The following is a 144,179-nucleotide window of genomic DNA, read 5'->3' as shown; positions in this document are numbered from 1 at the left end:
ATGGACTTCTGGTTTGCCTTTACCCTTATGTGATTGGTGAAACTCCTCAGCCTTCGTAAGCAGCCTCAAGATCTTGCCCTTCTCCCTCGTACGCCGGAGATCCCTTCCGAAGTGCAGATCCTTGAGAATACCGGTCTTGCGGGATTTGGGCTTATGGGAGGCCTTGTGGGGTTGGAGCTTGGTTTGTGGAAATGGGGCTCCTATAAAAAAAGTTCTTGGGAATGGGGGCTTTTACGAATGGAGTTTCGGAAATGGAGGCTTTACGAGGGGGTTTGCGGAAAGGGGATCTTACGATGGAGCTTGCAGGAATGGAGGCTTTATGAGCTTCTATTAATACCCGGGGTGGCTAGGAATGGACTTATGGATGCCTTGTGGAAATGGGGTTTAAGAAAGCCCTCTTAGAAGCTTCTTAAAAGAAGCTTCTAAGAAGCTTCGTGAGGAAAATGATTGGGAAGGAGCTTAAAATGTCTGATGACGGCATGGCAGGGGGGAAATGGCGGCAACATGGCTGCATCAGCATAGCTGGCGGCTAACTTGGTGCCTCCCTGACAAGCGGCGGCCCTTCATGCAGCGTGGCGGCAGCTACTACTCGTGCTGGACGGCAGCCTCTCAGATTCTTCTACTCCCATGCAGCCTTTTCGTCCTCTGCTTTTTCTTCCCTCTCATGCAACGTTTTCTCCCCCTACTCCAAGGTTAGGGGTGGTTTTTATAGCCCGAGGGGGGAGAGGGGAGATCCACGTGGGCTGTGCATGCAGCCCACGACTCCCACCTAGCCCATCCTTCCCCTCACTCCCTCTCCTCCAGCCATGCATCAGCTTCTGGGGGAGAGGGATAAAAAAAATAAATTTGCATAATATTATTCATTTTGCCCCTCCCAAGAGGGTGTTTACCCGCGGTTTGCGGATTTGAACCCCCAGGCTTGATTTTCCAATGCAGAGGTCTTGTTTTCACATGTGCGAGTTACGGATTAAACTACCGGCAATTTCCATATGGAAGATAACCTTGCACAGGGTTTATGCGGTGTGCGGGGAGTCAAGTTGGGTAATATTTTTGAGTGGGAATATTACATTCTCTCCCCCTTGGAGGAATCAAGATGTCCTCATCTCGAGAAGAACTGGGGGTATTGCCGGTTGAGAGTGCCTTCATCCATCCAAGTGGCATTCTCCTCGGGATAATCTTTCCACTAGATGAGGCATTCTTTCAAGGTTCTGGATCTCAATTGTCTCTCCCTAACATCTAAGATCTTGTCAGGTCATAGCTCTATGACTCCTTGGCTATGCATAATAACTTGTTGGTCATCAAGTACATGGCTGGGATTAGGTACATACTTCTTTAGTAGGCTGATATGGAATATATTATGAACCTTTAGGTTCTCAAGGAGTTGCAGTCTATAAGCATTGGGTCCTAGGCACTTGAGGATCTTGTATGGTCCACAATACCTTGGACTTAGCTTCTTGCAATCTCCTAAGGATAGGGAACTCTTCTTTGGTCGGACATAAATGAAGACCATGTCTCCTTCATCGAAGGTTCTATCTTGACGTTTCAAATCGGCGTATGCCTTCTGTCTATCCTTGGCGGCTCGGATGTCCTATCTTATTGACTTCATTTGGTCATCCATATCTTCCAGCATCTGCCTTGAAGCTCCAACCCTCAGGGTTGGATCTGAGAAGTGTAAAGGACTTCGACAGCCATGCCCATACAATGCTTGAAAAGGGGTCATCTGAATGCTTTGTTGGTAAGAAGCATTGTAGGCAAACTCAACCAGTGGCAAGTATTGAATCCACCTTTTTGGTTCATGGCAGCAGTGTGCCCTTAGCATATCCTCGATCACTTGGTTAACTCGCTCTGTTTGACCATCAGTTTGGGGATGGTAGGCTGTACTAAAACAAAGTTGAGTCCTAATGGCTTCAAAGATAGCTCTCCAGAAGTGTGATGTGAAGAGAGAATCATGATCACTAATGATTCTTCTGGGCAACCCATGTAGCTTGAATATCTCCTTGATGAACAACCTTGCAATGTCTGAGGCTTTATAGTTTGTCTTAACAGGAATAAGGTGTGCAACCTTAGTAAGCATATCAACCACAACCATAATGGAGTTGTATCCTCCCTGAACTTGGGGTAGGCCAACAGCAAAGTCCATACTGATGAATTACCATTTCATATGGGGAATGTCAAGTGGTTGCAACTTCCCTCGAATTTTGACATGTTCGGCTTTAATATGTTGACAAGACAAACACTCAATGACATATTTGAGAACGTCACCTTTAATCCTCCCCCAATAGTAGCTCTTCCTGACTGCATTGAGGGTCTTCGCATAGCCAGGATGTCCTGAGAAAGGGGAATCATGAGCTTCCCACAGTATCTTCTGCTTGAGTGACTGGCTTGTCGATATACATAATCTCGTTCTATAGTAAACAAGTCCACTACTGATAGAGAATTCATGATACTTAGCCTGTAGCTTTTGGTCTTGATCTTTGATAGGGATCTCCCTTAGCATCTTTTGATAGGTTTGGATCATGGCATGCTTCTTCTCTAGCTAGATCAAGTATTGGATTGTTTGGCATGGATACCTTTGTGGCTTGCAAGATTAGAGAATTAAGGAATGCCTTACAACTGAATGCATCGGAAACTACATTCTCCTTTCCATGCCGGTATTTGATTTCAAAATCATACTCCTTCGGCAGTTTAATCCATCGTCGTTGCCTCATGTTGAGCAGAAACTGAACTCTTCCTATCATCCTCGTTAACAAAATTAGTTGAATAGACAGGGTCAAAGTCATCCCCAAAGCTACTTGCCAGAGGCAACGATTTTGTTGGATTGATTCACAAGACAATGAGGAAGCGATTCAATGGTAGTTCCAAGCAAGTCAGCTTCAGAATAACCAACTCGCACCTTTGAGAGTGAACTTACAACCTGCTTATAAGCTTCTCGAATCTTGATGCGGCAAAAAAATGCTAATAATAAGGATTTTGTCAGAGAACAGATAAGAAGATCTTCCAATCAACCAGTTCTTAGGCCTTCATCCCGCTGAACATTATCTTCGCTCAGAGATTTATTGCAGCATACGTTGATTTTGTGTTTGCATATCTTCATATGCTTGCCCAATGGTCTCTATTTCCGCAAGCAAGCCTTTGTTGACTGCAGGCTACTTCAGCTTCATTTGCAACTTTCACACGTAGCTCAAGGCCGTGATCTTCAAGTGAAGCCTTCAGCTTCTCAACTTCAGCCCGCATTCTACACCGGCCTCGGCCTCACAGAAGGTACAAAGTGCCTCCGGTTATCACTGAGGAACAAATCCTGATTCATTCTCAGAAAATGTGTATGTACACATAGGCTCAAACGCTGCAGTATACTCAGGGCCAACCCTCCATTGTAATACAGGGCATTTGCCACCGTTCATCAAATCAGCAAAGAAGACGAAAGGATCAATACTGTCTATGGGTGACTGAAACTCCTCATCATCCGCAAAGTCATCATCACTATCTCCTTGATCGCCGTTTTTCTCACTTCCTCTTCAATAACTCCCCTCAACTCTGCACACTTTACATCCGCTTCAGCTCTTCCTCTTCACGGACATCTGAGTACCTCCTCCGTTTTCAATTCCTCTCTTTTTTTCTTCCGCCCTCATTCCATTGAGGAGCCTCTCTTCCCCCCAAAATACCTCCTTCTCAAAATAGCTCCCAAAAGCTTCTCCTTTTTCCCCCCTCTTTAGCCTTTCAAAAATCCCCTCTTTAGCCTTAATATCTCACATATCATTAGTTTTAGCTTCTTCCTTCTCCTCCGATGCGTGTGTAGTCACATATGCATGCACCTGTGTGTGCTCATGGCCATGGCCACCGTGCTCCCATGGATGCCACAAACCCAGAAGAACAGGGCCATCCTCTTTCGCTCTGTAGAAAACCCAAAACCACATGATGAAGCAGCCTCAGTCATTAAGCTTAAACCATGAATCCGTCCAACAGTCAATGGCTCCTCTTTTTGCTGAGTCTACGAGCAATAGTGCTGATGGATTTTGGCAAGCAATGATTCCAAAGCTTTTTGCAGCAACATGTATCAACATAGGCTGAAAGCATCTCATCATGTTCACTCATGCGCAGAAAAATAAATGTAAACACAACAACTAAATATGTACAAAGTACCAAATCCCATGCACAACTTTCGGGTGGTTTACACACCTCGAATGCGCAGCAATACGACAATGCTTGGGTGCCAGGGGGCTCTGGCCGTAAATCCCTCGCCTTCCGGGCCTTGCACAAGAGGCCAACGTGACTCGAGATTGAATCTCGAGGCCCGCATTCTAGTCTACGGGCAGAATCTTAGATTAGTAATCCATGTGGATTGCTGGGTAGCCTTCGGGCGGATTATGGATAGCCTTCGGGCGGATTATGGATTAGCCTACAGGCTGGACTTTATGGATATATTCCAAAGATAAATAAGATAACCTGTTGAAAAGGAACTTGTTTGAGATTGTTTTTCTATGTCAAGTGCTAAGATTACGTGAAGGAACCAGTGTCTAACTGGCTAATTAATGAAGCTTCTTGATGCATGTCCAACTAAATGTGGTAGGTAATTAGACAACTAAAGCAACCTTGAGGAAAGTGCGGTGGATGTGGCCATGGGTCCGTCCTATGGATGGGTGGTCCCAGTTTGTCGAGAACTTTTCTCAATCGAAATGGACAGCAAGGAGCTCTTCTCGAAGGAAATGAACAGCAAGGCGCTGACCTAGAGTTTTGGGATACTAGAATCCCGATTTATATTGTTTTAGGGGAACGAAATGGGACTATGCCTTATGGGCAGAGAGGTCAAGCCTTGCATCCCTCTCGTTTTGCATTCTCCTTGAAGCAAGTGTAGCATCAATCCACTTCGTCCCTGGCGTTTCTGCGTAAAGTAGTTTGCCTAGGGTTCGACGCTAACTGCCATTTAGGAAAGTGACTATTAGGGAAAACCTTGATTTAGGTTGGTCCTAAGTGGGAACGGCCGGAATACTTCTGCTACATGGAAGACATGGGAAGTCCTAGATCGCAAACCTCGTAACATTCCATGGGAGTTCCGGGCGGAGCTTTCTAGACTCTCTTCCCAATGGACTTCTAAGATGTGTCCTGAAAGGGAACAGGTGGACACATTACAGTTGGTATCAGAGTGAACCAACAAAAGATCTGTCTTTATAAGAAAAATTAATAAGAAGAAATTAAGCAAGTGTTGCTGTCAGGAATATTTCCTTACTATCGATACTATCTTGCAGAATTATGAAGCATGGAACAAATTCTTAATGTTCCAAGTCATGTTTATGACCGCGATGCATTCCTCAAATTATCAATAAAGGATCGATATGATGAACATCCTAGACCATATATATAATCCATCGCCTTTGTACGTGGAACAAAGATGGACGGGTGACTCAAGAATCTATTATATAGCTACCCATCGGTTTGCGTATCTTCGAACCAACCTAAAGAGAATCAAGTGGTTGGAGGACCTGAAGATCGTGAAGTTGTTCATTTTTGTTGAGGCTTACGTAAACACAACTTTACATATCAAAGGTCAGAGGGTCGAGCTGAACTTATATGTATACGAGGAAGTGACCCGCATAATCCCCGCCGACAGGATCAAGGTGCTGGGACGCTACTAGAAGAATGGGTACCAAAGGAAAGGATACCCTAATCTTCCGATAACTTATCGATTCCTGAAGATCCATGACCCAAAACCATACTATTATCCAGTTCTCGTAGGTAAATGTAACACAACATTATTCTCCCCAAACTAATGTACCAGTTTGCTCTACATTCCAAGAAATATTGTACTCCGAAAGGGCTATGCCCATATGAATGGAATAAGACTTCTTTTTATCAATGATTGTCTTGTCTATGAGTATTGATAAAAAGTTAAGTGGCTAAGTTTCTTGGCTGAAAGCTGAATTGGGTATGAAATATAATCATAACGATTAGCGAGTTGTTAATGTTAAGAATCCTCTATCCAGGCACAACCCCAGGTACAGATCCCCAGTCCGTCCCCTAAATCAAGTACGGCTGGGATTCAGGAGAAGAAGTTTCTTCTCAAGCAGATCAAGCCACTAGAATTCGATGGAAAAGGAAGGACGGTCCAAGTTGATGCTGAGAAGATAGAGTCCATGGAAGATTACTTTGAAGCGACCGGTGCTACACCCGCCAACCAGGCAATGCTCGCCAAGCTGAAGCTCACCGGTGAAGCCAGGATTTGGTGGAAACAATGGTGCAGAGATCAAGGGATCTCGGAAGGATCCGTTACCTGGGAAAAGCTGAAAAAAGCTATGCAAGGAAGACACTTACCACCTGCGTACCGCACATAGAAAATGAATGAGTTCTACGAGCTGAAACAGCTGGGTCTAACTCTTGACGCATACTACTCAAAGTTTGTCTCACTTCTGAAGTATGCACCACAAATGGATATGACACAACAAGTGTCGAAATTTTGTGCCGGTTTAAACCCACCTGTGAATACCCGCCTCGAATCTATGCGCCTAACAGATCTATAGGATGCACTCATTCGAGCTGCACCCATAATTCAGGAGGTGCAGGCTAGGTCAAGAAGTATCAAAACTTGGTCTTATAATGATTAGAACAGAGGAGTATATAGGACCCAAACGAAGAGAGTTCAAGGTCAAAACCGGGGACAAAGAAAGAAAGCAAGGACCAACAATGTCAATAACTTTGTCCCTACCCAAGGTAATGGCCGCAATCTCCGTTGTTTCCACTGCAATGAGCTCGACCATTTCAAAAGGCAATGTCCCAAGCTTGGCGGAGGACAACGTCAAGCTCCTTTCCAAGGAACCACCCATGGCCAAGGAGCTGCCACCTGAGGCAGAGGAAGAACCGCTTGTGTTACCAACAGGGAAATGTGCGAAGAAGAGGACCCGACCATGTAAGCAGACTTTGAAAGGGCAACAGTCCATACTGCCCTTCACAAGAAAGACCGAATCGCCAGTTTTTTGGTGATTCAAACACCAACAGACTATCAAGGTAAAGGTTTCAAAACCTTGATTGATTGTGGCAGTACGCATTTCTTTATCTCACCAATTGTGCAAGAAGATTAGGAATAGCCACAATAGAAGCACCTACCTTGCTTGTGGAATTAGCAAATGGTCGTGAGGTCACTTGTACCAGGAAAATTGCTAAGGTGGAATTCTTCCTGGGAGGAAAGTCGAGTTCGGTCAAATTCAAGGTCATGAACCTAGGTATCCATGAGTGTTTGCTCGGAATGGATTGGCTTAAACTTAATAACGCCCACATTCGTTGTGGAAAGGGCCAAGTTTCCTTTCGAAACTCTGAAGGGGAATTGGTTACAACTCAAGGAGAGGCTGGAAAGCCAAAAATTCAATTGGCCAAAGCATCTCGGATTATAAAGGGAGTTAGAAAGGGACTACCCGTCTACTTGATTAAGCTTAATAAGCTAGATCAGAAGCAGGAGTCTAGTGAAGAACCTTCATGGCTAAAGGAGTATGTGGATGTATTTCCTGAAAAGCTGACAGAATTGCCGCCTCAAAGGGAAGTGGATCATGAGATTAGGCTAGTGCCGAGAGCTGCGCCAATTGCAAAGAGACCTTATAGAATGTCCATTCCGGAAGCAATTGAGCTGAAGGAGCAACTCAAGCAACTGTTAGATCAAGGCTACATCTGTCCTAGCAGTTCACCATGGGGAGCTCCAGTGCTGTTTCAGAAGAAGAAAGATGGAACGCTTTGACTATGTATTGATTACAGAGGATTGAATCAATCAACGATTAAGAACAAGTACCCTATTCCTAGAATAGATGAGCTTCTTGACCGTCTTCAAGGTGCGAAGATCTTCTCCAAGATTGATCTCAGGTCTAGATACTATTAGATAAGGATCAAGGAAGAAGATATCCCAAAGACGGCATTCAACACAAGATATGGACACTTTGAGTTCCTAGTCATGTCATTCGGGCTTACGAATGCACCTGCCACCTTCAATAGGTTAATGCAGGATATCTTTAGGCCATATCTTGATGACTTCGTACTCGTCTTCTTTGACAATACCTTAGTCTACTCCAAACAGGAAGAAGATCATGAATCCCATGTCCTTGAGACAATGAGGGAACACAAGCTTTATGCTAAGATGAAGAAATGTGCATTCTTCAAATGTTAGATTGAATATCTGCGATTCATCGTATCAGCGGAAGGAATCTCAGTGGATCGACGTTCTAGAATGGCCAATACCAACAACTGTCAAAGAAATACACAGTTTTCTTGGATTGATAGGTTGGTATAGGGTCTTTATCAAAGACTATGCTTTGATTGCAGCACCTCTGACGGATCTACTGAAGAAGCAAATATCCATTGCATGGTCAACTACTGAACAATCTAGCTTTGATAGATTAAAGCAAAGTTTGGTATCAGTACCTATCCTGAAACTTCCGGACCTCAATAAGGAGTTTGAAGTAGTAATTGATGCTAGCATGCTTGCCTTAGGATGTGTGCTTATACAAGAAGGTCATCATGTAGCATACTCTTCAAGAAAACTGAAGAGCCACGAGAAGAATTATGCTACCCATGATCTAGAACTATTAGCTGTCATCCATGCTCTAAAGCTTTAGAGACACTGAGGATAATTGCCTGTGATAGTATCCTTATCTGAGCAACCCGAGGCTTCTGGGCTAGTCCAAGTACCAGACACCTCTCACTTGATTGAATCATCTGAGGTTGATCTGGAGAAAGCATAAACTAGCTAGTCTACGCCCCCTGCCGATGCGGTAGTAGCCAATGATGAGGTTACAATAAGTCTGCCTGCACCTGTGATCTCACTTGCGGTTTCACGTCGAGAGGTGCTGAAGTTTGAATCTTTTGTCCTGTCAAATACGAAACATCTGTATCTGTTAGCAATACACAACTATCCAGGTCTTGGAGCCATGCCTCAGCTTGTGAGTGGATGGTACATGAATGAGAATCCAGAATCTCAGCCTCAGGAGGTTTCAGTGCTAATACGTTCAACACAGGTGTAACATTGATGACTGAGCAAGGCCTTTCTTCCTCCACACTCCACTAGGGCAGATTGCTGCTGAACAGACTTATGATACGGTTTTGTCAAAGTTTTTGGTGGGTGCCACATCTGATAAAAAAAACACAATAAAAGCAGAACATATATAGTCTATGATGGAGATGGAGAGGAGAAAATGACTCGTGAAGACATTTTGGAAGTTCTCCATGATTTATCAAGCTTTTTCCTTTCCAAAGAACTAGGCCAACAAGTCTGTTTGCTAAAGGCTTGAACAAATTGATTATAGGGTCATTTTCTGACATTGCATTCACAAATTGAATCTTGATCTTGTTTGTTTGATCTTCTATCTTGGACCAATAACCTCTGTGGTTGCGACATTGCTTTCACAAACCCTTCGACATCTTTGGTGAACCCGACGTGAAAGCGTCGCAGAAATTTCAGGATGGGAGATACTTCAGCCTCTATTTCAGCTTCCTCTACAACTCCAGCTGCGTCTACTTCAGCTCCATCAATGACTGCTGCGTCAAGTACTTCAACGGAGGATCTAAAACAGATTTTACAGAATATGTCCATGTATATGCAGCTCCAAAATCAGCAAACACAAATGTATATGCAGCAGCAACAACAATTGCATCAACAACAGTTGTCTCAGCAAAGGCAACTCTATTCGGAGCAGGAGAATGCAAACAGCGCGACTAAGGCTATTGAAGCAGTTGAGAGTGAGAAGAAGCTATTTGACGGGCGTAATGTTTCAGCATATTTGAAGACATATGAGATCAAGATGGGATTTTTTGGAGTTCCTGCTGGACTTATGAGTAAGTACTTCTTTCGTCTTGTCACACCTGCTTTGAGGACAAAAGTGACTGATTTATTTATTCAAAATACACATTGGCAAGATTTTAAGAAGGCACTAAAAGAAGAATACTTCCTTGAGGACTTTGGTATGGCTACTCGACGGTCATTCCGAGAGTGGGTCTACATGCCAAACAAGGGTCTTGCTGCTTCGGAGTTGATTCGAGAATTTGAAGAGAGGTATAGTCAGCTTGATGCCATTGAACAAAGAGCATTGGATGTTGAAAAAGTTGAGCTTTTCTTGCAAGCTGCAGATCCTGCTCTTCAAGAAGAATTGGGTGAGCTTCTTGAAGATCGCACAAAGCCTATGGGTCTTAAAACTGATTGGCAGGATGCTCAGGATGCAGTTTCGACATTGACCAAGAGGAGGATATGGAAGACTCGCCTACAGAATGGTTCCATGACACCTACACCATCATCTGCTCCTATGCCTACTTCTATCCCTGTTATTTCTTCTCCTCCTCAGCCAGTTTCTTGGCCTATGCCAGTGCCTACTGTTTCTACTCCACCTATTCCTCCTGTTCCACGACCGATGCCTACACCTTCTGCTCCAAAACCATCCGCTCCATCGGTGCCTACTTCTCTTGATGACATAATCAAAGGTATCACAGATTTGACACTTGAGTCAGTCAAAGCGGAGTTGGTGGGTAAGTTGAAGGAGCAGTTTGCTTCGACTGTGCCTACTACTTCTTCTAGTGCTCCTACTGCACCTAGGAGTGCTCCTATTGCTCCTAGGAGAGATCGGAGATGTATTTGGTGTGATAGTACGGAGCATCAGCATTGCAGGGATTGTGACTCTTTCCAGGATGCAAGGAGGCAAAATTTGGTATATTGGGGGCAAGATGGTAAGATTTGGTTGACTGAGACAGGAGCTCCACTTGCTACCAACTTTGGTAAAGGTGGAATGAAGAAGTTAGTGGAGGACATGGCTGCGCGTACTTCTTATGTGACGGCTAGAGGTGATGCTTCTGCATATGGAGTACAGATTGAGAAGGGATCGGAGACTCAGTCCGCACTATGGACTTATGCTATGGAGACCGCAAACAAGGGAAAAATTCAGCAAACTGTTTTGACTAGTGCAGGCTCTAGCATCAGATCAGAGACAGGATGGGACTCGCCTGTTGACAGGTATTCTATTTATGCTTATTTGGCTAAATCTCATGGTGCAGATGTATTTGTTGAGGAGAAGCGTAAGAGGGATGAAGAAAATCCAAGTGCAGCTAAGAAGACTAGAGGGGGTGAGTTTGTTACTCCACCTACTGCAGGACCGTCTTCACGATCAGGGCCAGATCGACAGATGGAGGATGCTCAAAAGAGGGAAAAGAGGCAAGAGCCTAGAGAGAGAAAGCAGCCAGGATTCAGATTGATGTCCGATATTGAGACATCTACAGACATGAAGAAAATCTTTAATGATAAGATACTTGGCAGTGAGGTGACTTTCACTATTTCTGAGATTTTGGGCATCTCAAAAAGAGAGTTTCAGGATCAGTTTCAGGAGGTCCTGAAGAGGAAAAGACATGCATTGGCTACCACTGATACGCAGGGAGTTTTGATTGGAGAGTTGGATGAGGATGATGATGAGTTTATGGTTGATAATGCTTCTGTTTTGCCGCAGGTAGAGAAGAGGGTTCAGCCTATGCATTATGCTGAAATTGATGAGCCTGTTTTGATACCGCGTAGTCACTTTTCGCGGAGCCATTGGGCTAGGGCAACTACAGAGACGATGGTAAAGGTTGGAGAGAAACAGGTGCCTTATGTTGCATTGGTTGATCATGGTTCAGAGATTAATCTCATTGTTCGTGGAGTTTATGAGAGTAACAGATGGCCTATGGATGTAGAGCATGGGTGGCGTATGAGAGCCGCCAATAACACTGCAGGTGATTTATATGCTGCTTGCCCTAGTGTCAGGGTTTCTATTGGTGATGTAGAGGAGGATTTTCATTTCTTTGTGCAGGATTCATGCTCTTATCCCATAATTCTTGGTCAGCCATTCATTACAGAGATGCGTATGGAAACAAAGGTCATGGATGATGGATCTGCTTATGCACGGATTCGCAGTAAAGATGGAATGAGAGCAATTCAGTTTATGACTGTATGTGTGAATCATGTTAGAAACAGGGATACTCTCAGAGATGCACCCTTACCCACTGTGAGGGATTCGGGTTTTCATTAGGTACCGCCGTTTCGCGAGACGACGGTGGTACAGAGGAGAGGAGATTGGAGTTCTCGCTTCCTGGCAGCGGTGTTTTCTCCTCCGGTTATGTTGGGATTTCAGCAAACAGTTTGATGAGTTATCAGAAGACTTCTAGATTGTCTAGAGCTGCCAGGCAGTATATATGCAGGATGGAGAAAAATTTGAAAAATGCAGGAATTTTGGAGGATGATGAGCACATAGATGGTATGTATGACAGTGTGATTTGTGCAGATACGATGGCAGAGATGGGAGATATGCTGAAAACTGATATGCTGAATTGTCATGGTAATGTATTAGTGCAATCCCTGGGCATGTTTCATGAAATTGCAGATTTTGTGTCACAGATTGAGTCAGAGGCTGAGGAAACTCAGCAAAGAGTGTTGAGTGCTGAAGAAATTCAGCAAACAGAGTTTCCAGCTGGTTATGATCAGCTTTCAGAGAGACAGAGGGCTGAAAATTTTCAGCCAACAGAGTTTACTGCTGAAATATTTCAGCATTCAGAGTTTGGGGCTGTTTCTATGCAGTCCATAGAGCAGAGAGCTGAGAATAATCAGCCATTAGAGTGCAGAATTGCTGATTTACAGCAAGGTTTATGTAATGCAGAAGAACATAATGAAGGCCAGGGTTGACATGAAATACAAAACTGTGGATAAGAAGGTGGATTTTATAGGCAAGATTATGGAGTATTGTTCTACCACTTCAGAGATACAGAGATTTATTGGAGCTTGTGTGTTTTACATGATTTGGACACCCCATTTTGCACACATAGCAGATTGTTTATATGAGCTGTTTCGAAAGGGGCAGAAACTATTTTGGGATGAGAGCCACACTAGAACCATGCGGAAAATGAGGAAGTTATTGCAGATTTTTTGGAAGATGGTGAAAAGATGGTTTGGGCCATACATAGTTAGACATGTCTTTGATAATGCAACATATGAGCTGACTGAATTGGATGGGACAGTGCTTAGAGTACCTATTGCTGGAAAAAGAATCAAAATTTTCAAGAAAAGAGATGATGAGGATTATGCATTGGAAGAATTTTCGAGAGAAGAGCAACGTCAAGAAACTCCAATGGAAGAGACAGATGATATGGCTGAAAATCTTGTTGATCTACCGGAAATGCATAACGAAGAGATTGATTTGTTTGTGGATCTTGATGATAATGATCATGGGTAGTTGGCCCATCCGGAGGATGCGCAGGATTAGAGGGGGTGGATGTCGTATTGCTGCGCATTCGAGGTGTGTAAACCACCCGAAAGTTGTGCATGGGATTTGGTACTTTGTACATATTTAGTTGTTGTGTTTACATTTATTTTTCTGCGCATGAGTGAACATGATGAGATGCTTTCAGCCTATGTTGATACATGTTGCTGCAAAAAGCTTTGGAATCATTGCTTGCCAAAATCCATCAGCACTATTGCTCGTAGACTCAGCAAAAAGAGGAGCCATTGACTGTTGGACGGATTCATGGTTTAAGCTTAATGACTGAGGCTGCTTCATCATGTGGTTTTGGGTTTTCTACAGAGCGAAAGAGGATGGCCCTGTTCTTCTGGGTTTGTGGCATCCATGGGAGCACGGTGGCCATGGCCATGAGCACACACAGGTGCATGCATATGTGACTACACACGCATCGGAGGAGAAGGAAGAAGCTAAAACTAATGATATGTGAGATATTAAGGCTAAAGAGGGGATTTTTGAAAGGCTAAAGAGGGGGGAAAAAGGAGAAGCTTTTGGGAGCTATTTTGAGAAGGAGGTATTTTGGGGGGAAGAGAGGCTCCTCAATGGAATGAGGGCGGAAGAAAAAAGAGAGGAATTGAAAACGGAGGAGGTACTCAGATGTCCGTGAAGAGGAAGAGCTGAAGCGGATGTAAAGTGTGCAGAGTTGAGGGGAGTTATTGAAGAGGAAGTGAGAAAAACGGCGATCAAGGAGATAGTGATGATGACTTTGCGGATGATGAGGAGTTTCAGTCACCCATAGACAGTATTGATCCTTTCGTCTTCTTTGCTGATTTGATGAACGGTGGCAAATGCCCTGTATTACAATGGAGGGTTGGCCCTGAGTATACTGCAGCGTTTGAGCCTATGTGTACATACACATTTTCTGAGAATGAATCAGGATTTGTTCCTCAGTGATAACCGGAGGCACTTTGTACCTTCTGTGAGGCCGAGGCCGGTGTAGAATGCGGGCTGAAGTTGAGAAGCTGAAGGCTTCACTTGAAGATCACGGCCTTGAGCTACGTGTGAAAGTTGCAAATGAAGCTGAAGTAGCCTGCAGTCAACAAAGGCTTGCTTGCGGAAATAGAGACCATTGGGCAAGCATATGAAGATATGCAAACACAAAATCAACGTATGCTGCAATAAATCTCTGAGCGAAGATAATGTTCAGCGGGATGAAGGCCTAAGAACTGGTTGATTGGAAGATCTTCTTATCTGTTCTCTGACAAAATCCTTATTATTAGCATTTTTTTGCCGCATCAAGATTCGAGAAGCTTATAAGCAGGTTGTAAGTTCACTCTCAAAGGTGCGAGTTGGTTATTCTGAAGCTGACTTGCTTGGAACTACCATTGAATCGCTTCCTCATTGTCTTGTGAATCAATCCAACAAAATCGTTGCCTCTGGCAAGTAGCTTTGGGGATGACTTTGACCCTGTCTATTCAACTAATTTTGTTAACGAGGATGATAGGAAGAGTTCAGTTTCTGGTGAGGATAATTGCCTGTGATAGTATCCTTATCTGAGCAACTCGAGGCTTCTGGGCTAGTCCAAGTACCAGACACCTCTCGCTTGATTGAATCATCTGAGGTTGATCTGGAGAAAGCATAAACTAGCTAGTCTACGCCCCCTGCCGATGCGGTAGTAGCCAATGATGAGGTTACAATAAGTCTGCCTGCACCTGTGATCTCACTTGCGGTTTCATGTCGAGAGGTGCTGAAGTTTGAATCTTTTGTCCTGTCAAATACGAAACATCTGTATCTGTCAGCAATACACAACTATCCAGGTCTTGGAGCCATGCCTCAGCTTGTGAGTGGATGGTACATGAATGAGAATCCAGAATCTCAGCCTCAGGAGGTTTCAGTGCTAATACGTTCAACACAGGTGTAACATTGATGACTGAGCAAGGCCTTTCTTCCTCCACACTCCACTAGGGCAGATTGCTGCTGAACAGACTTATGATACGGTTTTGTCAAAGTTTTTGGTGGGTGCCACATCTGATAAAAAAAACACAATAAAAGCAGAACATATATAGTCTATGATGGAGATGGAGAGGAGAAAATGACTCGTGAAGACATTTTGGAAGTTCTCCATGATTTATCAAGCTTTTTCCTTTCCGAAGAACTAGGCCAACAAGTCTGTTTGCTAAAGGCTTGAACAAATTGATTATAGGGTCATTTTCTGACATTGCATTCACAAATTGAATCTTGATCTTGTTTGTTTGATCTTCTATCTTGGACCAATAACCTCTGTGGTTGCGACATTGCTTTCACAAACCCTTCGACAGCGTCCTCCTGCTCCAAGAAGCGCTCAATGGAGAGACTCACGTGGTGGGTTTGGTCCACGTTTTCGGTGCAGCTAACAACCCCCTTGGTTAGGGTCAGGCAGACAGTCGGGGGTAACTGAAGCTGCCTCTCCCTTCAGGTCTTCAACCTGAAGCATTAAATATCTTTCCATCCTTTAGTTCCTTGAAAAAACAATGCAAACAATGCTCCTAAACTTTTACAAGCACAATCAATTTCAGTGGTCGTTTATTTGGCCAACTGCTAAGGAGTGAATCCTTCTATCCGAATGCATCATCCAGCATTCGATCCGGGATCAATTGCGACTTGGCAAGATCCCCAAGGGTTTGTTTGATAACCCTTTTGTCCTTAGGTTAGGGCTATACCCTGTTAACCCAACTTATTCAATACCTTAGGTTTTATTAACAGTAAATCTTGGCGACCATGTCACTTTAAATTGATTGATCCTTTGCTTCAAGAAAATACCTAACTTCCCTTAACTTGGCAATTTTCCCAAGAAAGCTGATGTAGCATGATAATTACTTATCCTCTTGCAAGTTAAACTTGCACAAGAACCTGCCAACCTCATTCCAAGGAATGGCAAAACTCTCTTGTGATCAACCACAAGACCATGCGATGTTGCAATTTGTTGCACAAGTGTCGCATCTAATCCAAGGGATCATTTCACCCATTGAACGGTGTTTCTAGTCAAGGAATTATGGTTAGACAAGAAGTAGGGTTTAGGGTGTCTTCTTACCCAATCCAATTCTAATTGCACTAGGCCGACAACGATCCTAGGGATTCCAAACTCAAACCGAGTTTTAACATTTGAACGAATGATCCTTAGGGTAGAAACTGTAGATCGTTACTTGCATGAGCACCCTCTTGACCCTACATTCCATGAATGTGGGTTGGACCTTTGGGTATGAGGGTTTCAACTTGGCAACAAGTGTGAAACTAGGCCAAATCCTTAATGAGCTAAACCCTAGCTAGCACTTGGGGTATTTATTGTATGGATTGAACCATGCCTATACGAATCCCTTGCGGGTTAGGTGATTTAGATAATTCGATCTACTTGACTTGCGACAAGGACGAAACATTCCTAGAGATGTTAACTTGATCTAAAGGAGAAAGCTAGTTGCAACATGTCACAATTTCATGTAAACACGCAATTCATTGCTTCTCTGTACCACTAGATTCTCAATAACCCTAACCTTTCTTGTAAAAATTAAAATGCATGATAATTTGCAGAATAACTTTCATTGAACCTACTAGGACTTACAATCAAGAATCATGCCCACAATTTTTTTCCTAAGCTTTTAAAATTTCATGCTTTAATAAACCATGTAGCCTTTCCCTAAATACAACTCTTGATGAATGAATTTTGCGCACGATGAATGTGCAACATGCAATCCTTTCCTAACTACAACGTAGTTAAATGAAGTTCATGCCAATTAAAGCTAGAGTTAACCTATTCCATGCAAGCTCATAGAATCGTTTCCATGCTCTGCTATTTCCTATGGGTGTTAAGGACTTTTCCTAATGAATCATTACAATGAAGATATTGCCTAAAAATGCGGCATTTGCTTAATCTTTCCATGTCTAGTCAAAGGTGCACTTAATAATTTCAACCTTATAATGATAGGCTATAGGTGTTCTAGGCTCGTCACTTTAAAATGCATGACAGGGCAACATACTATTAAGGACATTAGATGGATAGACCATTTCTTTATATTGAAAATACCAATGACCAATTTCATGTCATGAACTAATTCTAGTAATTGTTCAAATAGTCAATTTATTTCCAACTGCATTTAACTAGGCTAGGTGAATTTGACATGCATAGGTGCTTCCTAGTCCATGAAATTATCGTACACAATGCATTACTTTTGTGTGGAATCAAAAATAGTAAAAACCCGGGCTTGTGGGCTTGGGGAAATGTCCATGTGAATGTTAGGAGAAGATCCTCCCGCAGGCGCAACTTGCGACTTCTTGGGGGCCATCGTGGCCGTAATTACGGACTTCGGGTTTGCCTTTACCCTGACGCGATTGGTGAAACTCCTCAGCCTTCATAAGTAGCCTCAAGGTCTTGCCCTTCTCCCTCGTACGCCAGAGATCCCTTTTGAAGTGCGGATACTTGAGAATACTGGTCTTGCGGGATTTGGGCTGATGGGAGGCCTTGTGGGGTTGGAGCTTGGTTTGTGGAAATGGGGCTCCTACAAAAAAAATTCTTGGGAATGGGGGCTTTTACGAATGGAGTTTCGAAAATGGAGGCTTTACAAGGGGGTTTGTAGAAAGGGGCTCTTACGAATGGAGCTTGCAGGAATGGAGGCTTTATGAGCTTCTTTTAAAACCTGGGGTGGCTAGGAATGGACTTATGGATGCCTTGTGGGAATGGGGTTTAAGAAAGCCCCCTTAGAAGCTTCTTAAAAGGAGCTTCTAAGAAGCTTCGTGAGGAAAATGATTGGGGAGGAGCTTAAAATGTCTAATGACAGTGTGACAGGGGGGAAATGGCGACAGGATGGCTGCATCAGCAACAACTGGCGGCTAACTTGGTGCCTCCCTGACAAGTGGTGGCCCTTCACGCAGCGAGGCGGTAGCCACTCGCTGGACGGCAGCCTCTCAAATTCTTCTACTCCCATGCAGCCTTTTCGCCCTTTGCTTCTTCTTCCCTCCCATGCAACCTTTTCTCCCCCTACTCCAAGGTTAGGGGGGGTTTTTATAGCCCAAGGGGGGAGAGGGGAGCTCCACCACATGGGCTGTGCATGCAGCCCACGACTCCCACCTAGCCCATCCCTCCCCTCACACCCTCTCCTCGAGCCATGCATCGGCTAGGGGAGAGGGATAAACATAAATAAATTTGCATTAATATTATTTATTTTGCCCCTCCCAAGAGGGTGTTTACTCGCGGTTTGCGGATTTGAACCCCCGGGCTTGATTTGCCAATGCGGAAGTCCCGTTTTCACACATGCGGGTTACAGATTAAACTGCAGAAAATTTTCATACGGAAGATAACCTTGCACAGGGTTTACGCGGTGTGTAGGGAGTCAAGTTGGGTAATATTTTTGAGCGGGAATATTACACGATTTCATTAGGAGCTTTCTTTGTCACATATCCTAGTACATGCTTTAAGTATATTCGAATAGTGAAAGGAACAAACTCAATGAAGAATCTAAAAGCTTTAATAGCTTTAATCATGGCCATTATCTCCCATTGATAGGAATTATAATTTTTCTAAGTACTAGAGAAAACTCTTGAGGCATACCTACAAGGGTATAGTGTGTAAGCTTCTTCTTCACATAGACAAGCTCCCCACCCTGAATCAGAGGCATCAATATACAAAATTAATGGTAATCCTGTTGGCAGACAAAGAGGGGGAAGATGCTTAATTAGATTTTTTATATTTTCAATGGCCAGTGTGTGGATTGGTTTCCAATGAAAATGATCATTTCTAAGGAGAGGATAAATATCCTTAGGACAGTTGGCAATATTGGGTATAGTAGAGTTGATCCAGTTTAAGCACCATAAAAATTGTTGTAATTGGTTAACCCTTGGAGCCCCAAGAGAGACACCAAGTAAAAGGGGTTTCTACTGCAAGAAAATCTATCTTGTAACATCAGTTACAAGCTTTTGTTTCATTCTTTGGAGAACCACAACAAGGAAAACGACACCACTAGTAAGAAATCTTCATGCAACATCAAAAAACAATTCTTCCATGATTTTATTCTTCAAAAAACTTCATCATTCTCTTCATATTCTTCATATAATTCATCGACCAAAAAAGTAAACACAAAAGAAACACCAGTTTGCATGGAAAAGTATCACATATTATTCATCTTCATTGTCTTCTTAGTTTTCTGTCACAGTCCTTCATACATAAATACATTGTTTGAATTGGCTATCTCTGACTCTCTCTTTCTCTCTCAATCAATAGTACATAATATCCTCACTAAAATACTCAATAATCAGTCATAATAATCCTTCTTTGGTCGTGGATGCCCCTTCCAAATTAAGGTGTGTTTGATATGAAAGGGCACCAGAGTGTCCACCTCAAAAGGCATTTATTCCCGATTTCATTAGGAGCTTTCTTTGTCAGATATCCTCATACATGATTTAAGTATGATGCCAGGAGGCATATTTCATGGTGGATTCCGTGCCACGGTGAATTCTGTGAGGTTTTACGGTGGATTCCATACTCATACACAAAGTGGATTCTTTGTGCGAGAAGTTGATGGGGACGCCTGTCCTTTTTGGGCGTTTCATTAATTTAGTGTGTACATGGGTGATTCCATAGCGGGTGATTCTGCAAAATGCATATTAAATTAATAAACGTTTATGAGTTTAGAGTGTGCACTCGTAATAAATTAAGGTTAGGATTTATTTCTAACCAGTTGATTTATTTATGTAGCTGAAGACTGCTAGGTATTCACTTTTGTCGGTTTAATTGTATTATTTTACTAACGATTGTGAATGCTTCAGTTGATGTGTAGAGATAGCAGTAGTGGCGGAGGAAAGCATTGGAGGATAGTGAGTATTCGATTTATTGATTATATTTTGATGGGCGCATACCTTAGGCATGACGCCTATATTTTGTCACGCCTATTTATTGAGGCGTTGGATATTTATTATTATTTTGTATGCGCATGGGCGCACGATTATGTTATTTCTACTTGGACATTGTATTGGGCATGCCAGACTCTTTGGGCACCGCCCATTAGCTTTATTCCTATTTTGTGTTAAAGCAAACTCAAAAGCTAAAAGCTTGCTATTTTGTAATTTGGGCTATTATTTGAGCTTGAAGATGAATAATACATAAAATACATGCTTTGTGGAGCGCTCACACAAGGTATGGGGGGAGATTGCACCCAATTGGTCTCTTGTTCATGTCGTTCATGCTTTTTACCTTGTAATTTGTGCAAAAAGTAGAGTTATATTGTTCTTGGGGACCTTCCGGCATTCACTACGCAAGCGTACAACATCCGATCTGCGCACCAGTGGTATCAGAGCGAAGCTGAGATCAAGAGCTTCCAATCGCTACCCATCTTGTGCGAAGGCGGAGCTCCTGGAATGATTGGGCTCTACGATCAATCTCGTCGCGAACGGTCGATACAGGCAGATTCCTGGCGATCAAGAAGCCCTGTTTCCATCATCAGACTGCGAGGGACCGGTCTGCAGAGGCGGAGGACCACTCCTACATCTTCTTCATCAAGTCGTCAAGAACAAAGAGATAAGTCATAAACTCCATATCTTCAAGCTTTAAAAACTAAAGCTTAAGAAGCTTAGCTTAAGCTTTAAGAAGCTTTAAGCTTCTCAAATTTTCGTGAGGTCTCAGAAGACGTCAGCGAAAATTTCGCCGCCTTGCAAAAACGCCCCCCCCACGAATTCGTCGTTGATTAAGCCAAGCTTAATCATCACCTAAGCTCTAAGTTACTTAAGCATTAATCAGCCAGGTCACACACAACCAATCAGATTCTGCAAGTTTTTCAAGTCAAGTTCTGCAAGTCCCATAAAGCAAGCAAGTTCTGCAAGTCTACAAACTTTGCAAGTCACATTAGTCTGGTAATCTGCAAGTCAGACAAGTCAACTGGAGTCAAAACTGACTTCTGTTCAAAACTCATAGAAGGGTTGTTCCTGCGCAGAAACTCCGAACTGCAAAGTTGTTCATTGGAAGGTACTTTACGCATATGCAGGTTTGCTGAAGCATTTTCAGCATACGAAGAAGGATAAAACACAGATTTTTCGAAGATTGTGAAAGCCACACCCAAAAAACATATAAGCCTTGTATTCCCGAACTTCAGCTACGCTCATCCCGCTAACTTGATTTTGAGAGTGAGAGGTTTTTTTTTAGTTTTGCAGGATGACGGAACCACATATGGATGATTTAATGGCTGAAGGCGACCTACCTGAACCTACGATGGAGCAAAAGCTAGACTTAATTATGATGCAATTGGATGAAGAACGACGGGCTAGGCAAGCATTACAAGTTCAATTGGCAAATTTACAAAGATCGTCTACCGATAAAGAAGAACCTCAGAGTTGATCCAATTTAAGCACCCTAAAAATTGTTGTAATTGCTTAACACTCGTCAAAGTATCAGGCATTTTAAGGATTTTAGTGAGAACATGGTCTTGTAATTTAATTGTTCCTCGGATAATTTCCATTCCCAAAAATTCCACATTAGCCTAAAACATGATTGATTTGGTTGGAACATCTTCAACAGCCTTTGCAAATTGAGTCAAGTGCTCAATATGTTCTTGCACTGTCTCTAAGAAAAAAAGAATGTCATCAATGTACACTAGACAGAAAGGAAACTTAGCAAAAATGGAATCTGTCCATTCTTGGAACTTTTTCAGGATAGTCTTTATGCCAAATGGTAGGACAATCCATTGGTAATGTCCTTGAGGGACACAAAAAGCAGTCTTGTACCAACGGTCTTCGGCCTTGATAGAAAGTTGCCAAAAATCTGACTTAAGATCAAACTTGCTAAAAATATTTTCATTTTTTAGTTTTTTTAGTAGCAAGTCCTTGAGAGGGATTGGATGACCATAACCAATCGAATACTTATTTAATGGCTTATAATTGATAACCATGCATTTCTTACCTCTTTTCTATTCAGAATGCTTATTTACATAGAACACTTGGCAAGCCCAAGGAGAATTAGTAGATTCTATCAGTTCTTTTTCAAGAAGAGTTTGAATCTTTTCTTCGCATAGAACAAGGTCTTCATTCGGATTTTTTCCACTAAAGAAGAGCGCATTATGAAGCAAGTAGTCAAGTCTATCCGCACTCCGATGGGTATGATGCGTTCTCTCAGGTTTGCATTTTCTAAAGATGACCAATTATCAGGGCTAAAATCCCATGACTGGCATAAGATATGTTAGGTTTGTACTACGAATGGATTGTAATTGGCGTGCACATTTTGCTATTTGGAGTGTAGCCATTTTTCATAATGCTTTCTCATTTGTGGCAGTTTGTACTACCAATCGCGATCGCAAGATGTCTTACTCCAGAAATACACGGGGCCATTTACAGGTTGTCGAATTTGGTGCAATGGATCTCACAAAAGGAGATGAAGATGTCCTCTATTGAATCCGCGAGGCGGGGAGTAGTGGAGACAGTCTGTCTCTTTGAGAAATACCTACCCACCAGCATGCTCACGATACAAATCCACCTTCTTGTGCATCTTGTAGATGAAGTGAAAATTTCTGGACCTATTCATACGTGATGGATGTTCTTCTTGGAGCGCTTCATGAAAACCCTGAAAGGCTTTGTGCGACAACGAGCTCGGCCAAAAGGTAGCATGGCTGAAGGTTGGTTGGTGTCTGAGGCGCTAGTGCATATTTCACAATGGCTACCAACGGTGGATCCAGACAACAAAATGCTATGTTGAAGGATGATGATAGACTGACTAGAGATGTGGTGGTTGGAAATGGGGTAGAAAAAATAATGGATGCTACAATGGAGGAGAAGGTGAATTGCTTTTGTATGTTGCACCATGCCTCTATGGAGATGTGACTCGCGAAGTACCAGATCGCTAGGCAAGATCGAGAGGAAGCATGATCTGAATTTTGACATTGTACGCGTCATCGACCAATTTGATATCCCGAGGGCATGGAGGAGATGCCACGGTTCATGTCAACACGATGGTTACGTGGAGCTTTGACCGCAGCATCTTGTGAAGGGACAGAGGCCTCAAATGGAGGAGTGGGAATTCTCGAGGGGATGTAGTCCAAAGGTGATGAGGTGTTTAGGATTTGTCATATCTATATTTTATATGTGACATCTAATTTGAGCGTTTCAATGTACAATACAAAATATATAGTGTAGCGTGGTCGCGCGGACGACATTTTCGCGTGGAGTGTATTGATAAAATGCGCTCCACAATGGACTGTGGTATCATGGCAAGGTTCGAGCAAGAGAGCCGGCGACGAGCAACGGATCCAGACAAAGTTATAGATTAGATGGAGTATTTTGGGAACTTCCAAAGTATTGTTACGGTGGATTATCGTAGCTTCTCCATGATACTATTCGATATGCAGTGGTTCAAAGTGGTACTTGGAGGAGCTTGAGCAATAGTTTGACGAGGTCCATCTGGATTTCTTGAAATAGATTCCGAAAAAAAATGGACGGATTTACGTGACACCTTTGTGTTGCCGGCCCATTGTGAACAGGTGTATGGACTCATTTGTTTGTTAATTGTATTATGAGATGGTATATGTCACAATAATTTAAACTCTCTTGTATGTGTTTGTGAATAGGTAATCTTCTATACAAACCCCCGACAACCTCGATGGTGGTATGTTATACCTTCAGCTCCCCGAAGTGCGAGAGTTTATGATCAAAGCATTGTTCTGAGCATAGATGAAGAGAATATGAAAATAGAGGGGTCGATATTGCAAGGGGTGGAGGCTACCGAAAGCTTGGAGCCAGCATCGGCTAACAATGATGGAAATACAGGAGTTCAAGAATTCTTTGAGAACGAGGTGGACTCATCCTTTTGTGGTGACATGTCTATCGACCTTCCAGTGTATGCGGAGTTATGTTAGGAGATAGGCCACCAAAAGCTTGGAGCCAGCATCAGCTAACAATGATGGAAATACAGGAGTCCAAGAATTCTTTGAGAATGAGGTGGACTCATCCTTTTGTGGTGACATGTCTATTGACCTTCCAGTGTATGCGGAGTTGTGTTAGGAGATTAACATGGGACCATAGGATACTTCATACTTGGAGCATCCACTTACTCAATTTGTTGACCAATCACTTATAAGGGTACATAAGATATGCATTTTAAGTGAGATATTTTTTTAAGGATTTATATTACTGTGCTTTGTATGATTTAAATTGATTATTCTAACATCATTTTTTATCTGTGTAGGTGACATTTTTAGGATGAGTCGAGGGATGAGCGATAAGGATTTCAGGTTATCTTCATGCGCATGTCTCCAGACCAGATCACGAGATTCAGAGACATGGCAGACCAGGAGCTGTCTCGAACATCGTTAGGCCGCTCTGCTAGATCTTGATGCCAGGAGGCATATTCCACGGTGGATTCCGTAAGGTTTTACGGTGGATTCCGTAAACTTAGATGACCGGGGCTCATACACAAAGAGGATTCTTTGTGCGAGAAGTTGATGGGGACGCCTGTCCTTTCACTGGTGCGCAGATCGGTCGCAGATAGCTCACGTGGTGAATCCCGGAAGGTCCCCAAGAACAAAGTACTCTACTTTTTAGCACAAAAACCCATGTAAAAGCAAGCACGACAAGAGGCAAGAGACAAATTGGGTTCAATCTCCCCCATGCCTTGTGTGAGCGCTTCACAAAGCATGTATTTAATGTATATTTCCAACCTTCATGCTCAATAATAGCCCAATTACAAAAATATGACAAGCTTTTAGCTTTTTGAGTTTGCTTTCTACCAAAAATAGGAAAATAAAGCTAATGGACGGTGCTCATAGTGTCTGGCATGCCCAATCTCAATGTCCAAATAGAAATAACATATCCAGGCGCATAAGCGCATACAAAATAATAATAAATAATCGATGTCTCAATAGACATAACAAAATATAGGCGTGGCGCCTATCAAAATATAATCCAAGAGTCGAAAACCCGCTAGACTCCAATGCTTTCCTCCGCCACTGCTGCTATCTCTACACATCAACTGAAGCATTCACAATCGTTAGTAAAATAACACAATTAAACCGACAAAAGTGAATACCTAGCAGTCTTCAGCTACATAAATAAATCAACTGGTTAGAAATAAATCCTAACCTTAATTTATTACGAGTGCGCACTCTAAACTCATAAACGTTTATTAATTTAATATGCATTTTGCGGAATCACCCGCTATGGAATCACCCATGTACACACTAAATTAATGAAACGCCCGAAAAGGACAGGCGTCCCCATCAACTTCTCGCACAAAGAATCCTCTTTGCGTATGAGCCCCGGTCATCTAAGTTTACGGAATCCACCGTAAAACCTCACGGAATCCACCGTGGAATATGCCTCCTGGCATCATATATGAAAGCAAGCCAAGCTCACAGTGTTCTGGTAAGAGGAGCAGTGTTGCTTTCATTTTCTGTTTTGGGAGCAGATCTCTGTAGGTAGCACAGCCGGAAATTGCAAGAGTACATTGTCTCAGGTTGAGACGCCCTTCGCGGTAAAGCAAGAGGGTAGTATATGCTAGGGATAGGGTTTTAGCCCTCGGCGACCCTGTTTTTTTGATTTGAGGCCATTTCGGGGCCTGTTTTGGAGGCGGACGTTTTCTGCACGCACTCAGGAAAAGGCCCTGTTTTATGCTATGCGACCACTGTTCTACAGGTCGGTGAAAAGTTACCACAGAAATTGCATCGTATGCTTGTGTGCATAGACATTGGGAGTTACAGAATCATCCTTGGTTCCTGTTTATGCAAAATCGTCACTAGGAAGTGACTGTGTGGTCAAATACCACTTTCGCCAGTTTTGCAGATTTGCCCTTGTGAGGGTGAAGCTGTGTTTTCTGCAGTAACAGAATTTTTTGCAGTGTTCTGTAATGGCATCTGATTCTCTTTCACAGATTGTCACTGAAAAGCTTGACAAGAACAACTTCCAAGCATGGAAGTTTAGAATGACGAATTTCCTTATGGGAAAAGGATATTGGGAATTTGTTGCAGGAAATGAAGAAGAACCAGTTCTTCCTGATGTTCCCAATCAACAGCAAATGCAGGCATTCAAAGCATGGCATGAGAGAGCCAGGAAAGTTATGTACTGGCTATCTATCAGTATTTCAGACTCTATGATTGTGCATATTCAGGATGCAAGTACGCCAAAGGAGGCATGGGATACTTTGTCAAAAATGTATAGCACAAATACGCAAGCCAGGAAAATGCAGCTCAAGCAAGAGTTGCATAATGTGCAAAGAGAAAGTATGAGCATCAATGACTACCACATGAAGGTGAAGAAGATTGCAGATGCACTTGGTTCCATTGGGTCGCCAGTGGAAGATGATGATTTAGTTTCTGTGACCTTGAATGGTCTAGGAAAGGATTATGCACAGTTTTGAACATCCATTTCCGTCTGTGAAAGATTTCCTGATTTTGAGGAGTTGATTGCTCTTCTAATTTCTGAGGAGCAGAGAAATGGTGGTGCATCTTCTTCAGGAGGAACTTCAAAAGAAACTGTCTTCTACTCAAATGCTGGAAGAGGTAGAGGAGGCCGATTTGGAGGCCGTGGTAGAAATCAGAATATGCAGCAAACTCAAGAAAACCAGTCCTATGGAGGAGGACGTGATAACTCTAGAGGCAGGGGGAGCCAAAGAGGTCGTGGTGGATGGCAAAGAGGCCAAAATGCAAACAGTAATGTTGAATGCTACTACTGTGGTAAAATGGGTCATATGGCTAAAGACTGCTATAAAAAGCAGAATGACGTCATGAATGGAAAACTGCAACAAGGGAATTATGCATCTTCGAGTAGATAGGGTGATGACAGAAATGAGCATTTGTTTATGGTGCAGGACATGAACAATTCCGTGACAAGTGCAGAAGAAAGCAACAATGTATGGTATGTTGACTCAGGTGCATCAAACCACATGACAGGTCATGCAGAATGGATGGAGGATGCAAGAAAAATGGAAAAACCAGGATTTGTGGAGATTGGTGATGATACTGCACATCCTATTGTGCAGATTGGAAAAAATTCTTTGTCTATGCAGGATGGGAAAAAGAAATACCTGTCAGATGTATTTCATGTCCTGAATATCACCAAGAATCTGGTTTCTGTTGGTCAAATGGTTGAGCAGGGCTTGCAGGTTAGATTTAATCCTCATGGATGCTTTGTTGAGGATATGAAAAATAAAGGTCGCTTGATAGCAAAAGGAAAGAAGAAGGGCAGAATGTTTACATTGGATGCAGACATGTCTGAATTGAGTGCAGCAATGTTTGCACATAGGACCGGTGTAGTTGCAGATATTGAAATCTAGCATAAACGCATTGGTCATGTTAATGTATAGCGACTTAAATCAATGCAGGCCCAAAATATTGTTGCAGGATTGCCTAAATTCAAGGTTGCAGAAATGCATAAGGTATGTGAAGCCTGCCAATTTGGAAAACAGGCAAGGAAACCATTTCCTAGACATGTTCAAGAGAGTGAGAAGCCATTGGAATTAATCCACTCTGATGTGTGGACTACTAAAGCTGCATCTCTTGGAGGCTGTCATTATTTTGTCACTTTTATTGATGACTATAGCAGAAAAGTTTGGGTGTATTTTATGAAAAAGAAAAGTGAAGTTTTTGGGCATTTCAAAACTCTTAAAGCTATGGTTGAAAAAGAAACAGGCCTGCAAATAAAATGCCTAAGGTCAGATGGAGGGGGAGAGTACCTCTCAAATGAGTTTGCAAGGTTCTTGCAGGAGCATGGCATAAAGCAGCAATATTCATGTAGTCATACCCCACAACAAAATGGAATTGCAGAAAGGAAAAACAGGCATATTGGAGAGGTATCTCGTGCCATGCTCAATGAAAAAGACCTACCAAATTTTTACTGGGCTGAAGTAGTTGCTATAGCAGTCTACATAATGAACAGGACTCCCACTGCAGCAATACATGGGATGACTCCAGAGGAGAGGTATACTGGTAGGAAACCAGATATTTCTCATTTGAAGATTTTTGGTTGCATTGCCTATGTTCATGTGCCAGATGAGTTGAGATCCAAGTTGGATCCAAAAGCTGAGAAGTGCATCTTTATTGGTTACTCTCTGCACAGCAGAAAGGGTATAGATGCTATAATCCTTCTACTCGTAAGTTTACAGTGAGCAGAGATGTTGTTTTTGATGAGATGAGTAGCTGGTATAAACCAGTAAATGTGATTGATGATAAAGATGCACAAAATGGTAATGCTGCACAGAAATCATAGCAGCAGTCACAAAATATTAGTGGACCTGGAGTGTCCTCTAGCAGTGGTTCATATTCTTCGCCATGGACAGGCAGATTGAGATCAGGAGAATCTCCTCAAAACAATGCAGATAGTGGTATGCAGGTTTCACGAAAAGGAAAAGAGAAGGTAGATCAGCCCATGTTTGATGTGAATGCAGGTCACTCTTATGTGGATGGTAAATCCAGTGGCTCAGAACAGAGCATTGATGATGAGTTGGGTATTTCTTCTATTGTTACACCTGGAGTAAGGAAGACCAAGGATGTTTTGAGAGCACCTGGGAGTGAACCTACTTTGCGCAGGTCTACCAGAGCTAGGTATCTTGTGGATAGGCTGAAATATGATGGATTTACAGCCATTCACTATGCATATATGGTCAAAGTGATACAAGAACCAGAACCCACTTCTTTTGAGCAAGCCATGGAAAAAGAAAAATGGGAGAAAGCCATGGATGAAGAAATGGATGCCTTGAAAGCAAATGCTACATGGGAGTTAGTACCTTTGCCTAAAGGTAATAATGCAATTGGCTGTAAGTGGGTTTATAAGGTGAATCACAATGCAGATGGTTCTGTGAACAGATACAAGGCAAGATTAGTAGTCAAGGGGTATGCACAAACATATGGCATTGACTATGAAGAAACATTCAGTGTGGTTGCAAGGATGGCAACCGTAAGAGCAGTCATTGCTATGGCTGCATCAAAGGGATGGTCTTTACATCAGATGGATGTAAAGAATGCCTTCTTGCATGGTGATTTGCAAGAAGAGGTCTATATGGAGCAGCCACCAAGTTATGTGCATGTTGTTCATCCTGAGTTTGTTTGCAGGTTGAAGAAAGCCTTGTATGGCTTGAAGCAAGCACCTAGAGCATGGTCTGACAAGATAGGACAGTATCTTGTCACTATTGGCTTTCAGATTTCCAAGGCAGATTTCTCACTTTATGTGAGAAAAACAGAGAAAGGTATTATGCTACTTGTCATTTATGTTGATGATTTGATTATGACAGGTGACAGTGATGAAGATATCCTTCATGTGAAAATGCTATTGAAGCAGAAGTTTGAGATGAAGGATTTGGGAGAGCTGCGTTATTTCTTGGGCATTGAGGTGATTAGATCACCAAGTGGGATACAGCTCTTGCAGAGGCAGTATGGATTGGACATGCTGTCCAAATATGGGATGACATGTTGTAAGCCTATTTCAGTTCCTTTGGAGCAGAATGTGAAGCTGAGCGCAGATGCAGGTGAGCTTCTGGAAGACCCTACTATGTACAGACGCATAGTAGGAAGCTTGATTTATATGGCTATTACCAGGCCAGATTTGAGCTATGCTGTTGGATTGGTAAGTCAGTTTATGCAGGCTCCAAGGAAACCGCATTTGGATGCGGCTAGATGCATACTCAGGCATGTGAAGTCCACATTGCAGTATGGACTATTTTATGAGACTGGGGTTCAGATACAGTTGCATGGATACACTGATGCTGATTGGGCTGGTAGTATTTCTAATAGACGATCTACCAGTGGATATGTGTTCTCTTTTGGGAGTGCTGCAGTCACTTGGAGCAGCAAGAAACAGCCTACAGTTGCCTTGTCGAGCACAGAGGCTGAGTACAGGGGTGCAGCAATGGCTGCATGTGAGGTAGCTTGGTTGCATAAGCTACTTTATGATATGCATCAGCCTACAGATGGGCCAATTGTCATTTATTGTGACAACATGAGTAGTATACAATTGGCAAATAACCCAGTCTATCATGCTAGAACAAAGCACATTGAGGTGCATTATCACTATGTGCAGGAGAGGGTTTTACTAGGTCTTATTGATCTAGTTTATGTCAGCACAGAGGATCAGGTAGCTGACATATTCACGAAGGCATTGGGCGCAGAGAAGCTGCGCAAGTTCAGAGACCTGCTTGGTGTGTAGGAATTGGGATTGAGCTCGAGGGGGAGTGTTGAGATATCGAGCTCCACTCGTGATATGCCAGGGTGACCGTTGTGCATTTATGTCACCACTTGCCAGTTGCAGATGCGGTTGGTACACCGCCTATGAATAATAGCTAGATGATAGCTATCCTTATCTACTCTAGTTCGTGGCTCAGTTAGTATGCCACCTTAGTAGTTATTTGAGTTTGGTTTGAGACCCATATATAGGGTTCTTCTATTTCTTCGTATGTGAGTTCTTTTGGCTTCCACAACTAAGAAGAGGAAAACTGTTTTCAGCCTCCACCCTTGTGTGTATTCCCCCATTGTGCAAGCAAGAAAGCTACAAGTGAGACTCCTTCCTTCTCTCACACAATCTTGACACCTTATTGCGCGGGGTTTAAGGTCGACTTAATATTTTGAGTGGAAATATTACATTCTCTCCCCCTTAGAGGAATTGAGATGTCCTCATCTCGAGAAGAATTGGGGGTATTGTATGGCCTCTTTGCAATTGGTGCAGCTCCTGGTGCTAGCTTGATTTCATGATCAACTTCCCTTTGAGGAGGAAGTTCATTCAGCCTGCCCGCTTTTTGAGCCCAATCAAAACCAAAAAATTGACAAAAAAATGTAGTTGGAGAAGACAAATAGGAGAGATCATCGCCATGTCTTTCTCTTGATGTCGAAATGGAGCTTCAATGTACCCACCTAAACTGAAGTAGCAGGCTAGTAGAATGATTTTTGGGCTTCCAATTGCCTGCTAGCCTCGCGCATGATTTCGTAGACAGATTAAGAAGATAATCAATTAGTTTCCTTTGCTTCACAAGTCGTCATCCCCAACTCTATAGAAGCCATAATTTCAAGCTTAAAACTAACCAAAGTAATCTAAAAGAGTTCTAAGGGGCCATTCCTAAGGCAACCATACAATTGGCAAATGGATCTCTCAAGAGATGAGAAATGATGAGCTTGCAGTGCATAATGACTAGATAGACTTCTTGTTGGCCGGACTACAAAGGATATGGCTTCCAAAAGCGTAATTGTGACTTGTACTTTACGTAAGTGCTTTACCTCGTTTAACAAAAATAAGTGATTTAGCATAAACATTTATTTGGTTTATAAATTTTATAAAATGTATTTGAACCTCATATTCAATTATAAATAGTTATTAGAATTTATACATGTCTAATTTTATATTTTAAAAATAAAAAACAACTAAAATGCTTTAAAATGGCATAGATGAATTTTTATAAAATTTTTGGTTATATAATTATGTGTTATAATATTTTTTCCATGAATTGATAAAAGTTTATTGAAATTTATTGATAATATTTTAAGATCATTTAACATGTTGGAAAATTTAAAAATGGTTATTTTTTAGTAAAAATTTCAATTTTCATTTTAAAAAATATGTTTTGCATCAATTAAAATCATGATCTTTCCATGGAAAAGCTGGAAGTCAAATTTTTGATGCTTTAGTAAATTTCTTAGGAATTAATTTTAAAAAATCAATTTAATGTTATTCTTGTTAAAGAAAATATCCATATCAACATGGTGTTTTTGATTTGGCATAATTAAGAGTATACACGGTGTGTTAATCTACGACATGAAAAAAATAAAATAAAATGTAAGGGTATTTTATGATACTTACCAAGTTAGAAAATAATTACAATCCTTAATCGAATTATAAACAACATAAAATTAACAATTTATTTATATGATGGCCTAGGGAGATGTCTCACTATCTATATTAAACTTTTACAAGTTATTCATTAAAAAAAATACTTAGATGATTTTTAAGATAAAGAGTGGAGGGCCACTAGGATAATTAATAATTAAGGGGAGATATGGGGGTTTAAAATAAACAATATAAGTGTACACATAAGAGTGCAGAGAGAACTTTTTTTTTCTTTATCAATGTTTAGTAATGAAGAGAAAAGAAGAATGCAAGCTTACTGAGTTCTAGACATTAGATTAGTTGGACTACTACTAATAAGTGCCATAACTATTAAGAAAGGCTAGATAAATCATAGGAATTAGTTACCAATATCACCTATTCAGTGCAACAACTCAGAGGAGTTGGCTTGGCAACCCAGTTAAAAGTGGCTCGGTCTTTGGCAGTCAAAACATGAATCGTAAAGAGCATCAAGCTGCTACAAAGAAAATACACAACAGAGCACAACCATAGCTCTCACCCTACCCCTGACAAAATCAAAGCATGAAGTCCATGAGGAATAGGATTAGTATAGTTTGGGAGCTAGTAATCACTAACCAACTACTCCAATAGAGATTGGCTAAATAGAACTATCAAAGGAGTCATCCTAAGAAGTGGTCTAACCCACCTACCTAACCTAGGGCAACTGGACCAAGAAGTCCTACAAGGTGAGGACTCTTATAGCCTAGTTTATGTATTTTTTTCATTTTACCACATCTTTTTTTGTAATATTTTATACACATGCATGTAAAAAGGAGAGAGTTGAGCGTATTCTCATGGAGAATAGGGCATCAGCCTCATGTGTCATGTCTTGGTATCCAAGAACCTACCAAGCTCTTGCAAGGTGACACTAAATCCTTTATCTTTCGCTCATTTTTATTTTCACTCCAATCATCCTTGTTTTTTTCTAGCTAAATGCCACCCCTAGGAAGACAAGGCATCAACTCTGAGTCTAGTAGCTCATCCCCAAGAATCTATTAGGCCAGCACAAGGCAATGATCATCTACACTTTGAAAACTTTTTCCTTTATCTTTTATTTTAGAAGTTAGAAACCCTTTTTACAAACCTCTACATTTTATATATTTCAAATATATTCATTGTTTCTTCTCTTTCTTTTATTTGATAGGCTTCTTTGTCTATCTCACAACTAATAGGAATTCCTAAAAACAACTACCTAGCAAGCTAGTAAAATAGGGTTACTAGGACTACCTAGAAAAATAGCTCTTAGAGTGCTAGACAATGTCTTTACAAGAGGCAGACAACTACTCAACCCTCCCTAGATGAGCCCCAAATACACCTAACTTAATCATGGGACTTCATACCTTGAATGTTAGTCCCTGTGATAAAAGAAAAATTCCCCTTATACGTGCATGTATATTTCATAAAGAGAAAGACCTTGTAAAGGAAGGATATCACCTGGACTTGGCCACAAGAAGCTACTACACAGCAAGAGACTCCAAGCGCCTTCTAAACGATCTTTCAGTTTCTCCTACAAAGCAAGATCTGTAGCCTTTAGAAACAAATCAATTTACTGACTCTCCAATGATTGCTGCTCATTGGCATCCAACTGCGCATACCGGCTTTCAAATTCATGAAGCAAAGTTGCAGCAACCAACCCCTTATTAGGCTTTTCAATCCAATTTGTAAATGTCTTTTTAGTTACCAATCCTCCATCTTCCAAGAAAAACTCTTCTCTTAAAGCTTTCCTAAAAGCTACCAATCAGCATCTCTTCTATATAACTCATCAATCCGGTCATGCAATGCATGCATGAATGTCCATCCCGGAAGTGATTGAGCTGAAGGAGCAACTCAAGCAACTGTTAGATCAAGGCTGCATCCGTCCTAGCAGTTCGCCATGGGGAGCTCCAGTACTGTTCCAGAAGAAGAAGGATGGAACGCTGCAGCTGTGTATTGATTACAGAGGGTTGAATCAATCAACCATTAAGAACAAATATCCTATTCCAAGAATAGATGAAGTTCTTGACCGTCTTCAAGGTGCAAAGATATTCTCCAAGATTGATCTCAAGTCTGGATACTATCAGATAAGGATCAAGGAAGAAGATATCCCAAAGATGGTATTTAGCACAAGAGTTGGGCATTTTGAGTTCCTGGTCATGTCATTCGGGCTGACGAATGGCCCTGCCACCTTCAATAGGTTAATGCAGGATATCTTTAGACCATATCTTGATGACTTCGTACTCGTCTTCTTCGACGATACCTTAGTCTACTCCAAACAGGAAGAAGATCATGAACCCCATCTTCCCATTGTTCTTGAAACAATGAGAGCACACAAGCTTTATGCCAAAAAGAAGAAGTGTGCGTTCTTCAAACGATAGATTGAATATTTGGGATTCATTGTTTCAGCTGAAGGAATTTCAGTAGACCCGGGAACCATCCATAGGGCACCGACAAAGAAGGTGGAGCCCTAGAGAGCAGTAGAGGTGATGTCAATCAATTGAGGGCGGATATACGCAAGGATGAAGGATAGTAGGGAAGATACACCACGTCTCATCGTAGAAGCCAACACTAAAAAACTGTATATGAAATCTCTCTCTCTGGTATGATTTTCTATCTTCTTTTTAAAAGAGACAATGCATGGATATAGGAGAAGCCATGGCAGTCTTGCTGCTACTCTTAATAAGAAGGTGGCTTACTAAACGGTGTAGGTGAGAATTTGTGATAATGGAGGATTCCCCCCTTCTTTGCTGGTGACGATTCTTCCCTTCGCAGTACCAAACTTCTACGGCCATGGTTGTCTCTATTTTTCCCTTTCTATAAGGCTGCATAGAAGGGATGCAATGTATCAATGAGAAGGGAGAAGCCTTTGATTCACACACACACACACTCTCTCTCTCTCTCCAACTACACCCGTCACGGGATCGGTCATGCAAGGCACTCTATAGAGCGCTAAAATGGTTGATATTACGTGGCGACATAATTCTTCTGCTTGGACCGCATTGATGATGAAGGTTTGAACACTGCTTCGACCTCGTGACCATGGGTAGAAGCCAAATGATCAAAATTTCCAAGAGATCAAGTTCCACAATACTGGCTCATGCTCTCTTCGAAAATAATATGTACCCATATCATGTCTTTTATTATCAAACCAATCACCTTGATACATATCACCATTCACATATGTATAGATCCCATAGACTTCTTTTTTACCAACTTTCCAAGATCCATCATATGAGCTATTGTCGCGATATTTTTGTACTCCAAGACCTTCCTTAAGATTACTACTATATTGTCCATCATAAACTACCCCATTTGCAAACTTGTAAACACCATGCCCTTGCTTCTTTCCCATGTCATATGTACCTTCTAATGTCTCCATTTATGTATTTAGATTAAACTCCGTGCCCATGTGGTGTGTGATGAACAAGCTCACCACTCCAAATCTATTGTAACAATCATGCATTGGCTTTAGCAAAATAATCCAGATAGATCATTGCTTGAAAACATTTCCTCTAAAGAAGATTGTCTTAGAAACCATGACATGTTCCCCGTCTTCCTCTTGGCATCATGCAACGGCCTCCTTATTTTTCTAATTTTCAATATTTCCTCCAATTCATTTCCTGCCCCCCCTTCTCTTTAGAATGGACGTCTTTAAGGACTTTGAAATCTAATGGTACAATCCTAGCTAGAGCTTTAATGCACCTTTTCATTTAAATTTGCAATAAACTATGCCTTTGACTTACTTGGAAATGTAGTATCCTCATGAGCTTTTATGAATACTTAGCTTTGAAGATGTTGCCACCATAATGGAGACATCATGTACTTTGCATTGTAAGTTACGAGGGGCATGCAAGTGTTACTTAGGTGATGTGCTGAACCACCACAAAGCTCCTAGACCTGCCTCTTTTCACTAGGCAAAATCAAATTTGGTGTTGGAAAGAGGGGAATTATGGGAGAGGAGACAAGATATTATTTTCTCTAGGTGATAATAATTCCCTATGGGAAAATTCTAGATTGGTCATGGTTGGGATTCACTAAGGAAATCTATCAGATTTTATCTATAGCACCACCTTCCTCTCATAAAGAATTTCCTTGTATCGACATCTACTATAGAGACATGTCCTCCAAAACCAACAACAATGAACCTCGCATCTGCATTAATTAATGTAAAAAGTTCGTAACAATGTGCCAATTGTGTATAATTTTGCTAAAAAAATTGCAATATTAAGCACTGTTTCTGGGTGCTGTCATTCTTCCCCACTTAATTGTGAAGTGTCCTCACGCACACTGCTACATCACAAACATCCAATATCGCGAACACAGTTACCACGAGCATTGTGATGCAACCTCAAAAGAAAAATATACTCTCCCTCACTTAATTGTGAAGTGTCCTTGTGAGCACAGTTACAAGAATTGCAAAACCACTCATAGGAAACTAGTAGACACTGAAAAGATAGGAAAATATTTACTGGTGTCATACTATAAATCCAGCAAAACAAATATTTCAGTTACGTTATACAAAAACTTGTGCATACTAACATTCCCATTTTCCACTCTCCCCACTTAAGCGCATAACATAGCTTCAATCAGTGCATAGAATATACCAACTAGGAAGCTTTCTAGGGCCGCTAAAAAATAATAATCCCTCTAGACAAGAAAATTCCACACTACTATGCCACTAGGAATATTGCTTCTGAAATAGCCTCACTGATAAGGCCCATGCCTAACAAAGAACCCAAACAAAGCAAACTAATATTATGACACCAAATAGGACTCCTATGGTTTAGTTTCTAACCCTCCATGTTCTACTAGAACAACTAGTCAATGGTCCCTAACTTCCAAGTATCTAGAGTTTTTATTTGTTTGTTTTGTTTTAATAGTAGTCGCTTTCTTTCAATGTCAAAAGATTATATGCATTTATCTCCTTTCCAAAAGGTCCCACCCCAAAGAGATGCAAGGCATCGGACATAGGGCACCCATCAAGGAAATCCCTACAACCTACCAGGACCTCAGAGGCAATGGTTATATTCTTTTGGTGTTTTTTTTTTCATTCTTTAACCTTGCAGTCTCAAGGTGTTTTCTTTACTTTATTTATTATTTATTATTTTTTTCTTTCTTGCCTTCCAAAGAATAAATATATAGACTCTTCCGAACTTTTATTATTAAGATTGGATTTTAAGTTTTTATTTTATTAAAAGATCAACTAGAAAGCTAAGAATGCATCACTTAATTGAATGGTCAAACATTTCAGCTCAACAACTTCTCTTAAGGAATCTAATCTAGAACATAATACTAGTCACTCTAATTGGGACAATTGTAAGCAAAGATACTCATCATCTTAGCATCTCTCGTCCACGCTACTCCTAGTCAAAATTTCGGGGAGAGAACCTTGTTATTCAACTACCCCACACATCGCTAGAAAAGTGTAAAAAGATAGGAAAAACTCTTTTGGATTCCCAATTAGACTTTCATACAAGGAAATTTACTATTTCATGCGCACATATCACCCCCTATTTAATCACTCCCTGTGCTAAGTCCCATCCCATGTGGGTGGACTCTCCTATAGACTACATTGGTTATATATCTTTCTGTGTATTTTTGTTTGAAATGTTTTGTGCTCTTTTTTTCTGTAATTACTTGGCCTTTGAAATCTCTAAATTATTTCTATCAAAATATATTTTTATATCTACTTTCCTTCATTGCAAATGAATATAAATAGATGAATTAGGTATCAAACAACCTGTTATGTATAATCACCTAGTGGTTCAGAAATTGTAATAATCAACAAACTTGCACGAAACTCAACCACTAACCACTAAACCATTAACTTATTAGATCAATAAAGAGTGAAACCCCTTTAGAAACCACCCATGTAGTCAAACTTCCTTGTAATGAGCTCCTAGCATTGAAGGAGTATCCCAACTGTGTGTGCAACTAACTACCTAACCATGTGAAGACTAACTAAACTAAAGTGCACTAAAACTTAAAATGTAAAGGTATCAATAAACCAAAAGTTTTTTTTTTAAAGAATCATTTGTTTTGTATGTTTATATATATATATATATATAAATATATATAAAAGTAAAAACCCCAAAAGCCTCTAAGAAAACAAAATACCTAAACTAAAATCTTCAGATCCCTAAGAGCTTCTACTACAAACAATAACCCTAATCTAAATCATCCACACTATCTAAGTCAAGCCTATCAACTAAACCATCAGATATAGGATGCTCATGAATAGCCTCTAGCGTAAACACATCAAATGTTATAGATCGGCTATCAGCTGCATCACTAAAAACCTCCATCACATCATGGAGCAGAGCCGCAACAGCATCATCATAATAGGGCATAGGTGCCACTAGTAAACATCCTAAAGAGTAGCCCTTGGTTGTATCCATATACCAACATATATAATCCCAACAGGGACAACTAACATTTACTTGATCATCGGGATATGATGGAGTAAAACAGTAAACAACAACTTGATATTGGGAAAATTCCTACTACTCTCTACCCATCCTAGATTGAGAAACACCACGCTTAGGTGAGAATGCACCATCATAATCGTGGCACCGATAAGTGTAACCTATAGCATCTTAAATTACAGTGGTTCCATAGTGTCGAAATTAAGTATGACACTGCCAACACAAGAGTTGCACATGCATATAAAGATGCCACATTGACATTGCCTACAACCAAAGGGTGGATGGTATTGCAAACAAAAAATGATCACTAAAGAAGAACCGCAGCTAGCCTTTCCTCTGGGTGCATATAAGAACCTGTCATGATTAGAACTATCAGCATCAAGAGGAAGGTACAGTGCATCCATCCATAGAAAAGCCATGCGTGCATCCCATTAGAATCCCCAAAAGAAAAGAACCCAAATGTAGAATAGTTAAGGGTCATTTTAACCACTTACATAACTATACCTAACTAAACTAAGTCAGAAAATGTTTAAGGCGGAGGCCATTAACTCCAAATATCTCATTTTCAGCATTAATATATTGTACATCAAGAGAACCAATATCATAAACTTTAACAATCTTAAAAGGTCCTAACCAATGAATTTTGAGCTTCCCATAAAAATTTTAGTATCGACTATCATATAATAAAACTAAATCGTCTTCTTTAAACTCTCGTACTTTGATGTTCTGATCATGCCATGCTTTACGATGTTTTTGCATTGCTTCTAAACTTTGTAAAGTGAATAGTCTTTCCTCATCTAACATCACCAATTGTAAAATCCTTTACATCAGCGATTCAACCTCACCTAATCATAACGAGAGGGAAATTCGTAGAGTAGGCAACTCTTGCTCAATTGGAAAAATATCATTGGTTCCATAAACTAAATTGAAGGGTGTATTTTGCACTGTCACTTTATAAGTGGTTCTATAGGCCCATAATGCCTCATATAAACATTCATCCCAATCTTGTTTGTGAGAAGCAACATTTTAGTCAAAATCCCACAAACAATGCGATTGGTTACTTCAACTTGACCGTTAGCTCAAGGATAATAAGGCATTGATTTACGATGCTTAATTTTGTATATTTCCATTAGCTTGCTAATAAGACCATTCAAGAAATGGGAATCTTATCACTTACTAATTCCAATGGGCACCCAAAACAGGTAATGATATTCTCATACATAAAATTAACCACATCAATGGCTTTATCCGTCTTAAGCGCTTTTGCTTCTACCCACTTGGTAATATAGTTAGTATAGACCAAGATATAACGATTAGATCTATATCAAGTAGGCGAATCAATTGGGCCCATAAAGTCAATTTTCCACTTCTCAAAAGGCGCTAATGCTAATATAGGTGTCAAGAGGTGTAGCAAAACTCTTAGAAGGACGACCAATCCTTTGACCTACATCACATTTTCGGCAATAATAATAAGCATCTTTAAATAGAGTAGGCCACCAATAACCAGCTAATAGAACTTTCCATGCTGTTAATTCACTAACAAAATGGCCACCACATGGCTCATTAGGCAATGCCTTAAGAACCATAGGGACTTCATCTTCCCTTACACATCGTCGATAGATACCCTCGTATGGAAAGAATTTATAAAGGTAACCCACTAATAATCCATAGGAGTGTGCTTGCATTAAAATTTGTCACTTTCATCATTTATCAACACCAGGTGGATAACAAGTTGTACTAAGAAAATTTGCAATATTGACATACCATGGAACTTGCGTCTCCACAGTAAAAAGTAATGCATCTGGTAAATCATCCTCCATACCTTCTTCCTTATCAGATGTTAATCATTGTGAAAGATGATCTGCTAGAACATGAGCTTTACCACGACAAGTAACTATTTGAAAATCAAATTCTTGAAATAACAACATTCAACAAATTACACATCTCGAAAGTTCTGCTTTATTAAGCAAATACTTTAACGCCTCATGATCAACATAAATCATAAATTTGTTTCCTAATAAATAATGACAAAAATTTTCCACCGCAAATACCATTTATAAGCATTCTTTCTCAGTGGTAGTATAATTTCTTTCCGCATCATTTAAATTATGGCTTGCACAATAAATTGGACGATCCATCTTATTGTCACCTGTTTGGCATAAAACAACTCTTACAGCATACATAGACGCATTGGCATGAATATGGAATTCTTTTATCCAATCTGGGGGATGCCAATACTGGTCCTTTAATTAACTTTTGCTTAAGAAATTCAAATGCTTTCTAGCAGACATCATCCCAATTGAAAGGAGTATCCTTTCGTAGCAAATTTGTCAAAGGTGAGGCCACTTTTGCAAAATCAAAAATGAATTGTCGATAACAATTTGGATGCCCCAAAAATCCACGCAATTGCTTAAGATTTGTCGAAGGTGGAAGTGAAAAATTCTTAGAAATTTTAGTTGGATCCATAGCAATGCCTTCTTTAGAAACAATATGCCCCAACAAGATTCCTTTTGGCACTCCAAAAACACATTTATCATGGTTCAAGAAAATACGGACTTCATCACTATGTTCAAACACTTGCGCAAATTGATCAGGCATTTCTTTTGTCATCCCATAGATACAAAAATCATCTAGAAAAACTTCCATCCATTGTCGTAGAAAATCTTGATAGGTGGCAATCATAACTCTTTGAAATGTTGTAGGTGCATTACATAAGCCAAAAGGTGTTACTTTATAAGCGAATGTACCCCATTCAATAGTAAAGGTAGTTTTGGATTGATTAGCAGGATGAATTAACACTTGGTTGTAGCCACTAAACCCATCCATGAAAGAATATAGCTCATGGCATGCAACTTTATAAAGTACCTGATCTATAAATGGCAAAGGAAAATGATCTTTACGTGTTTTACTATTTAGCTTTCTATAATCAACAGAAATGCGAATCTTCTTACTGTTCTTCTTGGGTACTACCACAATATGGGAGACCCATTCACTATATGCAACATGATAAATAAATCCCACATCTAGAAGCTTAGTAATCTCAGCTTTGATCAATTTTGTATACATAGGATTTGTTCGTTGTTGGCATTGACATACGGGTTTTGTACCTGGTTCTAGATCAATATAATGCTGACAAAGTTCAACTTTAATACCTTTAAGGTCAGTATAAGACCAAGCAAATTCCCTAACATGTGCTCGTAATACTTCCTCATCTTGGGATTCCAATTGAGCTCCTAGATTTAAATATTTCCCTTTTGCCATTTCTATCTTAACTACTTCCACTTCGGTCTCTTCAAGAAACAAAGAGGCTATTTTCTAAGGCTTGATTGTAAGTACATCCTCAAATATCCCCATTGGTACATTTTTAAGCATAATATTCCTAGCACTCGATTATGGTTCTTCTTTCCTCGCATTCATAGAATGTACCAAGGGTAAATCCCTATAGGAAATAATGGCAAGATTATCTTAATAGCACCATCAGCTTCTATTCTATAGGCATTTGCTATCTCAAAAAAGGATTTTGCACTGTATCTTTCCCGATTTTCACCCAAGCATCCATTAGTGGAGTTTAAATCCTTATTAGACTTCATTATAAATGAGGATTGGATATAATCAATTATGCTTGGTATATGCTCTGAAGCACATGGATATTGAGCGTGTAACTTACGACGATATTGATGTATGATTTTATTGTTCTTTTCTAAACATTCTTGATCATCTAAGCTCCAAGACCATTGGTTACCCTTAAGCTTAAGAATTAATGAATGTACATCCTCATTTTTCTCACCTTGAATTCGACAACCCAGATAATGTATGACTTGTTTAAGTACTACAAAATCCCTAGGTGTTGCAAGTTCAAACCATCTAAGTTGTGGTTCCTTTCCATCCCCATAAATAGTAAAATCCATGACCCTTTCTTTAGGATGAGGTAATACAACCTCTAGCATATTTTGCATATTGATCTTAGTGGTTTTACATTGGACTCATTGATAACCAACCAGTGGTCCCTTAGAATAATGATACATCTTTTGTGTAATTCCATTGAAGCACTTAAAGGGATGATACAACCAAGGAACACTAGTAGGGTTTTTCACTCGAGTTTCTGGTTCAAAAGTATACTTGGATTTATATTTTTTCAAAAATTTATTATTCTTTTCATATTCATTCCAATAGTTCTTAACTATAGGTAAGGCTTGTTCCATCTGTAACTCCCCACTACTAAATTTTGACCTCTATTCTTCTAAATACAACTCTAGAAGTGAAATTTCATCTAGATATTGCCTTTCTCTAAATTGAAAATTTCCCTTTTCCTTTTATAACTCAGTAATCTTCTTCATTGCTTCATTTACAACAATCAGTGCCACCTCACGTTCTACTTCCAATGCCTTGTTTAATTCTCTAATGATCCTAACATAATTATTATGATGTTCACTAGATGTTTGTGCAAACCTATGATCATGTGATATTAGTCTTTGTAATGGTTTGTAACTATTCCTACCCCTCCTTTCTCTTTCCTTTCTTTCTAACTAGTGACAATAAGTTCTTTTAGCTATATCTAGCAATTGTTCAAATCCAGAGGGTTTTTCCTCATAAGGGAAAATAGTAAAAACCCTACTCTCAGGCATGCCATTATTATTTTCAGTAATGTCAAATTCGTCCATATTTTCCAAAGAGGTTGTTGAGATGTCGTCAATATTAAATGTCACTAGCTCAGGCATCTCTTCCTCTTCTAATTTATCCATAGAAATCACTTCTGTCTTGCTATACGTAAAAAAACGCATCTTCTTGATTATTTTCTTCCTGATCCATGGATAATCGAGAATATGTTTCAAGTGAATCATCAAAGTATTCCAGTTCCCTTGTAGAGAGCATTAAGCAGTCTAGGGTTGTATCTTCAGACATAGACAATCAGTGAGTAATATCACTATCCTAATCATTGTATGATGAAAATGTTACAGGATATTCACCAATACCCATCTAGTCTACCTTGTGAGGTTGATGTACTGTATTCACCTCTACTTTTTCTACTCTTGTTGGGCGCTGTGTTTTAAATAACTAGGCATAAGGCCCTTCATTATCGCTCCTCTCTACTTTTGAATCATAGAATTCAATGTTGGATTTCTCATCCATTTCACTAACCATCTCATCTCCCGACTCTTTCAAAAATCCTTTTGAAATAACTTGTATTTTAACCCAATCATTTCAAGGAGGACCAATCACAATTGAACCTTTATATCAATCCTAAGTGCACCTTTCTTAGCATAACCAAGGTCAACCCAACAACATAGAATATGGAGAGATATTTGAAAATGATAGAAATACTAAGTAATTCATACGAAATTCTAGGCCAGCAATTACAGATTTCACATTTTGAAGTAACCCCAAAGGAATCACTTTCCTTTGATTAGCCACATGTAAGACTATATGGGTAGGTTCTAGATTCTTTAACCCTCATTCTTGCATTGTTTGTTTTGTCATCGAATTGTCTGCCGAGCCACCATCTAACTACACTTCATTTAGCAAGTGGCCATTAATAGTAGTACCTATAACTAAAGCTCTTGGATCCACAAAAAAATCCAGTATTTTTACATCTTTAGTTGTTTTCCTTTTGGAAGAATTTGTGCTTACTTTAGAAGCATTAACCTTGATCCTTCCTTTGACGCCAAACTAATTTATGATAAAGCTGCTTTTGACAAATAGGCACTATTTCTAGCAATTGTCGAAGGTTAATAGTCAATGATATTTCTTCTAATGCAACCCAAAGATCATAAGTCTTGTTTACTTCTTCCGCATGCTCTTTACTTCCTTCCCTAGGAGGAATCAATCTTTCAAGAAAAGGAGCTAGTCCCACTTGAATCTTAGGATTTGCTAAAGGCACATGTAATAATGGATGGTCAGAGGAATGTTGTGGAGAATCTGACTCACGTAGCTCTACATTAGAAGCTATATTCTTAGATTTATCATTCATTGCTCCTTTTAATTGTAGAATGTCTTCCTCCATACCTTGCTCCTCTCCTTGCTGCCTCTACGCTCTAGTAACCACACCAATCATGGGGTCAGCCTTAAAGGTCACCCTACAGGGTATGAACTTAGACCTAACTCCATTCACTTGCCTTGTTGTTTCTAATTCAACTAAATTTGTGGATGAGGTTGAGGGTTCATTAGAAACTTGCCCCTGTCATTAGTTTTGTTATCTTTGTGCTTAGGGAAATTCTCTTCGTGATGCTCTTCGCCACTACACCTCCTACAAAGAGGAGTAAAGTCTTGATTTTTACACGCATTTGGACAATATGTAGCTATATGACCTTCTTGTTGGCAACGATAAAAAATTACTGGTCCCCTAGGCCTTTGTTGTCCATTTTGCCCCATTGAATGATGAAAAGTACCATTATTTCTCCTAAAAGGAGAATTTTTTCTTGTGTTACCATCACTATTGTAATTATTTTGGGGTACTAGGGGTCTACCTTGGGTTGGCAATCCTAGCCTAAAAGGTTGATTAGGTGGTCCAATCGATAAGTTGTATTATTACTATCCATGTAATTGTAATTCGTTTGCATTGAACAAGCTTGTTGTTGCTCTTGACCTATCTTATGCCAACTATTTGTATCTAGATGCCCTATCTTAAGGCAAAAAGAGTTGAATCGAGAGGAGTTGTTGGCCTTACACATTAGACAATCGGAAAGAAAGTTAGAAGACATAGAGGCAGCAATTGCAAAGTTCAGGGCAGCAAGGATACAAAACAAGAAACTATTTGACAAAAGACATAGATTGAGGCAAAGAACCATACAAGATGGGGATTGGGTATTGGTTTATGATAGCAGTTTAGACAATTAGCATAGTGCCATGGGTAAAGTTTCCAAAAGATGGTTTGGACCCTATGTGGTAAGACAGGTGTTTCATAATGCTACTTATGCATTAAATGAGCTCAATGGGACAGCCATAAATCTTATGGTAGCAAGGAAAAGAATCAAATTATTCAAGAGGCGAGAATCTAATGCCTATGAATTGCCAGAATTGGAAGAAAATAGTGGCCATGATACAGGGGTGGCCAGGAAGATATGGAAGATGAAGAAGCAAAGGATATGGTTAGTGGATGTCATGCCACTATGTGAACACAGTGTGAAAAACTCTAGAGTGCATCATCATCCGACTTTCTTATTGATCAAGAGAGTCAATGACATCTGAGTCATTAGTGCTAGTGTGAGTGGCGTGGATGGTCCAAAAATACTAGATTTTTGGACAAATTTAGCCTATTTTAGATATGTTGAATATTATTTATTGTAAATATCCAAAAAAGCCAGAAAAACTTCTAGATCAAGGTGGCATGTAAAAAGCAAGTTGCTTTTTCAGCTAGTTATGGGATTTTTCAAAAAAAAGAAAGATGGGCAAAATCGCATGCGTTGCGATCGCAATTGACAGCTAGAAAACAACACTTTGAACTGGAAGAAGAAGAATAAGTGATCTGGGAGATCCCTTATTAGGTGTCCTAGCATTTTACCCGCTTTTGAAGCCAATGGAGCCATCAGATTTGAGTTTCGAGTATCACAAAGGAAGCTGTTGTATTGATGAATGTTTTTGGTCTACGAGGAAGCTCCAGGAGATCTAATGCTTGGAGATTGCTTTTGAGTAGTGCTAGACAAGGGATTTCAGGTTCTCTCAATACATAATGATTCAATTCATTGTGTGTGTTTATCTCTTTTCTATTCTTTTTCTTCTCTTCCATCTCCTATCTCTACTTCCTTCTATCTCTAATCCCCGATGGATATGACCTTTTGACTAAAACCCCTCCGACAATGGATGGAGAAGTTGGAGCTTTCCTAAATGCATTTCAATGCCAAGAACCTAATGCAAGTTTCCATTTGTCCAATCGGAGTCCATTTGACTCCCAATTTAATAACTGTAAAGTTTGGTATTATCAAGCAACTACTACTATATTTGGAAGCCAAAAGGTATGTGACAAAGGCCAAATGATAGGTTTTGATACCAGGAAACTACCTATCCATTTAGATTGCAATTCTAAGACTATTTGCTCCTTCAGCTAGGCTAGCATTACTTTGGGCAAGTGTGAAAAGCCAAAATGTAAACTAGACAAGTCGGAGGTTATGCTTAATCATGGTTTAAAGGAAGAAGACTAAAAAATGCTTATGAGATGGAGGGGTGCATTTTTTTCAGGCCTCCTTGTCCTCGTAAAAAAATCATTTTTTGCACTTGTTGAGATCATTCTTCTCCTCTTGGGCCTGAGTTACATCAATTTCTCACTCTCCATCGCTGTCATTCTCGCAAAGAATGATATAGTAATTACCAAGATCAAATTTTGGTCTTTCTCCCTCTTGGCTCTCTCTCTTCTTTGTTCCTTGTTCATATGGATGTCTGTGTGTGTGTGTGAGGTGATGTTCAAAAGCCTAATGGCACATAGATCGGGTAATTTGGTTGCATCAATGGCTGGGAAATAGCATTAGCACCTCCATTTCCTCAAAATACGAGATGTACAAATGCAAATTTTTGAGTAAGTGATCTTCATTTAATTTTTATGACAAATCATTAGTGCATATGATGGAAAGATAATTGAAATTTATTGAAATATATTTGTTGATGTTTGAAATTTTTTTTACAACATTAAAAACATTAAAATTGAAAAATCCAAAACACAAGATTTAATGGAAAACAAGGTTGTCTCTTGGACAGAATAATTCATGAGAAATGATCAAATAAAGGGAAAAATGTAAGGAAAAATAGCTTTTACACGTTAAAAATTTATAAAAAATTAGGAGAATGTTTGTGAATATGCAGTGAAGGTAAAGCATGAGGATCTGTCTCATTTTATAGTTATTTATATATTAAAATGCATGGTTGATGACTTGTTTCTATGAAAAATTATCACAAAATCTTCCTACATTTGTGCAATCAATCTAAATGTGAATAATAGGGGGTGTGGGACTAAAATGGAAAGATGTTTGATTATGTTATTGATATATTTGCATATCTTAGTATATCATCTGTGGTTCATATAAGTTTTAAGAGGTCACTAGCATGGGTTAGCCGATGTTGCTCCTTAGCAATGCAACACGATGCTATAGTAGAAAGAAATCACCAAAATGTTATTTCTACACTTCACATTGACTAGGTTTTAGTTAAGTTGTTTGAGTAGAGATTGACATACACTTTGCATATGTAATTTAAACATGGTATCGGAAGATAAATTCCTGGATGCATTGCAATTGTATGTTTAGGTGACGACCAACGTTGAGTATAAGATTCCCCTTTGCTATAGGATAGTTTGATATCTTGAAAAAATAAATTAAGTGAGGAATATATATAGTCTCCTAGATTGTTACGTTTATATTATGAGAGAACTCTCTTACATCCATGCTCTATGTGTAAGATGACACATCCTAGGGGCAATCCTTGAAGTGTAGGAGAGCTATAGAAGCCACAATATTCTAATGGGGGAAGGTCTTTATGTATGTGAATCCAGATGTTGATCACTTGTGTGTTTGGGTACTCCCTCTATTGGAGTCAAGAAGGGGAACCGTTGGACTCCAATTGACACAAACACGTTATTTATTTGGAGTAGTGTGTAGCTACCTGACACTTTGCCAGGTCATGAGGGTGTTTAAGTGAGTATAGGAGGCCTAGCTAGAGCCCTAGAGCCAATCTTGGGCCTGTTTTAGATCCCAAAAAATCCACTTGTAATCCTTGTAAACTAGTCAATGAATATCTTGTTTTGATGTTCTTTAGCTAATTTCTTCAAGATCTTTAATCATTCCACTCATGCTACTTGTGTGAGGGACAATACAACATGACAAGCTCCCTATAGGACTTTGAATCGTCGAGAGGTGGGCAAAGTTTCCCCTGGGTTAATTTGTTGCACTCATTTAAGATCTTTGATAGTAAGAGAGGCTCACCTCTCTTTTGTCCCACTGTCTCCTCTAGCATTCACATTTTTCCTCCATGGAAGTATCCATGCCAAGAGCATACTAATATATGAAAATAGGATGAAATGCATTTCTAAAATTGAGCTTTTAGTCTTTAATGAAGTGTATAGATTGATCAAAAAGAGAAAATTAATGTAACATGCCCGATTGAGGAGCCATCAATGACATGATTTGTGGTCCATTAAGATATTTTTCCAAGTGATGCCAACCCATACTCCTTGGAATCACATGGGATTTGTCACCTAGGTCCTCTCAGGTCCACTTCACAAATAGAAGGTTTTGTCCATAACCCATAAGAATCAACATGAATTTGGGTTTCTATAGTAGACTAAGTCACCTATTGATTCATCTAACATTGGTCTTTGGTCACATTAGCTTTGCACTAGATCATCCAAACTAGCTTGCATCGCACTTGGTTCAAAGAAAGTGAGAAATGAGGGGAGTGTATACGTCAATCCCTTTGCTCATATGGCATAGTCTCACTCTAATCCCTTAAAATGACATGAAGTCACAGTTCTATTTATCCTTCCAAGTTTTCAATGCTTAATATCTAGTTAACATATTTATTTGGAGAATTTCTTAGCTCATCGAGACCACCTTGCCTTAGGGTAGATCCATCGAGGATCTCCCCCTCTTGTTTTACTTTATGGATCAACTTTAGTTATATAATTACCTATCACACTTATGTTACAGCACTTAAAGGTAGCTTCCTTAATTAACCTTTTAAGGTAGTGGGTTCTTCACGTAATTTGAAATTGCAAAATTCAAATAGAAAAAAATAGTCATTTACCAAACAATCTTTTTTCATCCTTATTACAATTTTTCATTGTATCCATATAAAAGCAACAACTCAAAGGTTTTAATGTTCACTAAGATTTCTTCCCTTAACTAGTGACATGGCTATCAAGAAGTCTAAGTAGGGGTTAGGAAGTTCGTAAGTGAAAAAAAAAAATACTAGCTAGAGCCTCCTTGGCACCTTTACCATCTCCTACCTAACATCTTCCCTACGGAGCTATTTCTTGCCACCATTAGAGTTGGTCCAAGCTCTTCGAGGTGATATTACCATCCCCTTGGTGTAGGGTTTCATAGTACATAGGCCAAAGCCATCACATTGTATGCAAAAGTACCAAAATTTATAATGAACATCATCTTTAACTTATCTTCTTTAGCAATTTCCATTTGGTTATAACTTGCGAAATAGTCCATGAAAGAGTATATCTCTTGCCCCCCCTGATAATTGATAAAAAATATAATCAATAAAGGGAAGAGGATAATAGTCATTTATCATCTACTTGTTCAATTCCTTAAAATAAACACAAAAGTGGATTTGATTGTTTTTTTTCTTCCTTATTACTACCGACGAGCACCATGTATGTTCAAAAGGAAAGATTAGACCAGCCTTTCTTAAATGCATCAATTCCTCAAAAAGAGGCTCTCTTATCTCAAAAGGCATACATCTAACCTTCTGCCTCACTGACTTACTATCTTCTTTCAATGGGATTGTACGCACAACAATAGAGGGGAGAATTCCCTTCAATTCATCATAACTCCATGATAATATATCCCTAAACTTCTGTAGGAGTGCCACATAATTTGCATGCTCACCAATAAATAATATAGGACCCAGTTTAATAGGGTGGGGATCACTGGGAGTCCCAAGATCAAGCTCTACCACATCATCATCACGAATCCTATCATTTGCCTCTATTGGTTCATTTAAACATACTTGGTAAACCTCCTCAATATCTTTAGAATCACTAGAACTTGAGGTTCCAATAGCTAAAGTTCCCTTGAATGCCTCCCATTCTATAGTAAGAGGTAATGCCCTTTCATCTAGGGTCATCTTTCTGAGTGTTAGGAAATAAATTCTCATTGATTGGCAAACTTTCAAATAAACTTATCCCACTAGGAATTTCCTCGAGTGTTGCTTTACCCCTTTGCAAAATTTTCTTAGGACCCTCTCATTTAGCATTCTCATTATTCACATGATGGTTCACGGGCCCAGGTTGATGACTACCTTGCTGGAGAGAAATAGTCCTACTCCAAAAAGTAGTGGCTAAGTGACCAGACCTCCTACATATATCGCATTTGACATTAGGAAAATGACAAGGGAAATGCTGCGCACCACACCACTTACAACTAAATTGTGATGGGCCCCCATCATCAGGCTTTCTAGTACCCATCAAATTTTGTTGACACTTTAAGAAATTAACATCTACGGTGATCTAATGGTATTGCTCAATGATCACATCTGTATAATTTTTAATCATATCTTTTACTTCCTCTACAATGTTTGATGGAAAGGCCTCATAACCTATGGCTTCAGGAGCTACCCTCTCGTTGGGCTGCACAACTTGTAAATGGGTTGCTTCGTGTATTGACCCTTGGTTTACAAAAGGAGCTCTTTGGCTTGTTGCTAGCTTAACAACATTTGGAGGAGCTAGCAAAAAAGGAACATTTTGCATCATGTTTCCTCTACCATTCACGTTGGTCATAAAGTTATCGATCGCAGCTTGATCTCTATTAGCCCATCCCAAATTATTTCCAGGACTAAGGCTCAAATTTAAATTTGGCCTTGAGGTATAGGCCGCTTGTAAGTGAGACTCTACTTTTGCTACTCATGTTATAGTAGTATCTATATCCACTAAAGGGACACTACTCAACCGCACTTGGATCCAATCCATACAAGAAGTAATTGGGCAAGGATAGAGGCTTACAACTTGCAAAAGACCTCTTTCATATTCTTGGCATATACTTGGGAATTTCATGGGGCTCTTGATGTGTCACATTTAGAATACATAACCAGTATTTTCCACCTCTCTCAGAGGCAAGATCCCTATGAAGGGCTTCAAAGAATAATTTAATAATAATTAAGACACCCACTTCTAAGCCGTGATATCAAATTTTAGCCCTCCATTTTAGGGTCATATTAAAGAACATCGGTAAATGTCCCTTGTCCTGAATTTGAAAATTAAACATGAGTTTTAGGATCTCACTTATGTGAAGCATCACACCCTCCTTCACTAACCCATTAAAGATGGGTAGAGGGAACCCTAATGTTGGCAAATTCGGCATTCCTATAGAAATTGCAATAGGTTGCACCATAACGACAATTAGATTTGTTATAGGAGATTGTAATAGCATAACTAAATTCCACTTGAAGTGAATTCACTTGCTAGGAGAAGGGGAGCACCAGAGCTTCCTCCTCCTCCTAATGAACTATTTATGGTACTAGGGTCACTAAGACCTCTCCCTCATAGGGGTATTAGACTACTACATTGAGGGGAATATCTTCTAATAATTTTAGCCTATCGTCTAGCCCTTTCAACTCTTTCTTGTTTTTTATCTCTGCTTAACGATGTTTATAAGAAAATAATGAGTCAATCTCGGTGCTCTTTGGTATAAATTGACCAACTAGTTCCTAATTAACCAAGATTCAAAAATTGCCGCTTATTAGTAGCTCTCGGTAAACACACCACTTGTCGAGACAAAAAATGGACCAAACAGTGGCTTTAGGACTCTAGCAAGCTTCCTACATATACCTAAACAACCCCATGACCTCGCGGCCAGGAGGGTATAGACACTATGAAGTGATTAAATGAAAGAACGTGTTTTTCGATAACATCTCTAGATTGTAGTCCAATGTGATGCCCTTTTGACTCCAAGTAATTAGAGTACCCAAACATAACATTGTCTAACACCGCATAACACGAACAAAGGAGCACCTCCCATCTTGTCGATGTGGTCCCCAATACAGCTCTCCTACACCCCATGGATTAGCCCTAGGATCACCGTTTCAACATAAAGCATATACACAACATAGTCCTCTCATTTAATGAAATGTTCTCGGAGATAGTATAATCCTTACCACATTAGTCTCCAAAGGAAATAATAACACTAGACGTAAAGCATAGGGAACCTCGCACTCATCATGGACCAATTGCTAAAAAATAAGTGCTATGCATAAGCAAGAGATAGTTCTCTTGATACCATGTATGTAAATGTGGATGAAAAGTGAATACCATAGAGTGCACAAACAAGTAAACTTATAAATCAAATAGTGTGGATGTGCACAAACAATTATTTTCATGACTTCACTCTAGCGTAGTGCATCGTTGCCAAGGCAGTATTGAAATAATTCGTGCTAGTGCCCTTTCTTAAAAGACTTAGAATAATTAGATCTTATATGTCAAGATATGCATAGAATCAAAATTCACATGATGCATAACTATCCACAACCCTTTTCCTCTGCCGTTCATGATTTTGCATTCAATGATAGGTGTAAAGAGTAGTTTTTATGTGCTTTTCTTATGTAAAAAGCAACAAATACACACTTTAATATAAAGAATGGTATAATCTAAGGCTAAATCTCATGCCCTAGATCCACTATAACTTCATGGATATATTTATAATTTTTAGTAAATTTTTGGATGCAAAAACTATTTTTTTCCTATTTCTTTTGGCCAAAACCATATCTTTTGAATATTTTTCTTTATTTTATCATTATAAAATAATTTATTTTCTATTTTTTTGAGTCAATACATTAATACATACTCTAGTCCATCTTCACATTTAATTTCATCCCACATGAATATGATTTGATTGCTTGAAATCGATAAAAATATCAATTTTTTGCTTTCAAAAATTAATAACTTATGATTACAAATACAACTAAATTTTATGACTTGGACCCTTCAAGCACATTGCAACTAAGCCTCAAACAAATTTTCATCGCATATGAACAAGGTTTGCATCATGAAATGTCAAAAAAGATTCAAATTTTCACTAAAAAGAGGCTTTCTACCATTTTTCAGGTTTTACGTTTCAAGAATTGAATTATTGAGCAACCATGGAGCTTGCCATTGATCTCCATCAGTGTTGGTCATCACTCATTAGTGTTTGTATAAACTCATGTTAATCAGGTTTAAGCTGGGACAACCGGTCTTCATTCTCATCTCTTCCCATTCATTTGCGCATGAATTGCCTTCAAGAGGAGAGAGAGAGGAGAGAGAAATATTGATTTTGGTTCTTTCTCTTCAAGCTATCAGTGTCAGATTAGAAATGAGCAATGTAGAGCCAAAAAATTGACAAACAAGCTATCATGATCAGATTGGGTGGTTCTTCACAGTCTCTATAAGTCCCCCCCATAGCCCAATTAAAGCACGTCGCTTGGCAAAGGAGAGGCCATTTTTTTTGTGCATGTGGCAAAATTGACACCCTTTCCCCCAAAAAAATGGTTTGGGCCACTTGATCTCCCAAAATTTATGACTTTTAAATTTCCAAAGTTACTCTACACTTTACTTGATCCTTTATATCCGACCTTTGGCTTCTTTCGCATCCTGCATTTGATTTGCAAACCAAAAAATTGTGCCTGTTCATCTTGAAGTCTCAAATTGCATAGAGCATATTATACTTCAATGTAGCATCCAAAAAAATTATGATAGATATGCAACCACTATGAGATTCATCTTTCGAAGCAATTTAAATTCTCATCTTCCACCACTACCACTTAAAATAAAATTTTCTCTCACCACTATTTAATCTTGAACAATAGTTATAGGAGCTGCATGGTAGGTACTTGAAGGATTTCTACTTGGAGAAGATACTAATCTTATAGCTCTGACAAATATCTTGGAGAGATTTAGTCCAAACCATGGCTAAAATGTGAAGTTGTGCATCCATTACAAGCTATTTTGAAGGTAACTTGGTGAAATAGTGGTTAATTGGATTTAGAAGAAGAATAAACTGTGGTTACTTTTTAGAAAAGAGCTTCTCCTTCTTCATGTCTAAGATCTCCATGGAACCTTCATCCCTTTAGCCTCATCTTTCTCCATGAATCTTGCTTCTCTTCCAAAATGGATGGTATAGGAAGCTTCCAAGGATTAAACTCTATAGGCTGCATGCCATTTTGACTACCACGGATGATGCCATGTATATGAGAAAGTAGCCCAAAATTTGCGTTGATTTTTTTAGTATCTTCCTCATCATTTCTTAACTCTTGGATAGCATTGATGCTTCTAAACCATATTGGCACAATATACTTCAAGTCTTTGATGTCTAGACACCCAAATGAAGTTCTACTTCTCATCCTTTTTCTCTCTTGAAACCCTAATTGTGCAGTCTATGGGAAGCCATGAAAGATTTAGTCCAAGCTTCAATTTTTCTCAAATTTCTTGAAGATTCTTCATCATTTAAGCCCTAGGGTTCATTCTAGTAAATATTTCTTGAAGAAATTGCAAGGATTGAGCAAGATTGGTTCAACCTTAAGAGCTTCCATGGAGTCAAGATTTGGGAAAAACAAGTTCAATGCTTCAATCTTAAGTTTATGAGGTTTCAAGATTACTTCCAAACTTAAAATGATTAAGGATTGAAGATTGTTTTAGCAACATTGAGAAACTGGAGGCTTCATCAAGCATTTGGGCATCATTCAAGCCTTTATCAAGCAATGCAAGAGGTATTTCTCTTCAATTCTTGAACTCTCTCATTTATCCAATTGCTAAGCTTCATCCATTTGACTGAGAAATCAAAGAATTGAAAATTTTCTATCAAAATTTAGCCCATCATTGGTTAAATCAGCCCATTCATGGAGTGCATTGCTTACTTGATTCAAATAGTGAACTAGAAGCTATTGCTTGAGTTTTCAACATAACATTGAATTCCATTTGTTAAAGACCAACCGATTGATTAAATTTCTTGCTCTAATCCAATGATTTGCTGATGATTTTTTTATTCATGGAAAAATATATCATAATCCATTATAAAGGGTAAGTTAGCAGTAGTGAGTCATTCATTGCATGGTAAGATCCTCTTCCGATTCATTTTTCTAATTTCAATCCTATTTCATATCATGGAATGAGTTGAATGGAAATTTTAGTAATGCATATCAGTACCATATCACTACCATATTGATATTCCCATCGAGGAAAAAGATGGATACCGGGGGGGATAATGGGACAATAGAGAGGTGATCCTCCCCCACCACTATTAATGATCCTGAAGAGGTGCAATCAACCAACTCAGGGAGAACTTTACCTAGCTCTCCCGGTGATTCAGAGCTTGGGTAGGAAGCCTATCCTACCATTTTATCCCTCACACAGGTACCATGAGTGGAAAATTCAAGATTCAAGTGCTCTCAAAGATTCAAGTATCTTGAAGATCAAAACTGGGTGAAATAGGGCTTTTAGAAGACATTAGAAGGTATAAACATGTCACTATAGATACATTTTCATCATTGGGATATAAATCTAGGTAGTATAGGTTGCTCGTAGTTCATATCCAACTCCCCATAGGGTTTTGAAGCCCTTACAACCATTTTGCTCTCACAGGTGGAAACATGGCACTTACATATTAAAATATGTTGTAGGCTTAGATAGTTCAATCTCATAGATTGGATTACAAATTTTTTTGTTCTATGCCTATTATAATATGCTATAGCTCATCCCAAAGAGGGCTTTATTGGCTCTATTTTGAATGAATTTTTTGAGAATTGGAGTCTCATAGCTCAAGTTATAGTTAATTTTTTGACAAGGGGTTTTCTAGGACTGCACTACTATGGAAAGTCATAAAGGGAAGAGTAAGGCCTAGGATGAATATGTCCAATAAATTAGAGATATCTTGCTGGAAAATGGACATCAAGAGAGTCTTGAAGAGCCTCAAATAAAAGGAGAACTTAGTGCTCTTAATCATAACATGTGTGTGAACATGAGAATAGGCATGCTCAAAGGTATATGGAGCTCCTATCCCGAGTTGAACAAATGGTGTTGTCTAGTCATCAAACAAAGTTCTCTATTGAGAAGTTAGTGGATTTCATTACCTAACAGAAGACTTTGATTGAAGAATTAGTAGAATCAAATATCAAAATAATGACTCAATTCACTCAATGGATACAAATGCAAACGGGAACCAAGCATGCTAGGGAGAAAGCACAATCATACAATGATCTGTCAGTCCCACTTCAACCATCTAATCAAAATGGTCAAAGTGAAGGAATTATTAGATGAAAGGGTATTTCCAATAGTCAATAAGAATTAGGAGAGACTTTACAAATGAATAATGATTATTTGGGTTATTTTGAACAATGTTAATCCCCAAGCTTATGGGGTAAATCCTAAAGTTTCTAGAGATTCTCTACTATCGGGAAGGTTCCATACTAACTGTCAACCACCTTTTGGAAGAATACCATCTCATTTTGGAGGTTCAATGCCTATAATCATGATCAACCTATCTTGGGACAGTAACCTTTTTATAAAAGTAAATTGAAAGACAAAATTATTTGGCAAAGTACAATGGGCAGTTATCTTCACCATCCGATCTAGAGGAATGAATTTCAAAACTAGAGTCCTATGTTGATATATTCTCTAAAAGTGATGATATCAAGATCCAATTTACCTCATTACATTTGAAAGGGTTTGTCCATTCTTGCTAGACATATATTAGGAAAGAGAACATACTAGTTGAGAGTTAGGATGCATTTATCAAGATACTCATGGCTAAAGGATTGTCTCTCCTCTTGAAAAAGAGAAATTGGAATGAAAATGGTATGGATTAGAGCAAAGAGACCTAAGTATATGGGATTATATAGACCAATTCCTCAACCGCACTATGCATGTAGAAGGTATAAGTGATTATGCTAAACTCCACAAGTATATGTATGATTTAGAACCTTCCTTATCAAAATCTAATGTTATGGTGCAAAACCCTAGCACTCTTTTTAAAGCCATTGAGCTTGTGGAACATTATGAAAGAAATTATAGAAGAGAGTCCTCATTTCAACCTAGCTATGGACAATCAATAATTATTTTAAAACAAGGACAAGTTATGGCAGCAATCATGTACCAAGTGGAAGCTATAGAGTGCCAATTTATCCATCCTTCGATGCTTCAAGATCGCCAGGTAATTTTAGGACAAGAAATAGTACAAGAGTGGATTTAAAACAAGGAGATAGCAAGTCTAGATCTACTTCAACCATAACGTTATCCAAAGTCTATTCCTACAGACCTCTACAAAGAAAGGAAAGAAAAAGGCTTATGTTTCAAATGTGGGGAGAAGTATATAGCTGATCATTCAATGACTACCATTGAAAATGAGGATCTTGAGGAGGAATTTGGGCAATGATTGTTTTATGATCATGTTAACACTTTTTCTTTTGACCTAGGTGGTGGTATTCCTTTTGATTTGGGAGGAATTCTTGATGAGTCATATATTATCACTAATTATTCCATCTCCATGGATGCTTGGATAGGTTCTAAGATCCCTAATACACATCATATGAAGGGTAATATTCATGGAAAGGATGTGTTTATCCTAATAGACAATGGCAGCATACACAATTTTGTGAATAAGTCAAGACATATTGACTTGCCTTCCCACTGATTTATAGCAGTTGATAAGAGTTCAAAGAGCAAATGGTGAAGAAGAAATTAGCACTCAAATATGTCCACATGTTTCCTTATAGTTGGCTGAAAATTATGAAGCAAAATTAAACTCGATTACTTTGAAGATGGGACCCATAGATGTTATATTGGGATAAGATTGGCTGATGACCTTAGGGGAAATTACTATGGATTTCTCAAAGTTGTATATGGATTTTGTCTTTGATGGAGAGCCTATCCATTTATAAGAAATCTCTTGCAATCTGATTTTCAACTTATCACCATTCAACAACTCAAGGAGTACAAGAGATGCTCAAAGATTTTTGTCTTACACCTGAATAAAGAGGTTGAAGATCAATCCAAAAATTTAGTAGATCATCCAGATTTAGAAGATTTTCTTAAGGAGTACATGGATTTGTTTGAAGTACCTACTTCATTACCTCCTAAAAGAGTAGTGGATCACCCTATTGATTTGGAGCCAAACTCAAAGCTAATCAATAAGCCACCCTACAGATTGTGTAAGTGTGAGAATGAAGAAGTAGCCAAGCAAATCAAGGACCTTCTAGAGATGGGGTTCATTGAACCTAGTTCTTCACCTTATACATCTCCAAACTTGTTAGTGAACAAGAAAAATGGATCCTCCAATATGTATATTGACTATAGGAATCTAAACAAGATCACATTAAAGAATAGGTATCCAGTACTAAGAGTCGATGATTTTCTTAATGAGCTCAAGGGGGACTGGATTCTTTACCAAGATTGATTTGAGGTAAATATATAATCAAATCCATATGCAAGAGGGTGATTTAGTTAAGACTACCTTTAGGACTGATCATGGACTATACCATTTTCTGGTGATGCCATTTGGGCTTATTAATGCTCCAACTACCTTCCAGAGTCTAATGAATAAGATTTTGTAGGATTTCTACTTCCAGTTTATCCTAGTCTTCTTTGATGACATATGGATTTACAATAAGACCCTACAAGACCATTTATCACATATGAGGAAGGTTATTTATGTATTGAAGCATCATAGACTCTTTGCTATAAGGAGAAGTGCTCTTTCATGCATATTGAGGTGGAGTAATTGCATCATATTATCAGTGAAAAAAGGATACAAGCTGATCCTAAGAAGATGCGGTGTGTTAATGATTGGCCAACACCTACTACCACTACTTCACTTAGAGGGTTTCTTGGTCTATCATCATTTTATTGTCGATTCATTAAGCATTATATGACTATTGTAGCTCCTTTGAATGACAATTTGAAGAAGAAAACTTTCTTTTTGGATGTAGTTGTAGATAGTAGCTTCAACTAGTTCAAGGAACTCCTTACTTTTTCTCCTATTCTAGTATGCCTAGATTTTTCGAAAGAGTTTACCATACAGTGTAATGCCAATAGCCATGGCATAGGGGCTGTTTTATTATTGGAGCAATTGATTTTGCATTTGTAATAGGGCACAGTCCAATGTTTACCTTCCCTTACTCCTTCGAGGGAGATCCCATAACATATAGGTACAATACTTGGTATCACATACACAAGACACAACCTCTCGGTTGAAACATTGCAGCCCCACTGCAGCTCTCCTACATCAAGGGGATTGGCCCCAAGATGTGCTGCCTCAACATATAAAATGCATGATACATAGTTCACTCTTTGATTTACCAAACGATCCAAGAGTTGATATTTCCTCGCTAAACTTAACCCAAGGAACTGCTCGTCTAACCTATTTCAAATGACTTTATCACACTCTTAGTGTTGAACAATGTTAAGCATACAAGTGCTATGCATCTAGGAGATTATACCATGTGGCATGCAAGATGCAAAAGTGTATGCTTATTGTGCACAAATATTTATCATTAAAAATTAGCAGAGAGGAATGTAAAAATCAACCCTTCAATGATTTCCAATCTATTCATTATTGCTGCGACTAGCACCGAGTTACCTTGTGCTACTAGCCTCTTAACCTTAAACAAAAGATCATCCCATATGACGTGTACAACCAAAATATCAGACTTTACTTCATTTTGAGCACTTAAATGCTTCCACAACCTTTCTTTCCCCCTACCGTTGATGTTATGCGTAGTATTGTTTGATTTCATTAGGCCAAGAAGGCCGATTCAGTTTTGTAGTGAAGTGTTTGATTTCATTAGGCCAAGAGGGCCATTTCCCTGTCTAGTGCGGGTGCGTTTAATCGGGTTTTTGTTTTACGTGTTGTGCTGGACATGTTTCGTGTTCGTGGAATTTGGTGGAGCCTGGAGGAGCCTTTGCTGCGATGGAAGCTTCTTGTGGCCAATCCAGGTGATACCTCTCCTTTACGAGTACCTTTCTTTCCTGTTATATGTGTCTTTGTACTTGTCGAGGGGACACATTTTTGTTGGGGACCGGCAACCAAGGCATGAAGTCTCAGGTTTAGGTTGAGTATGTTTGAGGGAGAATTTTTTCTTAATTTTAAAAGCACGAAAACCTTTTGTTTTGCTATTTTTTGATATTTATTTATCAAGAAAATAGAGCATTTACTAGTTTTTTTGGTTTTTCTAATTATGACAATTGAGAATCACTCATTTTCCACATTTTATGCCTCATGCATCATTTGTATCAAACCCTAAATGACAAAACAATCCCATTTTTTATAAATTGCATATTTTTGGGTTTTAGAATATTATTTTCAGCATTATGGCATTATGTATCCTAATTTTTTCTAACATAGAATCATCAAACATATAGCAAACAACATTCCCACCAATTTTCATCCAATATGAACATCATTTGGCCAACCAAACCTAAAAAAGAAGCATTTTTTCTTTATAAAATAAAATTATCGAGTTTTTTATGGTTGCAGGTTTCTAAAACTGGATTTAGGATAATAAAATAGTCCACCATTAATGCTCAACCCATCTCCAATCATCCATCTCCAACCCCAAGTCGACTTGGAAGTGATCCGGTACCATGCTGGACAAGCATTCACCACCCGGGCTTCATCTCCCTTCACACGCAAGAACTGCCCCTTGCAGAAGAGAGAGGGAGGAGAGAGAAAGACTAAAAAATCAGGTTTCTCATTTCTCAATCATATGATGCATGCTTACAACCAAAATGGAGAGCGCTCTGTGTGGATCAGTAATCCATCTTCATCTCTCTCACCTGGCCAGCAAGGAGAGGCACCAATCATCGAAGCCTCATGAGAAAATGCGCCCCCTTCTGTCTCGATAGTTTCATGAGTTTTTTCCCTTTTTAATCCTTCATTAAGGTTTAAAAATTAAAATAACTAGTTCAGCCTTTCCTGTTCACACTCTGCTCGGCAAATGGATTTTCGATTTTGAAGGCCCAAAAGAACTCCGATTTGCGATCCGATTGGATAGGCAGCTTCATGGCATCAAAGTCCATCAATCTGGTCTCTCCCACGCACTTTATGACTTCCTGATCCGGTAGTTGCTTTATGATGCCGAACCTTGTGGGGATTAAATGGGGGGTTAAATGACCTCCGATTGACGAATCGAGACTTGCATTGAGTTCATGATGTCAAAATACATCTAGGAAAACTCTAGCTCACCATCCACCACTATTTGATTTTTCATGAAAATTGGCTCTTTAATGCCTCTCGGACACTTTTTGGCTCCAAAACCGGCTCCAATGCTTCAACAATGGGTCCTAAAATCTAGCTCTCAAATTCTCAAGCTTACATACAAGGAAAAGGCTATGAATGTCTATGACCAATATTGGCTATCTTACATGGGATAAAGAAGTAGCACCATTACTTGTATGACAACAATTTAGAGTTCAAAGTGATCACAATGTCCTAAAGTATTTCCTCAATCAAATCTCACTCCTAATCAGCATAGGTGGGTAGGTACTCTACAAAATTATAATTTTGATATCACTCATACGAGGGGCAAAGATAATGTGGTAGTCGATTCTCTTTCCTGCATGTGGATATGTAAAGTTTTAGCTATGATTGAGCTACATAATGATTAGATTGAAGAATTACAGTAAGCCTATCTTTTGGATGATGAGCTCAACCATGTTTTTTAGAAATTATAGCGAGGTCTCATGGAGAAAACTCACATTATCGGCTCAAAAATGGCCTAATCTAGTTCAATGGTAAGATTTTATTCCCTCTATTCTTCTTTCACACGAATAATTATAGAGGAGATGCATTCTTCACCTTTAGCTAGACATTTTGGAGTTTCTAATACCTATGATAAGATCAACAAAATATTCTATTGAAAAGGACTATGAAAAGATATTAAGGAACTTTTTATGAAGTGTATGCCTTATAAGCAAAATAAGAACAACACCCATAAGCCAAGTGGTTTATTGCAGCCTCACTGCAGCTCTCCTACATCAAGGGGATTGGCCCCAAGATGTGCTGCCTCAACATATAAAATGCATGTTCACACTCTACTTTGCAAATGGATTTTCGATTTTGAAGGCCCAAAAGAACTTCGATTTGTGATCCGATTGGATAGGCAGCTTCGTGGCATCAAAGTCCATCAATCTGGCCTCTCCCACACACTTTATGACTTCCTGATCCGGTAGTTGCTTTATAACGCCGAACCTTGTGGGGATTAAATGGGGTGTTAAATGACCTCCGATTGACGAATCGAGACTTGCGTCGGGTTCATGATGTCAAAATACATCTAGGAAAACTTTAGCTCACCATCCACCACTATTTGATTTTTCATGAAAATTGGCTCTTTAATGCCTCTCGGACACTTTTTGGCTCCAAAACCGGCTCCAATGCTTCAACAATGGGTCCTAAAATCTAGCTCTCAAATTCTCAAGCTTACATACAAGGAAAAGGCTATGAATGTCTATGACCAATATTGGCTATCTTACATGGGATAAAGAAGTAGCACCATTACTTGTATGACAACAATTTAGAGTTCAAAGTGATCACAATGTCCTAAAGTATTTCCTCAATCAAATCTCACTCCTAATCAGCATAGGTGGGTAGGTACTCTACAAAATTATAATTTTGATATCACTCATACGAGGGGCAAAGATAATGTGGTAGTCGATTCTCTTTCCTGCATGTGGATATGTAAAGTTTTAGCTATGATTGAGCTACATAATGATTAGATTGAAGAATTACAGTAAGCCTATCTTTTGGATGATGAGCTCAACCATGTTTTTTAGAAATTATAGCGAGGTCTCATGGAGAAAACTCACATTATCGGCTCAAAAATGGCCTAATCTAGTTCAATGGTAAGATTTTATTCCCTCTATTCTTCTTTCACACGAATAATTATAGAGGAGATGCATTCTTCACCTTTAGCTAGACATTTTGGAGTTTCTAATACCTATGATAAGATCAACAAAATATTCTATTGAAAAGGACTCTGAAAAGATATTAAGGAACTTTTTATGAAGTGTATGCCTTATAAGCAAAATAAGAACAACACCCATAAGCCAAGTGGTTTATTGCAGCCTCACTGCAGCTCTCCTACATCAAGGGGATTGGCCCCAAGATGTGCTGCCTCAACATATAAAATGCATGTTCACACTCTACTTTGCAAATGGATTTTCGATTTTGAAGGCCCAAAAGAACTTCGATTTGTGATCCGATTGGATAGGCAGCTTCGTGGCATCAAAGTCCATCAATCTGGCCTCTCCCACACACTTTATGACTTCCTGATCCGGTAGTTGCTTTATAACGCCGAACCTTGTGGGGATTAAATGGGGTGTTAAATGACCTCCGATTGACGAATCGAGACTTGCGTCGGGTTCATGATGTCAAAATACATCTAGGAAAACTTTAGCTCACCATCCACCACTATTTGATTTTTCATGAAAATTGGCTCTTTAATGCCTCTCGGACACTTTTTGGCTCCAAAACCGGCTCCAATGCTTCAACAATGGGTCCTAAAATCTAGCTCTCAAATTCTCAAGCTTACATACAAGGAAAAGGCTATGAATGTCTATGACCAATATTGGCTATCTTACATGGGATAAAGAAGTAGCACCATTACTTGTATGACAACAATTTAGAGTTCAAAGTGATCACAATGTCCTAAAGTATTTCCTCAATCAAATCTCACTCCTAATCAGCATAGGTGGGTAGGTACTCTACAAAATTATAATTTTGATATCACTCATACGAGGGGCAAAGATAATGTGGTAGTCGATTCTCTTTCCTGCATGTGGATATGTAAAGTTTTAGCTATGATTGAGCTACATAATGATTAGATTGAAGAATTACAGTAAGCCTATCTTTTGGATGATGAGCTCAACCATGTTTTTTAGAAATTATAGCGAGGTCTCATGGAGAAAACTCACATTATCGGCTCAAAAATGGCCTAATCTAGTTCAATGGTAAGATTTTATTCCCTCTATTCTTCTTTCACACGAATAATTATAGAGGAGATGCATTCTTCACCTTTAGCTAGACATTTTGGAGTTTCTAATACCTATGATAAGATCAACAAAATATTCTATTGAAAAGGACTCTGAAAAGATATTAAGGAACTTTTTATGAAGTGTATGCCTTATAAGCAAAATAAGAACAACACCCATAAGCCAAGTGGTTTATTGCAGCCTCACTGCAGCTCTCCTACATCAAGGGGATTGGCCCCAAGATGTGCTGCCTCAACATATAAAATGCATGTTCACACTCTACTTTGCAAATGGATTTTCGATTTTGAAGGCCCAAAAGAACTTCGATTTGTGATCCGATTGGATAGGCAGCTTCGTGGCATCAAAGTCCATCAATCTGGCCTCTCCCACACACTTTATGACTTCCTGATCCGGTAGTTGCTTTATAACGCCGAACCTTGTGGGGATTAAATGGGGTGTTAAATGACCTCCGATTGACGAATCGAGACTTGCGTCGGGTTCATGATGTCAAAATACATCTAGGAAAACTTTAGCTCACCATCCACCACTATTTGATTTTTCATGAAAATTGGCTCTTTAATGCCTCTCGGACACTTTTTGGCTCCAAAACCGGCTCCAATGCTTCAACAATGGGTCCTAAAATCTAGCTCTCAAATTCTCAAGCTTACATACAAGGAAAAGGCTATGAATGTCTATGACCAATATTGGCTATCTTACATGGGATAAAGAAGTAGCACCATTACTTGTATGACAACAATTTAGAGTTCAAAGTGATCACAATGTCCTAAAGTATTTCCTCAATCAAATCTCACTCCTAATCAGCATAGGTGGGTAGGTACTCTACAAAATTATAATTTTGATATCACTCATACGAGGGGCAAAGATAATGTGGTAGTCGATTCTCTTTCCTGCATGTGGATATGTAAAGTTTTAGCTATGATTGAGCTACATAATGATTAGATTGAAGAATTACAGTAAGCCTATCTTTTGGATGATGAGCTCAACCATGTTTTTTAGAAATTATAGCGAGGTCTCATGGAGAAAACTCACATTATCGGCTCAAAAATGGCCTAATCTAGTTCAATGGTAAGATTTTATTCCCTCTATTCTTCTTTCACACGAATAATTATAGAGGAGATGGATTCTTCACCTTTAGCTAGACATTTTGGAGTTTCTAATACCTATGATAAGATCAACAAAAGATTCTATTGAAAAGGACTGTGAAAAGATATTAAGGAAATTTTTATGAAGTGTATGTCTTATAAGCAAAATAAGAACAACACCCATAAGCCAAGTGGTTTATTGCAGCCTCACTGCAGCTCTCCTACATCAAGGGGATTGGCCCCAAGATGTGCTGCCTCAACATATAAAATGCATGATACATAGTTCACTCTTTGATTTACCAAACGATCCAAGAGTTGATATTTCCTCGCTAAACTTAACCCAAGGAACTGCTCGTCTAACCTATTTCAAATGACTTTATCACACTCTTAGTGTTGGTCAATGTTAAGCATACAAGTGTTATGCATCTAGGAGATTATACCATGTGGCATGCAAGATGCAAAAGTGTATGCTTATTGTGCACAAATATTTATCATTAAAATTTAGCAGAGAGGAATGTAAAAATCAACCCTTCAATGATTTCCAATCTATTCATAATTGCTGCGACTAGCACCGAGTTACATTGTGCTACTAGCCTCTTAACCTTAAACAAAAGATTATCCCATATGATGTGTACAACCAAAATATCATACTTTACTTTATTTTGAGCACTTAAATGCTTCCACAACCGTTCTTTCCCCCTACCGTTTATGTTTTGCATCATTGCATAGGTGTAGGGTTTTATTTTTTTGTCATTTTCGATGTATAAAGCAATAAAAATGCATTAGAACATACAAACAAGGGTAAACTCAAGCTATACCTCATGCCTCAACCTTGCCAAACATGCACACACATTAGCCATATTTTTTATGAATTTTACAATCACGAAAACCTTTTGTTTTGCTATTTTTTCATATTTATTTATCAAGAAAATAGAGCATTTACTAGTTTTTTTGGTTTTTCTAATTATGACAATTGAGAATCACTCATTTTCCACATTTTATCCCTCATGCATCATTTTTATCGAACCCTAAATGACAACACAACCCCATTTTTTATAAATTGCATATTTTTGGGTTTTAGAATATTATTTTCAGCATTATGGCATTATGTATCCTAATTTTTTCTAACATAGAATCATCAAACATATAGCAAACAACATTCCCACCAATTTTCATCCAATATGAACATCATTTGACCAACCAAACCTAAAAAAGATGCATTTTTTCTTTATAAAATAAAATTATCGAGTTTTTTATGGTTGCAGGTTTCTAAAACTGGATTTAGGACAATAAAATAGTCCACCATTAATGCTCAGCCCATCTCCAATCATCCATCTCCAACCCCAAGTCGACTTGGAAGTGATCCGGTACCATGCTGGACAAGCATTCACCACCGGGCTTCATCTCCCTTGACACGCAAGAACTGCCCCTTGCAGAAGAGAGAGGGAGGAGAGAGAAAGACTAAAAAATCAGGTTTCTCATTTCTCAATCATATGTTGCATGCTTACAACCAAAAGGGAGAGCTCTCTGTGTGGATTAGTAATCCATCTTCATCTCTCTCACCTGGCCAGCAAGGAGAGGCACCAATCATCGAAGCCTCATGAGAAAATGCACCCCCTTCTGTCTCGATAGTTTCATGAGTTTTTTCCCTTTTTAATCCTTCATTAAGGTTTAAAAATTAAAATAACTAGTTCAGCCTTTCCTGTTCACACTCTGCTTGGCAAATGGATTTTCGATTTTAAAGTCCCAAAAGAACTCCGATTTGCGATCCGATTGGATAAGCAGCTTCGTGGCATCAAAGTCCATCAATCTGGCCTCTCCCACACACTTTATGACTTCCTGATCCGGTAGTTGCTTTATAACGCCGAACCTTGTGGGGATTAAATGGGGCGTTAAATGACCTCCGATTGACGAATCGAGACTTGCGTTGGGTTCATGATGTCAAAATACATCTAGGAAAACTTTAGCTCACCATCCACCACTATTTGATTTTTCATGAAAATTGGCTCTTTAATGCCTCTCGGACACTTTTTGGCTCCAAAACCGGCTCCAATGCTTCAACAATGGGTCCTAAAATCTAGCTCTCAAATTCTCAAGCTTACATACAGGGAAAAGGCTATGAATGTCTATGACCAATATTGGCTATCTTACATGGGATAAAGAAGTAGCATCATTACTTGTATGACAACAATTTAGAGTTCAAAGTGATCACAATGTCCTAAAGTATTTCCTCAATCAAATCTCACTCCTAATCAGCATAGGTGGGTAGGTACTCTACAAAATTATAATTTTGATATCACTCATACGAGGGGCAAAGATAATGTGGTAGTCGATTCTCTTTCCTGCATGTGGATATGTAAAGTTTTAGCTATGATTGAGCTACATAATGATTAGATTGAAGAATTACAGTAAGCCTATCTTTTGGATGATGAGCTCAACCATGCTTTTTAGAAATTATAGCGAGGTCTCATGGAGAAAACTCACATTATCGGCTCAAAAATGGCCTAATCTAGTTCAATGGTAAGATTTTATTCCCTCTATTCTTCTTTTACACGAATAATTATAGAGGAGATGGATTCTTCACCTTTAACTAGGCATTTTGGAGTTTCTAATACCTATGATAAGATCAACAAAAGATTCTATTGAAAAGGACTGTGAAAAGATATTAAGGAAATTTTTATGAAGTGTATGTCTTATAAGCAAAATAAAAACAACACCCATAAGCCAAGTGGTTTATTGCAGCCTCACTGCAGCTCTCCTACATCAAGGGGATTGGCCCCAAGATGTGCTGCCTCAACATATAAAATGCATGATACATAGTTCATTCTTTGATTTACCAAACGATCCAAGAGTTGATATTTCCTCGCTAAACTTAACCCAAGGAACTGCTCGTCTAACCTATTTCAAATGACTTTATCACACTCTTAGTGTTGGTCAATGTTAAGCATACAAGTGTTATGCATCTAGGAGATTATACCATGTGGCATGCAAGATGCAAAAGTGTATGCTTATTGTGCACAAATATTTATCATTAAAAATTAGCAGAGAGGAATGTAAAAATCAACCCTTCAATGATTTCCAATCTATTCATTATTGCTGCGACTAGCACCGAGTTACATTGTGCTACTAGCCTCTTAACCTTAAACAAAAGATTATCCCATATGATGTGTACAACCAAAATATCATACTTTACTTTATTTTGAGCACTTAAATGCTTCCACAACCGTTCTTTCCCCCTACCGTTTATGTTTTGCATCATTGCATAGGTGTAGGGTTTTATTTTTTTGTCATTTTCGATGTATAAAGCAATAAAAATGCATTAGAACATACAAACAAGGGTAAACTCAAGCTATACCTCATGCCTCAACCTTGCCAAACATGCACACACATTAGCCATATTTTTTATTAATTTTACAATCACGAAAACCTTTTGTTTTGCTATTTTTTCATATTTATTTATCAAGAAAATAGAGCATTTACTAGTTTTTTTGGTTTTTCTAATTATGACAATTGAGAATCACTCATTTTCCACATTTTATCCCTCATGCATCATTTTTATCGAACCCTAAATGACAACACAACCCCATTTTTTATAAATTGCATATTTTTGGGTTTTAGAATATTATTTTCAGCATTATGGCATTATGTATCCTAATTTTTTCTAACATAGAATCATCAAACATATAGCAAACAACATTCCCACCAATTTTCATCCAATATGAACATCATTTGACCAACCAAACCTAAAAAAGATGCATTTTTTCTTTATAAAATAAAATTATCGAGTTTTTTATGGTTGCAGGTTTCTAAAACTGGATTTAGGACAATAAAATAGTCCACCATTAATGCTCAGCCCATCTCCAATCATCCATCTCCAACCCCAAGTCGACTTGGAAGTGATCCGGTACCATGCTGGACAAGCATTCACCACCGGGCTTCATCTCCCTTGACACGCAAGAACTGCCCCTTGCAGAAGAGAGAGGGAGGAGAGAGAAAGACTAAAAAATCAGGTTTCTCATTTCTCAATCATATGTTGCATGCTTACAACCAAAAGGGAGAGCGCTCTGTGTGGATCAGTAATCCATCTTCATCTCTCTCACCTGGCCAGCAAGGAGAGGCACCAATCATCGAAGCCTCATGAGAAAATGCACCCCCTTCTGTCTCGATAGTTTCATGAGTTTTTTCCCTTTTTAATCCTTCATTAAGGTTTAAAAATTAAAATAACTAGTTCAGCCTTTCCTGTTCACACTCTGCTTGGCAAATGGATTTTCGATTTTAAAGTCCCAAAAGAACTCCGATTTGCGATCCGATTGGATAAGCAGCTTCGTGGCATCAAAGTCCATCAATCTGGCCTCTCCCACACACTTTATGACTTCTTGATCCGGTAGTTGCTTTATAACGCCGAACCTTGTGGGGATTAAGTGGGGCGTTAAATGACCTCCGATTGACGAATCGAGACTTGCGTTGGGTTCATGATGTCAAAATACATCTAGGAAAACTTTAGCTCACCATCCACCACTATTTGATTTTTCATGAAAATTGGCTCTTTAATGCCTCTCGGACCTTTTTGGCTCCAAAACCGGCTCCAATGCTTCAACAATGGGTCCTAAAATCTAGCTCTCAAATTCTCAAGATTACATACAAGGAAAAGGCTATGAATGTCTATGACCAATATTGGCTATCTTACATGGGATAAAGAAGTAGCACCATTACTTGTATGACAACAATTTAGAGTTCAAAGTGATCACAATGTCCTAAAGTATTTCCTCAATCAAATCTCACTCCTAATCAGCATAGGTGGGTAGGTACTCTACAAAATTATAATTTTGATATCACTCATACGAGGGGCAAAGATAATGTGGTAGTCGATTCTCTTTCCTGCATGTGGATATGTAAAGTTTTAGCTATGATTGAGCTACATAATGATTAGATTGAAGAATTACAGTAAGCCTATCTTTTGGATGATGAGCTCAACCATGTTTTTTAGAAATTATAGCGAGGTCTCATGGAGAAAACTCACATTATTGGCTCAAAAATGGCCTAATCTAGTTCAATGGTAAGATTTTATTCCCTCTATTCTTCTTTCACACGAATAAATATAGAGAAGATGCATTCTTCACCTTTAGCTAGACATTTTGGAGTTTTTAATACCTATGATAAGATCAACAAAAGATTCTATTGAAAAGGACTGTGAAAAGATATTAAGGAAATTTTTATGAAGTGTATGCCTTATAAGCAAAATAAGAACAACACCCATAAGCCAAGTGGTTTATTGCAGCCTCACTGCAGCTCTCCTACATCAAGGGGATTGGCCCCAAGATGTGCTGCCTCAACATAGAAAATGCATGATACATAGTTCACTCTTTGATTTACCAAACGATCCAAGAGTTGATATTTCCTCGCTAAACTTAACCCAAGGAACTACTCGTCTAACCTATTTCAAATGACTTTATCACACTCTTAGTGTTGGTCAATGTTAAGCATACAAGTGCTATGCATCTAGGAGATTATACCATGTGGCATGCAAGATGCAAAAGTGTATGCTTATTGTGCACAAATATTTATCATTAAAAATTAGCAGAGACGAATGTAAAAATCAACCCTTCAATGATTTCCAATTTATTCATTATTGCTGCGACTAGCATCGAGTTACCTTGTGCTACTAGCCTCTTAACCTTAAACAAAAGATCATCCCATGTGACGTGTACAACCAGAATATCAAATTTTACTTCATTTTGAGCACTTAAATGCTTCCACAACCTTTCTTTCCCCCTACCGTTTATGTTTTGCATCGTTGCATAGGTGTAGGGTTTTATTTTTTTGTCATTTTCGATGTATAAAGCAATAAAAATGCATTAGAACATACAAACAAGGGTGAACTCAAGCTATACCTCATGCCTCAACCTTGCCAAACATGCACACATATTATCCATATTTTTTCTTAATTTGAAAAGCACGAAAACCTTTTGTTTTGTTATTTTTTTTATATTTATTTATCAAGAAAATAGAGCATTTACTAGTTTTTTTGGTTTTTCTAATTATGACAATTGAGAATCACTCATTTTCCACATTTTATCCCTCATGCATCATTTTTATCAAACCCTAAATGACAAAACAATCCCATTTTTTATAAATTGCATATTTTTGGGTTTTAGAATATTATTTTCAGCATTATGGCATTATGTATCCTAATTTTTTCTAACATAGAATCATCAAACATATAGCAAACAACATTCCCACCAATTTTCATCCAATATGAACATCATTTGGCCAACCAAACCTAAAAAAGAAACATTTTTTCTTTATAAAATAAAATTATCGAGTTTTTTATGGTTGCAGGTTTCTAAAACTGGATTTAGGACAATAAAATAGTCCACCATTAATGCTCAGCCCATCTCCAATCATCCATCTCCAACCCCAAGTCGACTTGGAAGTGATCCGGTACCATGCTGGACAAGCATTCACCACCCAGGCTTCATCTCCCTTCACACGCAAGAACTGCCCCTTGCAGAAGAGAGAGGGAGGAGAGAGAAAGACTAAAAAATCAGGTTTCTCATTTCTCAATCATATGATGCATGCTTACAACCAAAATGGAGAGCGCTTTGTGTGGATCAGTAATCCATCTTCATCTCTTTCACCTGGCCAGCAAGGAGAGGAACCAATCATCGAAGCCTCATGAGAAGATGCGCCCCCTTCTGTCTCGATAGTTTCATGAGTTTTTTCCCTTTTTAATCCTTCATTAAGGTTTAAAAATTAAAATAACTAGTTCAGCCTTTCCTGTTCACACTCTGCTTGGCAAATGGATTTTCGATTTTGAAGGCCCAAAAGAACTCCGATTTGCGATCCGATTGGATAGGCAGCTTCATGGCATCAAAGTCCATCAATCTGGCCTCTCCCACGCACTTTATGACTTCCTGATCCGGTAGTTGCTTTATAACGCCGAACCTTGTGGGGATTAAATGGGGGGTTAAATGACCTCCGATTGACGAATCGAGACTTGCGTTGGGTTCATGATGTCAAAATACATCTAGGAAAACTCTAGCTCACCATCCACCACTATTTGATTTTTCATGAAAATTGGCTCTTTAATGCCTCTCGGACACTTTTTGGCTCCAAAACCGGCTCCAAAGCTTCAACAATGGGTCCTAAAATCTAGCTCTCAAATTCTCAATCTTACATACAAGGAAAAGGCTATGAATGTCTATGACCAATATTGGCTATCTTACATGGGATAAAGAAGTAGCACCATTACTTGTATGACAACAATTTAGAGTTCAAAGTGATCACAATGTCCTAAAGTATTTCCTCAATCAAATCTCACTCCTAATCAGCATAGGTGGGTAGGTACTCTACAAAATTATAATTTTGATATCACTCATACGAGGGGCAAAGATAATGTGGTAGTCGATTCTCTTTCCTGCATGTGGATATGTAAAGTTTTAGCTATGATTGAGCTACATAATGATTAGATTGAAGAATTACAGTAAGCCTATCTTTTGGATGATGAGCTCAACCATGTTTTTTAGAAATTATAGCGAGGTCTCATGGAGAAAACTCACATTATCGGCTCAAAAATGGCCTAATCTAGTTCAATGGTAAGATTTTATTCCCTCTATTCTTCTTTCACACGAATAATTATAGAGGAGATGAATTCTTCACCTTTAGCTAGACATTTTGGAGTTTCTAATACCTATGATAAGATCAACAAAAGATTCTATTGAAAAGGACTGTGAAAAGATATTAAGGAAATTTTTATGAAGTGTATGCCTTATAAGCAAAATAAGAACAACACCCGTAAGCCAAGTTGTTTATTGCAGCCTCACTGCAGCTCTCCTACATCAAGGGGATTGGCCCCAAGATGTGCTGCCTCAACATAGAAAATGCATGATACATAGTTCACTCTTTGATTTACCAAACGATCAAAGAGTTGATATTTCCTCGCTAAACTTAACCCAAGGAACTGCTCGTCTAACCTATTTCAAATGACTTTATCACACTCTTAGTGTTGGTCAATGTTAAGCATACAAGTGCTATGCATCTAGGAGATTATACCATGTGGCATGCAAGATGCAAAAGTGTATGCTTATTGTGCACAAATATTTATCATTAAAAATTAGCAGAGAGGAATGTAAAAATCAACCCTTCAATGATTTCCAATCTATTCATTATTGCTGCGACTAGCACCGAGTTACCTTGTGCTACTAGCCTCTTAACCTTAAACAAAAGATCATCCCATATGACGTGTACAACCAAAATATCAGACTTTACTTCATTTTGAGCACTTAAATGCTTCCACAACCTTTCTTTCCCCCTACCGTTTATGTTTTGCATCGTTGCATAGGTGTAGGGTTTTATTTTTTTGTCATTTTCGATGTATAAAGCAATAAAAATGCATTAGAACATACAAACAAGGGTGAACTCAAGCTATACCTCATGCCTCAACCTTGCCAAACATGCACACACATTATCCATATTTTTTCTTAATTTTAAAAGCACGAAAACCTTTTGTTTTGCTATTTTTTCATATTTATTTATCAAGAAAATAGAGCATTTACTAGTTTTTTTGGTTTTTCTAATTATGACAATTGAGAATCACTCATTTTCCACATTTTATCCCTCATGCATCATTTTTATCAAACCCTAAATGACAAAACAATCCCATTTTTTCTAAATTGCATATTTTTGGGTTTTAGAATATTATTTTCAGCATTATGGCATTATGTATCCTAATTTTTTCTAACATAGAATCATCAAACATATAGCAAACAACATTCCCACCAATTTTCATCCAATATGAACATCATTTGGCCAACCAAACCTAAAAAAGAAGAATTTTTTCTTTATAAAATAAAATTATCGAGTTTTTTATGGTTGCAGGTTTCTAAAACTGGATTTAGGACAATAAAATAGTCCACCACTAATGCTCAGCCCATCTCCAATCATCCATATCCAACCCCAAGTCGACTTGGAAGTGATCCGGTACCATGCTGGACAAGCATTCACCACCCAGGCTTCATCTCCCTTCACACGCAAGAACTGCCCCTTGCAGAAGAGAGAGGGAGGAGAGAGAAAGACTAAAAAATCAGGTTTCTCATTTCTCAATCATATGTTGCATGCTTACAACCAAAATGGAGAGCGCTCTGTGTGGATCAGTAATCCATCTTCATCTCTCTCACCTGGCCAGCAAGGAGAGGCACCAATCATCGAAGCCTCATGAGAAAATGCACCCCCTTCTGTCTCGATAGTTTCATGAGTTTTTTCCCTTTTTAATCCTTCATTAAGGTTTAAAAATTAAAATAACTAGTTCAGCCTTTCCTGTTCACACTCTGCTTGGCAAATGGATTTTCGATTTTAAAGTCCCAAAAGAACTCCGATTTGCGATCCGATTGGATAAGCAGCTTCGTGGCATCAAAGTCCATCAATCTGGCCTCTCCCACACACTTTATGACTTCCTGATCCGGTAGTTGCTTTATAACGCCGAACCTTGTGGGGATTAAATGGGGGGTTAAATGACCTCCGATTGACGAATCGAGACTTGCGTTGGGTTCATGATGTCAAAATACATATAGGAAAACTTTAGCTCACCATCCACCACTATTTGATTTTTCATGAAAATTGGCTCTTTAATGCCTCTCGGACACTTTTTGGCTCCAAAACCGGCTCCAATGCTTCAACAATGGGTCCTAAAATCTAGCTCTCAAATTCTCAAGCTTACATACAGGGAAAAGGCTATGAATGTCTATGACCAATATTGGCTATCTTACATGGGATAAAGAAGTAGCACCATTACTTGTATGACAACAATTTAGAGTTCAAAGTGATCACAATGTCCTAAAGTATTTCCTCAATCAAATCTCACTCCTAATCAGCATAGGTGGGTAGGTACTCTACAAAATTATAATTTTGATATCACTCATACGAGGGGCAAAGATAATGTGGTAGTCGATTCTCTTTCCTGCATGTGGATATGTAAAGTTTTAGCTATGATTGAGCTACATAATGATTAGATTGAAGAATTACAGTAAGCCTATCTTTTGGATGATGAGCTCAACCATGTTTTTTAGAAATTATAGCGAGGTCTCATGGAGAAAACTCACATTATCGGCTCAAAAATGGCCTAATCTAGTTCAATGGTAAGATTTTATTCCCTCTATTCTTCTTTCACACGAATAATTATAGAGGAGATGCATTCTTCACCTTTAGCTAGACATTTTGGAGTTTCTAATACCTATGATAAGATCAACAAAAGATTCTATTGAAAAGGACTGTGAAAAGATATTAAGGAAATTTTTATGAAGTGTATGCCTTATAAGCAAAATAAGTTCAACACCCATAAGCCAAGTGGTTTATTGCAGCCTCACTGCAGCTCTCCTACATCAAGGGGATTGGCCCCAAGATGTGCTGCCTCAACATATAAAATGCATGATACATAGTTCACTCTTTGATTTACCAAACGATCCAAGAGTTGATATTTCCTCGCTAAACTTAACCCACGGAACTGCTCGTCTAACCTACTTCAAATGACTTTATCACACTCTTAGTGTTGGTCAATGTTAAGCATACAAGTGCTATGCATCTAGGAGATTATACCATGTGGCATGCAAGATGCAAAAGTGTATGCTTATTGTGCAGAAATATTTATCATTAAAAATTAGCAGAGAGGAATGTAAAATCAACCCTTCAATGATTTCCAATCTATTCATTATTGCTGCGACTAGCACCGAGTTACCTTGTGCTACTAGCCTCTTAACCTTAAACAAAAGATCATCCCATATGACGTGTACAACCAAGATATCAGACTTTACTTCATTTTGAGCACTTAAATGCTTCCACAACCTTTCTTTCCCCCTACCGTTTATGTTTTGCATCGTTGCATAGGTGTAGGGTTTTATTTTTTTGTCATTTTCGATGTATAAAGCAATAAAAATGCATTAGAACATACAAACAAGGGTGAACTCAAGCTATACCTCATGCCTCAACCTTGCCAAACATGCACACACATTATCCATATTTTTTCTTAATTTTAAAAGCACAAAAACCTTTTGTTTTGCTATTTTTTCATATTTATTTATCAAGAGAATAGAACATTTACTAGTTTTTTTGGTTTTTCTAATTATGACAATTGAGAATCACTCATTTTCCACATTTTATCCCTCATGCATCATTTTTATCAAACCCTAAATGACAAAACAATCCCATTTTTTATAAATTGCATATTTTTGGGTTTTAGAATATTATTTTCAGCATTATGGCATTATGTATCCTAATTTTTTCTAACATAGAGTCATCAAACATATAGCAAACAACATTCCCACCAATTTTCATCCAATATGAACATCATTTGGCCAACCAAACCTAAAAAAGAAGAATTTTTTCTTTATAAAATAAAATTATCGAGTTTTTTATGGTTGCAGGTTTCTAAAACTGGATTTAGGACAATAAAATAGTCCACCATTAATGCTCAGCCCATCTCCAATCATCCATCTCCAACCCCAAGTCGACTTGGAAGTGATCCGGTACCATGTTGGACAAGCATTCACCACCCGGGCTTCATCTCCCTTCACACGCAAGAACTGCCCCTTGCAGAAGAGAGAGGGAGGAGAGAGAAAGACTAAAAAATCAGGTTTCTCATTTCTCAATCATATGATGCATGCTTACAACCAAAATGGAGAGTGCTCTGCGTGGATGAGTAATCCATCTTCATCTGTCTCACCTGGCCAGCAAGGAGAGGCACCGATCATCGAAGCCTTATGAGAAAATGCGCCCCCTTCTGTCTCGATAGTTTCATGAGTTTTTTCCCTTTTTAATCCTTCATTAAGGTTTAAAAATTAAAATAACTAGTTCAGCCTTTCCTGTTCACACTCTGCTCGGCAAATGGATTTTCGATTTTAAAGTCCCAAAAGAACTCCGATTTGCGATCCCTCAAGATGATCTTGAGGGCAGCAGATATGCAATCCGCTTTGGAGCGAAGGTTCTTAATGAACGTCAAAGAAGGTATGATCAAATTAAAAGAGAACTTTGGGGAGTTTTAATTGCATTGAAGTGTGACCGGGAGTACTTCATGGGCGCACATGTAATAGTTGAAACAGATTGTCTTCCACTCTTGGGCATGATTGCCAACTGCTCTACTCTCGACATAGCTATGCTTAGATGGATAGCCTATATTAAATCCTTAAATCTTGAGTTGAAACATATTGCAGGAAGAGATAATCTAGTTACTGACATGCTCTTGTGTGCTAGATATAAGGATGAAGAAGAGATGATGGATGAGGAAGAAACAAAGTCTATATTTGTTGAAAATGATGTTGTAATTACAGGTTCAGATCTAAAAATAGTAAGTACAACTGTTCCTAATGATGGTACAGTTGTCATAAATGTAGGTATATCATTAATTACGACAAGTACAACAGGTTCAGCTGCTGTAACAGAATTTACAGCAGCAAAGATAGAAGAAACAACCATGGAAGGACGGTGGGCAGCTGAAAGACAACATGCTCAATGTTTTGTTTTGGTTTGTTCTCAATTTAAAGAAGAATATTATCCAGATGATTGGCTAAAAATTGGCCAATTCCTGAGCACTATGACAAAGAAGGAAGATTGGACTGATGAAGAGTTCAAGAGAATCAAGAGAAAGGCTTATAGCTTCTTTCTCAAAGATGGCTACCTTTGGAGGCATGCGAAGAAGAAAGGAAGAGTGCCCGTTCATGTCCTAGGAGATAAGAAGACTCAAAGACAGGTCATGCAAGAATTTTATGAAAGCCTATTGGCTGGCCATAGAGGCATATGGGGCACTTTTGCCAAAATAAAAGAGAAATTTTGATGGCAAAACATGTATAAAGACATTGAGCATTTTGTCAAGACTTGTCATGTTTGTCAAATGTACTCTATGGTTAAGCATAGAGATGGGCTTCAGCCTACCTTTCCTTTATCTATTCATTACAAATGGGTTGTTGATTTAGTAACCATGCCTACAAGAATTTGGAACATGAGATATCTAGTGCTTGCTAGAGAAGATCTCACAAATCAGGTTGAAGGAAAAGCCTTGACAACAAAGTCCACTCAAGCTGTTTGTAGATTTTTTCTTGAGAAAGTATTCTGCAGGTATGGCTGTGTTGCCAAAGTAACTAATGATAGAGGAGAATTGGATGCCGATGAGGCTCGCCATTTCTTTGCTCAATTGGGAATCAAGCTATCTCTTACATCAGCCTACAATCCTGAAGGCATTGGTAAGAGTGAAAGAGGTCATCAACCAATTCTCAAAGCATTGGCAAAATCTTGTAGAGGGAAGATGAGAGAATGGCCTAAAATGCTTCCATTTGCATTATGGGCTGATAGAACTACCCATAGTGCAGTAACAGGTTATATGCCGGCTGAACTAATATATGGACAGCCACCTATTATGCCTATTGAGGAGTCTATTATCACATGGAGTATCTTGCCTTGGGATGAAGGCATAAATAGAGAAGAGCTGCTGATTTTGCGCATAAGGCAGCTTGAAAGAAGGCCAGAAGATGTCAAGGCAGCCATTTAAAGGCTGAAGGCAGCAAGATTGAAGAATAAGAAGAGGTTTGACAAGCATCATCGACTCCATCCAAGAGCTATTCAAGAGAATGATTGGGTACTTGTCTATGACAGCAGGCTGGACAATCAATATAGTGCTCATAGGAAGCTAGCCAAGTGATGGTTTGGACCATATGTGGTGAAGGTGGTACATGATAATGCTACTTACACTTTGTTTGAAATGGATGGATCCATGGTCAAGTTACCAATAGCCGGCAAACGTATCAAACTCTTCAAACGAAGAGAGTTTTCTACTTATGAGCTTCATGACTTAGATGTGAGCCATCTACTTGAAGACAAGGAAGAAGAAGACTTAGAGGAAGCACATGAAGATATGTCAGAAGAAGAGCATCCTTAACCTGCAATTTCATGAAATGGCACATGCCGGAGGATGTGCAGGTTAGGAGGGGGTGAATATCAAAAAGTTTTATGTTCATGATATAAATTATAGAGTCCTTATGTTTGCAAAAGAACTTCATTAAGATCCACATAAGAAATTTTCTTACATAATTCAGTCATTATTTCCCAACATCTAACTTAGGGTGAATGTCAAAAAGTTTTATGTTCATGATATAAATTATAGAGTCCTTATGTTTGTAGAAGAACTTCATTAAGATCCACATAAGAAATTTTCTTATATAATTCAGTCATTATTTCCCAACATCTGACTTAGATATCACTTAATCTCATAAGTTCTTTTGAAATTTGACATGCAATTTTCAGTTGTACCATGTAAATTGACAAAAATTAAGTCTATAGGAACCCACAACTTGATCAACAGGAGGTAATTGACAGTCTGCAAGTTAAACCACATTGGTTCAAGAGGAATATTTGCCTAGAAATCAAGAAAAGTGCCAAAAGTCCACTAGGTTTGTCTGGGACCTGGAATAATGGACTTAGGTAACTTGTAAGTGACCTAAATGGTCAAACTTTTGTGTGGGAGTTGAGGGAAGAGCAACCCGCATTTGTCGGAGCAATTTTTGGGCCTGCATACCTGTGGCAAATGGAGGGAGAGATGAAGGCTATGGTGCATGCTCCAAAGCATGCAAACTCAGAGCAAATTGAAAAAAGAGAGGAGATACGAACAAAGAAGGTGAGAGTCTTTCTGGCCCATCCATTTGGTATCACGAAAATGAATGGTATGATAGTCCATAAAAGGGAAAAACTAAGATAAAGTATTCAGCCTGCTCTTATGCACGTCTTCATCCATTCTCTTACCATATTCATGGTCCAATGAAGCATGTCTTGTGCCCAAGTACTTGAGTGACTTTGGGGCAAGCAAAGGGGAATATTTGGAGGTGTATGGGGCTGTTTTGGACTACTAAAACTTGTCATAAACAGGGCAGCCCACTGTTCTTGTCCATTTGAAGAGAAATCAAGTGATCTATGTGGTTGTAAGTGAAGGAATTGACCTCTTAACATCGGGACTTCATTTGAGAATGATTAGAGAGGCTTATTCTTGAGATTATGTACATTTTTGGAGCTTGTTTATGGGCTAGAAATTACTATTTAAAAACATGGCAGAAGTAAATTATATGCTTTGACAATGCATTTCATGAGGTTTTGATCTATGTCTTGGATGTAGTGGAGTCTACCGCCCAAATACTTGTATCTTGGAGTTGTTGTTCATTAGTATTCATGAAATAGAAACCATTTGAGCTTGCATTTGAAGTATGAATTTGGATTAAATCTGAGGCAAAATCTCTATATGTGTTGGTTTATTATCCGCATACGCATTTGATGTAATCAAGTCAAAGTCTTTAATTCCATTCATGTATGCTAAGTATATGAAAAATCTTGAGGTCTTCTTCTTCAACTGAATCATCTCTAAAACCCAAGTCTTATCAAACCCCATTCTTTTCTCCCTCTCCTAACCTTGAATCCCTCACTCCTCTTCTGCTCTAAACCCCGTGGAAGACCTTCAACCCCTAACACGATGACAACGCTAGATACTCCATCTGCTAGTGAGACGTCATCAAGTGATGAATCCAATGAGGGGTCCACTACAGAGGATATCTAGCAAGTGACTTTGAATGAGCCAATAGAGGCTCAGGAGAGGATAAGGGATGCAGATGTAATTGACCTTGACCTTGATACGATGAATAATTCATGGCCAATTACAGTTCGAAAGAAAGGAAGGACTATGTGTCCTTGATTGAAGAATTTCGTAATATTTTTTATTGGAATTATGATGAGTTACGATGAGCTGAGAGGCATTCCTCCTAGCCTAGCTTCTCATAGGATTCCTTTGAAGCAAGGATGATGCCTTGTGCAATAGAAAGTCAGGCGTATGCATTTTGAATTAAGGGATGGGCTATTCGAAGAATTGACAAAGCTACAAAAGGTTGGCCTGGTATTTTCAATTCAATACACATAATGGTGTTCATCAGTTGTTATTAGGAAGAATAATAATAATCAGATTCGTCTTTGCATAGATTTCAAAGAACTTAATAAGTAGGCAGTTAAGGATTACTACCCATTGCCATTCATTGATCAGATTTTGGATCAGTTAGCGGCAGGTAGGAAAATCTATTCATTTATGGATTGCTTTGCTGGATATAACCAAATGACTATTGTAGAGGAAGATAAATTGAAAATGACATTCATTATTGTCTTCGGTACCTTTGAGTATCATGTGATGGCCTTTGGTCTATGCAATGTGCCTGGATCTTGGTAACAATGAACAGCTGATAAGACCTTTGGTGACATCTCCCTAGAGGAGTTAAAAGTCTTTATTAATGATTTGAGGGCATCCACCACAAGGGAGCGACAATTGATTATTCTTAGGAAATGTTTTGAGCATTGTAGACAGTTCTGCGTTACTCTTAACCCTAGAAAGTACATAGTATCAGCTATGTTTAGCTCAAATCTGGGAGGAGAAATGATATCATCCAATTGCCTTTGCTAGTAGGAAATTGGGGATATCAGAAGTTAACTATATATACATGGAGAAATTGTGCTTGGGAATGGTCTTTGCAACAAAAAAATTCAGGCATTATATTCTCTATGAGAAGGTAGTATTGTTTATGGAGGTAGAAGGACTCAAATTGCTATTAAACAAGTTGCATCCGCCTGACCGTTTATGAAAGTGGTTAATCACTTTGCAAGAGTTTGATTATGAGATTAGGAGCAAGCCATTGAAGCTGTAGGGTATTGTAGAATACGTTGTGGATTTTGGGGAGCCAAAGGAAATTTTGGCTAAGGGAAGTGATATGGAAGGTTTATTTAGAATCGATACAACTTCCATTCCTTCCTGGTATGCAGCTATAACACATTATCTATCCACAAGAGGATTTGGGGTTGTGTTATTGAAGTTTGAAAAGAGAAAGATTAAGCAACAAGCATTACACTTTTCAATTTTAGTGGGTGATATCCCGTGAAGTATCACAGTTATCCACATGATGGATATAGCTATCATCTAGCTCCAGTTTGATATTGGCCTAAGCCTTATCATCATTATTTTGCCAAGTGACTGCAAGGTTTGTATCACAAGGCTTATTTTCTTTTCCAATGGTAATGGCCCATAGGCCCTTCTTCATTAGGATGAGTTTGATGCGGGTTTGCCAAGTGTGAAACCCGAATCCTTTAAAGCAAGCTGTTGGAGAGTCTTTTCCCATGTTGGATTTGAAGGGAGAGTAGCAAATCAACTCTAGAATTCTCAGGTTTTATCAGTGGAAGAGCATATTACAGTGTGTCAAGAGACACAAGCAATGACAGTGTGAAACACACTAAGACTATGTCTGAGTTGATGTCAAACTTGAATATTCTTAGTTTGGGGTCATTGATCCTTCTTCAATATTTCTAGGTCCTCCGCCTCCTTGATTTGATGTTGGGACAGTAGATCAGAGTGGCAATGTGTTGCTCTAGGTGGCAGGAGAGAGAAAATGATGAGATTTTTTAGCTTGGGTGAAAATGGCTATGGAGTCACAGTTAGGATTTTTAATAGTGGCCTAATTTGTTTTACATTGCAGGAGCTATACTTGATCATTTTTAAAACTTTTTATATAGAAATGAATCTTAATTTATGGACTATCAATGCCCTATGATAACGGCTGGAATCGCACTACTGTGCAGAGAGAGACCAGGGCATTTGATCAGCACAGGCACAATTCTAGACAGTGTGAAGAAATTTTAGCAATGCTGAAGCATTGAGCAACTAATGTCAAGCTTTAACTTGATGGAGAGTTGTGCCTTGAGTTGAGAATGATCCTCTTGAAGAAATCAAGAGGACATAGGAATTGTATTGAGAGATCTAGGGACTCCAAGCAAGGTATGTCCTACAGGTCATAGTTGCAAGCTATGGCAGTGACTAAGAATTTTGACAATGCTGAGTCTATGATTGCCTGATGTCAGTGATTGAGGTGACAAGAAGAAGCTCTAGAAGCAGGGGAATACTTTTCTAGAAGGAAACTTGAGGATATTTGACCTATGGAGTGAGATATAAGAGCTTCAAGCTAATAGGGTGCAGCTGGCTATGGCTGCCATGGAAGCTCAAGTGAAGGTAGAGTTGAGAGATGAAGTCATGGGCTAGAACTGAGTTGACCAAAGTTAAAAAGGGCTTGAGAGCAAGTAGAGAAGAGCTGAGCCGAGCTGAGCCTTGCCTGACTGGGATCTAATACCATGTTAAAAACATGGATCTAGGACATGGCTTGAGGCAGAAGCTATGGAGGTTAGAAGAGAAAGAGTGAGTTCATGAAGACACTGGCATGACTGATTGTTACACAAGTGAATTATGTTCCAAGATGGAAGCTTGGACTCATAAACACAATCTTGTGTATAGACTGATAATGACACAAAGACTTTACTGAAGGAAAAAAGTACTCTGACATTGCATTAGAAAAGAAAACAAGTACAATGCTTTATAGGAAACTGGATGGTGGCACTTCTTCTACTGTGCATATAGGATTCTAATCCTGAGCCCATACTACTCCATGCAAAGAGGCGCTAAGTAGGTGTGATTGCAGAAATCTCAACACAATTGTCCTGAGTTAGATAGGTAGTTCAGATCACCACTAGGATGACTTCTTTGATAGGATTTTTAGCCAATCCATGTTTGAGCAGTTGGTTAGCAACTTGCTCTGGATTTCTGTCAGATTATGTTGGGCCAATCCCTTGCGGATTTTCACGCCTTGATTCTATCAAGGGATAGGGTGAGAGGTGTTCTTGTGCTTTGTTGAGTATATTTTTTGTGGCAGCTTGATGCTTTCTCTGGTCGTTGTTTGTGTAGATCAGTTTGTGGGCTTTGACAGGCTGAGTCGCCCTATCCCATGGTCGCCAATGAGAGTGGATTTTAAAGACCCTTTTTGAAGCATAAAAGAGCCAGAGAGGTTGTAAAGACCAAATTTTCATGCAAAATGAAATGGTTGTGGATATTGATGAACTGGAGTTTATGTAGATGGAGTTCGATGCCAGGAACCCAATCCAAGTCTTCGTTCATCAATTGGAGTTCGTTTGACCCCCCATTTAATCCTAACAAAGTTTCATATTATGAATTAGCTACATGATTTGAAAGTCGTAAAGTGTGTGGCAGGCCCAAGCTTATAGATTTCAATGTCACAAAGCCATCCCGCCAGTCACATCACAACTCCGAGTCCGTTTGCCCCTCCAAACGGGCCGAAACCACTTGGTTTGCAGTGAAAACATGGAGATTTTGAGTTAGATAATTTATAAATGAAATGAAACTCAAATGAAACTTTGAAAAAACATGCAAAATTCATGTCAAGAAGGTGGGGGGGTTTTTTATTTGCGCCTCGAAATTTGGGGATTTTTGTGCCTTTCCATGCCTCAATAATGATGAGAGATAATGATGGATCTCTAATTTATGGAAGAAGAGCAAGATTTTGGCTATACTTCTTATGAAATATGATGAAGGGAATGAAAATCTGAAAAACTAGTATTTCTCTCTCCTCTCTCCTCTCTCTCCTTGTTATTAATTCATATGGACCAATTCATGAGACAAGGGGGTGGGGTGTGATGAAGGATGCTAATCAAATGACAATGTTGGAGTAGTAGAGATCATAGGTTAGGCTGAGAGAGTGTGTCAGTGGGAAAGAGCATCAGAAGTCTCCCAACCATGATTTAGGAGCCTCAAAACTGTAGTTTTTATGTGTAAGTAATCTTTCATTTTATTTCATGATAAATGGTTGAAGAAATTTACTTGAGAATGATTGGTTTTGGTTCCCCATGCTGTTTTTCTTCAAGATATTAAATAAAATCAAAAAATTCAATAGTATAATAATTTTTCCCTAAACATGCAAAATCCGTAAGTTGTGATTTTCATGGAAATGATGAAATTTGAGAGTTTTGTTGGGTTTTTTGGGTTCATATGAGATGAAAATTAATATGGAAATAATACTGAGCATATTTGATCAAGAAAAACCAATAATTCTAAAATATCTTAATTTTTGGACAAATAAATATGGACAAATAGTGAAAAAAATAAAAATAGGGTTTTTGTATTTAGAAATTAAGAAAAAATATGCTCTATGTGTGTGAATGTATAGCAAGGCTAGAGCATAAGGGATAAGCCTTAGTTCAGTCTTATTTCTATATTAGAGTATGATTTTTATCACTTTTTACATGAAAAAACTACACAAAAATGAACCCTACACCTATCCAACGAATGCAAAGCCTAAACGATAGGAGGAAAGAGGGGTTGTAAAAGTGAGTGGTCACTGAAAATGATTTAAATTTTGATTCATTTGATTATGCAACATGCCAGTCTCACCATTTAAATCTAAGAGAGACTAGTAGCACGAGGAAACTCAGTGCTAGTCTCTAGCAAGTTGCAATTACGAGTAGCTTGGAAATCATTAAAGGATTGTTTTTGCACCTCATATTGCTGGTTTGTTTTATCATAAAATGCTTGAGCACGAGGTGTGCCATTCACAATTGCATTGTGCATATCACATGGTAACTCATAGATGCATAGTAATTGATTGCCAAATACATCACCTACACTGAGTTGTGAGGAAACCCAAGCTATAGGCTAGACGATCGAATCTTTGGGAAATTGTCAAGTGATGAAATTTTATATCCCAGAATGTTTGAAATATATAAGTGCAGAGTGTGTTCATATGTGCTTTATGTTAGAGCAGTGCATCTTGGGGCCTATCCCCGAGTTATCAGAGAGATATAGTAGGGCCACAGCATTCAGTCATAGGGGTACGTGTGTAAAAATTACACCAATGAACAAAATTTGAGAAAGAGATAGAGATAGAGAGTACACAATAGATAATAGGAGGATTATAAAATTTCTTTAGCTCCAAACAACTGATACAGAGATGGCTCTATCCACCCGTGGGCTTCCACAATGAAGCTTAGATGGCGATCTAGATAAAAGATAGATGAAGAGCTTAAGGCTAGCTAAAACAACATTGGTTGGGTGATAGATAGATCATCGATGGCTGTGAAGGGGTTTAGCTTTTATAGCCCGTGAAGGCAGTTAGGTCAGCATGATCGACCTACCATATAAGCCTTCACTACTCGGCCAAGAAATATTCCCTTTACCGTTAAGGGCCGCTTCCACGGCCCCCGAACCCCAAAATAGGGGCTCCTTTTAACTCCCTTACCCTGCAACTCGATGCAATGTGCCTCGAGTTGCTACCAGCTTAACTACTCAGTTCAACCCAAATATTAGACCCACAATCATCACCTTTTTGCCATCTGGTCACATAGACCTCATCAGATATACAAGTCAGGACTTAACCAATGTCCGAGTTCACATTTGGCTTCTCCTCATAATGGGGGCCTTACAACTTTGAGCACCATGGATCATTGGTGGCACCTTATGAGGGTGGGGCATTGAGCATGTCTAACACCCCCCCTCAATGTTTGTATCACATTGGTGTACTACACCAAGATGTGTGGGATCTCCCTTAAGGAGTAAGAAAGGGCAATCGTTGGACTACATTCCACTACAAATGCAATATTTACATTTGTAACGTGTCCACTTGTATTTTCAGGACACGTCTGAGCAGTCCATCGGGAAGGATGTCTAGAAAGCTCCGCCCGGCACTCCCATGGAATGTTACGGGGTTTGCGATCTAGGGCTTTCCGCGTCTGCCACGTAGTGGAAATATTCCGGCCATTCCCACTTAGGATCGACCTGAATTAGGGTTTTTCTGATTGGTCAATTCCTAACAGCAACTAGCATCAGACCCAAGAGAACTACTTTACGCAGAAACGCCAGGTCCGAAGCGGATTCACACTACACTTGGTTCAAGGAGAATGGGAAATGAGAGGGATGCAAAGCTCGACCTCTTTTCCATAAGGCATAATCCCATTCCGTTTCCCTAAAACAGTGTAAATCAAGTTTAATCATAACTCTAGGTCGAACGCTTTTGTTATTCGTGTTCTTTGACGATCTTCCTGCTGTCCATCGTGATTTGAGAAACGTTCTCAGCCAACCGGGACCACCTAGAATGTAACGTTCTAAATTTCTTTCTTCGCGTGAACTACCCCTTATAGGAAAGGGGGATAATGATATGGCAATTTTGGTAATTTATTTAGGATAATGTAAATTTTTTTTCTTATTCCCCTCCCCATCCGACAGTCATGCTAGAGGGGGAGGGGAATAGAAAGGAGGCAGAAGCTCCTCGGTGGAGCTCGCAGGTGTAATGTGTGCCATGCCAATCGACACAAAGGAGAGGGAGGATCCCCCTCCCCTCCCTTATTTAAACCCTGGGCCGCTGCCGTGATGGAAGGAGGAGGGAGAGAGTGGGCTGCCGTGACGACTGACGGAGGAGCAGAAATCGAAAAGAAGGGAATGCTGCCGCCACGATGAACAGTCGACGTGAGGGAGAGAGGGCTTGAGAAAGCGTGAGGTCTAGGAGGCTGCCGCTCTACTGCCACGTCGCGGGTGCCCAGGGAGGAGCCGCCGACTTCATTCGCCGTTGACAGACGGCCCTATCACACCCCCCCCCATGTAACCTTCATTCGTCATCGATAGACGGCCCTATCACACCCCCCCCACGTAACCTTCTGGAAGCTTGGAAGCTTCCAAAGGGGGGAGCCTTCTTAGCCCCCTTTCCCCTGGTTTTAAAACCCCTCACACCACCCTCCCCCCCTGTGTTTAACCCTTAAGCCCCTTTCTTATGGGCTTTGAAACCCTTTCCTCTCCCCCTTTCCCCCCCCCGTGTTTAAAACTCTCACAAGCCCCTTAGCCCCTTTCCCATGAATGTTGGAAAACCACCCTTTTCCCCCCCCTCCCCCCCCCCCCCCCCCCCCCCGTGTTTTTTTATTTTCCTTTTAGCCCCCTTTCACTTGGCTTCAAAACCACCCTTCCCCCCCCGTGTTTAAACTCATAAGCCCTTTTTTTCTTTCCCTTAGCCCTTTTCCGTGGCCTCTTGAAACCCTTTATAACTTTAAGGTTCTATTTCCCTTGGAGTTTCCCCCTTAGGGTTTCCCCCCATAAAAGGTTACTCCAAATAACCTTTCTTTTTCCCCCATGTTTTGTTAAAAATCCCCCTTAGGCGATGCAAAAATAACCCTTGGAGCTCTCCCGCACCTTGTTTCTTTTCCACACCTTTCTATTCCCCGTTCGTGCGAGTTTACAAAGGCCATTAAGCCTTTCCCATGGCATAATGGGTCTTAGTCGCAAAAGATTCTGAAACACCCCTTTCGAATTCTCGACGCCAAGGAGGAAGCCTTCAAAAAACTGCTTTCGACGGACGGTGCAAGTTATTGCGAAAGAGAGCCACGGTGGAATATAAAAAAGGAGTTGTTAAGCTGCTTCCATGGCAGAAATGCCTCCTAAGAAAGTCCAAGGCGCAACCGCGGGAGGGTCATCTCCGGGCATCCACATGGATATCTCACCCCAAGCCCAGGTTTTCCTTCCTAAATTTTAAATGTTGAAATTCAATCATGCAAGGTTAATTGTTGGATATATGATATATTTTTGTCCTAGATGTTCATGACGAAGGAACTTAGTCATTAATACTTTTGTTGAATCATGCAAAATAAAGAAAGCATAAATGCATTTCTGGAAAATAGCCTTATGCATTGAAATGAATCAAAAATTAGATTAATGTCCATTAAAATAGTATACTTCGTTTAAGCCTAGATGTATAAACTACATATCGCACTATTAACCCTTAGCCTCTTCGCAAAAAATCATCATGGAAAGTGCAAAGCATGAAATGATTCTTACGATGGATAAACTCCATGAAATTACTATCATTTGTCAACTGCATAAATTATCAAGTAAAAGGTTGCTTATTTAGCATGATTTTTGTTCGCAAAGTAAAGGGAAGATTAGTTGAAATTAACCTAACCTATGCCTGACCTCAAATCGATTAGTTGAAATTAACCTATGCCTGACCTCAAATCGATAAGTTAAGGTTGAAAAATCAATTTACGCATAGACAACGAATCATGTGGAAGTAATCTCGAAATTATCTTCTAGAGTTAACCAAATTGGCATAAACCTAAAACACCTAAACCGCGGAGTACTCGGTTAGAATGAATTAAATTCCAAGAAATTCACTAGGAATTAATACGTAACCTAATCGATACGTATTACCAAAATTGAAACTCCTATACCCAAAATACTTGCCCACATTCACCGAATGTAGGGACAGTGAAACATATTTTGAATATGAGCTAGGGTTTGTCCCTAAGAATCTTACAAGATGGAACTTGGAAACCCTAGGCCTAAGACGTCAGCCTAGTAACCTGAAATAGATTGTTTCGTGACTCCATTGTCTCATAGTTCGATGCGACACTTGTGCAACAAGTGCGGAGTCATATGATCTTGTGATTGGATCACAAGGGAATGGCCAAGTTCTTGCAATGAAGTCGGCATTTCCTTACGTAAGTTATCTTGCAAAAGGATGAATAATCATCCTAATTTAGTAGTCTTTCTTGAGTAAAGAAGATTGATTGAAAACTAAAAAAAACCAGCCGATAAATTGAAGTAGCCAATGAACTTAAGGTTTGACCAAGTTGGGTTAACAGGGTACGACCTAACCCAGGATATAGGGGATCTTGCCAAGTTGCAAGTCATCCGGGATCGAGTGCTGGATGCATTCGAAAGGAAGGATTCATTCCTTAGCAGTTTGCCAACAAAAATGATCAATGGAAATGTTTGTGCTTGCTACAAATTTTAGAGCACTGTTTGGATTTGTTTGATCAATGAATTAAAAAGATAAATGGATATCTATACTTCAGGTTGAAGTCCTGAAGGGAGAGGCAGCTTCACTTACCCCCGACTGCCTGCCTAACCCTAACCAAGGGAGTTGTTAACCACGTCAGGCATGTGGACCGAACCCGCCGCGAGAGGTCTCTCCGTTGAGCGCTACTTGGAGCAAGAGGATGCTTGGGTGCCAGGGGGCTCTGGCCATAAATCCCTCGCCTTCCAGGCCCTGCACAAGAGGCTAATGTGACTCGGGATTGGATCTTGAGGCCCGCATACTAGTCTATGAGCGAAAACTTGGATTAGTGATCCCTGTGGATTGCTAGATAGCCTTCGAGCGGATTGTGGATAAGCCTCGGGCTGGACTCTTTGTATTTCAAAGATAAACATGATAACCTGTTAATAAGGAACTTGTCTAATATTGTTTTTCTATGTCAAGTGATAAGATTACGTGAAAAAAAACCAATGCCTAACGGGTTAATTAAAGAAGCTGGTTGTTACATGTCCAACTAATGTGTTAGGTAATTAAATAACTAAAACAACCCGAGGAAAGTGCGGAGGATGGGCCATAGGTCCGTCCTACGGATGGGTGGTCCCAGTTGGCTAGGAACTTTTCTCAAATCACGATGGACAGCAGGAAGATCGTCAAAGAACACGAACAATAAAAGCGTTGACCTAGAGTTATGATTATGGCAGAGAGGTTGAGCTTTGCATCCCTCTCGTTTCCCATTCTCCTTGAACCAAGTGCAGCGTGAATCCGCTTTGGACCTGGCGTTTCTACGTAAAGTAGTTCGCTTGGGTTCGACGCTAGTTGTTGTTAGGAATTGACCAATCAGGAAAACCCTAATTCAGGCCGATCCTAAGTGGGAACGGCCGGAATACTTCTGCTACGTGGTAGACGTGGAAAGCCCTAGATCACAAACCCCGTAACATTCCATGGGAGTGCCGGGCAGAGATTTCTAGACACCCTTTCTGATGGACTGCTAAGACGTGTCCTGAAAATACAAGTGGACACGTTACAATATAAACAATTAGGGCAGTGTGTTCCTTGGACGCTCCTAGTCGAGACTGTGTGCGGTTGTCTTGTGAGTGTTAGAGAGGCCCGACTAGTGCCTATAGCCAGTGTCGGGCCTGTTTTAGGTCTGAATATCGAGTCTTGTAAAACAATGCAAGTCAGGTTGTTTATAATATCTAGTGGCCATTTGTTCTTCCTAATTAATAACATAACTTTTACAAGAAAAGCTATCCGCTAACCGAGACCACGCAACCATAGATCTCGACCTATTAAGGACCCATCCACCCACTTTTCTCAATAGAGTATTTTTAATTACATAAATACCTACTATCACTTTAGGTTTGACATATAAAAATAACTTCTTTGATTATTTGCTACTAGCAGAAATTTGTTACACATCTTTATTTCATGACACGAAAACAATGTAAAGCAATTTTTTCTCAAACAACTTCTTTAAGAAAATATCTTTTTACAATGCTTTCTATCATGTGACTTGACATAATATCAACTCGAAGGCATTATTTCCATCAATTTCAATCCCTAAACTAGTATTGAGACTTCCAAAATACTACATGGGTTTGAAGGGTAATTGACAACTCATAAGAGTCTAAGGAATTTGTGAAGACCAGAGCTCTATGGTATCCTCAACTCCTCCTGTCCGAGTAGAATTCCCTACAAGAGGACCTTTCGTGTCATGGTCAATCCATAATCACTGACACAAAAACAAAAAATCCCTTGGAGTAGATTTTATTCACACTAATATTGGGGAGCTGTAGCGTCATTAAGAAACACTACCTCAGTTGGTGATTTGTGCCCTATTGTGCATTCTTTATCTTGACAATTTTAAGAAGAATCAAAAATCTAATTTACAACCACAAACAGATTACTTCAAATGTATCACACACAACAATTCTAATAAATTTCCTTCCAAGAAAACTAGTTTCCTAGAATGACAATATCAAGGGTAAACTTAGCATAACTAGCAATATCCTTCAATAATTCTCTCGGATTACTCTTCCCCTTGGGACCTAGCCCAAGATAAAATTTAACAAGGAGTTTATTTTTCAAATCTTCCATCTTCCAGGGCTCGAACAACCCATCAATCCCTCAAAGATTGCTAAAGGACTTTTATAAGAAAAAAATTTCATGATGATCTTTTTTTTAAAAAAAATATGTTGGTCCTTTGTCTAGTGATAACTCACTAGATTCGAAACCCTTGTTTATTTTATTACAAAAAGTATTCTAATAAATTGATCTCAAGATTTTTCAAACAATTAGTGTTTGTATTTATTGATTGGAGGTTCCATCAGTTTAGTGCAAATCGGAGTAAAAATTTAACTACTTAAATATTTCTTATTACAAAAGTCATAGTATTTGAATCTACTTCTTGGTAATTCCTACTTGATGTAATAAAATCATAAATTATTTTCAAATAGTATAGTAATTTCCATGCATCCTATTCCTAATAGATCTCATGTAATTCAAATTAATCCTTTGAATTTGTGATTAATAATTCTCTTTAGTAATTTTTCTATGCATGAGATTATATGCAAAATCCTACTCTTACTACTATCACAGATGCAATTTTTCTTTATCAGTTCATGAGATGATGATCTATTTGCCATATTTAATATTTAAAATAATAGTCAAATATGGCACGTGTGGATTTACGACATTGAGTGCTTGGTTGTTGTTTTTGGTATTCATAGCTTCATTTGTAATTTGAGTACTTGCCATCCTATTTGTAGGGGTCATACATCTATTTGATTTCAAAGTCAAATTCCTGCAAGGTCTCAATCCATCGGCATTGTCTCATATTGAGATCTGGTTGAGTAAAAATACACTTCAGGCTTTTATGATCAGAGAAAACCTATTACCAAGCAAGTAATGTCTCCATAATTTGAAGGCATGAATTATAGCAAGTAATTCTAAGTCGTGTGCGGCATTGTTTCTTTCATGGATCTTTAACTTTCTTGAAGCATAGACTATTCGATGTCCTTGCATAAGTACGGAACCCAAAGCAAGAGAGCTTGCATCTGTTATGACTTCGAATTCTTTGCTAAGGTCAAGTAGCGTTAAGATGGGGGCAGTTACCAAACTCTGCTTAAGCTTCTCAAAGCTAGATTGTTCGGTGGACGTCCATGTAACAAAGACTTGGTTTTTGAGAAGGTCGGTGAGAGGTGCGGCGATTGAGGTGCATAGTCTTTCATGAAGAATCTATACCAACCCATTAGCCCTAGAAAGCTTTGCATTTCCTTTGAGAAATTGACAAGTTTTGTAAAGTTGGAATGTTGTGAGTATTAAAGGCTCAGTTTTTGAACTGATTTACTATAGTTTTTGCAATGGGGCTGATTATTAATAGTTTGTGGCAAGCATATGTGGCATTGTTGCCTAAAGAGCTAGACAAGCATTGGTCCTTTGCCACATGTTTGGAAGTGTATGATATTGGTGTGAACTAAAATTTACTGGTTTTGCGAAGTTGAAGACCTTAAAAATGGCAAACACGTGAGAGAAGGATATTATCACTCAAATAGTTGGTGAGAAAACTACAAAAATTTTGTTCTACGAAAATTCAAGATGTCTAGTTTCTTAATTGAAAGAGGCTATTGGGACCTAGTTATAGGTCTTGAAGATGAGCCCAAGCTACCGGAGGATAGACCTCCAACACAGGATCAATTAAAGGCACACAGAACATGGTTGGAAAAGGCCAGCAAGGTCTTGCATTGGTTGTCATTATGTATGTCAGATACAAAAGCTATGCAAATTGCAAATTGTACTTCCCCAAAGGCTGCTTGGGACTTATTGATGAAGAATTATGGGCATGTCACTCATGCAAAAAAGACACAACTGAAGCAAAAATTTAGCCACATATCCAAGAATGGAAGGTCTATTGAAGCTATGTTAGTGAGATAAGATCCATTGCAGAACAACTACGCTCAATTGGAGCTAAAGTTAACGATGATGATTTGGTGGCTACTACCCTCCATGGACTTGGACAGGAGTATAAGCAGTTTGATACTTGCATTTCAGTGCATCACGAGCAGCCTGACTTTGATGAACTTGTAGCACTTCTATTACATGAAGAAGTGAAACTTGGACTCAATACAAGTTCCAATGGGTCCAAAAACAGCAGGGACAATGTCTTCTACTCCAATCAAAGGGGTAGAGGTGGAAGAGGAAGATCAAACTTTAGAGGAAGAGGTGCTGGAAATGCATATGCAACCCGTGGACAGCAAGCTATTGGATGGCAAAATAGGCAGCCTCAAACAAATAGAGGTGCCCCAAATGCTCATGGAAGAGGAGGTTATTCACCTACTAGAGGAAGAGGCACTTGGCAGAAGCCTCAAATGAGTCATGGACAATAATCAAATGCAAATAAGGATTGCCATTATTGTGGAAAATATGGGCATGTAGCTAAGGATTGCTACAAGAAGCAGAATGATCAGAGAGCAAGAGGGAAGCAACATGGTAATCATGCTTCTTCTAGTGGTATGCAGGAGGATGAGAGGTTGTTTGTAATGCAACATGTGAAGAAAGGGTTGCCTACACAAGGCAAAGTAGATGATGTATGGTATATAGACTCAAGGGCATCTAACCACATGACTCCTCATGGAGAGTAGTTTGACACATTGGTACCAGGTGCTCATGGATATGTTTGCACACGGGATGATACACAGCATGACATTATGCATACGAGTACTGTTCCCTTGATGATGCATGGTGACAAGAAAAAGAGTCTCTATATGATGTGTTACATGTACCCTCCAAAACCAAAAACTTACTTTCTGTGGGACAAATGGCTGAACCTAATCTACAAGTAAGATTCAATAGAGATGGATGTTACATTAAAGAGTACGGTCAAGGATGCAAACTCATTGCTAAAGGCAAAAGAAATGGCAAAATGTTTACATTGGATACAAAAATTCTAGCATTGAATGTTGCTATGTACTCACATAACAATGCTGCAATAAGGGATATTGAGATATGGCATAAAAGGATTGGTCATGTAAATGTTCAAAAGTTGAAGAATATGAAGCATAAGCAAGTTGTACTTGGACTCCTTGAGTTCAATCATGTGGAATTGGGACACATATGTCAATCATGTCAATTTGGAAAGCAATTAAGGCTTCCATTTATGAAGCATGTAGTCACTACTACTAGACCATTATAGCTTGTACATTTTGATGTATGGGGATCCTCACAGAATGCATCTCTTGGGGGATCATGTTACTATGTGTCATTCATAGATGACTATAGTAGGTACACATGGTTGTATGTGTTGAAGCACAAGAGTGATGCCATGGATGTTTTTCAAGACTTCAAGGGACATGTGGAGAAAGAATTGGCTTACTACATCTTATGCTTGAGATCTTATAGTAGTGGAGAATATGTTTCTAAAGACTTTGATCACTTCTTGGCAGCTCATGGGATTAAAAGGCAATTGACATGCATGTACACACCACAACAAAATGGTGTGGTAGAAAGGAAAAACACGGTAATCATGTAATCGGCCAGAGCCATGTTAAATGAGAAAAGTCTACCAAATGCATATTGGGAAGAGGCTATAATGACTGCAGTGTATGTCATGAATCGTACACCAACATCAGGTATACATGAAGTGACTCCTCATGAGAGGCTTTATGGGATAAAGCTGGACATTAGCCATCTTAAGGTTTTTGGATGCCTGGCTTATGTACATGTTCCAGATGAAAAGAGGAAGAAGCCTGATCCAAAGGCAGAAAAGGCCATCTTTATTGGGTATGCACAAGATAGAAAAGCGTACAAATGCAACAAACCTTCTACTCATGAGACATTGGTCTCAAGAGATGCGATATTTGATGAGATGAAATCATGGCATGAGAAGAAAATCACTTTGATGAATGATGATGATGGTTGTTAGGAGACTTATATACATGTAGGTACAAATGAAAGTGCAAAAATTTTTGGGCCTTCTAAAGATGCTACTACATCAATAAGTCCTTGGACATGTAGATTCAGGACTTCAGCATCTTTATCCACTGACATGGGTATGTCGGTGAGGGGGAAAAATGTGGATAAAGGCAAAGGAAAACTTGATGATGTTACATGGCCACTCACTTGTGATTATGATTTAACTAGCACTAAAAGCTTGGATAGTGAGTTTGGTATTCCATCAGTTGTGACTCCTAGTGTGAGACATAGATATGTACCACCTCATGAGAGAGGAGAGTCTCATACTGCACCTCAAATGAGGAGATCAGAAAGAGTGAGGAAGCCTATGGGGATAGGCTTACATACAGTGGTTATACAGTGAGGCACTATGCATATATGGCAAAAGTCACTAGCTTCAAGGAACCCATAAAGTTTTTTGAAGCTATCTTGGATTATCATTGGTGCAAGGCAATGGATGAGGAATATTCAACATTGGTTGAAAATGACACTTGGGATTTGGTTGATTTTCCTAAAGGAAAAATGTCTATTGGTTACAAATGGGTATACAAAGTGAAGTGCAAATAAGATGGCACATTGGAAAGATACAAGGCAAGACTTATGGCAAAAGGTTATGCATAACAATATGGTCTTGATTATGAGGAAACATTCAGCCATGTTGCTAAAATGGCAACCGTGAGGACAATGATTGCTTTGGCAGCATCTAAAGGATAGATTATGTATCTGATGAATGTGAAGAATGGTTTTCTCAATGGTGATTTGGTTGAGGAAGTATACATGGATTAGCTCGAGGGCTATGTACATCTAGATTTTCCTACACATATATATATATTGAAGAAAGCATTATATGGGCTGAAGCAAGCACCTAGAGCTTGGAATCCTAAGATAAGTGCATGCTTATAGAAACTTGGTTTCACTATGGGCAAGGCTGATCATAGCCTATTTACAAAGAAGACAATGGCCAGTTATGTGGTATTAGTCATCTATGTGGATGATTTGATAATTACAAGTGATGATGTCACAGGAATTAGAGAGATCAAGGAAATATTACATGCTGAATTTCAGGTCAAAGATTTGGGAGAATTGAAGTATTTCCTTGGGATTGAGGTTATCTCTACACCTCTCATGATAGTTGGTTGTTGCAAAAGAAGTATACAAAAGACATGTTGACCAAGTATGGTATGTTGGATTGCAAGGCATTGGGCACTCCATTGGAGCAAAATGTTAAGCTACTTGTAGATGTTGGACATGAGATTGAGAATGTCACTATGTATAGACAAATGGGGGGTAGCCTGGTTTACCTTACCATTACTAGACCAGATCTTAGCTATTCAGTTGGACGGATTAGCCAATTCATGTAGAAGCCTATGAAGCTGCACTTGGATGCACTGAGGAGGATCTTGAGATATGTGAAGGCTACATCAAATTATGTTCTATTCTATGAGCATGGTAAGCCTTTAGAGATGCTGACTGGGAAGGAAGTACCTATGACATGAGATCTACTAGTAGTTATGCATTTTCCCTTTGTAGTATTATGGTCCGTTGGAGCAGTAAAAAGCAACCTATAGTTGCACTCTCTAGTACTGAGATAGAGTATAGAGGTGCTGCATTAGCTACATGTGAGGTAGTATGGCTCATAGAGGTTCTTGATGATTTGGGCATGCAGGAGGTCAGACCTGTCACACTCTATTGTGAGAACATTAGTGTGCTCCTAGCCAGTAATCCTGTCTATCATGCTAGGACTAAGCACATTGAAGTACACTATCACTTTATAAGAGAAAAAGTGATTGTAGGTGACATTGATTTGGTCCATGTGAGGACAGAAGACCAAGTTGCAAATATCTTTACCAAGTCATTGGGTAAAGATAAGTTTGTGCATTTCACAAAGCTACTTGGAGTGAAGTATCCCACTTGAGCTTGAGGGGGATTGTTGAGATTCAAGCTCATAGTTCTATCTTAGTTGAATAAGGTTAAGTCCCACTGACTTAACCATGGTTAGATCTAGGCCATTTTGATCTTTTGTGTGTATTGTATACAATTGACTTTAGATTGTGTTGATGGAATGGAAAGACAAGGAGCATGTGTGTTACCCTTCCTGCCTATGTCTTTTGTCCATCTTTCTCTTTGAACTGTAATAGACAGATGGTCTAACAACTGCAACAGGAATAGGCATAGGCATAGACATAGAAGTAGGCATAGACATGGGATGAGAAGTAGGAGAAGAAGTGGAAGGGGCAACATGAGAAGTAGGAGAAGTCAAGGTAGAAGAAGACATCTCTAGAGGTGTTTGCATACCGTTTTTTAAGCGAGCCTTCCATTGTCGCCTCTTCGTCAGTTTGGAAACCGCATCAACAGCATCTTGCCAATCCATCTTCAATCGTATACGTTGCGTACGGTCTTCAAGAAGCTCTTCTAACTCGTCTTGAAGTGTAGGATCAGCCACTTGCAAGAATAACTCCAGTTTCTCTAAGTTTAGGGCTCTTTGCTCAAGTGTATCCAACTAGTAGTAACGTTCTTCAAATTCCCGCAATAACTCGAAAGCAACAAGTCCTTTTTTGGGCTGATAGACCCATTCTCTGAATGTCTTCCACGTAGCAATATCATAATCCTCCACAAAATATTCATCTTTGAGTGCCTTATTCATGACATTTCAGTTTGAATCTTGCATAAATAAGTCAACCACTCTAACCCGCAAAGCAGGTGTGAAAAGCTATAGGAAATAATTGCTCCAATTGGTAGGAACTCCAAAGAAGCACATCTAGCTTTCAAAAGTTTTAAGATAAGCTGAGACATTCTGGCCATCAAATAATTTACGCTCACTTACCACAGCCTCGATTGCTTTGGTTGCTCCATGTGTATGCTCTTGTTCTTGATGTAGCATTCATTGTTGATCCAATTGTTGGCTGATGTAATTGTTGCTGCTGCTGCATAGATAATTGCATCCCCTGATTCTGCATCATAATAGCCGAAGAAAGAGTTTGCAATAAATTCTTCATCTCATTGGTCAAAAAGGAAGAAGCACTCTATGATGAAGTGGGTGGAGTATTCGAAGAGTCTCCCATCTCGACAATTAGAAGCAACGCTTTCACATTTGGTTCACCAGGTCTTGCACGGAATTCCTGTGGGAGTTCGTGAAGTCATTTGCCGCAGGGACGCTTTGCAAGATGGAAGCAAAGGATGATGAAGAGTACTCAACTCAAAGTAAATACATGGAGTAAGAAGAATGGTTAGGTTTTACATTCAATCGAATTCATATGTGGGCAAGGTAAGGTGAACCGGGAAAACAAGGATTACAATCTTCTCAATATATCATTTCAGCTTAGATGAGCATGTTCATGTTTTGGTATGGACGCACAAGGTTTTCATTCATATGCATTGGCAATCAAAATAAGAAGCAAGGGATATAATAGAGAAACTATGTTTTTAAGTTATAGGAACTCTCTCTTAGCACATGTCATAATGACTTTGAATGGGATAATTTACTCATGGCAAGGAGTAGGGCGTTTAAACTTGCAAGTGATATCGTTTAGCAAAATGGGCAACAAGCTCAGAAGGTAGCTCTCCTTCTCCTTCCTAATCCTTAGCTACGAGAGGTATGTTCAATTCGCGATCCTCAAAGAAAGTATGATGTCCTTCCACGCCGATTGTTGTCCTCCCTTGCATTCTTCTAATCCACGCACCCCCCTTTCAAACAGCCGCATATCATGTCAGCTTCTGAAAAGTCCGGCTTGCTTATTTGAAATTGATGACGAGTTCCATCACCTTTATCTCAAACACTTCGTATTCCTTTTGATTCCTTGCTTTATTCATAATCTGATTATTTGCGTCGTCTCCTCCATACACAAGGAACTTTCAATCGATCCCCATATAGGAAAAAAAGAGAATTCCCCATGGAATTCCCTAGTTGAAAATACATATAAGTGGGGAAAGTAAAAACTAGGGAAAATGGGACATTTCCTAGTGAGAATAAGTAGGGAATCACATAAGACCTTTCCTATGTAGGAAATATTTCCTACATAGGAAATATTTCCTATATAAGAAAATACAAAATTTTCTATGTAGGGAATAATTCCTATATAGGAAATATTTCATATATAGGAAAAATTTTCTAGAGGTGATTCCCTAGGTACTCTCACTAGGAAATCTCTCATTTTTCCTATTTTTTACATTCCCTACTTATATGTACCTTCAACTAGGGAATTCCGTGGAAATTCTCTTTTTTCCTTATCACTTTATCTACTTTTCCCTTCCTCTTAGACATGCTAATATCAAACAAGAAATTGCACAATAAATTTTTAACTAGAAAATTATATAGAGAATGTCATCATTTCCAAGTAAGGATCAATAACATACATCTAATGATCAAAATAGATTAAACAAATTAAGACATCAACATCTACTTCTAGCAACCAAAAGTAAAATGAAAATAATTTTAAAGGAGCATAGAACTAAAAACTAATTAAGCAACATGTGTGTCTTGATTGTTTTATCCCTTAAATCTCCAATATGTTGCAAAGTAATAAATGTTTGTCTACCCTCTTCTCTAAATTTCAACATGGGTGGCCGATAGATATCATCATATGATGGTATGCGTATCACTCCTATTGATACTCAAGTGATCAAATATCATTAGTTAGTATAACCATTTCAAAAAATGACTCATTATCAACATAAGAAAGCTAGTAATACCTGATTCTTGGCTTGAAGAAGTGTTAAGGCAAGCAATCTCAATGTCTTCCTTTCTTGCATTGTCTCTTGTGTCATCTTTAGTAACTTGTTTACCTATATATACATAGAGTTAACCAAAGCTCACGATAATACAAGGTTATGAAAAATTTCAATAACACAAAAGAAAGTAATTAGATATTTTGTATCAATTTGGGTCACTAAATTTGTACAAGTTTTTGATCCTTAAAGTTGGTACCTGCATCTTGACTTGAAGAAACATTATTGCGAGTAACCTCTTGATCTCCCTTTCTTACATTACCTCTTTTCCCACCTTTTGTTGTTCTTTAATCTATATTTATATATATACACACAATTACTCAAAGTTTAAAAATATGAATAACTATGAACATTTTAAATTAGACAAAGAGACTAATTAAAGCTAGTTAATCTCAAAATGAATCCCTAATAAAGTAAGATGTAAAATATGTACAAATTTTAATTTTCAAAAGACATATACCTGTATCATGATTTGAAGAGACATTAGGGCCAATGACCTCCTTAGCTTTCATTGTTCCATTATCTCTTGTACCATCATTTGTGATTTTGTTACCTTTATGTACACATAATAAACCAAAGTTTAGAAACATAAGAGACATTTGTAAAACATCAAAACCCGCATTTGTAAAACATCAAAACATCAAAACACGCATACCTTTTTTGCCATGTTCTTTACACCATCTAATAGTAAATTGAGCAGGTGAAAACAAGGAATTCATTGTTTATACTTTTATGGGCTCACCAACTTCTCCTTCTGGTTTGAAGCATCTTACAAACTTCCTGTTGAACAATGCGCGAGGGTGACGAGGAACGGAGGAAGAGAGAAGAGAAGAGAGACACAAGACACCGGAAGTGGAACCCCAGAAGTGCATCAAGTGAGCACACATTAGCTGCAACATCAGCTCCTTAGCTAGAATAGATAAAACATCAAGTAGAATAAACATAAGCTTGAACAGACGAATCAACTGAAAATAGACAAACAACAACTGGAAACAATGAAACATCAGCTAGAACAACTCAACATCTAGAATAATAATGAAACATCAGCTGGAACATTTCAACAGCTGGAATAAGAATGAAATGAAATATCATCCCATCAGCTCGAAACATTTCTTATAAACAAAGCGTGGAATAATTTCAACGCATTAGCTGTAATATAGATGAAATGATATGAAACGTAGCATGAAGAGCCAAAAATCAGCTGGAAGAAAGAAACATTTAGAATAATCAAATGATGAACAAAATACTGACAATCATCAGCAAGAGCTCATCAGTTTTCTTACTGCTGCTCAGAGCCCAAGCAAACATCTCAGCAATCTGCTTCTCGGACTCTAGGAATATCTTTGTACGCCTAGCCTCCAGATCATCACGAAATCGCTCAGACTCTCTCTGCATCTGCAGTTTCTGTTAGCCTGCTCCTTTTCAGTCTCAGTCTGTCATCTCCTGGTTGTGAGCTCCTGTCAGAGTCTGACAGGAGACAGAGGAGCTCTATCAGTGCATTTTTGTTGCTGCCCTAGTCAGCATGCAGCCCTGGGTTTGTTCCAGCCCAAACTGGGTTGTTTTTGTCCAGACTGCCCATTTTCTGGGCAGTCGGCCAGATCTGGCCAAAGTCGGCCAGATCTGGCCAAAGTCGGCCAGATTTGGCTGGTCGGCCAAATCTGGCCAGGTCGGCCAGTTTGCTGGCCTGGGGGCTATTTGTAGCAGCCCCCCCAGTCAGTCCAGTATTGTTCTCTACAGGTACAGCACTGCTCCCTCCGTCTCCGTCTCCGGCGTTGGTGCTGCCACTGCTTCCAGTCTGTCCTGGTTCCCTCACTGACGCTCCGAGCTGCGTGCAGGGACTGCTCTGTCCATTCCAATGTATTCAGCATTCATCTCAGTCAGTGCAGACTTTCTTCCTTTATTCTCTGCTTTCTCTCTCCTCTCCTCTATGTTCCTGTTCTTCTTCCGTTGCGCACTCTCACATGGTATCATCGCCTGATTGAGAGCACAGAGGACACACCTTCAGGAGAGAAATACCTTACTGCTGTTGCCAACAGATCCACAACAGCCAGGCGATTGCTTCAGGAGGCTGCCAACAGTTCCATAACAGCCAGACGACTGCTTCAGGAGGCTGTACAGCCTGCGTTTGCTGTCCACGCTGACTGCAGAGGCTGCCACATCATCCAGCAACGCAGCAACCCTGCATTTTACCCCAGGCGGCCTCTCCTGCTGATGGGCGACCTCCTTACAGGCTGCGTTTTGCTGCTCTGCAGGTCGCTTCCACCCCAGGTGGCTCTTTTCCTGCTGGCGACCTCTGTCCGGGCTGTTTCCTGGTGCTGGTGGTCTCTTTTCTGGTGTTCGACATCAGATCTCTTTGCGTTTTGCAGATCCAGGTGTTTGTAGGCACTCTCTGCCTATGTCTTGGTGGTTGGTGACCACATTGCTGGTCCTATTTCGACAGCAGCACAACTTTCTTTGGTATTTTGCAGATTGGAAGATGTCTTACCAGTTTTCAGGCTTTGAAGACTTAGAGGATGAGCTTCTCTCTCATCATTCCTCTGAGTGGAGGCGGGATTATCGTGAAGTTCAACATCGGGAAGAACCTCCTCGCACTCGTCCTTCTTCAGTCCATGCATCTCAGAGGGTTCCATCTACTGCGAAGGTTTCTTCAGTGAAGACTGCTTTAGATGTGCGGATGCCTTCCTTGTTTCCCTCTATACAGGTGCCGATTCTCCCTTCCTTTCTGAAGGAAGATAAGTTGGATGGTTCCAACTACTCCCTATGGTCATGCAAGGTGGCTTGCATCCTCGATACATTTGACCTTTGGGAGCTTGTTTCTTCGCCCATCGACCGACCCCCCGTGGATTCGTCCGATGGCACCTCTATGGACCGTGCAGCCTTATGGGATATGCTCAACTCTCGAGCCCGTTCCTTTCTTTTTATGAGTCTCCATGATTCTGTTCTTGTACATGTTCACAGGTTAAAGACCGCGGCGGAAGTATGGACAAAGCTTGCGTCTTTGTATCAGCACAAGACATTTGCCCACAAGATTTCCCTGGAGAAGAAGTTGCGGATGCTCAGTCTTGATGGTTCTTCTTCCATGAAGGAGCACATCACGAAGATGGAGGATATGCGAGGCGAGCTAGCCTCTCTTGGTCGTCTGATATCGTCTGAGGATATGGCAATGATTCTGTTGACTCAGCTGCCATCACCCCGTTATGATGTCTTCTACACCAGCCTCATCACTTCAAGGACCCGTGAGACACTCCTATGGGAGGAGCTTTCCCCGCTTGTCTTGGAGCATGACGAGCGACTCAAAGAGGTGGGAGCCAATGGCTCCCCCAAGGCATTTACGGCCGGCACAGGTGGCAGCAAGAAGAAGAAACAAAAGAAGGAGAAGGCCAAGGACAAGGAGGAGGAGGACCAGAAGGATGCGAAGGAGAAGAAGCCCAAGTGTCCCCATTGTGGGAAGGGCACTCATCCCGAGGAGAAGTGTTGGCAGAAGTATCCCCATTTGAAGCCTAAGGAGAAGGACTCAAAGGTAGCCCCAGCCACAACAGAATCTGCGTTTGTGCATCTCTTTGTTGAGGAAGACACTGCCTTAGCTTCTACCACACAGGAGAAGCCTTGGCTCTTCGACAGTGGAGCATCTTCACATATGACCTTCCGTCAGGATTGGCTTCAGGATCTTCGTTCCAGAGGGGGTACAGTCACCATTGGTGACAATTCTACAGTTCCTGTTCGAGGCGTGGGGACTTTACCTATGTTTTCTGACAGGCGGTCTTCCTCCGCCAAAGTTCTCTATGTCCCTGATTTGGGTTTTAACCTATTATCTGTGCATGGTCTTACTCAGTTAGGTACCCGAGTCATTTTTACACAGGATGCAGTCACAGTGGAGGATGCTTCTACAGGTGATGCTCTTTGGACAGGTACACAGGAGGGTGGGCTTTATACGCTCACAGCCTTGGCTGCGCAGACTTCCCATGAGCTTGGGCTGCTTTGGCATGCTCGGTATGGTCATTTGAACCTCGATTCTCTTCGCCGGGCTTCTAGGAGGAAGATGGTGGAGGGACTTCCTGATTTCCCTCCTCTTCACACTTTGTGCCCTAGCTGCTTGAGGGGCAAGCAGCACCGGCAGCCTCACCCGCAGGTTGCTTCTAGGTGGGCTACTTCTCCGCTTGAGTTGGTTCATACCGACCTTTGCGGACCCATGGGCACGGCCTCCCTTGGGAAGGCCAAGTATTTGATGCTGATTGTGGACGACTTTAGTCGTTATGTGTGGCCTTATTTCTTGGAGTACAAGAGCGAGGCGTACTCCCGTTTCTGTGAGTGGTAGGTGTTTGCAGATGGCTCCTTGGACAAGCATAAAGCTAGGCTTGTTGCCAAGGGTTTTGCACAGCGTGCAGGGTTGGATTACTTTGAGACTTTTGCTCCTATAGCCAGGATGTCTACCATCCGAGTTCTTTTGGCTCTTGCTGCTCACCACCGTTGGCCTATCTATCAGGTGGACGTCAAGTCTGCTTTTCTGAATGGCATTCTTGAGGAGGAGATTTATGTTTCACAACCTCCTGGTTTTCTTGTGCAGGGGAAGGAGGATCATGTCTACAGGCTGCGGAAGGCTCTTTATGGCCTCAAGCAGGCTCCTCGTGCTTGGTACCAGCGGATTGACCGCTTCTTCCTACAGAGTGGCTTTGCGCGCTCCGCTTATGATCCCAACCTCTACTTACGGGTTGTGGATTCTCTTTCGGTGTTCCTTATCTTGTATGTGGATGATCTTATCATTACAGGGAGCGACACTCAGCAGTGGAGCATACACGGTCCATTCTTCAGCAAGAGTTTGACATGACGGATCTAGGGATCCTTCACTTCTTTCTAGGTCTGGAGATCTATCAAATGGCACAGGGCATTTTTATCTCGCAGCACAGGTACATCTCCGAGCTTCTTTCGGAGTTTGATATGGCTGAGTGTCGGCCTATCTCGTGCCCCATGGACCCTGAGTCCAAGCTTTTGACAGCGGGAGTTCCTCTTCCCGATCCCACCCATTACAGGTGCCTTGTCGGCTTCCTACGGCAGCCAATGCAGCTGATCTCTTTACGAAGCCGTTGCCTCAGGCTTCTTTGCTTCATCACATGCGGTTCTTGGGTCTTCAGACTCTCCCAGGAGTTGAGAGGGGGTGTTAGCCTGCTCCTCTTCAGTCTCAGTCTGTCATCTCCTGGTTGTGAGCTCCTGTCAGAGTCTGACAGGAGACAGAGGAGCTCTGTCAGTGCATTTTTGTTGCTGGCCTAGTCAGCATGCAGCCCTAGGTTTGTTCCAGCCCAAACTGGGCTGTTTTTGTCCAGACTGCCCATTTTCTGGGCAGTCGGCCAGATCTGGCCAAAGTCGGCCAGATCTGGCTAGTCGGCCAAATCTGGCCAGGTCGGCCAGTTTGGCTAGTTGGCCAGTTTGCTGGCCTGGGGGCTATTTATAGCAGCCCCCCCAGTCAGTCCAGTATTGTTCTCTGCAGGTACAGCACTGCTCCCTCCGTCTCCGTCTCCGGCGTTGGTGCTGCCACTGCTTCCAGTCTGTCTTGGTTCCCTCACTGACGCTCCGGGCTGCGTGCAGGGACTGCTCTGTCCATTCCAGTGTATTCAGCATTCATCTCAGTCAGTGCAGACTTTCTTCCTTCATTCTCTGCTTTCTCTCTCCTCTCCTCTGTGTTCGTGTTCTTCTTCCGTTGCGCACTCTCACAGTTTCATCTCTTCTAATCTGAGAAAGCGCTCCCCCAAAGTGTGGATCAAGGAGACCAATCTAAGAAAGTGCTCCCCCAAAGTGCTGTCAACTGGGGGCTATTAATGCCGCAAGCTGAACTTTGAAGATGGAATATAGTCAATCACAAGAAGTTTTTTTCTTCATGATCTCTCTATTCCTGCAGCCTACAAATCAAATGTCAAGATGGAATATAGTCAATCACAAGAAGTTTTTTTGACATAATTTTCCCATGTGGAAAATGTCAAGATTGTGGGAGAGAAGGAAGGAGTCTCACTTGTAGCTTTCTTGCTTGCACAATGGGGGAATACACACAAGGGTGGAGGCTGAAAACAGTTTTCCTCTTCTTAGTTGTGGAAGCCAAAAGAACTCAAGTACAAAGAAATAGAAGAACCCTAGATATGGGTCTCAAAACCAAACTCAACTAACTAAGGTGGCATACTAACTGAGCCACGAACTAGAGTAGATAAGGATAGCTATCATGTAGCTATTATTCAGGGGCGGTGTACTAACCGCATCTGCAACTGACAAGTCGGTGACATAAATACACAACGGTCACCCTGGCGTATCACGAGTGGAGCTCGATATGTCAACACTCCCCCTGGAGCTCAATCCCAATTCCTGCACACCAAGCAGGTCTCTGAACTTGCGCAGCTTCTCTGCGCCCAATGCCTTCGTGAATATGTCAGCTACCTGATCCTCTGTGCTGACATAAACTAGATCAATAAGACCTAGTAAAACCCTCTCTCGCACATAGTGATAATGCACCTCAATGTGCTTTGTTCTAGCATGATAGACTGGGTTATTTGCCAAGTGTATACTACTCATGTTGTCACAATAAATGACAACTGGCCCATCTGTAGACTGATGCATATCATAAAGTAGCTTATGCAACCAAGCTACCTCACATGCAGCCATTGCTGCACCCCTGTACTCAGCCTCTGTGCTCGACAAGGCCACTGTAGGCTGTTTCTTGCTGCTCCAAGTGACTGCAGCACTCCCAAAAGAGAACACATATCCACTGGTAGATCGTCTATCAGAAATACTACCAGCCCAATCAGCATCAGTGTATCCATGCAACTGTATCTGAACCCCAGTCTCATAAAATAGTCCATACTGCAATGTGGACTTCACATACCTGAGTATGCGTCTAGCCGCATCCAAATGTGGTTTCCTTGGAGCCTGCATAAACTGACTTACCAATCCAATAGCATAGCTTAAATCTGGCCTGGTAATAGTCATATAAATCAAGCTTCCTACTATGCATTTGTACATAGTAGGGTCTTCCAGAAGCTCACCTGCATCTGCGCTCAGCTTCACATTCTGCTCCAAAGGAACTGAAATAGGCTTACAGCCTGTCATCCCATATTTGGACAGCATGTCCAATCCATACTGCCTCTGCAAGAGCTGTATCCCACTTGGTGATCTAATCACCTCAATGCCCAAGAAATAACGCAGCTCTCCCAAATCCTTCATCTCAAACTTCTGCTTCAATAGCATTTTCACATGAAGGATATCTTCATCACTGTCACCTGTCATAATCAAATCATCAACATAAATGACAAGTAGCATAATACCTTTCTCTGTTTTTCTCACATAAAGTGAGAAATCTGCCTTGGAAATCTGAAAGCCAATAGTGACAAGATACTGTCCTATCTTGTCAGACCATGCTCTAGGTGCTTGCTTCAAGCCATACAAAGCTTTCTTCAACCTGCAAACAAACTCAGGATGAACAGCATGCACATAACCTGGTGGCTGCTCCATATAGACCTCTTCTTGCAAATCACCATGCAAGAAGGCATTCTTTACATCCATCTGATGTAAAGACCATCCCTTTGATGCAGCCATAGCAATGACTGCTCTTACGGTTGCCATCCTTGCAACCGGACTGAATGTTTCTTCATAGTCAATGCCATATGTTTGTGCATACCCCTTGACTACTAATCTTGCCTTGTATCTGTTCACAGAACCATCAGCATTGTGCTTCACCTTATAAACCCACTTACAGCCAATTGCATTCTTACCTTTAGGCAAAGGTACCAATTCCCATGTAGCGTTTGCTTCCAAGGCATCCATTTCTTCATCCATGGCTTTCTCCCATTTTTCTTTTCCCATGGCTTGCTCAAAAGAAGTGGGTTCTGGTTCCTGTATCACCTTGACCATATATGCATAGTGAATGGCTGTAAATCCATCATATTTCAGCCTATCCACAGGATACCTAACTCTGGTAGACCTGCGCAAAGTGGGTTCACTCCCAGGTGCTCTCAAAACATCCCGGGTCTTCCTTACTCCAGGTGTAACAATAGAAGGAATACCCAACTCATCATCAATGCTCTGTTCTGAGCCACTAGATTCACCATCCACATAAGAGTGACCTGCATTCACATCAAACATGGGCTGATCAACCTTCTCTTTTCCTTTTCGTGATACCTGCATACCACTATCTGCATTACTTTGAGAAGATTCTCCTGATCTCAATCTGCCTGTCCATGGCGAAGAATGTGAACCACTGCTAGAGGACGCTCCAGGTCCACTAATATTTTGTGACTGCTGCTGTGAATTCTGTGCAGCATTACCATTTTGTGCATCTACATCATCAATCACATTTACTGGTTTATACCAGCTACTCATCTCATCAAAAACAACATCTCTGCTCACTGTAAACTTACGAGTAGAAGGGTTATAGCATCTATACCCTTTTTGCTGCAGAGAGTAACCAATAAAGATGCACTTCTCATCTTTTGGATCCAACTTGGATCTCAGCTCATCTGGCACATGTACATAGGCAATGCAACCAAAAATTTTCAAATGAGAAATATCTGGTTTCCTACCAGTATACCTCTCCTCTGGAGTCATTCCATGTATTGCTGCAGTGGGAGTCCTGTTCATTATGTAGACTGCTGTAGCAACTGCTTCAGCCCAATAAAAATCTGGCAAGTCTTTTTCATTGAGCATGGCACGAGATACCTCTCCAATATGCCTGTTTTTCCTTTCTGCAATTCCATTTTGTTGTGGGGTATAACTGCATGAATATTGCTGCTTTATGCCATGCTCCTGCAAGAACTTTGCAAACTCATTTGAGAGGTACTCTCCCCCTCCATCTGACCTCAGGCATTTTATTTGCAGACCTGTTTCTTTTTCAGCCATAGCTTTAAGGGTTTTGAAATGCCCAAAAACTTCACTTTTCTTTTTCATAAAATACACCCAAACTTTTCTGCTATAGTCATCAATAAAAGTGACAAAATAATGACAGCCTCCAAGAGATGCAGCTTTAGTAGTCCACACATCAGAGTGGATTAATTCCAATGGCTTCTCACTCTCTTGAACATGTCTAGGAAATGGTTTCCTTGCCTGTTTTCCAAACTGACAGGCTTCACATACCTTATGCATTTCTGCAACCTTGAATTTTGGCAATCTTGCAACAATATTTTGGGCCTGCATTGATTTAAGTCGCTGTACATTAACATGACCAATGCGTTTATGCCAGATATCAATATCTGCAACTACACCGGTCCCATGTGCAAACATTGCTGCACTCAATTCAGACATGTCTGCATCCAACGTAAACATTCTGCCCTTCTTCTTTCCTTTTGCTATCAAGCGACCTTTATTTTTCATATCCTCAACAAAGCATCCATGAGGATTAAATCTGACCTGCAAACCCTGCTCAACCATTTGACCGACAGAAACCAGATTCTTGGTGATATTCGGGACATGAAATACATCGGACAGGTATTTCTTTTTCCCATCCTGCATAGACAAGGGAATTTTTCCAATCTGCACAATAGGATGTGCAGTATCATCACTAGTCTCCACAAATCCTGGTTTTTCCATTTTCCTTGCATCCTCCATCCATTCTGCATGACCTGTCATGTGGTTTGATGCACCTGAGTCAACATACCATACATCATTGCTTTCTTCTGCACTTGTCACAGAATTGTTCATGTGCTGCACCATGAACAAATGCTCATTTCTGTCATCACCCTGTTTGCTAGAAGATGCATAATTCCCTTGTTGCAGTTTTCCATTCATGATGTCATTCTGCTTTTTATAGCAGTCTTTAGCCATATGACCCATTTTACCACAATAGTAGCATTCAACATTACTGTTTGCATTTTGACCTCTTTGCCATCCACCACGACCTCTTTGGCTCCCCCTGCCTCTAGAGTTACCACGTCCTCCTCCATAGGACTGGTTTTCTTGAGTTTGCTGCATATTCTGATTTCTACCACGGCCTCCAAATCGGCCTCCTCTACCTCTGCCTCTACCTCTTCCAGCATTTGAGTAGAAGACAGCTTCTTTTGAAGTTCCTCCTGAAGAAGATGCACCACCATTTCTCTGCTCCTCAGAAATTAGAAGAGCAATCAACTCCTCAAAATCAGGAAATCTTTCACGAACTGAAATGGATGTCCGGAACTGTGCATAATCCTTTCCTAGACCATTTAAGGTCACAGAAACTAAATCATCATCTTCCACTGGCGACCCAATGGAAGCAAGTGCATCTGCAATCTTCTTCACCTTCATGTGGTAGTCATTGATGCTCATATTTTCTCTTTGTACATTGTGCAACTCTTGCTTGAGCTGCATTTTCCTGGCTTGCGTATTTGTGCTATACATCTTTGACAGAGTATCCCATGCCTCCTTTGGCGTACTTGCATCCTGAATATGCACAATCATAGAGTCTGAAATGCTGATAGACAGCCAATACATAACTTTCCTGGCTCTCTCATGCCATGCTTTGAATGCCTGCATTTGCTGTTGATTGGGAACATCAGGAAGAACTGGTTCTTCTTCATTTCCTGCAACAAACTCCCAATATCCTTTTCCCATAAGGAAATTCGTCATTCTAAACTTCCATGCTTGGAAGTTGTTCTTGTCAAGCTTTTCAGTGACAATCTGTGAGAGAGAATCAGATGCCATTACAGAATACTGCAAAAAGTTCTGTCACTGCAAAGAACACAGCTTCAGCCTCACAAGGGCAAATCTGCAAAACTGGTGAAAGTGGTATTTGACCACACAGTCACTTTCTAGTGACGATTTTGCATAAACAGGAACCAAGGATGATTCTGTAACTCCCAATGTCTCTGCACATAAGCATACGATGCAATTTCTACAGTAACTTTTCACCGACCTGTAGAATAGTGGCGGCACAGCATAAAACTGGGCTTTTTCTTGAGTGCGTGCAGAAAACTTCCGCCTCCAAAATAGGCCCCGAAATGGCCTCAAATCAAAAAAACAAGGTCGCCAAGGGCTAAAGCCCTTTCCCGCAGCATATACTGCCCTCTTGCTTCACCGCGAAGGGCGTCTCAACCTGAGACAATGCACTCCTGCAATTTCCGGCTGTGCTACGTGCAGAGATCTGCTCCCAAAACAGAAAATGAAAGCAACACTGCTCCTCTTACCAGAACACCGCGAGCTTGGCTTGCTTTCTTGAGCTCCTTACCACGAACAAGGCTCTGATACCATGTCAAGATTGTGGGAGAGAAGGAAGGAGTCTCACTTGTAGCTTTCTTGCTTGCACAATGGGGGAATACACACAAGGGTGGAGGCTGAAAACAGTTTTCCTCTTCTTAGTTGTGGAAGCCAAAAGAACTCAAGTACAAAGAAATAGAAGAACCCTAGATATGGGTCTCAAAACCAAACTCAACTAACTAAGGTGGCATACTAACTGAGCCACGAACTAGAGTAGATAAGGATAGCTATCATGTAGCTATTATTCAGGGGCGGTGTACTAACCGCATCTGCAACTGACAAGTCGGTGACATAAATACACAACGGTCACCCTGGCGTATCACGAGTGGAGCTCGATATGTCAACAGAAAAGGGAACTGTTTTCCCTTGGTTTCCCCTAATAGTGTTAAGAAAAATCCCACGAGCAATCACATTTCCCTACATGCAGAAAAATCAGCCTATTAGCAACATCCTAATAGTGATAAGACAAGTACAATTTATTGATTTGACCTATGCTTAAAAGCCACAGACCCAGATGGAAATAACATGAAGTATAGCAAGGGCAGCATTGTATGATTCTGCTAACCTACATGGGAGAGACAAACTATATTGTACCCATCCTGAAGCTCTTGCCCATTTGATTTAACACACCTCAACAGCTCTATTGATAGGCAATAACCACTTGAGGATTCAGAAATGTTTGGGCTGATCCATTCAACATAAACGTCCCTAATCTCATCAGTTGGTTAGCTAATCTTGGTGATCTCCAAATCAGTTCAATTGATTAACGAGCGTCATAAGTCATAGTCTTCATTAACACCTTAAATCTCTTTACATTCACATGCAGCATAACATATTAAAGTGAACAAACTGCCTGTACCTTTGAGGTTAACCAGGGCCTTTCTCACACTTCTCTCACAATCGGCACAGTCCATTCGGACCAGAAGCTCCACCATCTGCATGAGCAATAATACCCCACAAGTTAGTTAACAAAATACTGCTAAGGCACACAGTAAAACCACTTCAGGAGCTACACTACCTTCTTGCAAAGTTAAGATGTTGAATTGGAAAGGTAAGCAAATGCATCATTAATCTCTGCCCATTCCAAGTACATATTCATTCAAATGACAAGATTAAACTCTGTGTAAAAGGAATGAGCTCACTTCCTTGTAAGGATTAGAGCCATCTTCTTTTTGCAGCTGAGGCCAAAGCTAAGCCTAGCACACTGGGCTGCAATAATGCAGCAGCTGAGGCCAAAGCTAAGCCTAGCTTTGCATCTTTTTCATTTGATGTTGAAGCTGCTATTCTAGCTGTAACAATAGTAACGGACAAGGCTGCTTGCAATCGAGCATTTTTTGTTATGAATTTCTGTTTTCTTCGGCCTTTGAACTAGTTTTTGAATGATGCAGTTTTGACCAGATTTCTCAGGCACTCCAAATGCTTCTCCAACCATGATTTTAGATGGAAGAAACTGCCCGCTTTCATGAAAACAAATGGTTGTTCTCGTCTCATCCACAGCCAAGTCTTTAGCTCCTCAAGCCTTCTTGGAGTAGAATGACAGCTTCCAGGACTGTACCCAGTATAAGCAAAATATGAGTGATTTCTTTTAGGAATCAAAGGAGACAAATCAGATGGAGCATGGCATTTATCCAATGCGAAGCTCGGTGACAGCTGAGAACTGTGTGACACTGGAATTTGGTTGATTTGTTTAAGCTCATGGAGTGGAGCACAATCAAGTTTCTGTGAGTTGATCAACTGGGATGAGGATGTGCAGCCCTCAACAGTTGATGTGCTCTATGAACGTGCCAAGAAATCATGCATTCCATTCTGGCATGCAAATCCAGGCATGTTGAAGGGTGATCTTTCATACTCCCAAAAGGAAGAGGGATCATCAGGATCACATAGGCCATCTGGAGCATATGATACATTGAAATTCATGGTACTATCTTTTTTGCGAGAGATTTCACAACAGGGTACTGAGATCTGTAGTCACCCTGCTGTAGATGTGCACTGCACAGAGAGCTGCCGCTAGAGGCAGAGAGGCGAGGGTAGGGGCAGGGGCAAAGGAAGAAAAAGACGGCCATGGCCATGCAGATCATCATCTTCATCAAGCCGATCATGTCCCTACTCCCTTCATACTGCCCGCTCCCTATCGCCCCTATAGTGATGCCTCAATCGTCCTGCACGAGGTCCCTACCATCGACCTCTCGCCCTTGCTGTGCCAACAAATAGAAGGCAAGAACACCCAGTCGGGCCCCTGCTTCTGCCTCAAAACGGCTTCCCTAGGTACCTTATCACCTTCTCTTACAGCTTCGGAAGGGGGAACTCCTGCGGGAATCACCACCATCGGTGCCATTACCATTGTTTCCAGTGCCGCCATCTCCCCCAGATGCAACAGAGAAGCATCACAGCAGGGCTTACCACGAGGTGGTGCTAGCTAGGAGTGTCTGAGGAACGTTGATGCCGTCTCGCTGGGATGGACAGCACCTGTCGATCTCCTCTCTGGAGAAATACATCTCGGTGCTGCTAGATGTGCCGGCGCTAGAGCTACTGCTGCTACCAAGGGGATGATCTGATTGGCACAACACAGCAGGGATCTCGGAAGATGCGACCGCTGGGGAAAGCCATCAGCATCTGTCCTGCTACTGATACTGAGGCTGCCACCTGCGGACCCGGAAGCGAGCAAGAAAACACTTAAAAAGCGCCCTTCAGGAAGCTTTCTTGATCCACGACAATGCTTTCAATTCGAGCAGTTGAGGATTACGGCCTCACAGGTATAGTGCGAAGCAGTTGAGGATGGAATATCTTCTGGTTGGCGTAGTCCAAATCAACCACAACATGTCGATTTGTCAGAAACCCAACCTGAGGAGTCCCTGTCCTACTCTGTACTATGGCTCCAAGTGTACCAAATGTCTCTTGACCTGCAACCTGTGAAATTCACCAGAGAGAGAAACGTATCAGAATTTTCAAACTAGTAATGATGCAACAATTATTTACATATATTGCAACTAAAAATCTGCCAATCTTCACCTCTACAGTGTAAAAAACACCATCAGTTGTTTAATTGATATATGATGAAGCATGTACATACTCTCAGCATTTCTCAAAGTTTATGGAAAGGAGGGGAAAAATGTGCGGAAAACATCTAATGACACCAAAAACATAGAAACACATGAGATGGTCATTTCTATTTTCTATACACAAATATGGACATCATCATGCTGCAATTGAGTATATCGATAAACAAAATGATGATAGATTCGAGAGTGATGCCCCTCGAATATCAATGTAGACATATCAATCTGCCACTAAACTGTACACTATCATAATGCATCAAATGCCCTCATTTGATATGCTAGTTTATACAACTCAATTAAATAAAAAATACTAAACAGTTTGTTAGACCAATATAAGACATCAATCTTGATTACATAAAAGGGCCTACAGTTGATCCGAAAATTGAACTAAGACCACAAGCATGACATCAAAAGAGTAGACACATCTAGATTATGACCATGCTCTAAGGCTATGCAACTGATCCTTGAGATAAAATTTAGAAAGTTGGTTGTAAGATGCACACCTCCAAAACAAAAGTAAAATTATAGAATGACTAAATTTCAAGACAAGCAGTTTGTATTCAAACTTTGAAGTTATTCACTGGCTTTTTACCTGAGATCTTGGACCGATGGATGGGTCATTGCCCCTTAAACCTTCAACCAGCTTTGTGTATACCTCTTGCTTAGGGGTTGCGGCTGGAATACCAAAGTAAGAGAACTCTACCACATCAACATCATACCATATGCCTCCAGCTGGTCAACCGTGAGAGTTAAAGAGGACAAACTCTTGCTACAAAAGACATGTAGATGAGAGTTAAAGAGGACAAACTCATAGCAAGTTTGATGCTGTCAATCATGAAAGTATTTGATGTGGTGAGCCTTGATTTGGTCCTTCATTCATGTTCCACCCAAGTCCTAAATGCTCTGTCCCTCTCCTGTCTTCACCTTCACAGGTACATGCATTTTCTTTTGCACCAGCTGAAGTATATACTTGGTCATCAGGTAAGATGGTTTCTTCATAGTCAGCTAATGTGTGTTTGATTCCATCAAGTAATGCGGCTTCTTTGCAATAAGCCACTAGTGATTCTCTTCCATCAGCATGATATTTTCCCTGGCAATAAGGTGGTCTGCAAGCAGCATCTGCAGAACAGGGAGGAGACACAGACAATACTTGGTGGTTCTCTCTATCATCCTCCATCTTTGCTTTGGTTTTTAGGTCCAATGTTTTCAAAGCAAAAACCAGCTCAAAGGCTGCAAGTGTGCAATGGGCTGCCTGTACTGGGGTCAGCAGGTTTTGTAGCTCTTGGAGGGTATGCAGCCTGAGAGAGTTTGATCGCTTTAACAGCGAACTCAAAGTTTCAAGCTTTGACTCCATTAATTGTTGTCCTTGCACTATGTTGTGTGACATGATGAAAGAAGAGCTCCCAATCCCTATGGCTTCTTTCATGCTTTGATCTGCAATAAGCATCTGAAAGAACCCAAAGTAGTAGTCAGGCTCAGCAAACCTAGAAAAGACAGAATATTATGAATCACAAGTAGCTTTAGACACTTTCCCGTGTCACTGGGAAAAGGGGATCTTTTCCCTTGTTTTTCCTTATAGTATTCAACATCATGAGCTTCTGTGAGGGAGGGACCACATACCTGGTCGGGGGCAGGGAGCAACCACACTGAGCTAGGTATGTGGTCCCTCCCTTGCAGAAGCTCATGATGTTGTCGTAATTCACAATGTGGGAAGTATAGTGAGAATTTGTTGAAAATTTCTTGTGTGCATCATGCCAGACCATGGCAGACAGCTTCAAAATGGCTTGGCAGAAACATGATAAATTGCAACAGAAAACTCAAGAAGCAAAGGTTCACCTGCATGGTTGCTAGTTGATTTGAAAGCTCCATCTCTGCCTGGTGCATGTAATGCTGTAAAGCATCCATTGAAGCTAACTGTTTCTTTGACAACAGGCATGTCACATCATCATGGCTTATGCAACCATTATGCTTCTGCACATCAATACCCATTTTTGAGTACACGAGTGTTATAGCTGATGTGGGCCTCCAAGCACCTATCCACATAAATGCTGCTTCAAGAGCAGAGGAATGACGCCCTGCAGGAAAAAACTTTAACCAATACTAGAAAACATGCCTCAACACAAAACTCTATTTAGTGGGGGCAAGTAGAAAGAATCAAACACAGTAAAGCCAAAGAATACTTGGATTCTCTTCTTGGCCACCCAAAAGTGGATTGAAATCTCACTCTATCACCTACACACGTATATACAACAGATTCTCTGAAATTTATCATTTTAGCTTGAATGTTTTACTTACTAGACACAATATGTGTAAGCCAGGCTGTTAGTCAAGACAATTTTCCTGATGAGAGTTTTGGAAAGAAGAGATATAATATGTGCTAAGAATAACTTTGAGAAACAAGCTAGAGTGTTTGAATGGTTTGAGCAATCAATAAGCCCATCTTGAGGCAATGAAAGTAAGCCATTGAGCGTGTTTAGATTAGTATTCTGTGCATGTTTGGATAGAATGACTACCAACTGTGTACTGAAAGTACTCTGTACATGGCTCCCTAATGCAATGAAGGTAAGTCATGCAGTATCTAATTCAAATAGAATATTATTAGTGCTTTTTTAATACTAGCTTAGAGTACATTTGTGTCAGGCAATTCTCCTGGACAACCATCGCTATATGTTTATTCTGTTCTCTTTCACAGGATGTGTTGCAGAAAATTTCTAAGTTTTCATTTGCTGAAATGCAGGCCATGGGGACAAATGGAATTGTGAAGGAATGCTTCTTGTCGTATGGACTTATGGGAAAAATGGAATAATGAAGGAATTCTTCTTGTTGTATGGGCTTATGGACCTAAGAGTCTCGCAACGGCACAATTCAATACAAGTTAATGCAATCCACAAGCAATGCAACAAATAAAAAGTGTGTGAAGCCTGACCTGAAATAGTTGCTCATGCAGTCCTTCACAAGCTGCCTGACATGGGAATCAGGGCTCTTGGAGACGAGGGCGAACCGGAGGGCCTACACCTTGGCCTTCCACTACAGCCAGACCTGATCTGCAGGGTCTCCACTCTCTTCTCCAGCTCCTCGTTCTTCGCCCTCAGCTCCCGCGTCTTGTCCGGAGGCTCTCCGTGCTCTTCTCTAGCTCCTCCTCCCTGGCCTTCAGCCTCCCCTTGATGCTCTCCACGCTCTTCTCTAGCTCCTCGTTCCTCGCCCTTAGCTCCCACCTCTCGCCCTCGCCCTCCTCCCTTGCCCTCAGCCTCCCCTCGAGCCTCTCCATGTTCTTCTGTAGCTCCTCGTTCCTCGCCCTCAGCGGCTCTATTTCATGCATCAGAAATCGGCGTAACATGATTTCCATTTTCCTGCCTTTCGCGCTGCGTGTGCAAACAGAGACAGACAGTCGGAAAGAGAGATAGGTCCTTAATGATTATTTTTTATATTATTACATATCCGACACCCTTTATATAGATCCCTCTACATCGTGCTGTGTGATTCACTTCATCCTAACGTTATTATTGAGATACCCCGCGGTAAATTACTCAATTCCTAATCAACCTCATAAGCAAACTTCCCATTTATCAAAGCATTCCTAACAAACCCATCAAGAGTTTATTCTATGCTTGTATTTCTTTCCGATAGTATGATAAGGGTGTTAATAGTAGACTTTTAACTACTCACATGGATGTGAATTGTATGAATTAGGTGTACACTTAAGCAATGCATTGTGTACTATTGTTGTTTGGTTAATCACTCATGTAATAGCGAGCTTGAAAATCTATTGAGCCCAACAAAGTGGCTTCAATGTAGCAAGCACCTCATGCATCAGTGAGTCAAGACATTTATTTGGGGTTTGCATGACCCTCTCCCAAAAATGACATCATTCTCAAAGCTAGTACTTAAGATGGATGCTTATTGAAACCCAAAGCAACTTACTTGTACCCAGCTTCTCAAGAGGATTACCACACAACCTACTTGTACCAAGCTTCTCAAGAGGATAGGTTGAGGAGTGTACTAGATAGCCTGCATGAACCAAGCTCAAAGGACTATGCTAGGGGACTATGTTCAAAGGACAATGTGGTGAACAATGCATTACATGAATTTATGCAATGAGGCTAAGTCTCCTCCTAGTGATCTAGAATTGTACACATGCTTTAGTCATTTACTAGAATTTCTTCAAGCTATTTTGATAGAAAAAGATATAGATAATTGCATGTTAGGCTTTAGATTTGCAAGCATTAATCACTACATAAAGGGCGTCATTAAAATTTTTTAGTTGTTATCTTTAAGATAATACACAAATTCAGGTGTATCCACCTATAGGTGGTCTGGATCAACTCAAGCTGGCATTGACCATCCCTCTCTAATTGTTGGCCATTGCCCTAGTTACAATGTGGGAAACAAGAGTCCTACTTCACTTCTAGTGTCTTATACGGTAATCTAGGCTATGGATCTTCAATCTTCATTAATCTCATTGGATTCATGATGCCAAAATTAGGCCTTTCCTGTGCATGTATTTTTGGTCACTATTGCATGTCACTTGGCTCACAGCATACATAATGTAGAAGATAATCAAATGAATTCCTCCATCATATGCTCAGTAATTAAGTCCCCAACCCAAACACATGCATGTTACTTGGCCTATGATAGATATGAACAATCGTAAAGGAGTGTTATAAACTTACTAGCATATAAAGCCCCCAACCCAAACATATGCATGCTCTCTTGATAAAGGGCATGCCTAAGCACAAGTTGTTGACATTGGCACCTTTAAATATCAACAAGTAACCTAACGATCCATTGTTGGTATGTTTTTGTAGTGAACTCATCAATATTCAAGGACTCAAATAATATTCCTAATTATTATCTTGAACATATCTCTTTTAATTTTTTGCATAACATTGATGGCACTCCATCTTTTAATCTATCTCTATTATTCATTTCAAGCTTTAAGTTTTTCCAACCTCACTTATGATTTGAAAAGTTTTATGAAAGTAATTTGGGTTTTATGAAAAGTTTTATGAAAGTAATTTCTTTGTTTCCATCTTGCTTTAACTTTGACATCTCTAGGATTTGGGTTCCTCCTTTTGAGGGTTGTTTGTTTTCTTGGATTTACCCTTCTCAATCTATGAGCTTTTTTCTTTTTACTTCTTTTGTGACTATGTTGCATGAAGTTCTTCCTTATCTTCACTCTTTTCTCCTTGGGCACTTCTTAGCTCCATTCCTTTGCAAAGCACCCATGTTCTTTGCATATAAAGGCTGTAACCAAGAAGAGAGAGAATTCTACATTGACTAGCAACTCAATCACATTAGGATCATTGATGCTAGGAGGCATATTCCACGGTGAAACAAGAGTACTACTTCACTTCTAGTGTCTTATATGATAATCTAGGCTATGGATCTTCAACCTTCATTAATCTCACTGGATTCATGATGCCAAAATTAGGCCTTTCCTGTGCATGTATTTTTTGTCACACTATTACATGTTACTTGACTCACAACATACATAATGTACAAGATAATCAAATAAATTCCTCCATCATATGCTCAGTAATTAAGGTCTGATGCTAAAAATCTTGAAAACACCCAAATTCTTTAGAATCAAGCAACTACAGCTCCAATTTTACTACTTGGAAGCCTAGATCCCTTAGCAACTTTGCTAACTCATTCAATCTTAGGTAAATGAGCTTGCTTTTGCTCACATTAGTCACAACCCCAGATAGCTCTAGAAAACTTTCATACACTTTCATCAAATACATCTACTAGTTGCCTCTCTACTTGCACAATATTGGTAAGTTATTGTTGGCAAAGAATTGGGAGACTAAGTGTCTTCTTAATGGTATAGGAAGCCCCTTGCTTACTCCATGTCACTCAGCAAATTGAAACCACCATAAGCAAATTTTGCTGCACTGATTGAAGCTGAATGATCATCTCATGTCTCAATGACATCAAAGTTCCTAAATTCAAAAATCAAGCGTGCTCAAAGAAGTACTCTATAAGACAAACTCTTCAATAGCATAAGACAAAAAATATATCTACCTCCAAAACATGAACTTTGAAAGTGAATTAAATGACCACCATGTTGACAAAGGAATGATAGACTATGAATGTACAAGTCACAATAGCTGCATAAATCCACAATGTCTAAGACATGCAAAAGCATAACTGAAGTTACAATGATCTTCATTTAATATTGGCCACTGGCACACCTTGAGCATGAAGATTGTAGCAAAGTTTCTCAAAAGATACAACCAACCTATACTGCCTTTGAATAATCTATTGTCAACCGGCTTATGGATGTATGGTACGTTCCAAACTCTGGATGAGGTTGCAAAGCTCAGCAATTTGGAGGCGACAATCTGGAGGCAATCAACATATACAGCAGGAACTGCATCCTTCTTGCTCTGCAGCTTCGCACCATCTAGTTGCACATAAGAAGGTGAATGACCTTGGCCCTTGGTTCAAAGAGAGTGAGAAGTGGAAGAGAATAAAATGTTGATCCCCTTGCCGATAAGGCATCATCTCACATTAGCCCCCCAAAAATGAAGTTGAGCCTCATATATATCCTATTGAATTTGGAGGATCATGTATTAATAACTCCATCTAATGTTTAGAAAAGCTACCCAAATTATTAAGTCCATCTAGCCATAGATGATTGGTCATTAGGATTGAGGTATTCTCACGTTCCTTGATGGGATTTATTTTACTTATCTAATTAGCAAAGGTACCATACTATTACAACATAAAAAAGTAGCTTCCTTTTATTATCATGTTACATAGGGTCCATTAACACAACATCTAGCACATGACAAACACTTTGAAAAACAAAATTCTATTGCACAAAAGATAATATATAAAAACACAATTCCATGAAGTAGTATAAAATCCATCTCCCTACAGAGAAAACAATTGTCTAGCCTAGGATATGAGCTTCCAACCCCATAAGATTGGGTTGTATGTGATTACACTACTTGTGTCAACAACACACAGTAGGGAACTTATTAACTTGGAGCCATGATAAGCTTCCCTTAGCATTAAAGGTATCCTATATAATAGGGTCACTTGGCCTTTTTCCTTCTCAAGCACTCATGTAATCAAAAACACCTATCTCCTAAAAGATCATGGGATCCCAACCCACTAGTGAGTATTTTGGCATCTTATAGGATGCTAAGGCATATTGGGATGGAAATGCCAATGGCTTGAACTACAATGATAAAAATTTTGTCAGATTGTTCCATGAAAAACAATAATTTTAGAGAATAATTTCAAAATATTTTGTTGTAATTAGACAAAATGATAATTTCATAGAGTAATTTTAAAATACTCGTAATAATGTTTTTTGGGGCCATAAATATAGTCGTTGGGATATGATCTTCACAAGTATATATGAATGGTCTTGCTAAAAATTCATGTGTCTATTATTTCTAAGGGTAGAAAAGGGATATGATAGTGCTCATGAATTTTCTTGAGTTGTTCCAAGATTTTTGGGAGCTTTGAATTACCTTTAAGGATTGACTTATAGGAATAAGGGCTAGAGCAAGTTAGGAGGGATTAGAGGGTAGCATAAATAGACTTGTCATGGATGTTACACTTGATGTTTGTCATGACCACAAGATGATACTAGCCAAATAGGTGCCTATAGGAGAAGTTGCTACACAAGATTGCACACATCATAATTTTTGAATTGCCAAATGCATAGCATGATTGAAATCCTCATGGAGAGTACATTAAGATCCTCTAGGGGTTCAGCCTCTCTTGTAGAGATTCAAACCTATGGTTTTTTAACCAACATGGAAGGTTTAAGATGTATAGGAGAGAATAGCCCAACATGCTTTCCTCCCCTCCTTGCTTTTTATAGTGCTCTATTTTAATATTGGCCTTGTTGAGCATGTTCTTAGCACAAAAAGCATGCTTTTCTTTTAGCTCTCTTATTTTTTCTCAAAAGATAAATTCAAAATTTTTTCAATCTTAATTTGTTCTTCTTTTCCTCTTGTGTTTTCCTTTTATTATGATGCACTTTCAATGTTCCATTGAGAATTTGCAAGAGTTTCTACATTGTTTGAATTATTTCACCTACCTTTGAGATTGGTGAGAATTTGATATGCTCCCATCGATACTTTTCTATGGAATTTCTCAACTTCAAACCCTAATAAAATGAGAATATCCAATGAGGATTTCTTTGTTTTGGAGCACTAGTTCTTTGTAAAGGTAATATACTTCCACCCTTGTAAGGCTATTTAGGTGTAGCCTTCTTGTTATTCAAGTCACCTCATAGTGAACCTTAAAGTAGCTTCCCATCTATCATGTTGCAAGCTTCCACATAGAGCTAGCTACAATAGTTAGCAATCACTAGAATCCTTGGTACTTATATTTTTGTGTTAAGACATGAAGTTTATAAGTTTAGTGCTAGTTTGAAAGGTGATAATATTTCATCATACAACTAGCAATGTAGTTTGCTTCATTTTCTATAGCCACATGTTTTGGGCAATGCAATTTAGCTTTTTCTCAATATGGCTACGCGCTTTGCCTTGGTGGTTATTTTTTTCCATGTGCACTTCCATGACCAATATGGTCATACACTTGGTAATGTGCTTTCCTTTTTAATATGGCTATCTAATTTTCATGATCGGGCATATATGATTGTGTGGTTTTCTTGCCATGCACTTTGAATGTTTGCTCTTGTTTCTCATTTGGAAAGTACGGAATATGATGTTAGTGTGTGGAGTTTCTATTTAATCCATTGGTGCAATATGCTTTTTTCTCACTAATATAATCATGAGCTTTGCAATAAGATGGATGTCATGGCCATGATATATGCTTGGTCAATGTGGCCATGTACTTTGCTCAACATTGTAAGTGTTATTGTTGCTAAATGCAATGACTCTATTGTTCGGGCCACACAGTTTGTGTTATTCATGTGTACTAAACATCTTTCTTTTAATTTTCTTTTTTGTTATTGTGATTACCTTTCAACAATTGTGGTCTTGCTTTTGTGTCAATGTGAAAAGCTTAGCTGTGAGTAAGTATTATACAAATGTAAATGCCTAATCAATGAATATTTATTTACTAATTATACCTAGAAAAATCATGAGTTCCAAGTTAACTTGATAGAATATCTATAATTCCCTAGTTAGAGGATAGTACTTGCTAGTTATGACTAGTAAAAAGTAAAATTTTCTAATTAGGTTGATATTATTACTAGTTATACAATAACTTGCTAGATAATGTTGCTAGATAGGGCTTCAATTTTCTAGATACTATCTAGGAAAAGGATGTTACTAGTTAGAAGAGACTAGTGATGGCAAAATTATCTAGTTATAACTAGAAAATTCTACATTCTTCCTAGTTTGGTTAGTAATCTTCCTAGTTATAATGTGAACTTTCTATATAGTAAGTGGTTTAGAGTTTCTTGTGACCTTTGTCCTTACCTTCTTGAAACCATCATTATCAACTTGAATTGAGAAATAGAGAATTGTGATAAACATCATCTTTATCTTATCCTCATTTTACCTTTAATTCCCTATTACATAAAAGTAGGGAATCACATCCTTATAATTCCTTATGTAGGGATTTTCAAAGGAATGTGGGGAATGCTCTATATTCCCTATTATAAGATGTAGGGAACGTAGGGACTTTCAAAGAAATGTAGGGAATGCTCTATATTCCCTATTATAAGATGTAGGGAATGCAATTTCCTAGTTATAGATGGGGAATACGTACTTGTCTACATAGGAAATATTGGAGAATTTCCTATATTTCACCAAATTGCCTATGTGGGGAACGATTGAAAGTTCCTTGTGATATACTTATACATCATCTTTTATTGCAAACCTGCTCCACTTAATAAGCCATAGAAATTCATCAGGAGAAGATACTCCATAGCCATCCGATAACATCCTCGTAGTCTCGTCTTTTTCAAATCTGTGATGAGCAGGAGATGGACAAAGCATCAAATCTTCATCTTTCGCAATCTCAAATTGTCATCTTGGTCATCCTTCATATTGCATCAGCTTCGCCGTCAGCTTTTGATTTCATGAGCCACGACTGCTACTGATCATCCCTTCTTTCTGCTGTAATAGTTGACTTTGTCTTCAACATTTCTGCTTCCGCCGTCTTCTGTGGCATCAGCGTTCTCGTCTAATTCTTTGTCTTCTATAGCAATGTTACTGCTTCCGTCGTCCTTTCACTGCTTCATCCTTCTTTACGATCATGTTGTTTCGTCATTGCAGCTCTTCATCATTCCACTTCTCGTAATCTCTTCACTGCAGCTTCGTCCTTGTCTTCGAGCTCGCCGAAGTCTCTTCGTTCTCCTCTGTCACAGCAACAGTCGCCGATTCTTCGATGCAGTCCTTCTCTCATCCTCGTCCTCGTCCTGAACTTCTCTATTGCAGCAGTGTCCGCCCTTTCGAGCTCCCTCATCATTCTATTCGCCGTTGCCACCTTGTTCACAGCAACATCCGTCGATGATTCGATGCAGTCCTTCTCTCGTCCCTGTCCTCGTCCTTTCACTTCTCCTTTGTCATTCTTTTTTTCCCCCCATGTTCATTGCAGTCTTTTATAAAGCTTAAGAAAAAGCTCCCCTCCAGAATATCGATCTGCTTCTTTCTATAAGGCGCCAACGAAGAAAAAACTTCAAAAAACTTCAGAAAATATCATTGATACTTTCCTCCTAGAAAAAAAATTCAGGAAGCATCGTCAATGATGATGTCTTTTTGCTGCTCCTCGATATCTCATGAATTTCAGAAAAAAATGAGGCCACCATCTTTTGAACGTCTAATATCATCTTCATAGTGATGCCTAAGTTCAAAACTTGCTGAATGGTCTCAACATTATCATCATGGAGGATCAAAAAGGAACTTCAAACCACCACAGCCATCGGACTTCTATTCCTTCCTTTCAAGCACTTCATGTAAGACAATGGCAAGTAATCGCATTCCTTCCTTTCAAGCACTTCATGTAAGACAATAGCAAGTAATCACAAGCCTTGCTTGGCAAACAAAAATATAGCTTGACTTTTCAAATAAAACTCAATAAGTCCATCCAACTTGAAAAGTTGTTACAACAAGCTCAAGGAAAATAATGGATACATATTGAAACCCATACCTAGCCTATGTTCAAAGGAAGCTGCCTAGTAAGGATAGGGAAATTCCGAAGCTTTGATATTACAAGCTTTTATACTTTCAAAGTTTTGCCATTGTTCACAACGTAAGCAAATTTAAGGTAAATATTTTCTAACGACACCAGTAGATGAGCTTAATAGTAGCTCCATAATCAAGCTCCTCTGATGGATCTTACGTCCCTTCCAAGCCTTGAATAAATCTTTTGTGGGTTCAATCAACCTGAAATTTCCTTCATGTTTCTTCCATGCAATGTATCCTACAAAACTGCATTGTGGATTTTCATGCCCAATCACTCATGCAATGTCAAATCCATGATTTGCCACCAATCAAACGATGTCCTCAAAAAATTATGAATGCACTGAGGAGAATGCGCCTAGCCTAACTACAAGTGCTCGTGTGTCATGGAAATGCAAACACGAAAGAAACACACAATGGAAAATAAACTCATAATGATGTTGAGTAAAGAGTCCAAAATCTTGGCAGAAAACTCCGCTCTCAGGTTTGCAGTGGTAGACACGCAGCATCACGACAACGGGCAACACCCGAAGCTTTATAAATACCAAATCTTTGCATGGACTGAAATTACTACCTCAACAAATGCAAGTGCCATCGAAGATCCAAATTGCTAATGGAGCTTATGAGTCAAGCAATGAAATGTGCCTACACACTCCTATCACCTTATCTCCTTCATGTACCATACAAGTGGACTTGATTAATTTAGAAATGGGACCTATAGATGTTGTCATTGAGATTGTGATTGGTTAAAGTCTATTGAAATTTTTTCATTAGACTTGGAAAATATGCAAATGGAGTTCAAATGGAATGAATAGCATATAGAATTGAAGGGAATTGGTAAAAAACAGTTGGGACTTATATCCATAAAGAAGTTACTGCCCAATACAAAACCCATCAACAAACCTCCCTATCGCTTGTCAAAGTTTGAAAGGGAAGAGGTGGAGCGACAAGTCAAAGAGTTGCTGCAAATAGGTTTAATTTAGCCAAGTCAATCTTTATTTGCATCTCTTGTGCTCTTGGTTAAGAAGAAGGATTGATCTTTTTGCATGTGCATTGATTATAGGGAGTTAAACAAGTCAACAGTGAAGGATAGATACCCAATTCGACGTATTGATGACCTTTTGGATGAGCTCAAAGATGCAAAGGTCTTTACCAAGATTCAAGTTATCACCAAATTAGAATGAAGGAAGGAGATGAGTATAAAATAGCATTTAGGACTGAAAGAGGGTTATACCAATTCTTGGTCATGTCATTTGGGCTTTCAAATGCACTTGCTACTTTTCAAGCTCTTATGAGCAAAATATTGCAGTCCTTCTTGTTCAAAAAAATCTTGGTATTCTTTTACGATACCCTCATTTATAGAAAATCCAAGGAGGAGCATTTGATGCATGTACGAGACGTCTTTGACATATTAAAAAGACACACACTCTTTGCCAAAATGTCAAAGAGTTCTTTCATGGAAGATGAAGTGGAATACTTGGATCACATTATAGGAGAGCAAGGCATTTGAGTGGATCCCAGCAAAGTGAAATGCATCAAAGAGTGGCCTACTCCTATGAATTCTACTTCTTTGAGGGGTTTCCTTGGATTATCTTCCTTCTATAGGAGGTTCATAAAAAATTATGCTCATGTCGTGGCTCCTTTGACCGATAGGTTGAAGAAAGAGACTTTCTTTTGGGACTCCACAGCTGACAAGTGTTTCAATGAGCTAAAATCTCTCTTAGTTTCAGCACCTATCCTTGTATGCTTGGATTTCTCTAAGGAATTCATTATATATGCAGATGCTAATGCGAGGGGAGTTGGGGCTATTCTATATCAAGACCATGGAGTTATAGCCTATGAAAGTCACAAGCTTGATGATAAGGAGTGTCAACTACATGTCTATAAACAGAAGATGTTGGCAATCTTGCATGTTATTAAAAAGTGGTATCATTATATATATGGTAGTCATTTCAAGGTTAAAAGTGATCACCATGTGCTGAAATATTTCCTTTCCCAACCAAATTTGCCCCCTAAAGAAAGGAGGTGGCTAGCTACTCTTCAAAGCTATGATTTTGAAATATCATATATGACTGGAAAAGATAATATTGTGGCTAATGCTTTATCAAGAATGTGGGCATGTTCCATCTCTACAAATTTAATCGTGCATAAGGATTGGATACATGATATCCAAGAAGAGTATTTGCTTGATGGGCAAGCATCAAAGATGATGAATGAATTTTAGCAAGGAAAAAGAGAAGAGTATCCCAATTTCAAATGGCACAACGTTCTTTTATGATATCATGGTAGAGTCTACTTAACACCACAATCTTCTTTCAAAGATCATATCTTGCATGAGAGGCACTCTTTACCTTTAGTGGGACACCATGGATTGTTCAAAACATTTGACAATATCCATAAGAGCTTCTATTGGAAAGGCATTTGGAGGGATGTCAAGGATAATGTTATGCAATGTCTTTTGTGTCAACAAAATAAGGACTCCTCTCTTCCACCCTTCGGCCACTCCCTATTTCTCAAGGCAAGTGGATTGATATTACTATAGATTTTATTGTGGGATTACCTACAAATAAGCGTGGGTGGAACATCATTTATGTGGTTGTAAACCGGTTGACTAAATCAACTCATTTCATCCTCATCAAGGCTCAATATACAGCAAAGCAAGTGGCTAAACAATTTATGGAATGTATTTTTAAGATCCATGGTATGCCATTGAATATCGTATCCGATCATGATACTAAGTTCATGGAAATTTTTGGAGGAGCTTATTCACTTCTATGGGAACAATTTTGACTCCTAGTACGACATATCATCCCTAAACAAATGGACAAATGGCCAAATAAAGCATGTCAATAAATGGTTGGAATTCTACCTTTGACATTTTTTCCATGACACTCAAGCTTCATGGAATAAATGGCTACATCTTGCTGAGTTTTATTATAATAACACTCATCATATGAGCATTGGCATGTCTCCATTTGAAGCGCTTTATAATGGATATAAAGTGCAAATACCTTCAACTCTCTTTCATGAAGATGTGAATCCACAAGCCAAGGCTGAAGTTGAGAAAATGGAAGCTCTTTTACATCAATGCAAAGAAAACATTAGAAATGCACAAGATGTTATGAAGGCTTATGCTAATGAAAAGAGGAGGCCTTCGGCGTTTGAAGAAGGAGATTGGGTATTTCTTAAAGTTCCTAAATCTAGGTATGCTTCTCTCAAAGACGATCATAAAAATTTGGCTCATCGTTACTATGGGCCTTATCAAATCCTCAAACGATTCGGCGAGCTTTCATATAAGCTTGATTTGACTTCTTCAACAAGGATTCATTCTACCTTCCATATTTCCCAACTTAAGAAATATATGGGTCTAACCATCACATTTTTAGAGGAGTTACCTCCCATAGATGAAGATGGTCTCATCATTTATTAGCACGAAAAGATTAGTGACAAAAGAAAAACGGTTTTAAGGAATTTTTTATTTCTAGAATACCTTATTAAATGGCAAGGTTTTCCCATGGAGGAGTTTACTTGAAAACCATCATCATAGCTTGATTCTTTTCCATGGCTTTTGCATGAAACAGAGTAAAATCTGAACAGGACAATTTGCTGTGTAAAAATTTTGTCATAAAAATAATTGGTCTACTATCATCCAAATTGGATATTTATGGCATGGTTGGATACTAGGGATTGTCCTCTACATTTCTATAGCTCACACATGGTGATTGGATATTTCTTCTTCAAGTTATGTCCATCCTTGTGCAGCGACATGTTTATTACCATGAGAACTATCCTTGCTAATCAAGTTATGATTGTCAAGTTGAAATAGATCGATGAGGCAGGAATGTGGTGGAAACAATGGTGTAAAGACCAAGGACTTGCCGAGATAGCTATTACTTGGGAAAAGCTGAAAGAAGTTGTGTGTAGTCGATATTTGCCACCATCTTATCGTACGCTAAAAATGAATGAGTTCTTTAACTTAAGACAGCTGGGAATGAGCCTAGAGGCATATTACTCAAAGTTTATATCACTACTTAAGTATATACCTTACATGGCTATTTCTCAGCAGGTGTCTAAGTTTTGTCATAGACTGAATGCTCCTCTAAGAACACATGCCTTGAATCTATGCCCCAAACTGATATGCAAGATGCGTTGATTTGCCATGGGAACTACCCTTACTAATCAAGCTATGATTGTCAAGTTTAAATTGATCGATGAGGCACACATGTGGTGGAAACAATGGTGTAAAGACCAAGGACTTACCGAGATAACTATTACTTGGGAAAAGCTGAAAGAAGTTGTGTGTGGTCGATATTTTCCACCATCTTATCGTACGCTAAAAATGAATGAATTCATTAACTTAAGATAGCTGGGAATGAGCCTAGAGGCATATAACTCAAAGTTTATCTCACTACTTAAGTATATGCCTTCCATGACTATTGCTCAGCAGGATTGAATGCTCCTCTGAGAACACATGCCTTGAATCTATGCCCCAAACTGATATGCAAGATGCATTGATTTGCGCAGTGCCTCTTGTTCAAGAGATTCAGTCAAAGCCAAGGAACAATCAACTCTGGAATCAAAACAAAGGAACTTCATGGGGCTACGTTAAGTGAGCCCAAGGTCAGCATTTGGTCAAGGAAAGAGGGCCAAAACAAATGCAGTCAAAAACTTCATACCTATTGAAAGTAATTCAGGAGTACCTAGGTGTTTCCATTGTAATGAGCTAGGCCACTTTAAAATACAGTGCCCAAAGCTTGGTCAGATTCCTCGCTAGTACAAAGGTAAAAACCAAGGAAAAGCATCTATTGTAATTCTTAAAGATATTGAAGAAGAGGAAAACCCAACTATGGAAGCCAATATGCAGAGGCCATCAATTTACAACCACCCTCCATAAGAAAGGCCCAAATTGCCAATTTTCGGTGATTCAAATACCAGTAGAATATTAGGGTAAGTCCTTTAAAATTCTGATTGACTGTGGAAGCACACACTCATTCATGTCACCAAAGTGTGCTGAGAAATTATGTATAGACACAATACCTACATCTAAATTGCTTGTGGAACTTAATTGCCAATGGAAAATAAATATTATCTACTCAGCAAACTTGCAAAGTGACATTTAACCTGGGAAGTAATCTCTCTCAAATGGGATTTAGAATCATGAATTTAGGGGCCTATGAATGTCTATTGGGTATGGACTAGCTAATTCCCAATGACACACATATTCAATGCAAAAAAGGCCAGGTGACTTTTCAAAACCTAAAGGGGAAAAAACTAATGACCCAAGGTGAGGCAAGAAAACCCAAGATTCATCTAGTCAAATCCTCTTGCATAATAAAAGGGTTAAGAAAAGGATTACTTGTGTATCTCATAAAATTAAATAGTGTTGAGCAGAATAATCAAGACGAGGGAGAGCTGTATTGATTGAAGGAATATGATGACATATTTCCTAGAAGAGCTGACTGAGTTATCACCTCGAGAAGTCGATCACGAGATCAAATTTGAACTAGGAGTTGCTCCAATCACTATGAGTCCGTATAAAATATCTATCCCTAGAGTAATTGAGCTAAAAAATCAACTCAAGCAGTTATTGGATCAAGGATACATTAGACCTAGTAATTTTCCATGAGGAGTCCCAGTATTGTTTCAAAAGAAAAAGGATGGAACTCTCTACCTTTGCATTGATTACTGAGATCTAAACTAGGTAACAATCAAGAATAAGTATTCGATCCCACGAATAGACGAGCTCGTCTATTCGATCCCACGAATAGACGAGCTCGTCTATTCGATCCCACGAATAGACGAGCTAGGGGAAAAAATCTTTTCCAAGATTGATCTTTGATCTGGTTATTACCAAATAAGGATCAAGGAAGAAGATATCCCTAAAACTGCCTTCAATACTAGATATGGTGATGAGTTTGTCCTAGTCTTCTTTGATGACATCCTAACGTACCCCAAGAGCTTAACAATACCTAAAGTCGAATGACGATAAATCCTTGTGAGAAGCCTCCAAGTTCTCTGGGACCACCCTACCGTAGGACCAACCCATCACGGATTCCACCCAACCGCTTCCCTTGATAGCTTTAGTTTTCTAATTAGGTCCTACCACATTTATGTGCGACATTTAAAATCAGCTTCATTAATTAAGCCTTTAAGGGAATATGATTTGTTCGCATAATTTATAGCACACACACGAAAACAAAACAAGCAGTCCTTTTGACAAACAATTTTCTTAACTTATCTTCAAGTTTATCTTTGTCTCTTGCCCATATAAGAGAATTATGTATCCTTTCTGTCCAACAGAAGTACCCAATCCAAATCACATGGCACCATAATTTTTATCCTTTATTTAGAATAGGATCTTCCAATGCCCTAGACATTGGGATCATGGTAGTCTACAATTCCGTTCTGGTCTAAGCAAGGGGTATCTAGAGCTCCACTGACCCCAAGAGACCTAAGAGTGAGACACAACTTCTGTGGTTGGCCTTTTCACCACTCGACCTTTGGCCTGTGAATTGAGTAGTGCCCTCTTAGGGTAATTCGCAGTGCGATCTTGGAGATGATCCACTCATGCAAAATATCCCTCCTTAATTAATCCAATTAAAAATCAAGCATAATCAAGGCAATCAACCTAATATCATCTTCTAGTGAAACATTCCTTTATTTTCCATGGCTACTTGTCATTACTGACCTTTGCTATGCTTTTACCATCAAACACAAGCACTTGCAATATTTATCCAAATCACAATACAACAATCAATTGATTGTAAAAATTATTTAGGGTGTTGTTCAATCAACCAATAAAACTAATTGTATTTTTTCCCAAACAATACAAGAATAGATGTGATAATAATTCCATCACATATTCGCTCTCTCCCTTGGGATCAAAGAGTGATTCTACACAAAATTTACTTAATACTTGTATGCACAACTCCTAATGTTATTATTTTTACGCTTATGCTATTCATGACCCCTTACCGATTGCTCTATCAACGAATAAGCCATATGTAACTAAGTGAATTTAACTTCCCTTGATACATGCACTTTTCAAGCTCCATCTTTCAAATATGCGAGAAGAGGCCTATTCCTTCCCATGACCTATTCTCGTACATCATAGTATGGAGCCTAATGTATCTCATGCAAGAATCAAAGCAAGCATTTATCAATTTAGAAATACATTACTTACGATCGGAACCGTGGTTGGATTGGTAGTGATGCCCTCGCCTGAGGCTCCGTTGCTTGTTGAGGGATTGCTATCTACGCATGAAATTTTCCACTTGGGGGCCATGATCTTCTTCTCTTTTAAACATGACTTGCACAAGACTTTAGCGGCCACTTACTCAAGAGGAGGGAAATTGGGAAAAATTAGCTTGCGGGTTAGGGAATGAGCTCAGGGGAAAGAAAAAGAGAGAAGGCATGTGGCCACCCTCTAAGGAGGGGAAAAGGGAGGAAGAACCGTCTCTCTCTCTCTCTCTCTCTCTCTCTCTCTCTCTCTCTCTCTCTCTCTCTCTCTCTCTCTCTCTCTCTCTCTCTCTCTCTCTCTCTCTCTCTCTCTCTCTCTCTCTCTCTCTCATAGCCTCTCGGGGTCTCCTTCCGCTTCCTTATGCCTCCCCATGCCTCATATTTATAATGAATTAGAAAAGAGGGGATGTAGTTGGGAACAAGAGTTCTCAATGGAGGGGATCTTGGAAAAATCAGTGATCTCATGCTCAGATCATAAATCTGATGGTTCCATTGGCTCCAAAAGGGGGGTAAAACCCCAAGGCACTTATTTAGAAATCTCTCAAATTACTCATCTCTCTCCATGTTTTTGAAGTGTTGTTTACTGTATGTAAACTGTAATCGCTACGCGATTTCGCCAATCTCTCTCTCTCTCTTTTCTTTTTATAAAACCTCCAAAATTAACTAAAATATCACTTGCCTTTTTCTTTTTAAATGACATCTAGTTCTAGAAATTCCCATATCTTCTTAGGATAATATCTAAAATACACTAGTTTTTTACCCAAAAATCTAATATCTTCGCTCCATCCATACTATACACATTAACATTAGTGATTAGTATGGCTCATAACTCTCGTTCACATTGTAACTCTTGTGAAGGGTGGCTACGGTCCTTGTCAATCTGAGAAAAATACCAGATTTACGACTCTTGATTTTTTTAACATATATTTTTAATTAAACAAAAATCGTTAATTATTAACATTAGTTAGTCTTTAGTTAGTAATATTACTAACTTATTAATTCACCAACTAAATTTTAAACTAACCAACTAACCTTTAATTGTGTGGAAATATTACATCCTCCTCCCCTTAGAGAAATCCAGATGTCCTCATCTTGAGAGAACTAGGGGTTTCATTCTGGAATTTGTGGGTTATGGGCCCACCACGCTTCCGTTGCGCTACTCTAGTCCCACAAGTACTTGGCTTCAAAACCAGTGCAACTCATATTACACGAGTTAATTGTAGTTACAAGAGAAAGGTTTATTCCAAATATAATTTGTATTACATATTGGTAAAATTTCTAGAATTGCTAATCATCCTGGAAAGGTGTAGTGGGTTCTAGGTCTTCGTCTTCATTTGATTCCTCTATATGTCCATAGACTACGCCTGTGTAGCTTCATTTTCTTAGGGGCTCAATGTCTTTTGGACTTAAGTCAGGGCAGTCTACTTGGATGTGCCCTAGCTCATTGCAATGGAAGCATTGACGGTAGGGACATCTCCTATGGATGTGCCCTATCTCTCCGCACGTGTGGCATCTAATGCCCAGATCCCATGAATCCTCTTTGTCAAATTGCTCGATTTAAGTTCTTAGATGATTGGCTTTGCTCAAAGTAATGCATCTTGCAAGTCCATGGGACGCATTGCTTCTAAACGGTGGTTTAGAGGAGTGTTCAAGCAATGGCAAAACTTGGATACTTGCTGCACAATATCCATAGATGGTGCGCATTTTAATAGGTTACAAACTTCGAGTAGTAGGCTTCCAAGGTTAATTCCAGCTGCTTGAGCTTGAAGAATTCATTCATCTTCAAAGTCTAGTAGGTCGGTGGAAGGCATTGTCTACGTACAACATCTTTCAGCTAAGCCCAAGTGACAGCAACTTTGGGAATACCTTGATCTTTGCACCATTGCTTTCACCATAACCGAGCCTAGCCAACCAACTTAAGCTTGGTTATCATTACTTGATTAGTAGAGGCAGTTTCCGAAGTAGAGAAATAGTCATCCATCAACAATCCATATCTCCGCCTCTATTGGGATGTCTATTCCTTCCCCATCAAACTCAGGAGCCATAATTTCCTTAAGAAGGAGTTTCTTCTCTTGCATGTGAGCATTCGTGGGTGTAAAAGGCACCTAACAATCAAGCCATACCACTTAGGTTATTTTTTTTAGGATACATCTACAAACCATACATTAATCAATCACATATCATTTAAAAGTTTGCCTCTGATACCGACTGTAATGTGCCTGCCTATCGGGTATCCAAGCACGTTTAAGCGGTCCATTAAGAAACGAATCTAAGCATCACCACTCGTCCTAGGTAATGTTTCCAAGTTTGTCGCCTAGGGTTTTTCAAGTCCGCCTCCCAATGGAACGTTCACAGCTGAACCCACTAGGATCAACCTAAAATCTGGGTTCCTAGGGCCAAGGTCTCCTAACAACATTCTAGCATTGGGTTTTGGACATTCTACTTTATGTAGAGATACCTAATCCATACCGCACTTGGTTTACAGAGAATGGGAAACGAGAGGGATGTGCCGCTCAACCTCTCTGCCCGCAGGGCATGAATCAAGTTCTAACTTAACAATACCTAAAGTCGAACAGCGATAAATCCTTGTGAAAAGCCTACGAGTTCTCCGACACCGCCCTGGACCCGTCTGGGATTCTGCCTAGCCACTTCCCTTGATAGCTTTAGTTTTCTAGTTAGGTCCTACCACATTTATGTGCAACATTTAAAATCAGCTTCATTAATTAAGCCTTTTAGGGAATATGGTTCATTTGGGTAATTTATAGCACAAACACGAAAACAAAACAAGTATTCCTTTTGACAAACAATTTCCTTTACTTATCTTCAAGTTAATATTTGTCTCCTACCCATACACGAGATTTATGTATCCCTTTTGTTCAATAGAAATATTATGATACTATGGTCAAATCACATGGCACCATAATTTCCATCCTTTATCTAGAGTAGGATCTTCCAATATCCTAGACGTTGGGCTCATGGCAGTCTACAATTCTATGATGGTCTAGGCAAGGGGTGTCCAGAGCTCCGCTGACCCCAAGTGACATAGGAGTGAGACACAACTTCCATGGTTGGCATTTTCACCACTCGACCTTCGGTCCCCGTGAATCGAGCAGTGCCCTCTTGGAGTAATCCGAGGTGTGATCTTGGAGATGATTTACTCGTGCAACATATCCCTCCTTAATCAATCAACCTAATATGATCTTCCAATGAAACATTCCTTTATTTCCCATGGCTACTTGTCATTACTGACCTTTGCCATGCTTTCACTATCAAACACAAGCACTTGGAATATTTATCCAAATCACAATGTAACAATCAATTGATTGTAAAAACCATTTAGAACCAACAAAACTAATTGTATTTTTTTCCAAACAATACAAGAATAGACGCAATAATAATTCCACTGCATATTCACACTTCCCCTTGGGATCAAAGAGCACTTCTATGCAAAATTTACTTAATACTTGTATGCATAATTCCTAATGTTATTATTTTTACGATTATGCTATTCATAACCCCTGACCAATTTCTCTATCAATGAATAAGCCATACGCAACTAAGTGCAATTAACTTCCGTTGATACAATATGTGAGAAGAGGCCTATCCATTCCCATGACCTATTCTCGTACATCATAGTATGGAGCCTAATGTATCTCATGCGAGAATCAAAGAAAGAATCTATCAATTTAGAAATACATTACTTATGACCGGAACTGCGGCTGGATTGGTAGTGATGCCCTTGCCTGAGGCTTCGTTGCTAGTTGAGAGATTTCCATCTGTGCTTGATATTTTCAGCTTAGGAACCGTGATATTTTTCACTTTTAAACATGACTCGCACAAGACTTCAGCAGCCACTTGCTGGAGAGGAGGGAAATTGGAAAAAATGGGCTTGCGAGTTAGGGGATGAGATCGAGGAAAAGAAAAAGAGAGAATGTGTGTGGCCATCCTCTAAGGAGGGGGAAAGGGGGGAAGAACCTTCTCTCTCTCTCTCTCTCTCTCTCTCTCTCTCTCTCTCTCTTTGAGCCTCTCTCATAGCCTCTTGGGGTCTCCGTATGCTTCCTTGTGCCTCCCCAGGCCTCATATTTATAATGAAGAGAAGAGGGGATGTGGCTGAGAATAAGAGTTCTTGGTGGAGGGGATCTTGGAAAAATCTATGATTTGATGCTCAGATCATAAGCTTGATGGTTCCATTGGCGCAAAAAGGGGGTAAAACTCCAAGACACTTGAGACACTTGGTTAGAAATCTCTCAGATCACTCCTTTTTCTCCCTGTTTGAAGTGTTGTTTATTGCGTGCAAACTACGCTCGTGGTGCGCACAATTTCACCAATCTCTCTCTCTCTTTTCTTTTTATAAAATCTACAAAACTAACTAAAAAATCACTTATCTTTTTCTTTTTAAATGACATCCAGTTCTAGAAATTTCCATATCTTCTTAGGATAATATTTAGAATATCTAAAATATACTAGTTTTTTGCCCAAAAATCTAATATTTGGACCATCCATACTATACACATTAACATTAGTGATTAATATGGCTCATAACTCTCATTCACATTGTAACTCCCGTGAAGGGTAGCTACGGTCCTTATCAATCCGAGAAAAATATTAGATTTATGACTCTCAATTTTTTAATATATATTTTTAATTAAATAAAAATCGTTAATTATTAACTTTAGTTAGTTTTTACTTTAGTTAGTAATCTTACTAACTTATTAATTGACAAACTAACTTTTAAACTAACCAACTAACCTTTAATTGTGTGAAAATATTACAAGACCCTTGGTCCGAAGTCTGGAATCTAAAGCAACGTTTTTATCAAGAAAGTGGCTCCAAACGCTAGACTTCGGACTAAGAGTCTGCTTTTTTTTTTTCAAAAAAAGATTTGGACTCTTGGTCACCTACGAGTGCACGTGTGAAGTTTCATCACATTCCAATACATTTTGGTATTTTAAAAATTATCCCATACCAAAATTATGGATGGATTGATAATCGAGAAGTCAACATTGCGACTACTGGCCCTTCAAAACCTCTCACCACATAGACTATACAGAGGCATTCGGAGTAAATTTGCAATAAGAAATAGAAAATTTTCACCTATTTTTCTTATTGAAATTGATAGTGCTAGCAAAAACTATAAGTAATAGTTAAAATACAACAAAGATACACAGTCAAAGTTGAGAGCAAAGGACAAGAGTAAAAATTTAATTCATATTTTAAGGGGGCATACAACAGTTTTGCATTGGGACATAGTCGTATGTCCAATGCATGAGGAGAACATTATGCCAAAAAAGATAACATTACAAACTGTGTATATTCCATTGGAACAAATGCATCCTTCATTGCTTGAAGATTTCTTACAAGTTGAAAGTCCTTGGGAGTTACAATGATGTGCTTCGCATGTATTAGATAACACTGAGCATTAGTCATCAAGTCAACCAAAAAGGCATGTGCATCACATTGTAGAGTATGAAGACATTCTTTTGTGAAGAAATCGGGTCTATCTTGATCTTGTGCCAAAAACCATCTCCTGCTTTTTGTGTAGTAGAGGTCTTGCACAATCTCGCGAAAACACAATACTAGTGAATTTGGGAATCTCCCAATTTCCATTTTTTGAATACTAAAAAGGTGGCACCCAGATAACATGCCCATAATTTTCTCAAAACCATATGATCTAACCTATCATTGGAAAGTGCTTGAAAAATGGAATCTATTGAGCTATAGAGCACTCAATTTGGAGTTATATTGTTCAAGTTATGACAAATCCAAAGATTTGACCATGTGTCACAAACTTATGGAAAATTCCCATATTTCCCAATATGGTGTTCGAAAAAGTCTCGAGAAGCTCACCTTTGGAATGATGAGATCAAAAGAGCATTGATACCTCCTGATTTCTCTCATGGCCACTGTACTTGGTTTCCACTTGCGTTTCTTATGGGGATGCTGAGGAGGACCCTTTTGAGGGTGGCTTGAGGAAGCTAGATTGTTAGATTGAGAAGGAGGTGCATCTGAGCTAGTAGATGCTCCAAGGGAATAAACATGATATGGGGCTTTGAGTGGAAGCTTCTTTGTAGCTACATCAGGCCTAGCCATCTTTCCTACATAAGAAATGTGAGAACTCAATGAATAAGTGTCACATGCCTACCTGACAATTTCCTAGCAACACATTTGTCAGTCCATCCAGGATCTATTCTAGACGGCTTCACTCAACACGCGAGAATGTACCGGGTCTATCGTCTATGTTTTCCAAAGTCCACCTTGTAATGGAAGGTACTGGCCGTCCCTACGAGGATCAACCTGCAAGCTCAGGGTCCTAATTTGACAATTGAGTTCTCTATACATCAGCTAACTCCATCGAAGGTGTCCCACAAGGGCTTCTCATCTGACTAGAGTGATCGTCGTTACTCTTGCTTCATGGAGTGCAATGCTTTTTCCCGGTAACTGGTTAGGATTTAGGGATCCTTAATGGAGTTCTGGTAGAGCTACCACACCTTTCCCCTAAGATAATTTTTTATCAAGGTTTTAAGACTTGACCCTAGGTAAGTCCATGCTTGACTCTACCTTATTTTTCGTAAGTAACATTTCATTCAATCTCTTGAGAGAAGCTCCCAGCTTGCTGAGACCACTCATCTGTAGGATGGATCCGTTAGGGATCTCGCCCACCCGCTTTTCACAAATGTTTTTATTTAGTTTTATGATTACCTATCACATTAAGTTATGGTATATAAAAGCAGCTTCATTAATTAACCTGATATCATAGGTTCCTTTGTATAATTTTACGGCACAACGCAAAGAGAAAATAGACTTTTGGCAAAATATATTTATTTATTATTTCACAAAGTTATTTATGATTATTTTTCCCTTCTATCTACGTAGAAGATAAACCTCTGTTCACTAGAAAATCCCTTTTTTCTACACAGAAGAAAAGAAACCCCCAATATTTTCGTCCCTTCACTGGTACTGAGGACTCCAGGATCCCATCCTAATTTGTGGGAGGTTCAAGCAATTCCTAGGAGCAATTGAGAGATTTACGGCTAAACCCCCCTGGCACTCTCGCCTCCTCCTGCCTAACGGATTCCTCATTGAGAGACCTCTCACCATTGAGGCCGGTCCAAAGCTCCTCACGAAGGTACAAAACAATCCCCCTTGGAGCAGGGTTTTGCGTCTAGCCGTGGGAGAGACATAGCATGATATTTTCTCTTATTATCTTGATTATATATTTACAATCAAATCTAACTACTATGCACAATCAATCTTTCCTGTGCAACCATCAATGCATGCAAAAATTTATAAAAAAACACTAGCAAGTGTTTTTAGCATAGGAAGTAGCCCCATCCAAATCTAGGGTTTGTCTTTTAAGATCCCACCTTATTCTTAGATTTTCACTTCCTACTTGCAACTCTTTTTCGGGATACGCAAGTTATTTTGTGAATCTGTTTAATTATGAAAATTCTATTTTATCCTCATGAACAATTTGTTCTTTCCGCCCTGAAAGATAATATGGGCATTTATGCCTAGCAGGCAATTCATGTGCTACCATGCCCTAACCCATGCTTGGCAGGGTTTCAAATGCTTTTTCAAGTTTGTTTAGACTTTAGGATTTGTATCAATTCTTACAATTTTCCAATAAGTTTTTCAAACTTTTGACATTTATTTAATTTTCTAATACTAATAGTCTCAGGGTTGTTGAGTATTTCATAATTTTTTAGCTTCAACATTCTCGATATTTTAGGTTAGGTTTTCTTATTGATTCATATGTGGGCCAACTCATGATAATGACACTCTCACTAATATAATCATTAATATTATGTGTGTTTTCAAAAAGAAATAATTTTTACAAAATCTACTCATTTTATATGGTTTAATCAACAATGTTTGACCATTTGCTAAACTTTTTACTAAACTTTTAATGTTATCTAGAAAGATCAATTTTCATTTAGCTATGTCCTAAGTATAATGGTGATTGCTTTTCTCAAAAATTTATTCCAAGCAATGCAAAAATCATAAATACAATTTTTTTTTCATTTTTTAAACATCAAATTATATTTCCACGCACCTAATTTATGTGTGTCTAGTATATATTTTTCTATACAATTTTCTCTTGATTTAATGCATTGATTATTTCATGATATTATCTGAATGCTTTTTCATAAATTATTATAAAATTCATATGTGTCTATTTACCATTAGCAAAATGAAATAGAGATAGTCACTTTTAGAAAAAGTTTATAAAATATTTCTTTCCCTAACAACGTCTATCTTTTTTATGTTATTATGATCACATGCCAACCGTACCACTATGCATAGTGTGAAAAACTCTAGAGTGCATCATCATTTAGCTTTCTTTATTGATCTAGAGAGGCAATGCCATATAAGTCATTAATGTCACTATCTGTAGTGTGGATGGTTCAAAAATACTAGTTTTTTGGACAAGTTTAGCAAATTTTTGATATTATCTCTTCTAAATATCCAAAAACACTAGACAACTTCTAGAATAGGATTACATGTAAAAAAAGTGTTTTTAAGCAGTGAATAGCCCTCCAAACTGGGAGAAAAGAGAGTGATCTAGGATAATTCTGACCCAAGTGTCCTAGTATTTTACCCCCCTTTCGAAGCCAATGGAAGCCATAAATCGTAATCACGATGGATGGCCAAACGGAGATAATCAAGTTTAGTACATATGAAAATGATTACTTTTTAAGCTACTAATTCTACAATTTTCTAATAAGGGATAAGCTATTCTGTTACATAGATTAGGATCAATTAGAACATCCTTAAACTTACAAAAAAATATGCAAGTATTATCAATGGCTTTTAGGAAGGAACATGGGAATCGACGAAGGGGATATATTCCATGCATTGCATACATTGACAAGTGTGTTAAAAATGTCTTATGGTTATGATTGATTTTGGATTTGTGAATGATGAATTATGGCTCTTATGGCTCCGGGCTTGCACAGACGGAGGAATTATGGATTATGGTGGTTCAAGGCATTGGGGTCTCCAACCCAATGCTCTTAACACTCTGCGTAGTGTGGACAAACTCATCTTCAGGTGGGGATCCTATGCTCCTGAGGGAGGTAGCAGTTTTTTCGGAAAAAGTGTCTAAGTGCCCCTATTATGTAGAACAGCTCTTGAGGCTCATGGAAGCTTAGAGAGGCTCTGAGCTAGTAAATTCCTCATTGGCCATGTACGGAGTGCAATCACATATATCCCAATCTTGAGGGATTGGAAGGTCCTATCCTAGGCTGGATGGTGTCTTTTTGCTAGAAGACAGTTTTGTATCACTCTGCAGAGTGATTATTCTGGATGTTACTATGAAATAAAGTATTTGATTTTTTGATTTATTGTTATGTGCTAAAGATTGAGTTTAATGAACCCAATTTAACAGAGTAATAAAAGGAAGCTAATTTTCTATGTCCAAACAGTGTGGTAGTATGCTTTGCTAATTAGAAAACTAAGCAAACCCCATCGAGGAATGTGGGAGGCTTCAATCTTGACGATTGGACGCCTATGGCTGGGGTAGGTGGACACGATAAGGTGGGTAACTTTAGATAGAGCTGATTAAATAATTACCCTCCCAATATTGGTAGGATTAATTACAAGGTTTAACATTGCTTTAGGGGCCGAAGCGGAGATTTTACCCTATGGGTAGGGGGGATCAAGTTACACTCTCCCTCGTCTCTCACTCTCTTTGAACCAAGTGTGGTGTTAACCTCACTCTTTCCTTTCATTGATTACAAAGTGGTCTTTCTTAGGTGGATGTTAGTAGATTGCTGTTAGGGGTGACTTATCCATGCTTCCCCTGTGAAGTAGAATTGAGATTTCCACAATTAAGTCCAAGGTTTCCCATGGGGAGACGGGATGGTGATGTCCATGGATATGAATTTTTGTTGACTACTAGAGGACTCCTTCAAGTTTGTTGGAGGAGGTATCTCATAGCTTGGCTTCATAGAGTTTAATATGTCTACTAAATTTTTTGTGCTACATATGTGCAGTGGGGGTGCAATATGTATTTGTTTTTGCATGAATACATGTTGTACCAATGCCTCTATTACAAGGTGAGAATCAAATTGTCTGAGAGCTAAAATTTTACCCTTCTAGTGCATTTATACATTTGCAATTGTAGATGCTTTCATCCTAAAAGTTCCCCTCATACTTGGATGCATATGTACCCAAGACGAGAAATGATACGTATCAGTGACCCAATTTCCTTCTTCATCTTTTCTCTTACGTACTTCTATCGAGAGAATTCTTGTTCTTCTCTCAGGAATTATAACCTAGGTATTAGATGTAAAAAAGTATGTATTAACCCCTAAACAAAAGCATTTTAAGTTTGTTTAGTGAACACCAATCTTCTATACAAATCAACATGGCATTAAGAAATGTTTATACTTTTGTAAACAAAAATAAACATTGATATCAAAACACATATGGATATGTACATTGACACAAAGTATAGATTCAATTTCAAGGCATCACTTTAATCATACCATTTACATGAAATATAATGGAAAGAATAGCACAAGAATACTCAAAGAATTTTACCAAAATAAATTTCATTATAATGAATAGGAGTTTGATTTGACTTAATACATTGTATGAAACGTAGGTATTCTAGAGTATTTGTTACAAGGATAGCAACCATATGGCATTCAAATCTCAGTAGGCACATTGGATTAACACCTGAGATATTCTATGACTCAACACATTGTGTGTTATATTAATGATATGATACAAGAGTTTCATGGATCATTGCCGATTGACATGGAGATCCAAATAGACACACATGAATAAAGCATAGGATTTTTGAACATGGACTTTTAGCAGATCCATATCATCCAACACAAAGGAATCACTCACCACAGCAAAGCAGTCAATCGAGAATTATGTGCTTCACCTAAACCTTGTACAATACCTGCATACACAAAAAAATACATGCATGAATCCCTTTCAGCAAAAAATATCCAAATAACTACATGAATAGAAGAAACACAAAATAGAGGAAATTTACCTATAAGTTGATCTACTA

At 39.4% G+C, this 144,179-nt stretch overlaps 2 protein-coding genes across 4 annotated transcripts; both read right to left on the bottom strand.

Annotated features, from left to right (window-relative positions):
- Window positions 1-25,068: 25,068 nt before the first annotated feature.
- LOC148015372 (uncharacterized) lies at window positions 25,069-113,018 on the bottom strand. Of its 3 annotated transcripts, none has more exons than XM_087665956.1 (4): window positions 112,595-113,018; window positions 101,000-101,092; window positions 100,504-100,596; window positions 25,069-25,185 (listed from the first exon to the last, which is right to left on the bottom strand). In XM_087665956.1, the coding sequence occupies exons 1-4, from the start codon at window positions 112,674-112,676 to the stop codon at window positions 25,175-25,177; spliced, it is 279 nt and encodes a 92-aa protein (XP_087522082.1). In that variant the 5' UTR covers window positions 112,677-113,018; the 3' UTR covers window positions 25,069-25,174. The 3 variants fall into 3 exon arrangements, with proteins under 3 accessions (XP_087522082.1, XP_087522080.1, XP_087522081.1); XM_087665954.1 differs by lacking the exon at window positions 25,069-25,185 and adding an exon at window positions 99,965-100,415; XM_087665955.1 differs by lacking the exons at window positions 25,069-25,185; window positions 112,595-113,018 and adding exons at window positions 99,965-100,415; window positions 101,195-101,330.
- Window positions 113,019-115,623: 2,605 nt separating this feature from the next.
- LOC148015371 (transcription factor TGAL1-like) lies at window positions 115,624-116,873 on the bottom strand (the record flags this gene model as incomplete). The annotated part of the gene is made up of 2 exons (XM_087665192.1): window positions 115,624-116,238; window positions 116,628-116,873. Coding segments are annotated over 2 exons (861 nt in total), but the record flags the coding sequence as incomplete, so codon positions are not given.
- Window positions 116,874-144,179: the final 27,306 nt, after the last annotated feature.

Source organism: Lygodium microphyllum, chromosome 24 (assembly GCF_053477565.2).
Source record: "Lygodium microphyllum isolate KBCC chromosome 24, Lygodium_microphyllum_v1.1.10, whole genome shotgun sequence".
Lineage (NCBI taxonomy): Eukaryota > Viridiplantae > Streptophyta > Polypodiopsida > Schizaeales > Lygodiaceae > Lygodium > Lygodium microphyllum.
Note: the sequence above shows the minus strand (reverse complement) of the source record. Positions and strands in the feature narration are given on the sequence as shown.

Excerpts from the sequence above, each read along its gene's own strand:
- LOC148015372 (XM_087665954.1), bottom strand. The coding sequence starts at position 112,676 with ATGCAGATGGTGGAGCTTCTGGTCCGAATGGACTGTGCCGATTGTGAG. Across the intron at positions 100,597-100,999 it reads CTCTTCAAATCATGATACAG|GTAAACAAGTTACTAAAGAT; the intron begins GTATATGTCTTT and ends ATGTATATATAG. Across the intron at positions 100,416-100,503 it reads TTCTTCAAGCCAAGAATCAG|GAGTGATACGCATACCATCA; the intron begins GTATTACTAGCT and ends GAGTATCAATAG.